At 37.8% G+C, this 144,179-nt stretch overlaps 2 protein-coding genes across 2 annotated transcripts in view; both read left to right on the forward strand.

Moving 5' to 3' along the window:
• Positions 1–56,334: 56,334 nt before the first annotated feature.
• POT1 (protection of telomeres 1) lies at positions 56,335–116,228 on the forward strand. Its single transcript, XM_039355325.1, has 19 exons — positions 56,335–56,592; positions 58,337–58,409; positions 58,927–59,018; positions 61,669–61,773; positions 62,847–62,897; positions 63,615–63,729; positions 74,073–74,203; positions 82,272–82,562; positions 90,286–90,441; positions 93,655–93,812; positions 95,581–95,660; positions 96,308–96,349; positions 97,161–97,317; positions 100,241–100,443; positions 103,869–104,004; positions 105,788–105,882; positions 110,916–111,007; positions 112,042–112,147; positions 115,992–116,228. The coding sequence occupies exons 1-19, from the start codon at positions 56,470–56,472 to the stop codon at positions 116,102–116,104; spliced, it is 2,319 nt and encodes a 772-aa protein (XP_039211259.1). The 5' UTR covers positions 56,335–56,469; the 3' UTR covers positions 116,105–116,228.
• A 23,705-nt stretch (positions 116,229–139,933) lies between these two features.
• The window catches only part of GPR37 (G protein-coupled receptor 37), a 13,400-nt gene continuing 9,154 nt past the window's right edge, over positions 139,934–144,179 (forward strand). Inside the window, exon 1 of the mRNA XM_039355326.1 lies at positions 139,934–140,988. Coding sequence (XP_039211260.1) covers positions 139,972–140,988 — 1,017 coding nt within the window. The 5' untranslated portion in view covers positions 139,934–139,971. The remainder of the gene's footprint in view (positions 140,989–144,179) is intronic.

Consider the following 144,179-nt stretch of genomic DNA (forward strand, 5'->3'; position numbering starts at 1 on the left):
TAATATTTTACAAACTTTAGGAATTACTCAAGCATTATGCATAAAAAGAAAAAGAAAAAATGAGCCATTTTCAAATCCACTTTATATGCACAAAACAATGCATTGGCACTTTCTTCTAATTACATACTGCATGTATGTAATTATACATACAGTAATTATAACTCCAGCTAACATTAAATTTAAGTCACTCCCTCCAGCTTGTCCCCATAAAATCAATTGTTTTTCTTCTTCAGAATGTTTATTAAATAAGTATTTTTTTTTCTTTCTCAATAGATTCTCCATATGTTTTTTAAATAAATACATCAACATTGTCAATTTCCATTTCAATTTTGAAGTGGAGATCTCAAACTTGTTCTCTTGAGAATTGTAGATTTATTTGCAAAGCTTTTTCTTTCAGTTGTAATTACCATCTTCATAAGAGGCACTATTGGTATCAGATTTATATTCCAAATTTACAGTTAAGCTCTTTGCATTGTTGAATATTTGTGCAGTAGCCTCAGTGGTTTGATACATTTCTACACTTTGTTGCATATCTGGGTTACTCATCTTTCTTCCAATTGCTTGGGTAATTTGGTCCTCTTTTGCAACATCTTTGGAACATAGTTGATCTATGAAATGAATTATTTTGTTTAAAAATTTCTCCAAAATAATTTTTGCAGTTTTTGTCTGGATTAAGTGTCTCCTATGTTGCTTCATCTTCTTCTGTTTTTTAGCTCCCTCCCTCTTGTGATTAAATATTTTTTTAAAAAAAAAAAAAACTTCTGCAGTTCATATCTCTTGGCCAATCAATACCCATTAAAATCAGATTTCAGCCTCCCATAACAAACAATCCAAAATCACAAATTATAACTCATAATGATAAATAAATGTGACAAATTCATAAAAACAATGAAAGAAAACCACAACTTTTAAAATCCTTATGTTTCTCCCTCAAAGTAAGAAAGAAAAAAGTACCTCTTATTTTAGCTCGCTTCCAGAAACTCTCCTCGTTTTACAATAACAATGTCCCCAAAATGGCACTGATCTTCAAAAAGGAGTAACAGGTTGTGAATGAAAAGAGCCACTTTTAGTTTAGTAATGATAGTATTCATAGGAGTAAATACTAAATAGTAGATAGAAATAATAGTAAAGATTAATAATCCAAAAAGTGTTTAAGAAGTGAAAGACACAACTTATTCTCTATTTAAAAAATAAATTTCAAAATGGCTGCTTTCTCAATATCCAAGTGATTGCAGCCACCATCATGACCCTAGCTAAATGGCTCACCCAGCTACTTCAAAGCATCACTCCAGAGTATCCTTGCAGACTGCCACTGTAGGGAGGATCTTATGAGGTGAGTCTGGGACTCTTCGCAACACAGGAAAGTCATATAAACCTAGGGAATTCAGTTACCTTGTTTGTAAATTAAAAATGCTGGTCAGTTAGCTATCTTCACTGGAAGCTGGTTATCCAATCTTTTCTTGAAAATCTTTAGCAATGGAGCATCCACAAATCTGGGAGGCAATCATTGATTAATTATTCCCACTGTCAGGAAATTCCTCCTGTTAGGTCTTCCTTTGATAAGCTTCCACCCATTGCTTCTTATCTTTCTATCAGGTGATATGGAGAATAAATCAACCCCCTCTTCCTTGTGACAGCCCTTCAAGTATTAGAAGACAGCTATCATGACTCCACTAAGCCTTCTCTTTATTAGGCTAAACATACCTACAGTAGTTCTATGGGGTCCTTGGTGGTCTCTTGCAGACATTTCATTACCCAAACTAGCAGTCCTAGCATTGATATTACCTAGTTTGGGTAATAAAATATTTGCAACAAAACAACAAAGCTCAAAAACCAGCAAAGACCCCTCATTTCAACCCAGAGTTATAAATATTCTCCTTTATTGATACCTAGTTCTCTTCGCAGATTTCATCATATAATTTCACCTCCAAACCCCTTATCATTTTTGTTGCTCTTCTCTGCACTCTTTCTAGGCCTCAGAATCTTTGTTGTATCATGGTGACCAGAATTGGACACAGTACGTATTCGAAGTATGGTCTACATTATTCCAATGCAGCACAGAGAGGTACTATCACTTCCTATGTTCTTGATGCTATCCCTCTGTTGATGCAGCCTAGGACTATATAGGTTTTTTTAGCAGCTCCAGCACACTAATGGCTCATACTTAAATTGTGCTCCATTAGGACACCTAGTTCCCTCTCACAGTCACTACGTTTGAGCCAGGACTCTCTAATCCAGGGGTGTCAAATTGCTGGCCCATGGGCTGGATGCGTCATGCCAAAACCATGCCCACCCCATTGCTGGCAATGGAGAAAAAGGTCACAATACGTCACGACATTTCATGTGACATTGCGAGTTTGACACCCCTGTTCTAATCTGTACCTGTACATTTGTTTTTTTTTTTCCTTTCTTAGTGCAGAACCTTACTTTCCTCACCACTGAACTGCATCTTGTTGGATAGGGCCCAATGCTCAAATCCGTCAAGATCTTCTGAATCTTGAGTCTATCTTCCAAAGTTTTAATAATTTCCCCCAACTTTACCTCATCTGCAAATTTGATGAGTACCCCTTTGATCCCTCATCTAGGTCATTTATGAAGATGTTGATGAGCACTACAATACATATTAGGTATAAAGTTACTACAAAACCTGAGAAACTTCCAAAGGTGTTTGAAATATTACACCATCAAAGAATGACACTCTTGTAAATGTTTGTCAGTATATAACTGAAAGCTGGTTTATGTCCAACTACACAAACAAGAAAAGTTGACAAAAAAGCCAATATAGTGATATTTTTATTTCTGTTAGAAAACAGAATATTCAGCCATGAAAATGTATATACACAAATCTATTATAAGCAGCAGAAATAGTCAATAAATAAGGAACTGGAGACAATAATTTACTACCAGTATAGATTCCCATTCATGAAGCTGTCAATGGTTTTTAGTAACTGTTAAAAGAAATTAAGTTGCTCACATAATAGGTAAGTGTATTGAAATCAAATTAAACTTAATACATTTAAGATAAAGATTTTGAACCCAATTTCTATCACAGGAAATTGTCAAGGTGGAAAAAAGTTTCTAAGAGCCATGACACCTGGCCAGTTATGACATTATCTAGATTTGGCATAAATGTATAACCTGTATGTTTTAGAATAAAGGTAATTTGCCAGCTCAGTTTTTTAAGTTGAAGAGCTTTGATTCAACTGCCTACACTACATCCATTGTAAATGTTGATTAAATTAACAATGCAACCAGATGCAATAAAAACACTTTCTAAAATATGATATGTTTCAGCTGAGAGTTTAAATACAGCTTCTTCAGTTTTTGATAATGAATGTACGAAAGAATTATTTGCATGAAAGGTTTTCTAAATCCTTTTGGTAAAGTAATTTTAAGAACATTGTTTTAATATCATCTGGTACCCTATTTTTTAAAGTGCCTATTAAAATGCAATTGTAATAGTCATGGGGTTGTCTCCCACCTCATCCAAGGAAGATGTGAACTTCCCATTAGTCCTTCTCACTAAATGAGTTCCAAAAAGAAAATGATGCACAAACAAAGAAGTGTTCACAGCCACATAAACTCTAAGAAATGTATGAGGTAGAAGCATAATTCCCGTAAAAGCAGACTCTGTGAAATTCATGTATCTGCTCTGTGCCTTTGAACAAATAAACTCAATCCGACAAACTTACCCTAAAGCCTGTTCCTGTTCTTCTTTTAATGTTGTAGGTAGCAAAGTTTGCACTGGTGAACAATATTTTTGTCAAGCCTTGTGCACACGAAGTAGGTTTGTCAGCAGCTTCTCCATCATTACTTGAGTCTTCCTTTTTATTGCTTTTCATAAGTGGTTCTTACCAGATTTATTAGTGAATTTGCACTACTTTTTCCAGTCTGATATCCTCCATTGGACTGTCATTCTCATTATCAACAGGCCACCTGACCAGCACCCTATAAGAAGGGATAGTGTAGTGCAGCAGTTCTTAAACTGGAAGTAATTACCCAATGGGATAATATCCTGTGGATAATGGAATACTTTGCAATTGCTTGTTTATGAGAAAGGATCCATTTTGAGACTGCTACTGCTGAGACATTTGTGTAAAACAAAAGTCTTGGTGGTGTTATGGGGATAATGGCATTATTCAAGATCAGGAAAAGGGGTAATTGGTTTAAAATTTGAAAACAAGTAATCCTCAACTTACTACCATTTGTATAATGAACATTTGTATTTATGACAGAACTGAAAAAAAAATGATTTACAACTGGTCCTCACACTTATAACTGTCACAAAGTTCCCCAGTCATGTGACTATAATTCAGGTATTTGGCAACCATCATACATTTATAATGTTCGCAGTGTCCCATTGTCACATTATCACCTTTTGCATCTTCCTAGCCAGCCTCTGACAAGCAAAATCAATGGGGAGAGCCAGATTTGCTTAATAAATGTGTGATTTACTTAACAATCATGGTTACTTGCTTAACAACTGTGTCAAAAAGGTCATAAAATTGGGTGTGACTCATTTAGCAACTGAAGTTCCAGTTTTAATTGTGATCTTAAGTCAAGGACTACTTGCAATGATTAGAGCTAATATGCCAGGTTTTCTTCCTCTCTCAAACATGAGTTCAGATTTCTCTTTTATCAAAATCAGAGCCAATGCATTTTTAAGGCTGCAATGCCATCTACACTCACTCACAAGAGTAAGACCTGCTGGATTCAGTGAGATTGAATTCTCAGTAGGCAGACATGTAGCTTTCCATTCTTAGCTCAATGTGTAGCAGCTGACAGGATGCTTTTAATAGAGAGACATTTCACCCTTTCCTTTGAGCATGACAATTTCAACATTCCTACTGTACTTAACTTTGCTATTACTCTTGCTTGAAAAAAAAAAATCAATAGACTTCTGAATTTCTGTCCCAATTTTTGATTCCTTCCCAAAAAAACCCAGGATAATAAAATAAAAGAACATCAAAGAAGGCAGGAAGGTACTGTCAGTTATTACTCACCTCTGCTGTTTCATAAAAATCCTGTTCCTTGTACAGGAAAAATATTGCAGTTTAAAGACTAGGGAGATATACATTAAATTTTAAAAAGTTAAAGTAAAATTCTGGAGGGATATATTCATTCTTCCTCACATTAAAAAAAAATCTCTGAGACACAGAGGTCAGGTTACTAGCTTCTATTTTCAGGAGGATTTAAGAATTACTCAGTGTTGTAATAACCACATGGCTCTTTTTAATTCAACGTTTTCTTAAATTATAGGCTATTGATTTTAATTGATGAACTCTGTAATTAAAGATAACATTTCTAAGCTCACATTTTCTCTACAGGCTGCCTATGATGGTGATACTAAGGACATATCACATAGTATTTTTAGTAATTCTTCTAAATAGGCACCATTCCCTTCTTTACAATTTTGTCCTCATAATAACCTTGCATGGTAGCAGTTTCTTTTCTTTTTTTGGGGGGGGGGGGTAATTATTATCTTTATTTCTTAATACATCTTAACATCCAGAAGATTTCCACAAGAGCAATTGTTCTAGATAACATACTAATCCGAAGCCATACAGAATTTCAAAGGTTCGAACACTCTGAATTTTTGCTCTGAAAATGACTACTAACTTTACCGGTAGTAGTTAAAGCTGGTGTCTTAAAAATGGCACCCCAGTCCTTTATTTGCTTTTTGTGAATCAGCTGAAGATTTGTAATTGTTTCTCTTTTCTTTTCTTTTTTTATAATAATTTTTTTATTTTTCCAAACTCTCGCCCATACATATACCGTGATATTTATCTTTTACAATCATATATAACATACTTTTAATAAAATGAAATAAATACATACACATGACTTTTGGTGTTGCTCGCCCATTTCCCCTTTCACTCTATCCACACTTCTCTGCATGGTAGCAGTTTCTACAGGGACAGACAATGATATCTTGCAGCAAAAACATGAAGAATCATGTGACATCTTAACAAGAGCAAATGTATCATAATTGTTTTGCATTTAACTGAATGTCAATTTCACAGCATTGGTATGCTTTTCAATTTAGTAGCTTTGTTTATGTAGATCAGATTTTAATTATAATCTAATTAACAAGTACCTAGGCAATGTCATGTCTAATAGAATGGAGAGAAGAAAGCTAATCTCTGGAATGGAACTTGCCTTTACTCTAGTGAAGACTATGAAGTCTGAAAAATTGTACAAACATGAGTATTGTTTCCTTCTATAAATGTTGATTGTAAGTGTTTTTCACACTTGGCAACTTTAAAATATATGGACTTCAACTCCCAGAATTCCTCAGCAAGAGTTGAAGCCCACACATCTTAAAGCTGAAAAACACTCTTCTAAAACATCAATTATGCTTTTATTCTATTTGGCTCTCCAAATAGAATATGGGAAATATGATATGCACATACATGTATTGGAAAGCCAATATTAGTGAGAATTGTCCAACATATATACATTGGAATCTACAGGCATTGTGTATTTTAGTACATATGTATATGTGCAAGCAGTTAAATATGTGCTTCCAATTTCCAAGATAATCCTTGAGAGAATTTTTTTAGCTATGAATTGGATTAAATCAAGTATTTCAACAGTGCCTTGTGCCATAGAAATGATGAAAGTTGTGAACCTTACTGTAAACTTAACAATCTCATGACTTTTGTAATTTTCAAACGTTATTTCATATTTTTAACTTTCAGAGGGGAAAAAAATACTTGATGAAGAATGTTTCCCTCATAATAATTTTTGCAGGGGGGTTATCTTGGATATAGAATATGGACAAATAATAATAGAGGATTATACTGTACTATCCATGATCTTGCAATGCCAGTATTCCCACATGTTTTTAAATTAGAGTTATCAGAGAGATCAGGCATGGGGAAGATAAGTAATGGATTCAAGCCAACTAGAGAGAGGATCATTCAGTGATTTGAGAAAGCAGTAGAGATCTAGCAAGGATTTCTATCTCCTATACTTGTTTTGAAGGAAATATGACATCCTTTGTATTTTATAATGTTCTAGCTTTCCAACTCCTTTTTTAATGTTGTCAGGTTCCCTTATGTTAACTAATGAAAGGGTGAAGCTCAAAATTTGGATCAGATTGTGTATTGTGTATTTATTTTAGTCCATCTTTATTATTTTTATAAAATACATGATACTCCTTTCTTCTCCTATTTCCAGGACTAATGTGGGAATCAAGAATTCCACTACAAAGTAGGCTATGTGATCTTTATGTATCCCTATAGAATATAAAATGTGAAACAGCATTAGAAGCACTAGAATGTTGGCCTGAGATGAAAGGCTGAAACTTGGTGAACAAGTAGTTTTCTGTTCCAGTAGGTGCCATGAACCAAGAAGTGTTCTGTCATTTTCATTCTGTTTTCCATCACAAGGACAGAATGTCAAAGCTTTTGGTATTTACTGAACTGCTGGGCAAGAAAACAGAATTGATTTTCCGCTTCCTGTGAAATATTTTGACCAGAGAATGGGTTGAATGTGTGTTAAAGAAGGCAGCTGCACAGCGCTGAAAAGGAAAATGTCAGTGATAGTGGCACCAGTCAAAATGGCTGAAATAACATTTGCACAGCAGTAATGCAAGAAAAGGGATTTCATGTGACATTTTGGGTTTCTTGACACATAATTGACACAATAATGCCAAGGACGGTGGTTAATGCTCTGGCACTTGGGCAGAAACAGTTGTGTCCAAAATTGCAAGTCACATTTTGAGCCTTTATTAGTAATACAAATCTTTCAAGGATGTGTTGATTTTTATGGCTATCAAATAACATTTCCCTGAGGACCTTCTCAAGCGCTTGCTGCTGTAACCTGCGTGTGATAGGTAGCTCTATGTGTGAAAAGAGATTCTGCCTTTTGTGGGAGAGTTAGCTAATTAAGTCTGACTAAAAGCACTTCACAGAAGACAAAGTCAAATCAAATTAGTTATACTTTCCCATTCAAAAGAGCTTCCCTCTTCCATGTATTTAGAAATACAGGCTTGGATTCAAAATTAGAGATACATAGAATAGATCCATTCGAGATCTATGAGATCCAATTTAGCTATGATGAAATTAAGCTGAAAATGAATTACAGGATTGCACATTGTATCCTATCAACTTTTTAAAAGTACAGCTTACCCATCCTTTCCCAGCTGCTGCCCTTTACCCCATTTTTATTGGCAAAGGGAAAACAGTTTATTTTTGATTGGCAGATGAGAAAATCTTTTAAGCCAAGCAGGTGGGAGCTAAGGGACATCACATTCTCTCTTAGCTTCAGACAAAGGATCATTATTAGGTTCCTTCTGAATAGAGAAAAAAAGGCTGGAAGGCAGCAAAGACTTTAATTTTCAGAGGTTGAAAATTTAAAGACAAAAACTCAACCCATTGTTAACTTAAATTTAAAGAGTATGGATCACCTGGATATCAAATATGTCCCATACAACCTGGTGTCTACAGTTTGCCAAGTGAGGCTAGTGCTGTTTATTGACTGTGGATGGATCATTTCTGGTCAGCATACTGTCACCCTTCAGATGCATGAGATAGTATGAAATAGTGAAGATTTGATCAACTCAGCCAATAAAAGCAGATTTATGAATCAAAATAGTGACTTGCTTCAATGCACCAAATCAAATTTGGAGGCTGTGAAAGGTCTTGCACATTCAAAGAAAGTTTTGCTACCTCTGGACTTGTTACAATCTGCAATGTTGTAATTTCATTTCCCTTTATGGAAAATGCTGGAAGGGCTCTCTGACACTGGTATGATCAAACTGGCTGACCAATGAGTTTATCATCTCCACAAACTCTACCTACCACAAATATTTTGAAATCTTGGAAAGTAAAGCAAATCCCAAAACCTGTGAGGTTACTTAGAGAATAAAGAATAGATAACAATTTGTTTGGTATAGTATGAAAGTTTTCTTCTTTAATGGAAATAGCATTTTCAGATTTTACAATGCCCTGCTATACCATCTTTAGTTAGCTTTAGTGGTGCATTCCCTGCATGCTGCATGAAAGAAACCCCTGGTAGCCTGGTTGCACATATTCCTGAACTTCACTTGGATTGCTTGGAAAGGATGAACTTGTCTCACACTGCCTTTGAAGTGAGACATTCTATGAACTGCCTGTTGGAGGAGTGTTTTACAAAGCATAGCAAATTCAATATGCAATGACCACTGCAAGGGCATACATTATGTTGAATTGGATTTGTCTACACCAACACTACATCCATCCCATGCAGTTCTGTTGCAAAATCATGTGCTATTTTCTTTATGATATAAAAGGTGAAAGTTTCTGTGTGAGAAGTAGTCAGTGGAAGGTCTTTCAGACAACTGAGTTTTTAAGCATGTGATGGCTCAGTAGACCTGCACATATTTGAAGCTGTGGTTGGTTGAATGGCTGTGGAAAATCCACAAGTATTTTGTAGAGAAACTGGCATCACTGTACCATTTATCAGACAGGTTAGATCTATCATGCATCGGGTCATGTAGGTGCTTAAGACATTTCTTGAAGCTACTAACCTGTTAAGCATAGTCTTCCTTCCTCCACAGCTAAATGCTTCATTTTATGAAATCTTTCCAGCACCAGATGGAAAGATTAACATTAGGACAGGGGAATCTCTGGCTTCATAGTGTTGGCTGTGCAGAGGTGGTTGAAGAATGAATTTGAGAGGTAACTGCAGACAAGGTATGGAGAGTGTATATCTCTTATAAGATAGGACAGCATTTCGGGAACAGTGCTTCCCTGAAGCAATGGATGGAAATTAATCAAGGAAAAAACCAATCTAGAAATAAGGAGAAATTTCCTGACCATTAGAACAATTAATCAATGGCACATCTTGCTTCCAGAAGTTGTGTGCCCTCTATCTCTGGAGGTTTTTAGGAAGAGATTGGTCAGCTATTTGTCTGAAATGGTATAAGGTCTCCTACTTGAGGAAGACATATACAACTTTGTTATTCTGTTAATTCTTCTCAGAGACTTTTGAAGTGAGAAACCATATTAAAAAAATTAAGTTAAATTAAAAGAGGTGTGAGAAGGATAATTAAAAATATGTTGAAATGAAATCCTTATAAGTGTGCAGTTGAATTTTGGCAGGGATCTATCATTCTATCTATTTATCCTCTCATCTCTCATTTATCTCTCATCAATCTCTATATCTATACCTCACAAGCAAGCGATTTTGGGCAGTGTACAATAATATTTATTATCTAATATATATTTAATTATCTCAGTATGAGTGCAGAACACCCGTTTGTTTGTTTGTTTGTTTTTTCTTCTTTAACAAGTCTCAGTGTAGCTCAGATTTCATTGCTTTTTCTTCATAATTAAAATCTGCAGCTTGAATCAAGTCTGACCTGATTCTTACAGGCTTGATATAAAATCCATGCAGTGGGTGAAATAATGATGGTAATAGGAATATTCTAAGAAAATATACTATATAGTTAGTTAACTGGTACACTACAACATTTTTGTAGTTTATAGGTATACTATATATAGAAGCTACTAGTATAATGTTCTAAAGCTTTTATCCTAGATAAATAAGGTTATATAATTAATAGTGCCTGTTCTTTTAGACCAGGGGTAGGCAACCTTGGCTCTTTTATGACTCGTGGACTTCATGCTGGCTCAGGAATTCTGGGAGTTGAAGTCCACGAGTCATAAAAGAGCCAAGGTTGCCTATCCCTGGTCTAGACTTTATCTTAGATTGATTGAGTAGAAGCCAGTCTTGTAGCTTGTAATATGTCATGTCTTTGGATTAATTCTACCTGAGGTGGTGAAGCTTTGTCTTAAGTTGAATCACTTCAAACTGCACATATACTCATGTAGGTTTGTTTTCATGCTTGTGATCTAAAACAATAGGCCCAAACAGGTGGACATCTAGTTCATTCCTTTTACTTGGGAAAAAAAAAACTAGCTTATAGTTGGTTTTAGAGTAAGTCCATCATAAGGGGAAAAGATTAAGAATTTTCTTTCTTAGACAATAATGTTACCACTGCAGCAACATTTTGTAACACAAAACAAATGGTTGACTGCAAGCTAAATGGGTTCATCACAACAGCAAGAATAAAAACACAGTTATCTCAGTTTTCATATGGAATAGTCCTATATGTGAAGAAGCATCATAATGAAGAAAATTAACCACTGTTACTAAGTCTAGAAACATACAGTGAAACTAAAAGGAAGACATAACTTTATTTATTTAAAACATACCTGTACTATTTACAAGCAATGTATCCTCAGATTTATAGCATAATTTAAAGGCAATCAAACTTATGCAAATCTTTTAAAATACTGAAGCAGATAAACCACTGTTTATGAGTATGAGAACAGAACTAGGGCTTAACACCTAAATCCTATTATTCTAAACATACATGGCATATGAAAAACAATTATCCACAAAATGTTGAGAAGAGGAAGATTCTATTAACAATAGAGATTGTTAATCTCTTACAACTATGAGATTATAAGAAGGAAAATTAAAGAGAGAATAGAAGTCAAAAGATAGATATGGAAAAGAAAGAAGGAAAAGATAAGTTTGGATTAACAGAACTGATTGGAGCAAAGACATCTAGATGGAACAAGGAGCTAGATTTCTTGTATCTTCCTGATACCATCCAGTAATTGTCTGCAATCTAAATCCGAGAGCCCTAAGCAGTGCCATAATAGGATGTCAAATAGAAATTTGAATAAAAGTGTTTTCAGAATGCTGCATCAGTTTTTAACATGGTTGCTGGTTCTTCATAGATTTTTACCAGCATTCCATTGAATGGAAAGCTGGTCAGTGAATGTAATATAATTGTGTACTCCCTATGTAAGATTCCTAGGAACTTCTGAATTCTGCTTCTACGTATACAAATTTTCTGTGAAACCTATGTGCATTACACATCACTTTTCAAATATCCATACCAAATATGTGAATTTTGAATATGAACCATGGCTTATTAGGATGGGATCAGTGGATATATCTGTCCCTTTAACATTGAGAAGTTATGAAGTCCTCTTTTCAAACACATACATACAAACATCCACAGCTTATTTCATAGCAATAGCACTTAGACTTATATGCTGCTTTACAGCAGTTTACAGAGTTAGCATATTGCTCCCAACAGTCTAGGTCCTCAGAAAGACGGAAGGCTGAGTCAACTTTGAGCTGGTGAGAATTGAATTGTCAAATTGCAGGCAGCCAACCAGGCAGCATAAGTAGCCTGCAGTACTGCATTCTAACCACTGTACCACCATGGTTCATAACTAATTACCAGGTCAGAACATGTGATAAATCTAGGGCCATCATTACCTCATTCAATACTTCAATACAAAGTTCTTGGATAGGAAATTACAAGGGGATTGTCTGGCTGGGAAGTGAAAAACACTCAGAAGAAAGCAGAGGCAAGCTATTTCATATTATTGACCGAAAATCTGAATGAATGTGTTCAGAACGTCACCAAGAGTTGAGTTTGATTTGAAACAGGGTTTTCCTTGATGTACATTTATTTATATCATATTAATTGGTGAAGTGATGGTCAATTATGATAGATAATTAGTGGCCAAAATTGTGGAAATCTTTTGGGGAAAGTGTACAGTAGAAGTTTCCACCAATTTTTCTTCTAATTTCTTTATAACTGTAGCCTTGTTCACTTAATAATACTATTTTACATCGCTTTCTGGGCAACCAGTAACTCTTTGCACCATTACTTTAATTTTATTACATTTTACAAGCTCACTAAATGAAAGAAAAAAAAACCCAACCAACTTGATAGTGATCACATAACACGCTGACAAATGTCCTCCTCTCAGCTTTAATACATGACATCAATAACTGAATCTTACTGTGATTTGATTGGCTCATTGCCAAAACAAGATGACACCTGATTGTCTCTCTAAACACTCATGCTCATTGGCTACAATCAGATGAAAGAAAACTACCTGATATCAACCTAAGCAACTTGTGCTTCCTTTTTCTGGTTATTTGGCTATAATGTTTCATAGAATACAGTACAGATAATTGAATAAACATTCTTGATTAAATTATATATATATATAATTTTATGGTACTACTCCAAAAAATAAGTGGTGTTATTAGCCATCAAACCTCAAAAATACACTTTTCCTAAAAGGTTTCCACAATTTTGGCCACTACTGTAACTGTCATGATGTTGTAAAATTCTTCATTGTTGGAGACAGATAGCCTGTGATAGTTGTGATGGGAATTTGGAATTTTTATATTTGTATATTCCTCTGAAACATGATTCAGTATTGATCACAGGTGTCATCCACTGATTTCCTCAATACTAATTCCCTTAAGTTCTAATCCTAGCTTTAAAAGAAATGTGTTACTTATTTTTCTGTGTGGTTCTCAGGACCTCTAATGGTGGTTGATACTAGTGCTTAACTGTCTGTTTGAATATGCCATAAATGATGCCATCATAACTATCACACAGTTTTTTCTTTGGAACTTTATAAAAAAAATACCTGTTGTTGCAGGATTTTTTTGTTTGATAAACTACTGAAAATATGGGAACAACTGTATCATTGCTGAAGCTGAATTGACACATAAAATCAGATCTTTCATTGGAGATGGATTATACAAAGCAATTTAAGGATAAAATGGTGGGTGTATTTAAAGAATTTGCATCAGCTTTGTTATTTAAATGTAGTTCTGAATATTGTTGCTGGATGCAGTTCTTTGTTTCTATCAGGCCCAAACCCAAAGACAACATAATGAAATCCAATCAAGTTTATTTGCTTACAGCCAAGAGACAGAATCTTGCCAAACTGAAGTTATAACTTCTTCCCTATTATATATCCTACAAGATTCTAATGTGTGGCTACCCCAAACCTCTTCCTCCATCCAGGTCAAGACTACACAGTCCCTTCATTTGGATTTATTCCTGGTATGTACTGCCTCCTCTCAGAGAAAGCTCTGTGCTGCCAAGATTCCCTTCCACTGCTTCTCCAGGTGTACATTCCATCACCCTTTCTAAAAAAAATCCAGCAGAATTAAATACAGGTAATCCCAGAGTTATAAATGTTCACTTAACACTTGTTCAAAGTTACATGATCAGTGCCCCCTAGTGTTTACAAGCAAATCCCAAAATTACAACATCCTTACAAGCAGAAGCTCTGCAATATTCACCCTATTCCTCTCCCCTCTCCCCACACCTGCCATGCCAGACTCATTTACCTTGCAAACTCTGTCTCTTCTCTGCCACAGTTTCTTTCTCTTTGAGGGAGAGTCAGTCAGGCACAGGAACTAATGCTGTCTCTGGCCTGGGTGCACTGCTCGCTCACCTGCGCTAGCCTTAGCTTGAGGGCAGGAATGAAGCCTTCAACCTTGCACCCACATCCAAGCTAGCAGCAGCGAGAACCACCTGAGCAGCCTTGGTCCCCATCCCCAGCCAGCTGCCCATCCCACCTGACCTAATCCTTGCCTGGCCGGCCGGCTGGCACAAATCCTCACCACTCTTCTCCTCCTCATCCTCCTCACTCATCGAGCGGCAGCGGCTTGAGTTTCTCTGCTCCAAGTGAAAGGAAATGGAGGCACAGAGCAGGATTGCTACCAATAAGGCCAGCACCTGCATCTTCTTGAGAGCAATCTGCTTTGCGCCTCCAGTTTCTTCCTTTGGGATGGAGTGGAGAAACTCAAGCTGCTGCTGCTCAAACATTTTTTATCCAAACGCAGACCTGAGAGAGATTGCCCCCCTACAGTGGGGCACTTTAGAAACGGAAAGAAAAGCTCCGTGTGACTGTTTGAAACTCCATGTGACTCAGGTCTCCGGATGAATGAAGTTTGAACAGCAGGCTTGAGTTTCTCTGCTCCATCTGAGTGAAAAGAAACAGAGGTGCAGAGCAGGATTGCTCCCAATAAGGCCAGCGCACTCTAAAGGCTTGTTTTCACAGGATTGCTCTCAATAAGAGCGAGGTGCACTTTGGCTCCATTTTTGCCAGGAAGGAGCTTGAGAAATGGCTTTTTCCTGGTGAAAACAAGCCTCCAGAATGAGCGCGCCTCACTATGTGGCTCTGTTTTCACCAGAAAAAGCCATTTCTCAAGGTGTGCTCGCTCCGGAGGCTTGTTTTCATCAGGAAAGGGCTTGAGAAATGGCTTTTTCCAGCGAAAACAAGCCTCCAAGCCCTGATTCTGGCAGAGTGAGGCAGCAGCAGCCAGAGCAGGCCCTTCCTCATCTCCCCTCGCTTTCCCAAAGCCTCCTTTCACTAACCTCCTTTCCAGCTATGTTCTCTACCACCACGTGCGGGCAACAAAAGAAGCTTGTGGGACTACTGGTTACAAAAAAAAAGTTCAATCCGACCTTCCAACTTTGTGAGATCTTTTTTTTTTCCCCCATGAGAAGTTGGAAAGTTGGATTGATCTCTTTTTTTTAGTCCCACAAACTTCTTTTATTGCCCTGCACATGGAGAACAGAGCTGGAAAGGAGGTTAGTGAAGGAATGTGGTTGCTCTGGGGTGGGGGTTAGGATTTGGCATTGTGGATGTCCTGGGGCATGGTGGGGGTTAGGATTTGGCATTGTAGATTGTGGAGTGTTTGTGCTCTGATGGGGCTATTCAAAATGCAGGGATTCTCTGCATTTGGAAGCACCCTGTGTGACTGCACAGAAAGGAGTGCTCCATTTGTCAAGCACCCTGTTATGTATTAAGCAATTCAAGGGTCTGTTATAAAGAACGGTTAACTGATTGCTTTATTTGAATCATAAACTGCCTGTCTGTATAACTTTAAAGCCATATATTTTAGGCGGGAATGAGTACTTTAAACTGATTGGCCACTGCCTAGTGGCGGTCCGTATAAATATAAGTCAAGCAGCTGCTAGAGCTTGCTTGTGTGAGAACCTAATAAAGAGCTGTTCATTCAACTTGTGTCTTCCTCGCTGTTCCCACTACACAACACGCCCCATTCCAGGCATATGGAGCTTGCAGTCTCTGCTAGATCTCCATTGGGATAAAACATCTCTTAGCACCTATAGAGTAGTCCAAATGCAGCCAGACCCTGTGTTTCGAAGCACTCCATAGGTGCTGAAACATTTTTTTTTAATCCCAATGGAGATCTGGCAGAAGGCTCTACTTATCAAGCAACCCATTCCAGGCATACGGAGCTTGCCATCTCTGAAAATTGTTCCAGCAGTGGCAGAAAGGAGTTGGGGGTGGGAGCAAACACTCCGAGAGTTCAGGCTCCCATTCTCTGCAAAAGACCCATTTCTCGGGTTCCAATAGATGATATTGTTTATTTGAAGAGACCTGAAATATACCAGCCGTTGGTTTGTGCTAGGTTGATTAAATATAAAATAGTATAAGTTAAGTGGGTATTTTACATGATACTCTTCTAGCCTAAAGATATATCACATTCTAGGTCAACTCAATTACACTTAAGAACTTGGCTCCCAATTAACTTAATCAACTGAGGTGCCATTGATTTTGAAAGAGTTATGCAAAAAAGAAAGAAAAGAAAAACAAGTCAACAGCTAGAATGAACAAGACTAGAAGAGAATAGGAAACTGTTATATATGGAATCAGAGTATTAATGTATATAAACCATTTTTAAATTTCTTATTAGATAAAAAGAGACAAGAAGAGGAGATTGAAACAAAAACAAGATGAAAGCAGCCAACAAAAACAGAAAACCATTTAGGCAATTTTTTTAATCATCGACCACATGAAATACTATTAGTATTTCTATTATATTATTAGAGAGCTATTAAAGAAAAACAAATACATATCAATGATTCAAGATTCTAAATCTAAGTACCACTGACTTTGTAACTTCATAATCTTTTTTGCCTCCACCAGCATACTCCAGGACCCAAACTGGCTTCATACTGGCTTCCAAGAGCAACTCAGAATGCTGTTTTTGACCTTTAATGCTCTGCATGACCAGATGCCAGGTATTCATAAGACTATCTTGTCCACTAGTTCCAATCTGCCCAGTGTGAAAGTCCCAAGATAATTTGTTAGTATTTAATAGCAGAAGTAAAGATAAGAGAGCCGATCAGCCCTAGATACTCTTTTTCTGTCAACAGGTCTACCATGAGGAATATTCCTACCTTGAAATTTGGTCTGCTCACATTTTAGGAAAGTATTGAAAATAGAGTTAGCTTTATTTATGAATGTTGCACTCTATTTATTGGGTCTACTTTTTGTGATTTCTCTGGTTTGTGCTATCTTTTGTTTTTTGCTTTTATCACTATTATTTTATTGTTTTGAGTAATTTTATGTGTGAATTTCCCATAACTGGGAGTTGGGTAGCACAAAAAACAAAGGAACAAACAAATCAGTGTCAAAGAATGTGTAAGTCCCTTGAAAAGAAAAATTGGTGAACTAGCAACTAGCACTGGTGAGAAGAGAGAACTTCTTAACTTCTATTTGGTTTCTTTTTTTTTTCTTTTTTCCCTAAAAGGAACCCTAGCTGGTCATCACTATGTCAATATGTCATTAGGAAAACAGGGAAATGCAACTTAGCAAAGTCAAAGAAAAAGGAAAAAAAACAAACTAATTTGAACAAATTCAAGTTTCCAGGACCAGATTGATTACATCCCAGATTACTAAAGAAACTGGTGGGGATGGGAATGTTACCACTCTCAATCATCTTTAAAAACTCTGAGGTCACAGAAGACAGAGAGCAATTGTCATCACCATCTTCAAAAAGAAGGAGAATGAAGTCATAAACCTGTCAGTTTTAAATTTATACCAGACAAAGTCCTTAAACAGATGACCAAACAGCTTGTTTTGAGCTGTTGGATATTCATGCCACAATTAGTAACCAGCATGGGCTTATCACAAAGAAATCTCGGGAGACTAACCTTATCTCCTCCTTTGATAGCATTATTACCTTAGTGGACCTGGGGAACCACCATACACATAGTGTACCTGGATTTCAGCAAAACCTTCAACAATCTCTTCATGATTCCATCCTTTTTCAGCACTAAAATATAAGATACATGAAACTGTACTTAGATCAATTCCCAAATGACTCAATAACTAAATCGCATCATCTCAGAGGATTCTAGAGCTCTGCTATCTATCATATAATCCCTTAGAGATTTATCTGGCCCCGACCTTGACATCCTTTAGAAAAAATCACCAGAGTGATTTTTGATCTTGTCTAGTGAAGGGTGATGTATTTTTCTTCTCAATGCACTATATTTGTATATTGCATGTAGTATGAATGCTTCATAAAAGCTTTAGCTCTGATGGAGCATAAATTTAAAACAACAACAGCTACTACCCAAAGACTGTTAATGGCACCATTTCAGCTAGTAGAGAAATACTGAGTGCAGTGCTACATGGCTGTTTTGGATCTGTGCATCTCAATATTTTTATCAACCACCCAGATGAAGGATTCAGTAGACATTTATCAAGTTTGCAAATGGCACAATACTGCTAATAATTTGCACAACAGAAGATTTCATTTTTATGACAATGTTTTTTACAGTAATGGGTTGTTGTTGTTTTTATTCATTTATCACCTAGACAGCTTTGGTAGAAAGGTAGCTATATAAATATGTTAATCAGCCAACCAACCAACCAAAGAAATATATACTATCAGACTATGGAACAAGCTGCTTCATAAAGTGGTGAGTGCTTCATCCTTCATCCAACATCTTCACATAGGCTGGGTGTCCATTCATCAGAGATATTGACTGAGCAGAGGTTGGACTGCAGACCTGTAAGATCTCCTTCAATTCCATTATTTTTGATTTATATTCTCTCTTTTGCCATGTACAGACATGAATAGGCTTAGGCTTAAACTACATATTCAAAACATTTTTTTTCTAAACAAGTGCTTACTAGCAATCATTCTTATTTATTTGTTGGAGATTATGTATTCTCTTTCTGTTCCCAAGAATTTGCCAGCCATTCTTGGGGATGCCTAGCAGGCTAAGCACTCTGACAAACATTTTAGAAATATATTAGTCATGGACACAAATTTTATTTTCCTTGGATATTAGGAAACAACTGAGGTTCAAAATCTCTATTTGCATGTATCTGATTGTGCATGGGCACACATACTATGTTTACATTAGTCCTGAAAGCAGCCCTGGACATTTTACAGTTTCCAGGCCACATCTGGTCCTTTGCCTTTGTCAATTGGAAATTAGAAATCAAATGTAAATAAGTGTACAGCATGCATGCAATATATATATAGCCATGAGATATCAATGAAAACTGCTGTAGGAAAAGAGACAAAATGTCAATTATTAACTTTATTTACCTGCTGCATTGTAAACCTCACTGAGGACATGGAGAGCTCCTATGGAAAAGAAAATAGTTCATACCTGTCACAGAACCAGTCCCCTAATATCTTTAGTATGAAGAAAACAGCTCTTGATTACAATCTTTTTGCATCTAAACGGAGAGAGATTCAAAACTTGGCACTAATGACCAGATAAATTATTTTGCATCCCTGAAATCTTAAGCAATTATTTCCTCACTAAATGCAGGAGAGCTTCTACATTAATCTTTTAGTTTATTCATACAATAAATTGTATTTCATGTTATGTAACAAACTACTTTTTTCCCTGATTTCACAAAAGCTCAGTTCAGAGGAACACATGGTGTTCAGATTATGGCTTCTAGATCATAACTGCAAAAATTCAGATGACTCTAGATTGATGCTTGTCAACTTTAAGATGTGAAGATTTTAACTCCCAGAATTGTTGGATGCTGACTAGGGAATGCTGGGAGTTAAAATTCACACAAAAAGAGCATGGTTGGCAAACACTGTTCTAGAAAGTAGCCAAGAATTAGAGCAGAGGTGTCAAACTCGATTTCATTGAGGGCCACATCAGGGTTGTGGTTGACCTTGGGAGGCTGGTTTGGGTGTGGCCAGGGCATCTATAGTGTGGGTAGGCATGGCTAGGGTGGGCGTGGCCAGTTCAACATCACTCACATCGGGGGGCACCTGTCAGGGGGATCTATTGTTCCAGCCAAGGAAGGTGAGACCAGAGTGATCACCATACCCTTGTCCACCAGAGGAGCCTTGCTGTCCTTCTCAGGCCATGCAGAGGACCCACAGTGATACAGGCTGCCTGGAGCCCTGGGCAATGGAGGGCAAGTGCCAGTCCAGTCTTTCCCAAGCTCCTCAAGGCTGCTGCTGATTGCTCGCTCTCCTTGGCCAAGTTGCTCATGGTGTGTGCGGGAGGCCAAAATCTGTGGGTCAGAGGGAAGCCCACTCCCTCTCCCCATGAGGAGACCCGGGTTTGTAACCAAGGCATCCTCAGTGATAGGATGGGAGACCACCAGGAAAGGTCAGGAAGAGGGGACAAGGGGATGGCAAAAGAGCAGCAGGGCTGCTCGTGGCTAAGTGCTAAGGCAGGACTTCCCTCAGACCCTTCCTCCCTATCATTATAACCTTCCTTCCTTCCTTCCTTTCCCCTTTTTCTTCTTTTTCCTTCCCTCTTCATTCTCCTTTCCTTCTTCTTCCTTCCTGTCTTTCCTTCTTTTTGTTTGTCTTTTCTCTTTCTCTTTCTCCTTTCCTGTTCCTTCTTTGGATGCTCAAATGCAAAAGGGGAAACATTTCTCGATGCTTCCTTGCCTTGAGATCAAATTCCACTTTTGCTAGTAGTCTGTGGCAGGGCTTTTCAACCTTTTCACCCATTGTACCACTTTTAGGATATGGCAACATCCGAGTACCGCCAGTCGCCTAACAAGGTGTCAAAACCTTGATAAAGTACAGGTAGTCCTCGACTTACAACAGTTTGCTTAGTTATAATGGCACTGAAAAAAGTGCCCCCCGAGCCACAGCTGAACAAGACGCCTGCCCACCCGGCCGTGCTCTTTCTTCTGTCCGAGGTTTTCATTGTTGTGAGCATTCCTGTTGAGGATTGGCAGCGCGGGGGAGGGGGTGTTTGGTTTTTGTCTCCCCTGTCTGCTGGGTGATTGCAGCAGGTTTTGGTCACTTCACATGACCCTGGGACATTGTGACTGTCATAAATATGAATCAGTTGTCAAGCATCTGAATGTAAATCACAAGACCCTAGAGATGCTGCAACATTCCAGCTGATCAGTGCTTCTTCTGGGCTCAGCAGAAGCGCCAGGATCAGTGCTGCTTTCCAGCTGATTGGTGCTTCTTCAGGGCTCAGCAGAAGAATGAGGATCAGCGCCGAGCTCCAGCTGGAGCCTGGCACTGATCCTGCCGCTTCCGCTGAGCTCTGACAGTCCTGCAGCTCCAGCCATCTCTCGCTCAGGCTTGTGCGGTGCTGCCACCAGTTCAGCTCATTCCCCTCCCCCAATACTTTTCTAGGATGGACGCATACCACCTGCTAGGTGCCAATGTACCACAGGTGGTACCTGTACCACTGGTTGAAAAGCCCTGTTCTGTGGCCACTTAAAAGACCAAGAACAAACCAGGCTCAGTTTATCCCATGCTTGCATTTAATGGGGCGTCCACAGACAACAGTACAGCAGAACTGTCAAAATGGTGGCTGTGATAGTTGACCAGAGTTCCTCTGTTTTTTATGAGCAATAGCTTTAGCATTTAGGAACAGAGGTACGTTAGTTGCTTTTCTATTAATACATAATCCTTAAAAGAGCTCTCCTGCAGGGACCCTGCCATGGTCTAATTCAGAATGGAAATATAGCAAAGGAAAATATTTTTTCCCACTCTGCTTTGTTCTGTTTTTCCCACTGGAAATGGCTGTTTGCAACACACAAGGAGGGGATACTTTCCTAAGAGTTCACAATTCAAGAATACCAGTGTTAACTTGGATTGCCAACAAAGTCCTGTCTGTGATAAAAGAGAACACAAAATTGCTTTCCCCTTTGAGCCCAAGTCTCAATGGATCCAGGATTGAAGCAGATCTGTGTGAATTGGGCATCTACAACCAATTGCCTCTCTTTTCTTCCTTCCTCTTTCCCTCCTTCACTGTCTCCCTCCTTCTCATTTCTATCTCCTTCCTTCCTTCCTTCCTTCCTTTCTTGCTTCCTTCCTTCCTTCCTCCCCTGCTTCTCATTCCCATCTCTTTCCTTCCTCCCCACTCAGGAAGGACTGAGGGGTGGGGAAGAGATTGTCAGCGCTGCCAGTGGCCATGCTGCCACCGACCATCGCTATCCCATGCAGGTGGGGCCAGTCCAGGTGAAAGGGAAGCCTTGTGGCTTCAAGGCTAAGTCAGCAAGTGGGCCATGGAAGTGCTGGTTAGAGGGGAGGTACTGATCTACAACCTGGTTGCATCCATTAAAGCCAGAATGCACTCAGCCTTAGATCCCCGGGGCAACCCTTGAACTAGCAATGACCTGTCCCACTGCCTCTGCCCTGCCCCCTGGGTGTGAACACAGGAGACAGTGAGCACCGGCGTCCTGGGTGAAATCAGCAAGCAGGGATGCCAGACTCCGCCTGCTTGCCGCCTCTTGGGCTTGCGCCCAAGTGGCAGGGTGGGGGCGCCCATCGCTGGTTCCAGGGCTGCCCCATGGATCTAAGGCTGAGCACATCTGGCTTGGATGGCTGGCACCAGGTTGTAGATCAGTGCCTGGTCAGCCTGGGCTGGGCTGAGGTGCTGTGGGCCAGTCCTTCACTGTTTCCAGAGCAGGTCTGCAGGCCAGATGCAACCACATGGCAGACTGAATCCAGCCCACGGGCCTTGTGTTAGACTTATCTAAATAAGAGCATTTTGTATGTTTGCTGTCATCTTGTCAGCTGGATTTTTGCAGGCCAAATCTGGTAGATCTATCTATCTATCTATCTATCTATCTATCTATCTATCTATCTATCTGTCTGTCTGTCTGTCTATTTATCTATCTATCATCTGTCTGTCTGTCTGTCTGCCTGCCTGCCTGCCTGCCTACCAAATTTATGTATAGCATGTATTTCTAAAAGTATAATTAAGCATTGCATTTTTCTACATGTGTATATGTAAATAGTCAAATTATATGACGTATTAGTGCAATCTTCTATACAATCATAGCTTCTCTACTGCATGTCTGTCTGTCTGTGTATGAGAGAGAGAGAGAGAGAGAGAGATGGCCTTGATTGATGATCTAAACAAGAATGAATCTTTGCGCAGTCTAAATCCAGCATTTATGGATATTCAAGAAAAAATTCATACACTTTACAAACATTGCAATTCAGCAAACTATCACTAAGTAGTTGCAGAACAGCAACCTTTTTATTCTTCATATTTCCCAAAATATACTATAGTATGTAATTAAAAGTAAGCCATTTTCTTATCTCTTCCACTTGTTTCATAGCTAGAGCTGATGTTATTTTCTTTCTCTTTGCTGGAGGATATTTTTAATGTAATTAAGGACAATTTAATTAGTTTAAAATTGATTTAGAGGAAAAATATTATGTTAGTCAGACTTCTAGGCTAGTTCCTATGTCTCACAAGGCCCGCCAGCTGTTAACATTTCTTAGCTTTTCTGCCAGCTTTATAAAATATTAAAGTTTACTATGGGGTTTCTGCTTCTTAAATGATCAATGTCCCTAATTCCTTACTGTTAATTTCTTTTTCGTTGAAGTTATAAATCATCCAAATTTATGTTTTTGTTTCATTTTTAGTGTGTGTGAATATTACATACAGAGAAAGAAAGATGTTATAAAGTATCATTTGTTTTGCATTTTTAAACAGAGAAACCAAATTCCTATACCAATGTGCTATTTGGAATATACTGTACATTGCTCAGACTGAATACTCCTAACTTTACAATAGGATTGCATATGAAAACTAACAGAACTGTTTGGATTTCATTTGAATAAAATGCTTTGAAACACATGGGATCTCAAATGCAAATGGTCTCTGAACCATTAAAGCAGCCACACCTTTTCCAAATCAAATTAAAGTACTTCATAGCCCTAAAACGTCCTTCCCTTCCTCATCTCCCGTAAGAGTCTCTGCATTTCTTAGCTAGGTTTTTCAGAAGTGGTTCGCCTTTGACTCCTTCCTAAACCTGAGGGAAAGCTTGCTTCCCAAGGTCACCCACCTGCCTGTATGCATAAACTGAGACTAGAATTTGTAATCTCCTGTAATGGCTACACCAAATTGGCTGTCTTAATATACCTTTAGAGCTCCATGTTTTTAACACACAGTGGTGTGCTGATTTAATATTAGAATATTGTCTTCCTGTAATTTGTGTTGTTCATTTTATCTATAATAGGGAAGGAAATTAAACAATCTTATGGTATAGTTAATTTATGCACAAGCTTAGTTTAATGATTTGTCACCTTGACATGGTGATATTCCCCATTCTTATAATGCTTACAATACCTTTATCTTTGCATTTAGCTTCAGTTCACTATTTTTGAAAAGGCTATATAATTCTACAATAGTGTAATGTAATTTCATTATATACACATATACACATTATGCAAAATTTATGTTGAGAAAAAAGATTCCCTCACCGTCCTTGGTAGCTAGGGTTAGTCAATAGTATGTACACAATCTATGCAACACAGTGAAAGAGGAACCATGCAAAATTCACACCAATGAGGCTATTAAGCCATGTGGAAGATTCTCCACTACAAAAGTAACTTTCAAATGTATATGCAATAACATTGCATTTTCTGGGTGGTTGTTTTCAACCATTGTTGTTAAACACAGAATGTTTAAAAAGCTGTTGAAAGGTGCCTTAGGTTTGACCTAGTAAAGATATTATATTTGCCAAGGTAAGCTAATGAGCTATCTAAGCTAATGAGCAATCCTTGAATAAGAAGACTCCATTTGTGTAAAAATAGAAATTCCATAGAGTCATAGTCAACACATCCTCCAGTTAATTCTTAAGAGAACAATCCTCTCTTACAAAACATTGAATATCTTAAATAATGATGCACAGATGTTTGTCAAAATTCAAGAAGACTGCAATAGTTGAAGAGTTTCCCAGTTATGATTCTTTGAGATGGAGGGTTTTTTTTAAAAAAAAAAAAAAATCTCAATTATATCTGTATGCATCATCTATAGCTTAAACATTAAGCAAAAGAAGCACATGCTTAAGGCACCCAAAAAATGGGGAGTACAGAATATTTTTCCCTATTATCGTGCATTTAACTCTTTCACTGCTGTGCTTTAGTTTTCAGCACTTATTCAATGTAAATGCTTTTGTGAGTTAAGCAATGGTAGGAACAACTGAGTGGCATCATAGTTGGGCTGTGCTTAGTGCATTAATTGGCCTTAATCTGTCCCTGGTACACTACTCCAAAGAAGCTAGTTGTAAGATTACTGAAACATCAGGATCTATTCACTGTTTCCTATAGTAAATGAGTTTGATGATACCTGATTACGTATGATCTTTTTCCATTGGTAAAATTAACTTTAATCATGCAATGCCTTGAGTTTGCCAATAAGTAATAGTGGTAGCAGCTTCACAAATATCACCTCCCCAGGTAGTAGAAGAATCCTGTTTATCTTATTATAAAGTTCTTCAACCTTTTATTATGTATGCTTGAAGAGCTTTCCATTAAAAACATTTACTACACAGAAGAAGAAAAATAAAAAAATACAAGGAATAATAAATTATCAGTAAGAACTGGCAAAAAGACATGGAGGAAATGAAGAGAACTTCCAGGAAAATGAAGATTTTTTAATTAATTAATTTTACAAAGAAAAGGATTACTATTGGAGGCCTGAATAATCACTATGTCACATTAGGCCACAACAGTAAATATCCCCGGCATCCTAGCAAAGTGAATATAATCAATCTGTAGCAGGATCAAGACAGCATTCCCTATAGAAGTTGAAGATCAGCCAAGCCTCTATGGAAGCAAGCAGCTCCTCAGATAAATGGCCTTGAGCTGTTTAGGGCCAAGAGCAACAATCTAAAAACAATTGCGACCTCATGCAGAGCTTTCAACGCAAGAAGTTACAAATATGCAGTAAGAAGTCCTGGTAAATAACTTAATAGTAGGTGCACCAGCCAAATCACTTTCAGGAGAACTCTGCATAAAGCATTTTACAGTAATCCAATGTAATTAATCTGAGTATCAAGGCAAAATATTTCAGAATGACCCCTGAATTACTCAGGAGGTTTAAGGAATGAAATAAATAGGCAAGATTTAAGATACTCATTTTGCTGCTTCCAATATCCCAAACCTCAATAAATACAACCCACTCCCAAAAAAACAAAACAGAATCTGCTACCTTCAGTTTCCAGCTGACATTTTTTATAGCTCTGTTCTAGGCAAATGTAGTCAGAAGATGAACATAGAAATGAGTCATTTTTTAAAAAAATCAACTTTATTACATTTCAACAAGATATAAAATACAAAAAAGAAAAAGGAAAACATTTTGGCAGGAGAGATAAATAAGGGAAACAAGTTAAAAAGTGTCAAGAAAAAACAAAGGAAGCGAAGGGATTCAGACTTTCCTCAGTTTAGGTTCAAAGGCAGAGATGAGTCAAAATGCTGATTGCCTTTAGGCTAAACCCTAATTTGTAAATTTGTTTATTATTTATCCATTAAAATTCTTATTGTCATCAATTTCATCAAAGTGTACCAACATTTATGGAGCTTTCTTTGGTTTTACTTAGCCAAGATTCACAGGGTATTTTTTGTTTTGAGTTTGAGACTTTTTCTCTTGACAAATGTTTTAAAAGATACGAATCTGTAAATTCTCAACCATGGACAGTCCCTGAAATCTTGCAAAGCTGTATGAGAGCAATTATGTTTTTCTATTGCTCTTCATTAACATACCTTTTATATATCACAGCCTTAAGCCATGTTCTTGTCCATGATATTAACCTGCTTGGCATAACAAAGGTTTGTTCCATAAAAGCAATTAAAATAGTTAATTATAATCTCTATCCAAAACCAAAATAAACTTCAGGCACAAGGTAAAACATATTATGTTCTATTGATCTCAACAGGGAAGTTAAGGCCATGTTCAGTGGTGCCTGGATTTCTTAAATTTGACTGGATTTCTGTGTTTTTTCACATTAGAGCTATCATCTGCAAAAAAAACCTAATATTAAAACTGATACTTAAATAGAATCTTAGTTATGAAAATAGACATGGTTTTAGATTTCTAGTGATTCTACTACCAAACAAGTGAACAAACTATATCCTTTAGAGGTTGAAATTATAAGGTACTACTAATTTATTACATTTTCCTACTGGAATGTTCTTACTAAAAAACTCATGCCACAAGTATCATTCATAATAATTGATGAACTACTGCATTGCATAAACATTTTAATCATTATATAAGTGGCATCATTTTGATCTTCATTATCTTGTAGACAGTATATCATTTGTGCAGTGGGAAATTATTTGATTAGATTTTCTTTCTTTCCTTCCTTCCTTCCTTCCTTCCTTCCTTCCTTCCTTCCTTCCTTCCTTCCTTCCTTCCTTCCTTCCTCTATGACTTCAGATTCAGAATACAGGCTATTTTATTTTGGTGAAGAATTTGAACATTGTTGTCACTACTGAAACAGATGAAGCTTTAGTATAAAAAGATATACAGAAATAGCTTCATAAGAAAAAAATTACAACAGAATGCAATTATTATATCCAAAGATAGATGTACACAAATGCTGGGCCATTGTTCATTTTAACATAAGGCTATTGGGAAGACAAGATAAGATTAATTGAATCATTTGCAAGTTGACAATAGGATGACACAGCTAAACTAATTAGGCAAATACCAAACAGCAACTAGAAGATAATTAGCAAGTGTATTAATTTAGCAAAGGAGAGATCGCATTTAAACAAGGACATTGATACTGCTCTAGCATATAGCTGGAAACACTTCTTCAGGTTTTAAATGAATGATTCCTTACATTGCCAATGGACTTGATCCCAGATCTAATGGATACTGTAACACATCCAAAATGCATTGGGCATGTTCATCCAACCAACATTAAGCATCTTCAGATTCCCACTGATTCAATTAAAGATGTTGAAACACGTGTCCAATTCCTGTTAAATTAAATAGGATTTGACAGTGTTTAACTGGATGATATGTACTGGGAGTTTTTTTAGGTAGAACTCTGCATGTGCTATGGATGTATAAACCAGAATGCTTTTGCACACTGGCATGCAAAATCCATGTATATAATTCATTCATCAAAAATAGAGTGCCTGAAATACACAAAGAAAATTAAGACATAATAAATTAAAATGCAAATTTGATTATCCACTACCTGTGCCCAACATTTAATATAATCATTGCAGTTTCATATGTAGAGTGATGTTCAACAGAGTTACTCCAGTAGTTGTCCTACAAATATTATCATACCTATTTATAGTGGCCATTCTCAAGAAATTACCACCCATAATATTTACCTTTAATTTTAATCTGATCTCATTAATTTATTTCACCACTACTTACTGTACATTCACACATATTGGCTAAGTTCACACAACAGAGTAGACTAAGCTAAAAAGTTACTGTTTATAGTTCAGTATGTTGTAGGTTCACACCTGTTCTTTTAGAATCTGATTAAACCATCATGTCATAAGCAGATCCTACCATGTAATATAGCTAATGTATTATCAACTTGGATCATTCTATGTATTTGTGTTGGTTTGCCTAGATTTATGTAAGAATGCTCAACTTTAAACCTAATTCAACTATAACAATCACTGAGTGACTTTATTAGTGCATCATATTTGAGGTTAACTTCTTAATATGTGCTCTACTTGCTAATAATATTTCCTTCAAAAAGAACAAATGACAATACCACAGGGCACACTTTAATAGTGAATTTCCCACAGTTCTGCCTTTGTACCTTCAAGAGGAATATTGTATGAGTTAGCTGCAGCAAACATGGTACTAAATCTTGCGGCACCTTAAAGAATAAGCAGTTTATAATTGCAAATGCTTTCATGGATCACAATGCACTACATCTGAAGATGTGTGCACTGGTCCACAAAAGCTCACACTGGTAATTTGGTTAAAGGCCCATACATTTTGGGGGGGTTGGTCCTTTAAGAATTATGAAGCATGAATTAGATGTATAAATCATCTGCAATGAATATTTTCCTACCAGGTGCATTTAAATCCACTCAGCAGGGAAAATACAGATGAAGATAAGTTTTAAAAAATCTCCAAGCTAAGTATTTTCAAGGACTTTCTAGGTGTAAAGTCCAATACTATCTTGCAAATATTAGATGAATCTACTTCTCTTATTACTACTTAGGATAAACAGTATAAAACAGTATTTATTTTATTTTATTTATTATTTTATTTTATTTTAATTTGTCTGTCTATCTATTTATATCTTATTTATTTATTTATTTATTTATTTATTTATTTAATAAATAAATGTCACTCACTCCCAACAGCTCTGATTGGCTTAATGTCAGTGAGTATATATCCCATAGTGACCTACACAGCAAATAAATTTAACAAATAAACCAATAAATAAAACCTACTTTACCATTTCAGCATATTTACTAAACACTCCTCATGGAAACACATCTTTGGAATACATCTTAAAATGATCAAACATTTTCCTGCAACTATTGCCTTCATTCTTAAATATTTGTTTTTGGCTTTTGTAAAGTACTCTCAATAAAATGGGTAACAGATCATGTCAATTTTAGGACAACATAATCTTTATCAAAATGAAATTGAAAGTATCACTAATTGGATTGAGGTAGAGTAGATATGGCTCTAAGACAAATATATGGAAACTCAACAACTTCTGATATTAGCAATTCTTTACTGTAATACTGTACATTGATTTCCAAATATTATATTTTAGGTGCTTATTTGACAAGATTTTGATTTTTTTTGTACATCAGTCTATACTAAAAAAAAACATACCAGGCAGAAACAAATATATCCCTCAAATCTGTACATTTTCATTTGGAGGGTATTCTTTGCTATTTGTTGGAACTTAACATCTTGTCCTGGAGAAAGTAAGACAATCTCTAAATTTTGTATAATTTAATATACATTTTAAAATTATTTACATTTAAATATAATAAAAATAATTATTCATACACTTTTCCCTTTTTATGTTCCATAGATAGTGGTAATATGAGAAATCAGTATAATCTTTTAACTGTTGTTGATTCAGGGCCATTATACTTTCAGAGGGAAAGAACATATGGTTTTGAATCCATATACTGCTACTGAGTAGCATGATTCATTTGTTGCATTAACCTAATTTATTGCATAACCCACAATTGGCTCTTTAAATGTCTAGTGAAACTATAAAATATAGTGAGGGATATAAGCAGATGCAAAACAGACAAAATACTTCTGAGAGAGCTTTTATGCTCATTCCGCACACTTTGGAGCATCTTTAAAGAAGTCTTTTTTTTTTTCTGGAGCCACACTGTAGTCATATAATTGGAAATAGGAAATAGGAAAAGTTTAGGCAAGGATTATAATCATCTGACTGCAGAGACACTGAGCATGGCCAGAATTTCAAGAACCAGTCATAAGAGCCACTTGTTCAACACCGTAACTTTGAACCATAATGGTTCTTGGCCATTACCTCTGGACTACCTGTATCCCAATTTGCAGTTAAAAGAAATCAGAGAAGCTGCTATGTACCAATGTAGAAAAAATTGTACATGTGTGCATGCAAGATAGCTCGCTAGATGGCTGGATAATATTTATACTGAGGGTGAAGATTCGTTCTCTGAGCTTGTGGGTTGGTTTCTGAATGTTTCATTACTAGGCTAGGTAACATCTTCAATGGAGTTTAGGGGATGTCCTGCCAGTGTTCTTCTGTTTATAAGAGCTTCAAATGAGGGTCTGTGATGGGTCAGGTGTGAGTCATCAGTGAGAGGCTTGTGATGGGTCTTGTGATGGGGAGGTTACTTCAGGTCAGGGTCATTGGAAGATGAACTCCTGGTTAGGGGACTTGTGTAGGTTGGTTGAGGGTTGTGCCATCTCTGGTTGGCTGTGTGGTTGATTTGCATTCTGAGGGTTTGTAGGCTGGTTGTAGGTCAATGTGTCTGTTGATGGAATTGCTTGTGGAGTGTCAAGCTTCAATGAACTCACAAGCATGGTGGCTGGTAGCGTGGCCAATGATTTTTGTGTTGCTTCAATTGAACTAATGCTGTTTGGTGTCAGTGTATGTAGAGATTAAGGATTTGGGATCGTAGCATTTGACTGCCAGCCAGTGTTCATGGATCCTGGTTTTTAATTGATGTGATGTTTGTCCCACATAGAACTGGTTGCAATGGTTACAGTTGATTTTGTAGATTACATTGTTTCTTTCATCCTTCTGTATCTTGACTATGGTTCTGGCGAAGTGGGGCTGTGAGTTTGTGGGCTATTGCTAGTACTAGGAGTTGAAGAATTCTGGTCGTCATTTCCGATATCCCTTTTTTTATATGGTAGGTTAGTTTTTGTGTAGTGGTTGGCTATGTGGTGTGTTGTGGTTTGGGTGCTGTGTGTTGGAATACAAAGGGTTTTTTTTGGATAGCTGTTATAGAGAAAGACATCAAACCATCTCTCTTCTGCTTTTCTTAGTGTTGTGGTGCTACAGTGTGTCCTGACCTTTTGGAAGAAGGTCTGAACCCAGCTTCTTTTGTGTGTGGTGGAGCAGTTGCTTGCGAAGCTGAGGATCTGGTCCATGTGCATGGGTTTGCGGTAGATATGGGTTTCCAGTTCTGTGTTGTCTAGTCTCCTTATGTCAATATCGAGGAATGGGAGTCTCTTGTCTGTTTCCTCTTCACATGTGAATTTGATCCCAAGGAATATGTTATTGAGTAGGTGGTATGTTTCTTCAATTTGATGATGATGAATGTGTCATCAACGTAGTGTGTCCAGAATTTTGTTTAATGGTGGGTAGAGCTATAGATTTGAGACTTTACATGACTGCTTCTGCTATTAGACCTGATGTCATGCCTCCATCTGAGCCTGACTCTGAGGATGACATGGAGTTCCCTGTTGAGGCCCAGGAGGGGGTGTCTGTGGCTTCAGAGGACTGTGGGGAGGAGCAGGCTGAAGCAGGCCAGGGCCCTTCAAGTTTGGAACAGGGAAGGCAGAGTTCAGGCGAGGAGCAAGGCCCCTCCCCACCAGATCCCAGAGCAAGGAGAGCAGAGAGGAGGAGGGAACAATGGAAGTAGGCTCACTTGCTCGGGAAGAGAGCATCACACCCCATTCCACAAGGCACACCTTGGGAGTAGGATTTAAGGAGATGGTGTGGGATGGGGCATTTGCCGGGAACAAACGTGAACTCTTGTGATAGTGTGCTCTTGTACCTGGACACTTTGTATTTTGGACCAAGTTTGCTTCCTGCTGATTTCTCCTTGCTGTCTGCAGTGTGCAGTTTGCAGTTCACAGGCAAGCTGGGAGTTGAAAGGATTATACATTTGCTTGTTATCTGTTTTACTTTAAAGAACTGTGTAAACTTCCCTGACTGTTTTATTGAACTTGTGCCACCATATGTGGAGGCTGTTGGGTGAATGTTGGCAGTGCTTACAAAGACAATTGTTCTGACCAGCTAATTGCTTTGCCTCCGTTCGGGGCCCTGAGTCATCACACTTGATATGGGTGATCCCATCAGGGTACTTTATACTTGCTTGTAGATTTTCCCATTGAATTTGAAGTATGTGTTGAGGCATAGATCCAGGAGTTTCATGATGGTTTCTGTGGACGTGGAGTGTTCTGTAGTGGCATCATCTGTGGGTATGGTGTTTAGTGAGTAGGTGGTGTATGGTTTGTTTAGCCAGGTTGCTGTCAATCAAGGTGCTGAGAACGGTGACCCAATGATCCTTACCTGAGGTAACTTCCCCATCACAAGCCTCTCACTCATGACTCATACCTCACAAGACCCATCACAAAACCCTCACTTGACATCTGAAGCCCTTATACGCAGAACACTAACACTGATGCTGATATCCCCTAAACTCTGCTGAAGAAGTTACCTAGCCTGGTAACGAAATGTTCAGAAACGAACCCACAAGCTCAACCTTCACGCTCATTCTATGCTCAAACTACAGATAGTCACCAGTATTGCAAATATATTGGTGAACAAATGAGTGCACTGCACAGAACTTGTTAATAGTGGAAGAAGCTTAAAATAGGTCAATGAGAGAGCATTGTGTTTTTTATAAACACACCATATTTTATCCACACCATCTAAATGAACATATTTTATTGATTGAACTTCTCAGAATGTGCATATTCTGCTTCATGTAATTACTGAATACATAAAGGGTTTGTTTAAGCATACCATCTATTACACAAGATTGCAAACTAAGATGTAGTTGATTGTTATGTGATTGATTTATTTAAATGAACACATACTACCCAATCCTATCCTTATTTGCTCAGAAATAAATCTTACAGAATTCAATAGAATAGGTTTCCAGTGTGAAAACCTACTTCTTTAAATACCATCTCTTTAGGCTCTTTTCCCATTTTCTCCCAGCTTCAGTGATTGCAGTACTGTTTTACATAATTCATCTGACAAGCCCCAATTTCGATTTAATGTCTAAAATATTTAAGTAGCCAAAGTGCAGAATGTTTATTGCAAAGTTATGCTAAATATTTTTTTCTTTTAGTTCCTTGTTTTTCTTACCTTCCTTTTGTTTCACTTTTGCATAAGTTTGAGATTTTTTTTAAAAAGTCTACATGAAATCATAATGAATATTGTGAATATTTGAATGCAAGCTTGTCTTTATACTGTATATTTATGTTTCTTTTTTTCTTTTTCTTTTTTTTTGCTAAGATACAAATGATTATGCACTTATTTCCTCAATGCATGTATCTTTAAGGCTTTGGAAAGAAAACCTGTATTGCAAAATGTTGAAAAAGAACTTTGTTTCACTATATATAGTTTGCTGTGAAATAAAAAATTGGTAAGTTCCAAGATTTTATTATGTCATATCTTTAAGTATTTTTAAGTTGAAGTATTTCATATGATTTTGTCTTCAATAAATGGAAACCTTCCAATTTTATAATTCTGTGTTTCTATGCCATATCCATTCATCTTTAAAACACGGTTGGTTCTTGATTTTAATAGCAAAATATGTCTAGCAAGTGTCCTATTATTGTCCCCAGTAGACTAAACTTGTAATAATTTAAGTGTAAAAAGGCCCATATTCCAAATTATAAACTATTCCACAGGATCCTTAATATAATTTCCATCATGCAAAAAAATAATTTCTAAAGGATATTCAATACTTAATTCAAATAATCTCTGCAGTCGACTTTTTTAATCCCCCAAATATAGTCAATACTTTCCTCTATGCCACAGATAGAATCCTAGAGTAATTCTTTCAATTTTTAAATAAATCATTCCAGTATAGTTATGTAGAAGGAATTTGGGTCTGTTCTGAATAAGTGGAGAAGGTCCATGGTTTATAAGTCTGACCATCTGTGTTCTAGATCCAATTTAGAAAAAAGGGATGATTCTATCTATCCAAACAAATCAATGGATCTAACAGAACTGGACAGTTTTCATCCAGTTCTCCATCTGAAGGCAAGAGAAAGCAATCAAATTGTGGTTTCAAAGGATCATAGAAACAAGAGATAATTTGGACACCTTTCAGTTGAGTTCCAAGCTGGGACATAGTACCAAGATGGTATTAGTTATTGTTTCTGGTGGCTTATGTGTAATCAGGATGGTAGGAGTACATTCCTCCTGACCTCTTTGATATTTCAGTGGCCTTCACAACCAACTGCCATAATATCTTTCTGTACTGGCTCAGGTGATTTGACTTTTCTCACTTTTCTTCAGTGGGTTTTGTGGGAGCAAAATGTTTGCTTATTTTTTATAGGTGCTTATATTGTTTATTTTTATAAATTCTGAGGGGGTAGCTTTATAAATTTCAAAACAAACAAACATGTTAAAGTTATTCTTTGCATCTTGCAGCTTATGGTCACCATTGATTATGAAGCCCATTCTGTTATCCAGTCAGGATGCATGGCATGCCTCATATTATATCATACAGAATGCAAGTATGTGATCAGGATTTGATTTGTTCAAATTGTTCAGAAACTGAAAACCATTGAATTGGCTTTAGCTTCTGCTTGTGGTCTTCCTGAAGGCAACTACTTGGGTACTGAAAGAAATATTACTAAAGAAAAATTCATTTGATCAGATTCAGTAGTGCTTTTCTTACACTAAAAGTCAATAATCTGAATGGGATAGAAATAAGGGTAGCCTTTGCCATAAAGGGTCACATGAAGAAGTCAAAACTATTCTGTAGAAAAATCAACTTTATAAAGGCAAACATTAGGTCTATCTCCCCACAAGTCCATACTCTGGTAAATATTCTATGTCAATTGCCTTATAAAAAAGCTGAATCTGAGTGATGCTTATGAATGGGTAATGCATAGTTACCTAAAATGAAAAAATAGATTTTACTGTCCAGGTGTCTGTACATAAATGTGTGCACCTGCTTTTTTGATATGTGTCACTCAAGATCATAGAACAAACTAACATCAGTATCAAAGCAGAAATTATTTTCCTCTTCTCCAAGGGGGAGAAAAGCTGTTCTATCTTTTCATTTGTGTTTCAAGAATACTTTAAATAAAGTTAAAATGTTTATATGTGTGAGACAGAGAGATAAAGCAATCAATCAATCACCATCAAATGTCTTTTATACCCATGGACAAGCAATGGATTAAGGTAGAAATAGACTAAAATGTTATTAATCCAACAAACTGATAATTTGATAATCTTCTGAGCAATGCCACTTTTAAAAATCTTCATTTTTAAAAAAAGTAAATGCAGGAAGCAATAGCAAAACAAAGGAAAGCACGAAAAGCTCACAGAACAATACAACTCTAATGTTACATATACATTCATGTCATACAATTAAATTACTTGTATTTATGTATTTATTAACAAAAAAGTGATTGGAAATTAAATTATAAATTAATACATTCAGTCAAACCAATCTTTCAAATGGAACTCCCAGGGGGGAAAAATACTTTCTTTAAATATAAGATTTTTTTTTTTTTGTTTCTTCAGATTGTTGTACAAGAGACAGAATAGGTACCTAACCATCCTTTTGAATTCACAAACTGGACAATATCAATTTTCTTTGATCTCTTGTTAGTTTCCAAATCAGCGTTATAGAATTGAAAATATAAACATCCACAAGAACTAATAAGCTTTTGGAATGAAATTAATATGAGGCATAACTTTTGTTCAACCAGGCTGCTATGGTATTTGATAACTACAGATATTCATTGTCCCTTGGCTTGAAACACTCTTCTTTGAAGAGCAAATTAGCTGTGATCTCTGAAAGATTTGATGCCAAATCTAGCCTTTAATGCTTATTTTTCATTAAGAGCATACATGTACTCTTAAGAATAGTTCCCTTCAATATTTAACATTTTCTGCTGTGTACTCTTAGATGAAGGAAGACTGTGAACAGTCTGAAGATATTCTGGATAAATTCTTGAACGAAGGTGTCCCAAAGTTACTTTTTCAAAAGGCAACTGGATTTAGGGTTTTTTTTTCCCCTTGAAGATGTTTCACTTCTCATCCATTTAGAACTGAAGAAGCTTCTTGGATGAGAAGCAAAATGTCTTCAAGGAAAAAATGAAGTCCAATTGCCTTTTTAAAAAGCACCTTTGGGACAACCATGACCTGGATGACTGAGAATATCCATAGACACTTGAATGAAGTTGTTTAATAAAATATTTGCACAACTGCTTCTAACCAATATAATCTTCTTTAACATAAAAAATCTTTTCACTTCTCTTCTAAAGGATATCAAAATAAATTCAATGGCAGTGTGCCTGATTGAGCATAGATATTTATTCTACTTTTCTAAATGTTAATTCTTGTAAGAATATGGATTGTGTTTATATATCAGGTGAGCAGTTCATATTTTCCACCATGGCCTAATTGTATTCATTCCTTTTTCGAATGTTAAATACAACATTTTGATGTATTCCATGCAGCAAATGTCATATTTTGCCCTATAAAACTTTGCAGTTAACTTCAACAATGAATTACCTGGTTTTTGTGTCTTCAATGTTCCCTCTATTTCTAGCATAATTATACAAGACATAAATAAAGAGTACTTAAAGCATAATCCTATGCTTATCTTTCCAGTTGGAAATCTTGTTTTGTTCAGTGAAGTTCAGTCTGTAATAAATTGCCATTTTTATAATACAAGATTCAGAATCTCAATGCTGCTGTTATAGAAAATATCATTTATAAAATTGAGATTCTGCAGAACATCTATGGAAAATTTGTGGATAAAGACAAGCACTTGGGAACATCTAGAACATCAAAAAAAGAACATTTTATTTACCAAATAGTTAAGAAAGATTACTTAAGAAAGTAATACTTAAGAAAGGTTACTTAAATAAAATATCTAAGATGTTATTGAGAATTTCTCAGAAGTTAAAGGTGGCATCTTTTGTCATGTTCTTTATTCCAACAAAAAAATGTGAGATGGGCTGAACAGAGAGATAGTCACCGATATAATGGTGATATATCTCTCAGCCCATATAAGGCTGGGCTAAGAGAGAGAGATTATCATATAATATGGAATTGGGACCCTTCTTGGTCCCAATTCAATATTATAACTCCTATCCCATATTTATTTAATATCATTTGTGATGCCCACTCATAGGTTTGCTGACTTTTAACATACTATTGGATTAAGTGGAACTTGTGTGGGAATAAATTAAGTCTTGAAATAATATATATTTTATATCTAAACACACACACAGGACAAGAGAAAAAGATCACAAACCTCTAATGAAGAACTTGTTGATAGTGTTGAAATCCATAAAGCCCCATCCTTTGGTCAGACTTTGCAGCTATAGAGATCTTGTTTCCTGCTAGGAAAAAACACTTGGCATTAAGGATTGTCTAAGGATTGCAGAAATGAATCCTTCAGAATATTCCATTTATGAAAACATTGTAACACAAGAGTTAGGTCAAATTGATTGTGTGTGCATATCTATCTATACTTTTATTTTATTGGAGATTTTTATTTTGTTGGTCTCAGTAAACAATTTCCCTGTCCCACAAGAAAGCAGGATAAACAGAGATTCAGAAAACGTATCAGTAAAGGACTGCAGAGGGATCTTAACCAAACTATTTCTAGATTTACATCACTGAAGGGAGTTGCTGCATTTTGCTAATCTGAGCAACTTTTTAACTTACTGGGGGGGAAAAAGCCCAATTTTGAATTATTTCCAATCCCAAGATAAATCAGCTAATTGTAATACCATCTGGGGACCCAAATTATTTTTTGTTCTTAACATATTAGTATCCATTTGTGTTTCATAACATCATTTTAACATTATTCAGTCAGCCAGCTGTACATTAATCAAGGGATCAAAACCTCTCTAAGATTTTATTACCAAATAATCAGAATTTCTTTTTACTCTATCCTAAACATAGTTTCCATAATCCTTGTTTGTTTGTTTGTTTGTTTGTTTGTTTGTTTTTTACAAAAACACCTATGTCTATCTTTGCCTTTTTATATCAAATATATCTTTCTTTTTACTTGGACATTCAACAAAAAATAATGCCTATGCCAGCTTTATCAGTTTATAGGTATACAATATACTGTACCATATTAAATTTGGGTACTCATTTACCTATCGCTTCTGATAGTGCCATTTTTATCCAGTTTTATTATGTTCTTAATTATTTAAAATCCCATTATACTTATTGTTTTTCTGTCTTACACATATAGAAATGTATATGCTTTATGGCTGTAATATATTGATTTGATTTTGAGTTCTGCTTTAAGACAAACCTAAGGTTCTCTGAGTCACCAAGACAAGGTCTGAGTCTCCTCCTATTTTTGTTATACCTGAATTCCTAGCTCATGTTTCAGGAAAAAGAAAAACATATTTTATCCCTTGAACCCTTGCCACATTTGCTCAGACATTTGTGTTTTACACTCGGATATAAAGTTTTCCTCTTTTATGCAGCATCTTTTACTTGTAACTACTCGTTCCATGTGATGGTCTCTTTCTAATTTTGATGCCTGGGCAGAGCGCTCCTCTTAAAATATGAATTATAGATTTTATACTACTTTCAGATTTCATCAAAGAAGTTACCCTCTTTTTAATTATTTGGCATATCACTTTATCCAGCTTCTCTTCCTTCCAGCTTCCTAATTTCTTAATTTTACACATAACTATGCAGGTTTTCAAGCCACTGACAAGATTTAAGTGTCACCATCCTTGCTATGAGCACTCAGAGATCAAAAATATTTTTTTTAATCTTTTTGGATATCCCACTTGTCAGAGATGGCTCAGGAGCCTCATCTTTTTGCTACTTTCAAATTCATAATTCATAATTGTGGATTTGTAAACAGAATAAACACTGCCATTTGTTAAGCAGCTATAACTAAGCACACTTATTTTTTTGCTTGTTCATTTTCCTTGCTCCAAAACAACTGTGTATATAGTATTAATTTCTGAGTCATTGCTTATAGCACACTTCATGCTTTTTGGAGAGGGAGGGGTTCCTTTAAGTCAATGCTGAATTCTAGCAACTGCCTGCACTAGTCCCTGCAGTTTTCTTGGCAAGATTTCTGAAATGGTTTTGCTATTGCCTTCTTTCTGGGACTAAGAGAGATCAACCGGCCCAAGGTAACCCAGTGAAAATGAGATTAGAACTCATAGTGTCCTGTTTCTAGCCTGATGCCTCTATACTACACTGGCTCTTGACTGCCATGCAAACTGGTTAAATATATTTCTAATCTGTTATTAATGCTGACAGCCTTTCTGATTAGACAATAAAATATTCATGATAGTTACTACCTAAAGAAAATGATGCATCCAAAATATTTGACATAACATGATAAAGCAAAATCATTTAAAATTATTTTAGATATTAGTGAGTACTATTTCTTACTCTTTTCCAAGTAAGAGGCTATCCATACGACCAGTGGTGGGATTCAAATATGTGATCAACCAGTTCTCTGTGTGGATGCCGCTTACAGAAGTCCATTCTGGGCCTGGGCAACAAAAAAATAGCTACCGGTTCTGCCGAAGTGGTGCGAACCAGCTGAATCCCACTACTGCATACGACCAATTTATAGCATCATTCAGCCATCATTATAGTGATGTATTTTTTAATACTGATGAGCTTTATATCGGCATAGTGATGCCAGTATAATGCCATAAATTGCTTTTTGTAGTAAGTCAGCCTGTGACTGCAGAATATATGGTATTATTCCACTTTGCCTTTATAATTGTATAAATAAAATTTCAGTCAGAAATGACTCATTGAAAAATATCTAATATTTGTTATTATTCATGTGTAAACATTGATGTGAAAATATGGCTGAATATTTTTCATTTTCTACCATAAATGTTCACTTTAATGTTTTCTGCCCTGTTAGAATATTTTGATGTATTATTAAGGCATAGTATAGTAGCTACAAGAATGTGGTCAAAGAAGTCAATATTAATTTAATGTCCATGTTCCTAAAAAAAAGTGGCTGTAGGACACAATTGTATTATTATTTGCAAATAGATTTCTGCATAAATATCTCTAATGGAGATATTTATATTGGCTACCATGCACTTTTATGCATGTATTTAAATATTATTACATTTGCCACTATTGCATTACTATATTCCCTAATTTTAATACTGTATCATTCTGACTGTTGTGAAAAGCTCACCATTTATGCGTTCAACAATTTTATTTTAATCAAAAGATTAAAATACAAAACTCAAAAGGAAAAAATTAAACAGAGACAAAACAAACAAAACAAAAACACTGAAAAAGTGTGAATTAAACAACAACAAAGGAACAAAAATATTATTGTTGTTGTTGTTTTTAAAGATTTACTCTACAATTCAATTCACAAGTGATGATGAATTTGTCAATGCCAATGGTGTTCAGTTGTTTTGAGATTGCACCCAAGTTGCCTATTACTATTGGTACTATCCTTGTTTGCCTTTGCTACACTTGTTCTATTTCTATTTGTAGGTCTTTGTATTTTATTATCTCATCCATTTCTTTCTCTTCTATTCTGTTGTCTCCAGGCACTGCCATATCTACTATCCAAAACTTTTTGTCTTTCTTATCAGCAATTATTAAGTATGAGGTGTTATGTGGCAGGTGACTGTCTGTTTGAATTTAAAAATCCCAGAACAATTTAACTTCTTCAGTTTCTATGACTTTCTCTATTTTATGGTCTCACCAGTTGCTTTCAAGCAAATGATATTTGTTGCAGATCTTCCAATGCACCGTTATTGCTACTTTGTCATGCCGTTGCTCATAGTCAGTATGTGAAATCTTGCAGCAGCTTACCAGGTGGTTCACTGTTTCTTCAGCTTCTTTGCATAGGCGGTGCTTACTGTCTGTTGCTGTCTTTTCAGTTTTGGCTTTGTCCTTAAGGTTTGGTCTTGTGCAGCCTCTGTCTCTTTCTTCAACTTTTCTGCTCTTAGCCATTGCCAGGTCTTATTGTTACCTGCTTTCCCTGCTATTTTTTTAATGTACTGGTCATGTAGTGCTTTGTCTTCCCATGCCTCCATTCTGTTTTCATTTGGTCTTTCTTGTAGGCCAGTTTGGTCTCTCCAGTAGTCAGTAAACCTTCCTGGTTGTACTAACTTCAGTGCATCTTCTTCATTATCTTTCAGATAATCTTCCATTTTTTTTCTTCTTCAACCATCTGATGTACTTGCAACATTCCATGCCCACCTATTTGTCTTGGTAGATAGAGTCTGCCAATGTCACTGCCAGGATGAAGGGCATGATTCATTGTCATTATTTTTCTGGTCTTCCTATCCATTGCTTTTAGTTCTGCTTGAGTCCAGTCCACTATTCCAGCCCGGAATTGCCAAGGTGTTGATTGCCTTGATGATGTTTCCTCCATTGAGTTTGGACTTTAAGATCTTCTTCACTCTCTTAATGTATTCAACTCTAATCTTTTTCTTGACTTCAGTGTGCTTGATGTTGTCAGTTTGAAGGATACCCAGGTACTTGTAGTAATCATTTCATTCAGACTCTTAATGTTATTTTCATGGAGCATCTTGATTCCTTCAGTTTTCACTATTTTTCCTTGTTTGAGTGTGGCACATTTGTCCAATCCAAACTCCATTGCAATATCTTGGCTTTATATACAGAAAATGTTGAGCAGTGATTCTATTTCAGATAGTGTTTTTCCATACAGTTTCAGATTGCCCATGTAAAGCAGATGGAATAATCTGACAAATGTTTTTGATGTTTGATAGTCACGGTTTGAGTATTCAGTATTGTTAACAGAGGAAACAGTGCAATGACAAATAGTGGTGATAGTGAATCTCCTTGAAATACTCCTCTCTTGATACTAATATCTCCCAGTCTCTGCAACTGTTTTCCATTGTGCCATCAATCTTTGCACAAAGCTTCTGATGTTTCTACTGACTCCTGTTACTTCTAGGCATTTGATTATCCAGTTATGTGGCAGAGTGTCAAATGCCTTTTTGTAGTCAATCCATGCTGCATTCAGGTTGGTCTTCCTTCTCTTGAAGTTTTCCAAAATCATTTTGTCAGTTAGGAGTTGATCTTTTGTTCCTCTACTATTGGGGCAGTTTCTTTTCTTTTTCAGGTGGAAAGAGATTGTTTTCAACTAGATGCTGTTGGATTGCATCAGCTACCACACCCATTACCAATTTGAAAGTTGTTGATAAATAAGTAATTGGCCTGTAGTTGCCTGATCCTGCCCCTTTTGCTGAATCTTTCATTATCAGGTAGGTTTTCCCAGATGTTAGCGACTCTTCAATTTCACTTCCTTATAGTATGTTGTTAAACTGCTTGGCAAAAAATGGGTATAGACCAGTTAGATGTTTTAATCAAAAATCATGCAGTTCATCTTCACCTAGTGCTGACCAATTCTTGATCTTCCTTGCTCTTTTCCCTACCGTTTCTGCTGTTATTACTAGTTCTTTCATTTCAACTTTTTTTATTCACATCCACCTCTTTTAACCAAGCTGCATCCTTGTTGTATTTCTTTGGGTTATCCCATATCTGCTTCCAGAACTGCACGGTTCCTTCCTTGTCAGGTACTGACTGATTTACTGCACTTTCTCCATTGATGGATTGGTAGTAAAGTTTCTGATTGGATTGAAATTGGAGATTCTGCCTATAATTTGCAATTAGACCTTCCTATCTGCTGATCTTCTTGGCTATAACTCTTATTTGCTGCTTTATTATTTCCAGTGCTTCCTTGATCTTCTGTTGTTTCTAAGTGGTATATCTTGATTACGTATTCTTTGGTCTTCTTGTTCTTCAACTTCTTTTCTTTCATCTGTTCTAGCTTGCTTGTGTCTGATCTCAACTTACTGATCTTATTTTCAAGTCTAATCTTCCATTTTTGTGGTACACTATTTGTTTTTTTTTTTTTTCCTTTCTTTGTTGATTTTGCATCCCAGGTATTCAGTTACAACTGCAACTGTGCTGTACATTAGTTGGTTTGTTTCTTACAGTGAATTAGGGCTTATACTTGATATTGCAGTATTTGCATCTTTTAACACTTGTGCTAGCTGTTTCTTTGGAACAAGTTTCAATGCAGGCAGCCTTATTCTGATGTTGTTATGCTGTTCTAGATGCTCAGTTATGCTTTGTTTCAATTCTTTTATTTCTTTATTTAGAAGACTTTGTTCTTCCATAGACAGAGGAGAGGGTGCCTGGTTTCCAGATGAAAACAACTTTATGTCTCTGCTGGATTCCTCTGTTGCCAACTCCCACTGATTTGCCTCTACATTCTGAGTTACTTCTGGCAAAGGTTTGGTTTATTTGCCCTGGGTAAACCTGTGCAGTTCTTCTAATTATGCATCTGTGAATACTTTATTTCTTGTTATAAATTGACATTGATCTGTTAGCCTCTGTTTTGTTATTTCTGATTCTGGATGTTGTTCTTTCCAGAACTGGTGCATTCATTTCAAATATCCTCTTCTTGTTAGACTTGATCTGTAATAACAGATAATTATTTCTTTGTTTTTAGCCACTGTGTATTACTACTAATACTACTAATACTACTACTACTACTATCATCATCATCACCACTATCATTATCCTTATCATAGATTTAATCTTCGATTTGATTCCCAGTCTGGGACTGGTAAAAACTTAAGGACCTAACCAAGGACCTAAGAACTGTTAAGGTAATGTCTGAGTATATAGGCCAGTGATGGCAAAACTTTTAGAGACCAAGTGCCCAAACTATAACCCAAAACCCACTTATTTATCGCCGGGTGCCAAGTGGGCATGGCCCACTGGGTGGCTGTGGCTGTGATGGTCATGGCAGACTGGGTGGGTGTGGCCAAGGTGGGCGTGGTCACCTTGATGTTGCTCATGGGGAGGGATGCCTGTGGGGACTGGGCAGGGTTGGGGGAGATCCAGGGGGTCTCTGGCAGATTGGGCAGTGGGTAAGAGGCTTGTCCTGTGGAGTGAGGCAAGGCAAGGCAGGCAGGGGTGCCATTGTCATAGGGCAAGGTGAGGCACCATCAGCCCGCGCACACAGAGGCCAGCGAGCGCATGGGGGCCAACAATGTCTTTCAGCAGCCACAGCCTGCGAGCCCCTCAACCAGTGCACTCTGGGGCTCTGCAGCCCACTGCCAGCAGTTCAGAGAAGCCGCCTCTGAGCTGAACGGCCGGCCAACAGCTGAGGAGGCAATGCAGTGGGTCGTGCCCAGGAAAAGGAGAGCATGCGAGGCCAGGAAGGATGTGATAGGGGGAGAGAAACCAGCCATGCTGGGATGCATCTGGCCATGTGGGACCTTGGCGAATTAGCAGGCAGCTGGTTGAAGAGGGACAGTTGCCATCTCCGGAGTATAGCACTCGTGCCCACAGAGAGAGCTCTGAGGGCCACCTCTGGCACATGTGCCATAGGTTCGCCACCACTGATATAGGCAGTTCCGAGTAAGGTGGTTTTTGTTATTTTTTATTTTGCATCCCAGGTATTTAGTTCTAACTGTAGCCATGCTGTACCTTAGTTTGTTTGTTTCTTACAGCAAGTTGACACTTATATTTGATATTACGGTGTTGGCATACTTTATACTAGCTGTTTCTTTGAAACAAGCTTCAATGCAGGCAATCTTATTCTGCTGCTTTTTTACTATTCTAGATTCTCAGTTAATCCTTTGTTTCTCTTCTTCTTCTTCTTCTTCTTCTTCTTCTTCTTCTTCTTCTTCTTCTTCTTCTTCTTCTTCTTCTTCTTCTCCTCCTCCTCCTCCTCCTCCTCCTCCTCTTCCTCCTCTTCCTCCTCCTCCTCCTCCTCCTCCTTCTTCTCCTTCTCCTCCTCCTTCCTTTGTTAGAGGATTTTGTTTTTTCTGAAAGGAGAAGGTACCTGATTTGGGAGTGAAAACAATTCAATATCTATACTGGCTTCCTCTACTGGTGACTCCCCATGGTTTGCCTCTGTGGTCTGTGCTACTTGTGGCCATGCTTCAGTTTCTTTGCCCTGTGTAGACCTTTGCAGTTATTCCAGTTCTGCTTCTGTGAATCTTCTTCTTCTTCTTGTGCCATGTCTATTATTGGATGTTGGTGATCCTGTTTTGTCCAAACTAATCCCTTAGATTTTGAAGCCACAAAATCTGCTGGACCTTTCCCTGGAGGATTAAATGGAGTATGCCATATTTTTCTGGGTGTCGCATCACATGTCTGAAATATTCTAATTTTCGTTTTTTAATTGTTTTGATGATTTCCCTTGGCTTTCCCAGGCGGCTTATCACCTCCTCATTTCTGATCTTGTCAACCCAGTTTATATGTAACAGCTGCCTGTAAATCCACATTTCAAATGCTTCTAGTCTCTTCAGGTGGCCTTCTGTCAGAGACCAACTCTCTACTCCATAGAGCAGGATAGAAAAAATATAGCATCTGACAAGCCTGATTTTCAGTCTTAGGCTTATGTCGTGACTACAGAAGACCTTTTTTCATTTTGAACAATGCTGTTCAGGCTTTTTCTATCCTTGTCTTTACTTCAACTGTCATGTTCCAGCTTTCATGTAAATTAAAACCAAGGTGCGTGATCCTTTCAACTTTTTCTAGTGGTATTTCTTCTGAATTTATTGGTGGTAAATTAACAGGTTGTTTGCTGACAACCATGATCTTGATTTTTGAGATGTTAAGCTTCCAGCCATATTTTTCAGATATTTCTGTGACTCTGTTGATGAGGAGCTGAAGGTCTTCATGCTTACTGGCAAGCAGAACTGTATTGTCAGCATATCTTGTTGTTGATCCGAACACCATTTACTTTGATGCCAGCATCGATACTTCTCCAGTGCCTCATTGAAGATTGATTCAGAGTAGATATTGAACAACAGTGGAGACAGAATACATCCCTGTCTGACCCCTCTTCTTATTTCTGCATCAGCTGAGTATTTCTGTGAATACTTTATTATAACTCAACGTTGATATATTAGTCTCTGTTCTTTTACTTCTGAATCTGGATGTTGTTTTTTCCAGAAATGGTGCATTCTTTTCAGATACCCTCTGCTTGTTGGACTTGATTCGTAATAAAAAAAATCATGATATCTTTGTTTTCTATCCTTTTATATTTCTGATGGGAAAACGCCTTTACTTCCAGTCAGTGGTGGGATTCATATATGTGAACAACCAGTTCTCTGTGTGGATGTCGCTTCTGGAAGTCTGTTCTGGGCATGGGCAAGAAAAAATTAGCTACTGTTTTGCCAAAGTGGTGTAAACTGGCTGAATCCCTCCACTGCTTCCAATAGTCCTGCAGCTGCTGACCCTGTTTACTCAGCCAACATTCTTGAGTACTATAATCCATTTTTCAATAGACGTCTGTTGAGCCAGGCAATGACTAGTCTAGTATACGTAGGTTTCTGTAAATTATGTCTCACGATATACTGTTTATCATCTGATGAGACCAGTCCAGTACGGTTGAACCTCTGACATAGCTCTCATGTTCTTCAGAGCACACAAGTCCCATAGCCATGTCAAGATAGTGCCTCATTGGGAGTTGTTGTTGTTTTATGACTTTTGGTGCATTTTTGTCAATTTTGACTTCATTTTCTCTTCTTTTTCAGAGATAGTTTGCCCTTCCCTTCTTTTCCTATGGCTGAAAGAGTGTGATTGGCACAAATTCATTCAATTGGCTTTGTGCCTAAGGCAGGACTAAAACACACAGTCTTCCCATTTCTAGCTTGGTACCTTAATCACTACATCAAACTGGCTCATCTCTCTTTCTCTGCTTCTCTTTCAAGCAAAAACAAAAACTGAACTTTGTATGAGACTGCTTTTTGTCTGAAATGAGATTAGAAAATGTTTGTTGGAAGCCTGACTATCCCATTGCTTATAGAAAGATACACTGGCAAGAATAAGCGACCCCAATTTTTTACCATTTTGATTAACATCTTGCATTGGATCCAGACTTACTTTTCCCACTTGCTTTAGTGGGTGTAATATAATCATGAATATGCTTTGACTAAACACACAGCCCATAAATGGCACCCTTAAAAACTGAAAGAAACCTTTGCTGGGTGCAAACGTCCCTTAACTTTTATTATCATAAATAGATTTGCTGCAATTAATAAAATATTAAGATAAAATGATGGCCCAAAGTCAAGTGCTACTCTGAAATCAAAACAAAATTTTAAATAATAAATTCACTTAGAGTTTTCTTAATGCTGAATAAATTATAATAAAGGTTGGTAACATTAAAACCCCTACTCTAAAAATACTAATTATTTCTGCTACTTTTAATGGAATATTTTTCTTCATCCTTTTATTGCTAATGACATTTTTCTTTCTTTATAAACATCGCCATCTACTGTTCATCATAGTAGCCACAGATGAAATAGAAAACTATTGTAGAAATTTTTGCTACCTGTTCTCATTGCCTCGCTTATAAATAACAACATAAACTTTTAATTAGCAACATAAAAACTGTTGATTTGGTGTGATTTGATGAGAAGGAACCTCCTTATTTCAGAATTTGCAGATATTTTCATTTGAAAGAAAGCTATCTTGAACATTATATAAATTATTTGGATGTACAGCCACCTCTCTAAATGCTATCCACTTCAACTGTACAATAGAAGACTAGTTATTTCTATTCAGAAGAGATATTTATGATGTTTCATGGGATGAATGTCTGGGTCACTTCATAAAACACTGAACCTCTAGACAGATGGAATCCAGACGGATGAAGTAGAGTTAAGAAATAGTAAAAATGTTAAAGCTGCTTTAGACTTGTATTGATAGCCAGAAATAAGGAAATTAATTAAGGTGCTTCTTCAGGAGCTGGAAAATGCAGGTATACAGAGCTACAGATTAAGTGAAGTAATAAAGTGGCTGTAGGAAGACAGCTTGAAGTTGATACAAAAATCAGAACTGGGGACCTCTGGAAAGGAGGTAGCCTATCTCAAAGAGTAGAGACAGAAACAAGAAATGAAACTCAGAAGATCCAAGGTGTGGAGTTACGATTGCAACACACGTATAACATGGAGAAGAAAGGAAAGTTTAGACTTGCAATGCAACTAGGAAAAAGTGGGAAAGGGTAAAAAATGCTACCCTAGAAAGAGACAATCTAAACATATAAAAGGAATAAGACATACTGTAAATGTTTAAATGAAAACATAAAAAAGTTTCTTAAAGGTAGTCCTTGACTTCTAACCATAACTGAGCTCACACTTTTGTTCATATGTCGTGACAGTCATAAAGTGGGTCTCACTTGGTTTTAAATCAAGAATTACCTATATTATTATTTTTTTAATCAGATCATCCAGAAGAGAGAGAGAAATCATCCTTTAAAGCTTCTGCTAATTTGAGACTTGGGAGCTTGCATTTCTAAAGTAAATTATCAAAAAACTGGAAACTACTTGGATAATGTGTGAGATAGCTAGCTTCTTAACCTTAAAATTGTTTCTGTGTTGGAACAGGAGTTACATGTCTGAGACCTAGTTTCAAATCCTCAGTCATCTAGAAAGAATTGTGTATTCTTTCCCAGAATTGCCAGGAGTTTTAATAATAGTTCTAAGTTCTAATAACAGTTCTAACACATGCACATTGAAAAATGCTATATAGCTAGCCTTCAACTTAACAACCATTTGTTTAGTGCAGTGGTTCTCAACCTGTGGGTCGGGACCCCACTTGGGGTCGAACGACCATTTCACGGGGGTCGCCAAACCACGCTGTCCGCCATTTTTTTCCCTTTTCCCTAGCTGTCCTACTCCCTCTTATTGGTGGCCACACCCACTTGGGGGTCACCACAACATGGGGAACTGTATTATGAGGTCACGGCATTAGAAAGGTTGAGAACCACTGGTTTAGTGGTTACTAAACGGCACTGAAAATAGCGACTTACATTTTTTCACACTGATGACCATTGCTGCATCCCCATGGTCATGTGATCAAAATTCAGATGTTTGACAACTGGCATGTATTCATGATAGTTGTATTGTCCCAGGGTCATGTGACCATCTATTTTGACCTTTTGATAAGCAAAGTCAATGGGGAAGCCAGAGTCACTTAACAACTGTTTTATTAAGTTAACAACTGCAAAAAAAGTGCGGGAAGAAAAGTCACAAAATGGGGCCAAACTTAACTAGTCTTACTTAGCAACAGAAATTTTGGATTCAATTGTGGTCATATGTCGAGGACTACTCATACATGTTATTATCATAGAGTTACTTAAACCATTCAAGAAATAAATATAAATATTCCTCAACATAATCCATCAAACCAGTTCAGAAATCTAATTGAAACTATAGTGATAATTGTTATAGGTCCAAAAATTAAAATGTTTTCCAAACCCCTGATATTACCCAAATTTAATATTCAAGTTAATAGTTACTCCAGATACCTGTAATAATAATAATAATAATAATAATAATAATAATAATAATAATAATAATAATAATAATAATAATAGTAACAACAACAACAACAATAAAGTTGGAAGGGACCTTGGAGGTCATCGAGTCCAACCCCCTGCTTAGGCAGGAAACCCTACACCATTTCATCCAGATGCGCTGTCCAGTCTCTTCTTAAAAACTTCCAGTGCTGGAGCATTCACCACTTCTGGAGGCAGGTTGTTCCACTGGTTAATTGTTCTAACTGTCAGGAAGTTTCTCCTTAGTTCTAGGTTGCTTCTCTCCTTGATTAGTTTCCATCTGTTGCTTCTTGTCCTGCCTTCAGGCGCCTTGGAGATAGTTTGACTCCCTCTTGTTTGTGGCAGCCCCTGAGATATTGGAACACTGCTATCATGTCCCCCCTCATCCTTCTCTTCGTTAAACAAGACATACCCAATTCCAGCAACCGTTCCTCATATGTTTTAACCTCCAGTCCCCTAATCATCTTTGTTGCTCTTCTCTGTACTCTTTCTAGAGTCTCAGCATCTTTTTTACATTGTGGTGACCAAAACTGGATGTAGTATTCCAAGTGTGGCCTTACCAAGGCATTGTAAAGTGGTATTAATACTTCACATGATCTTGATTCTATCCCTCTGTTAATGCAGCCCTGCACTGAGTTGGCTTTTTTGGCAGCTGCAGCACACTGCTGGCTCATATTTAAGTGATTGTCCACTAGGACTCCGAGATCCCTCTCACAGTTACTACTATTGAGCAAGGTACCCCCTATACTATACCTGTACATTTGGTTTTTCTTGGCTAAATGTAGAATCTTACTTTTTTTACCACTGAATTTTATTTTGTTAGATTAATAGGGTAATATGTTGCTATAGAAATAATAAACTTATCTATACTACAGCTGTTGTTAAAACACTTTTACTGTTGTATAATAAAATATTATTTTCTTTTGATCCAGACTTCTTGTATGTTTATTTATTTTTTGCTATTGTTATCGTTATAATGGCATTGGTCCTAGACGGCAATAGTTTTTGTTAATGCTATTGCTGTTGAGCAAATTATGTTTCTTGAACTGACTGTTTCTGCAGTGTTTCTTTTCCTTGCATTCCAATGGGCAATTTGTGCTCCCATTACCAGATATGTCTGGGGTGCCCAGCTTTTCAGCAACCATCTCATGGGTTTCAAACATTTCTACATGTGAAGTGCATGTCATAAGGAATTATTGGAAGTAAAATCTAATCTGGTTCTTATTCCAAGCTGGGAGAAAGATGTAGGAGAAATGGATTGGAAGCAGGCTGCAGTTGGAAAGGAGGTCTCTATTTATTTGGTAGCTCGAAACAACAGTGACAACAGCATGTTTTGGGAGAAGCTGACAAATTGGGGTTGAGAGTAAATGGGCTTTTATATAATGTTGGGGCTTTGTGATTGAGATGCCTGTTCCTGTGCAAGAATATGTCCTTTAATATTTTAATGGCTGTTGCCAGATTCCTATGTAGGAATTATGACTGGCTCAACAGGCAAAAGGAGAAATGCAAATCTTAGGTGTTTTGTTTGTATCTGAGCTAATCTCGTCAGTTTTGGCTCTTCACCTATTTGCTGCTTGTTTGGAGCCGCTGGCTTTATGAACAGAGGGGCCTGGCTTTATGAATGGATACAAAATATCCATCCATAAAGGCTAGCCTCTTCAGGCTTCTGGTTGTGGCGGTTTTCTATAGCAGAAAGACTGAGGCTGTTTTCTGCCTTTGTTAAGGAGATTTTTTCTTTTCTACTCCTTCAGGGAAAATATTCTATTCTGCCTCTTTTAATATTCTGTAGAATATTTTATTCTGGGGAGAGGCAATTCCCATAGAATGTTAAATGAAATGAAGTTTTCCTTTATCTTGAACAGAAATGCAGCAACTGTAGAGTTTTCATTTTTAAGGAGGAAAGAAAGTATATATGAGCATGGAAGGTGGGGGGGGTCTCAGGAGGCATGAATTTACTTGCCAATGATTGTCTAATGATTGTACATATATATATATTTCTTAGGGGCTGGTAAAGAATGACCTGTATAAACAGTAAAATAGTCCAGATCAATCCCAGATGTTGAGTGATAGTAGAAGGAATTGCCAACAAAAAGACTTGTTGTGCAGAAGCATCTTAAGAAGATAATGGAGATAATTTCTGTTTCTTCTCATCATTATTATAAACTGTTGTAAGATTCCCAAAATCTTCATTTCCTTAAATATCCTACATGAAACCAGAGAAAAATCAGCTAGAGATCTCAAATGAAATGGCATCAGCATACAGATGTTATAAAGTCTGGATGCACATAATAAAATAAAATATTCTGTTGTTGTTAATTGTGAAGTCATGTCAGTGACTCCATCCAGCCACCTCATTCTCTGTTGTACCCTTCTTCTGTTGCCCTCAATCTTTCCCAGCATTAGGCCCTTCTCCAGTGAGTCCTTCCTTCTCATTAGGTGCCCAAAGTACTTGAGTTTCAATTTCAGGATCTGGCCTTCTAAAAAGCAGTTGAGGTTGATCTCCTCTAGGACTGACTGGTTTGATTGCCTTGCAGTCCAGGGGACTCGTAGGAGTCTTCTCCAGCACCATGTTCAAAGGCCTCAATTCTTTTGCACTCAGCCTTTCTTATGGTCCAACTTTCACATCCATACATTGCAACTGGAAAAACCATGGACTTGACTATATGCACTTTTGTTGGCAGGGTGATGTCTCTGCTTTTTAGTATGCTGTCTTGTATAGTTCTTCTGTGTAGTTTTGCCACCTCTTCTTAATCTCTTCTGCCTCTGTTAGGTCCCTGACATTTTGGTCCTTTATTATGCCCATCTTTGCATGAAACGTTCCCTTCATCTCTCCAATTTTCTTGAAGAGATCTCTGGTCTTCCCTATTCTATTGATTTCTTCTATTTCTTTGCACTGTTCATTTAAGAAGGTATTCTTATCTCTTCTAGCTATTCTCTGGAATTCTGCATTCAATTGGGTGTATCTTTCTCTTTCTCCTTTGCCTTTTGCTTCCCTTCTTTTCTCAGCTATTTGCAAAGCTTCCTCAGACAGCCATTTTGCTTTCTTGCATTTTTTTTCTCTTTGGGATGCTTTTAGTTGCTACCTCTTGTACAATGTTGTGAACCTCCGTCCATAGTTCTTCAGGCACTCTGTCTATCAGATCTAATTCCTTAAATCTATTTGTTACCTCTACTGTATATTCATCAGGAATATGATTTAGTTCATACCTGAGTGGCCTAGTGCTTTTCCCTACTTTCTTTAATTTAAGCCTAAATTTTGCAACAAGAAGCTCATGATATGAGCCCCAGTCAGCAGCTGGTCTTGTTTTTACTGACTGTACAGAGCTTCTCCATCTTTGGCTGTAGAGAACATAGTCAATTTGATTTCTGTGTTGACTGTCTGGTGATGTCCATGTGTAGAGCCCTCTCTTGGGTTGTTGGAAAAGTGTGTTTGTTATTACCATCGTATTCTCTTGACAAAATTCTATTAGCCTGTGCCCTGCTTCATTTTGTACTCCAAGGCTAAATTTGCCTGTTATTCTGGTTATCTTTTGGCTTCCTACTTTAGCATTCCAGTCCCCCATGATGATAAGGACATCATTTTTTGGTGTTAATTCTATAAGCTGCTGAAGGGCTTCACAGAACAGTCAATTTTATCCTCTTCAGCACCAGTGGCTGGGGCATATATTTGGACTACTGTGATATTGAATGGTTTGCCTTGGATTTGAACTGTAAAATATTCTGTAAAATATTCTACAGAATATTAAAAGAGGCAGATGGTAGCAAGTAAATTTCTGCTACCATCAGACTGAGATCATCCAATAAGGAATTGTTGATGGAAAAGTCTTCATCATGATTCAGTCCAAACGGGAATAAACAACTGCTTTAGAAAGAAGGTTGCAGTTTATTGAAGAGGAGAGCCAGACAGAAAAATGGCTCTGGAAGAAAAATAGAAAAATTACATATAGTAGGGAGTGGTGGGTTTTTATACCTTCTTGAGCCTTTTGTTTGGAGTTGTTCCTGTGGCATGAACTTTGACCTGAGTCTGAGTGTGCCTTTCTGATATTCTGATAGTGGTAGGTTAAATCCTATTATGTCCCAAAGGTATATCATGCTTCCCTGGGGCTGATGACACCTAGATTTTTGGTGTGAGGGATTGTTGATTTTAGGGATCTTTCTTCCTAATCCCAATTTCCTGACTCCAGTCTTTCTGACAAGATTATCACATCTGCATTTCTGCACACATGGTTTCTGTTTGGGACAGAGAGACTTGGGTGGGATGTTGATTTCTGCCTTTAAAACCCTTTAGGGAAATATATTCTTCCAAAAATATTTCTTTCTCTGGGAGGGCGGTGCTGACTTCCCACAGAATCAAGGATGGAGGATAGAATGGACTTCACAGCCTTTCTGAAAAAGCAAAACCTGCACCTGTGGAATCATCCTTTCCAATGGGAAAGCAAGAGTTAATGGCCAGAAATAATTTTAACTAACTACAGATCTTGTATCTGTAAAGTATTGACTAATAATAACCACGCTGTGATCCTGTAGACCAGGGCTTTTCAACCGGTGGTACGCGTACCACTGGTGGTACACAACCACCTGGCTGGTGGTACGCGGCATTGCCTTCCTCCCCCCCCCCGCTCTGCTCCTTCTCAGCTCACATTTGTGGAAAACATGCTGCTTGGTGGCAGCCTGCACAAACCCTACCAAACATGCCCTGCAGAGGGGCGCGAAGAGTGCAGGTGCAGAGCAAGGCCCTGCCCTCCCCAGGGACACATTGTACAGCAACTGGATTGACTTCTTCTCGTGCATGCAGGTCAGTGGGATCCATATCTCCCTTCCCCTCCCTCTTCTTACTTCACAACAAGCGCTAGCCTGATAGCCCCTTCCGGGCTGGGAGAAGCGCACACTGTTGCCTGTATCGCAGGCTTAAAGTCTGAAACAGCTAGGCTCTTGGCTGACTGATTGCCTTTCTCTCCACCCAAACTTTTTTACAAACCAGGAATCATGGCTTAGTGGAGGCCTGGAGCAGGTCTCAGGGTGCCTGTGAACCCCTTGGATCAGACAAGTGAGAGATCGACTTTAGCCTTTGGGGAACAAAAGCCGGTCGGGGCTGATCTCTTCCTGCCCGGGAAGGCTGGAGAAGCCAGGAGAAAGTCAGTTATTAGAGGGGGGGGGAAGACACTTCTTCATTTAAGGCAGTTTTGGAAAATTAACTTTTGCGGGAAAGGAAAGCAGATTTTTTTTCCCTTTTCTTGGATCGTCTTCTTTGCTTGGGCGTCTGTTGCCTATATTGTAGGCTTAAAGTCTGAAACAGCTGGGCTCTTGGCTAACTGATCGCCTTTCTCCCCCTCTCATCTTTTTGGGAGATGCGCCTTTGCAGTGGGTTTCCCCTTCCGTTAATTATTGGAGGTTTGAAAGACAAGCTGCTCCCGGAGCGTAAAAGTAGAGGGCCCAAACAGTGAGAGTGATGCAGCTCTCTGACTCTCTACTTCAGGGGAAAAATGTAGGGGGAAAATGACTGGGAGAAGTAGCCAGTTCGTAACGTACGTGCCTGAAAAAGGGAGGTGCACTGGCCACATCCCCGCCCTGCCTGTGCGTTCTCCTCTGCTTCTGCGCGCGCACAGGCAGGGCCATGATGTGTTGCTGCCTGCCAAACCAGGCTGGGGTCTGGACGGCGTAGCGCAGGACGAAGGAATGAGGAAGGAAGGAAGGGACAATGGGAAAGAGGGAGGGAAGGAGGAAGGGACAAAGAAAGGTGAAGGAAAGGAAGGAAAGGACAATGGGAGGGAAGGAAGCAGGCATCCGCCCATCACATCCCCCTCCGCCAGAGACCCATGGATTCCCCCTCACAGGCACCCTGCAACCTGAGTGATCAGCTGGCCATGCCCCTCCCGCCATTGATCACATGACCCTGGGACACTGTGAATGTGGTAAGTATGAATCAGTTGCCAAGCAATCCAAATGTAAATCACAAGACCCTGGGGATGCTGCAATAGTCGTAAGTGTGAACAATGGTCATAATTCGCTTGTAACAGTTACAAAGTGAATTGTTGTAAGTCGAGGACTACCTGTACTTTCTCATTTTTCCCTCTTTTTTTTTTTTGTTTGGTCAAGTTTTTGATACCTCGCTGGGCGAGTGTTAGTACTCGGATACTGCCTTATCCAAAAAGTGGTACAATGGGTGAAAAGGTTGAAAAGCCCCGCTCTAGACCAGGGGTAGGCAATCTTGATTCTTTTATGATTCATGGACTTCAACTCTGGCTCAGGAATTCTGGGAGTTGAAGTCCACAAGTTATAAAAGAGCCAAGGTTGCCTACCCCTGGTCTAGACGTTTCTTCTGATGAAGAATACAAACCAGTGTTCCTCTCTGTTTTGCATTGGTCAAACCATAGTTGGAATATTGTACACGTTTAGGAAATATATATATTACCTCAAACGTGGCGAGAACAACAACCAAACAGTTGAAAGAAGAAAGAGATGAGAAATAGTAGGAGATGCTGTCAAGTCTGAAGAAAACAGTGGTGAGATACAATAATTATTGGGCTGGGAGCTTATAAATCTCTATGAAGTTTATGCATTGACCAGCGAAGCGAGGGAAGGCTGCGCTTCCGAACATTCTTCATTAGCCCCCCCCAACAGCGAAAAGGACAAATTAGATCGCTCGCACAACTTCACATCACCAAGAGCGCATGCGCATCTTTCCTGTTCCGCAATTTCCGGGTTACAAATGATAGAGTGAGAAGGGCTAGAATAGCTTAGTAGGAAAAAGCCTGAAGGTTTTGCTGTAAGTTCGTGCTCTTGGGTCCGGGGAAGGACCAGTCCGCTCGTTTACGGATCTTTTCCGTTAAATGTGGGTCTGGAGCAAGTGCCATGCCTCTGAAAGTAGTGCGTGGGTCCCTTAGGGTGATAAAAAATTCTCTGCCGAAGCACCTACAGAAAGCCGATCTCGAGCATTTGCAGCTGGGGCGCGATTATGCGAACCAATACATTCAGGTAAAAACAGTTCATGCATTTCAGAGAGAAAAAAGACTGGCAAAATGTCAGTCTTGAGATACGGGGGGAGTTATGAGCTGCACAAAAGTTGCTCTGCTTCTAGTTTTCCGACATAAAACGTGCTCATGGAAGATGGAGTATATTTAATTTTAATTTTTAAAAATGGGTTTATTTAATCCATTGGGACGCATTCAGTTTAAGTGGTTCTTAAAATAGGTATCTCTTTTCCTGATCTTGAATAATACCAATTTCTGTGAAAAAAACACCCCAAACCCAAACTATTTTACACAAGCAACTTGGCAATTTTAAATTGGATCTTTGACACACAAACACCGATTTATAAATTGGTCTCTTATCCTCAGAATTTGCCCAAATTAACCTCAGTTTAAGAACCACATATCTTATATATAGATATTTAGAGAATAAGCTGGGATTTTTAGGTGAATCTTTTCCATAGATATGGTAATTCACATGATCCATTCATGTTTTAATTTTAACTTTTATTTTTGGTTTTTATTTCTTTTTCTGAAGATACATAGGTGCCTTCTGAAGGCACAATCCTAGGCGATTTTATTCTTTGTGGGTATAAAATATGAAACTTTGTTTTACTGATACAGAATTGCAGCTGGAGAAATCTTTATAATATAAAGCTAACTGCTAGAATAAAAACCTATTTGGTAAATTATTAGGATTTTTTTTCACTCTTCTTTTAAATAACTTATAAAGTCTCCTAGTCTTTTTTTAATTGGCAAACCATGTCAGAAGATTTTTTTCTTTTTATTCAATATAGAATGAATTTTCCAACTTCTATTATTATTATTATTATTATTATTATTATTATTATTATTATTATTATTATTATTCTGTCAGCAATTTTCTGTTATGCCATAGTTATTCCAATAGAAAGATATATTATGCTTTGGAATATACACTGTGATTCAAGATACAACAATATATTAGGCCTGTTGTTGATATTTTTATATACAGATTCCAGTCTTTCTTAGGATCTTTGCTTTTCCTTGATCTTGAACAAGTATTTCAGTTGCTGTTTATGTACTACTTCCGTTTATTCTGAGAAAAAGCTTTGTAGAAAAATCATGCAATCAGACTTCATTGGTATTCATATGTACAGCATGTATGACATTAAACCAAATATGATGTGTTCCTCATTGCTCATAATGGGTGACCTGAGAACTACAAAGTAAAAAGCAGCATTAGAAAGAGCCACGGGAGTTTTGTAAGAAAAATGTTTTAACTCAATTTTGTCAGTTTTCAAAATGGCCAGCAACATAGTTCTATGCCTGCTCAGAAATAAGTTGCGCTAAATTCATTGATATCTATTACAAGATTAGTGAAATTAGGATTGTAGCCTGAATCATCATCATCATCCCAACCATGAGACTTATTCTTTGTCAATGGTCCACTGTGTAAATGCTGGCTTGAAGGGAAATGAAATTTATTTTCTACCTAACTGTGAATATTGACTTTCTCTCAGAACTGCTTGTGACAGAAAAGTGATGAGATTGTCTTGTCAGGTTGTATTTGCTTTATATATATATTTATATTAGGAACATTCTCTTAATTCCTCTGCCTCTATAAAAACCCCTGAATTTCTTTAGTATTCTAGAAATATTTCAGAGGGATGTGGGAAAATAATATTGTTTAAAGGTATAATTTTAAGTTCTGAATAAGGTTGATGTTTATAAAGTTTCAACATTTATTAGAGTATTTTCCTCTGTTTTAGGGATCAGTTGTCACGTTCTATCGATTGATTCGTCTTAGAAATGAGACATCTTTCTTCAAGATAGTACTTCAAGGTATTTCAGCACAATGAGTACTATATTCTCATGATTATATTCTTGGTTAGGTTTGTCAAAGAACGTTCAACATGAATGATGTGGTTGAGATATACAGAATACAACAGCAGGGAACGATCATGGAACATTTACATAGTTCTTGAGGGAATGGGTACAAGTTCTGTGGTGCAATGTAAATAATGTAAACAATGCTAGGTATAATTTAAAAATAAAAACTTTCCAAACTGTGAATCTTGCTTTTGAGTATTTGTTCACTGTAAAGTAAAACAAGATGAGCATAATTTTGCTTGTAGAATGACTTGGGGACAATTAATTCTTTAAGCATTAAAACTATCCTATGAAAAATGTTCCGTGACTAGTCACTTACTGCAATATCAAGAAGTGTTTTCTTTTTAATCGTCACAGAGTTTCCTTCACTTTCTGATGTGAAATAATCTGGTATGCTAAGTTGTAATATTGGCCAATGTAGGAGCAAGAGCTTCTGCTGTTGAATTTAGACTGATATTTATCTTTTCAGAATCAGTAAACTCATCTTCCAGGAATAGCAGCATCTATATTTTAATATTTGGGAAACTGGCAGAAGATTGTGCCAAAGGTGTCCAACAAGGGGTAAGTGATTTTATTTTTCTTGTTACTAATATTAATATAAAATTTATATCTATATTTACCCAATTGATACATGCGACAATTGCAACACCAACCTATGTAGCTTTATTTTAATTTATTAATCAATGTTCATTGTCATTCTCCCCACATTTCTTACTGGTTTCCTTCTTTTTGGCTCATCTTTTTTGTAAAATTTTGCATGGTAGTATGATGAATGTTTGGAAGACCATCTGCAGCTAACATTTTTTTTCTTGCTCTTTCAATTGGCTTACAGCCATTCACATTTAGAATTTTTGCAGACATGTTTTTGAGACAGACCATTGTAATCCAATACTATCTCTACTGTTTGCTCTAAGCGAGCAGCTGATATCTTAAAAAATGAATATGTTAGATCTAATGAAGCAGCCAGCTCACAGAATTTATTTTATATGAAAGAAAAAGTGAGTTGGAATGCAAATCTCTACAAACTTTTATACATTCTATATTTGTAAAGAGAGCCAGTTTGATTAAGGCAGCAGGCTAGAAACCAGGAAAGTGTGAGTTCTAATCCTGTCTGAGGCACAAAACTAACTGAATGACCTTGGGCCAATTAGTCTGTCTCAGACCTAGGAAAACACCTTGTCAAGAATGCTGCTGAGATCACTACAGAAGTGGCTGAGAGCCAAGTCTGGCTCAAAGGTGTACACACACACACATACTTATACACCCTTTTTTTGTAAATCATAAATGATTTGGGCACATCTTGAGAAAATAAAATGTAATTGAATAACATTGAAATCAGTGGCACTTCTTCATGAGTCCATCACTTTCAGTGGAATGTTCATATACAATTTGGTGAAAAAGTATTCACCCTTCACCTTGGATTTTCTAAACACTTGCATTTCTTTTCCATTGAAAGCTACGAGAGCTTTACATGGGCCCTATCAGTATTAAAAGTCAGTCTGAATGAACAAATAACAGCAAGTGCAGTTCATTAGTTTGATAAACAGTCATCTGCAAGCAATATCACATTGTGAAAATGTAGTTGACCCTTTAGATTCAGCATCTGGTAGCACCAACTTTGGCCTTAAGAATTACAAAACATTTCTTTTCTCATCACATTCAATGGCAGAGGTACACAAAACAGCCGAAAGGGAGTAAATACTTTTTCACAGAATTGTTTCCAAGTCCATTAGACCTACAACCTGTTTTAATGTCAAACATCAAAAATGATTTATGTTGTATTTACACAGGAATAAGCTATGTCACTCCCTTGGAGATATTAGAAAATATTTTCTATTTTTCTGCCTCTGTGTATGTGAGAGAGAGACTTTTAAGAAATGTTTGGGTTACTTATTCTGACAAGCTAATATAGTCTGGTTTGGATTGTTACATGCCAGTATTATATTATTGCTGTAATACAGTTTTCAGGTTATTTACATTTAAAATACTGTTTAGAAAGTGTAATGGAAAGCTTCATTACAAAAGTCATTTTTCATCAAGTCACATTTTTGACTTTATAACTGTTTGGCTGTTGAGTTAATACCATATAGGCTGAAAAATATATGTGTATATTTGTAATTTATATTCATATTCTGATTTATAAAATATATTGGTGAAGGGGACTTGTATTAAGAATTGAATTTTTCAAGAAACATTTTATTTTTTTTTAATTTGCACTTTTTTCTTTTCAGACACCATATTAGTTTTATCTTTAATAAAATTATTAAAATGACTTTTTAAAGAAACTTAATATTTTTATAACTATTATCTTATTTATTTCACTTATTCTGCACTTTGATACTTGCACATTTCTACCTGATTTTTTTTCAACTTAGTCTTGTTTTGTTAAAAGTTATTAATCTTAGCCTTATTTCTTCATTAATTTAAATGGTTATTTTGCTTACCATAGGAGTCAGAAACAAATAGTTGAAATAAACACTTAAACATCTTTCCTAGCATGAAAAAAATTACATTTCTTGGTTAAAGTGGGTTTTATTTTAAAATTGCCATATATAACATGCATAGTTACAATTATAGCATTCAGCATTCAGACTATAATATTTATACTTCAAATCTTTGCTGTTGGTTTTTTCTGTTACCCAATTCTATCAGATTGCTACTGCGTCAAAGTCTCTTAACCAATGATAATCTGCAAACCTACATTGTACGCAATCCATTCTCCTTCATTTGTATTGTATTGTTTTTTGTCATTGCATTTATTTAAAGGCTTCTCTTTGTTAAAGATTGTTATATATGGAGGCACTATTCATCTTAAAATGGGCATTTCAGTTCTGTCTCATTTTATCCATTTTAGTATTCTTCAAAATTATAGCAATAGAGTTTAGACTTACATACCATTCCATAATGCTTTACAGCACTCTCTAAGTGGTTTAAAGAGGCAGCATATTGCCCCCCAAAATCTGGGTCCTCATTTTACTGACCTTGGAAGGATGGAAGGGTGAGTCAATCTTGAGCCGTTCAGAATTCAACTCCTGGAGTGAGCAGTGAGTTAGCCTGTAGCACTCCATTCTAACCTCTGGGCCATTATGGTTTTTATTATCATTTTTATCATGTTTAAAATGTAGGGATAAAAAGATGTGATGTAAATGATATAACATTAGTGGTGGATATAATAACATGCTCATTGGCTATATTTTTTTTTTTTTGATAGGATATCATCATGGTGGCTGGGTTCAGTTTGGCAAAGTCCACAAATGATTGCAATAGGCATGAGTGTCAGGTGGAAGTGTCTGATGAAGCCGGCTCAACGATTTATGTATATTGATCAAGTTTTTTTTTCTCATTCTCTCCATTTTCACTTAATCTGTAGTTGAATTAGACAGTAATTTTAAAAGATGACTATGGTTATTAAAATTTAATTAAGTTATGCTGTTTAACAAAATTTCAAAGTTACCTCTTTGTTTTATATTTTTCATTTCTCGAAAATATGAGCACCCATGGTCATTATCAATAGATAAAATAAAGAATAAAGAAGGAAGAAAGAACAATTTGAATTTTTACATGATGCTTGTTTTATGATGGCTGCTGGGAATTTTTTAAGTAGTATGCAAATAAATATAAATTTGATATAAATATAAATTTGATAGTTGCTTTCAAAGGAATATTAGTGTATTTATTAGAAAATTGTGTGTTCTCTCTGTGATATAAATATATAGATATAGATTTTTAAATTAAAATATCAGATAATGCTATATTTCTGGATCTTTAAATCTAAATATTTAAGTTATAAAAATCTGAATATCACATTATCCATTATTGATGTAATTAAGTGTTATAGGAGAAATACAATCTCTCAATAGTATTACAGTAACATAAGCTTAGTGAAGATGTTCCTAATTGATAGAATACACTTAATGTTATGTTTTCAAAATAGTAAATATGCAGTGAATCTATTTACAAAGTAATAGCTTTGTTTTAGAGCAGTGGTTCTCAACCTTTCTAATGCCGGGACCCCATAATACAGTTCCCCATGTTGTGGTGACCCCCAAGTGGGTGTGGCCACCAATAAGAGGGAGTAGGACAGCTAGGGAAAAGAGGAAAAAAATGGCGGACAGAATGGTTTGGTGACCCCTGTGAAATGGTCATTCGACCCCAAATGGGGTCCCGACCCACAGGTTGAGAACCACTGTTTTAAAGAGTAAACAATGAAGAAAATGATCTCTTGTTCATGAAATCATTTTTCTTTTATCCTGTTCAATAGCATCTGAAATAAATGTCTATTTCTGAATCTTAATAAATATTTAATGAAAGTCTTGTTAAAATATTGGCGTGAAGATTCTGAAATTACTTTTAACATGTTTATAGTACTAAGCGTCTTTTTACCCCCAGGTTTGTACTCGATCATCACGAAACGTGACTGGGGAAGGAACAGTATCCATGGTAAGTTTGAATCAATTAAATTTGTGGGCTCAATATCTAAAATACGTTTTCCTTATTCACAATATGTTGCCGCATTAGGTGACAAGGCCTGGACCAACCTTATCCACACTGGGAAGAGATTGCAATGTCAGAAAATATCCAGGAAATAATATCACGTTGTTGCCAAAGAAATTGAATGGTTATATAGAGAGAGGATATATTTCTTTTTTCATAAGATGAAAGGAGAATTAGCTCTGATACTAGTGCAAATAATTTGAAAAGACACTTTGCTTGCAAGTGAAGAAGCTCCTTGCTTTTTTATTAAAGTTTTTAAAAAGACATAAAAACTAACTCAAACTAATAAAGAGCAGAAGCAGTAAAAGAAAGAAGAAAAGCAAAAGTGCAGAAATAATAAAAAATATAAAAAGTTTCTGATTTTCTGTGCAGCAATTTGCAAAAATCTCTCTTCTATAATTACAAAAACCTCTCACTTTTTTCTATTAATATCTACTTCTGTATTTTTTTAAAATATAAGGCATTATGTGAGTTTGCATGATGATATCCACTACTTGAAAAAATTAACCGACCTCTAGTTTATATGGGAAAAATCTCTTTTTTTATAATCGATTCTACCATTTTAAGGGTAACAAAAAAAAAAAAATAGTTCAGTCACAGAATTTTTGACCAGCTTGCCATAGATCATGTTCTCACAGATCATTTTATCTTTTATCTTGCCAGAAAGTTATTCCCCAATACACATACACTCCTCTGAATCACCTTAAAAATGAAACTGTTGTCAATTTATATGGGGCTGTGAAATTCTTCAAACCTGCATATTTAAGCAAAGGAACTGGTATGTATGATTGAATATACATCTTACCATTATAATATGTTAAAATATATGCTTTTTTTAAGCAAATGAGTTCCAAAGTAGATTGTGGACTAATGACCAATTTCAGATAAACTGCCATAGCTGATCAAGTAAACAGTCATATCAGCCCATTTTGGAGAAAATTGTGGAAAAGGTGGTTGAATGATAGCAACAGAGGATCTTGGGGGAAATAGATTATCAATCAATGGATCATTAATAATCCATGGATATGAATTACTATTCCGTCTGACTTCAGACTAAGGTACAGTGCAGAGGCAGTATAGGTCACATATGTTCATGATGTTTGGCAGAGCATGATGTATCCATCCAGTGCCCCTTGTTCTCAATGGCTTTTGATACTGTTGGACCAGTTGTGGGATATGAGTAGGAGGTACTATGTGGCAGTGGTTCCTCATGGTCAGTTTTATTTGATGATGACAGATGGAAAGAGATTGATTCATGGCTCCTTCTATGTGGGATGCTTCCGGGCTTAATGATCTTTGCTACAGTAGATTAGCCAATACTTCGGGGTGCGGTATCATTGGCATGCTGATGATAGTCAGCTCTACATCACCATCCCAAACTGGGTAGGTGAAATTATTGTATTGACCAGTGTATGGGGGTTTTTCAAGTCTGGATAGGGCAAAACTCAATCTTAACAAGACTGTGTGACTATTTGGACCCCCTGAGGTGGGGATCTCACCAGCTTTGGTCTTGGATGGTGCTGCATTATTCCAAAGAAGACTGGTGCACAACTTGGGGTGGGGGCAGCTACTGCTTGAAGAGCAAGTGGCAGCTGTGGCCAGGAGGGCCTTTGCATAGATTCATCTTGTGTGTCAGTTGTGCTCTTTTTTCAATTGGAGACCCTTCAGAGATTCACTCATGTCCTGGTCACATCACAGTTAGATTATTGGAGTATGTTCTACATGGGGCTGCTCTTGAAGATCACCCAGAAGCAGTGGTGGGATTCAAATACCTGAACAACAGGTTCCCTGCATGGATGCAGGCCTAGAATGGACTTCCGGAAGTAGCACTTCCGGTGGGCCGTTCTAGGTCTGGGAGGCCTCTTCCAGGCCTCCGAGGCCTAGAATGGACTTCTGGAAGTGGCATCATGTACTTCTGGCAGGTCGTTCTAGTCCCGGCAGGCCTCCGAGGCCTAGAACAGACTTCCGGAAGTGGCAGCCACGCACTTCCGTTGGGTTGTTCTAGGCCTGGGTGGCTTCCTCCAGGCCTCCGAGGCCTAGAGCAGACTTCTGAAAGCAGTGTGCATTCAGCCAGTTTCCGAACTCAACAAAATTTAGCTACCGGTTCTATTGAACCAGTGCGAATCGGCTGAATCCCACCACTGCCCAGAAGCTATAGCTGGTTGAATATGCAATGGCGCAAGCAGTAACAGGCACCTCTCAGTGTGCCCATGTGTCATCACTGCTGCACAAGCTGCATTGGCTGCTAGTTGGCTTCCAAATGCAATCCAGTTTGTTGGTTATTACCTATAAAAAGCCCTGTATGGCAGAGGAGGCTGCATACCTGAGAGAATGCTAGTTTCCAATTGTTTATTGTCTTCAGTACATTCTGGCAGAGAGGGTGTGCTCCAGGGCCCCTCCATTAACTGTTGTGAACTTGTGGGACTAAGGAAGTATGCCTTCTCAGTTGTGGCCCCTTATCTTGGGGACAATGTCCTCCTAGAGATCAGGCAGCACCTTCTCTCCTATGGATCTGGAAAGCTTTGAAAACCTGGTTTTCGTCCCATGCCTGCGTTTGATGTTATTCATTTAATGACTACTGTTTTGTTTTGTACATTTTAGTCCGGGCTGCCTATGATTTTAGCTGTTTTTACGTCTTTTTTTAGTTTGGTGCCCTGCTCATTGTCCAATGATTTTGGTGATTATTAAATTTAAATAAATAAATGAAATACCTTGTGATCTTACAGAATGGGTAGGAATCTTGTAGAATGGACCTTGACCACGAGGTCAAGGGAAAAGTAGACATGTTCATAATTAATCCAGAATAAAACCTGAATGTGTCCAAACCTCTTTAACCATATTTTCCTTAAGTCCCATTAATTTATTTTTCTCAAGTAGATTTTTCTAATTTTATGTGATCTTAAATTTACTGAATTTAATTTTTATCTTACATCAAAATTACCAGCTGCATTTTTTTTGAACTCCAAAGTTTATCACTCAAGGCTTTCTAACAGAATATTTTTTGAATTAAGTGGACACAGGCTATGGAGCAGGAAGAAAAGTTCAGCAGCTGTTTTTCTGCTGCTGACTTGATTACTCTCATTTGTCAATGCAGTGGCAAACTGTAGAAGAAAAGAGGAAAAAGGCAAGAAAGAAAGCAATAAGGACACAGAAAAATAAAGAACTTAAGAGTTACTCTTTCCTCCAAAAAAGAACTCTTTGAATAGAGGGGCCAAGTTGGCCGCAGGCTCTTTAGCCAATATAGAACTTTGGTTTAATAAGAGATGCAAAAGATTTGCTAGTATGAGACTGTTTTCTATGCATTAATTTTGAAGGGATGTTGATTTGCATTTTTTTTTTGTAATTGTAACACTTATTAAGTGAGTACAGTGGTGTGAGTGCCTTCAGAAAGGGAAAAGGAAAATATGCAATATTGAAGTAGCCAACTGTATAAATTGCTAACAAAAGTGTAATTTAATTTGAATTTGTTTCTGTATAAACAGAACCTGAAATTTGAAGAATCCTTGTGCAAGTATGTTTTTCCAAGAATAATTACTTTAAAACCGGGGTCTCCAATCTTGGCAACTTTAAGACTTGTGGACTTCGACTGGCTGAGGAATTCTGAGAGTTGAAGTCCGCAAACCCTGAAGTTGCTAAGGTTGGAGACTTCTGCTTTAAAACATCCCAAATTATATCACCAGAAAAAGTTGGAAAGTCATGCAGAATTTTCAGAAGAATGTGATATTGTTGTAAGACTCCACAGATACTCAGTATATTTGTTGTGTTTATCTCCTAACAAGGAAGATGAAAAATACACTGTGAGGTGTTGAACTTCTTTCTCATTTAAACCCCCCCTTTTTTTCAAATTATTCACAGTTAGGCTCATGTGTTTTGGAATGGTTATTATTGGTTCCTTTCCAAACTATTTACAAACCCATTTTGGTCTACAAACTTTATTCAAATATGCCAATAAAGTGTAATTTGGATAATTAAAATCCCACTGCAAATGTAACCATAATCATACTTAGCTTTGAAAAAATAAATGAAATGAATGAAAATATTGGAAATGTAGATAATTTGGAGAGAGGAGTATAATTTCTCAATACTGTATAATTCATAGACTCCTTCTCTTTCTGTAAACCATTTATAAAAACATTTTTGTTTGCTTGTGTGTAATATGGATTATAGAACTATGAGAAATCTTAAAACCTTATAAAACTACTACAACAAACTCATTATAAACAATTGGTTGAATCCAAATTTGATGACATTTATTTTCATTGAAATAATTAAAACTTAAATTAACAATGACTTTTGTCATTGTAATAAAATGGATTTGTTGCTTTAAAACAGATTCAACTATTTAAATAAAGAAATTTGCAATGGCAAAATATGAATCCTCAAAACAAAGATATTGTGTAGTACCGTATTTTCTGGTGTATAAGACTACTTTCTAATCCCTGAAAATCTTCTGAAAAGTCGGGGGTCGTCTTATACGCAGGAATGTACGGGTAGCTGTTCTCTGAATTTAAAACCAATCTGCCCCCTAGTGGCCAGCCCTATTTTTTTTTTACAGAAATAAGCACTAACAGGACAAAGCTTTCTAGCAAAGGAATGGAGCTCCTATTGTGCTCATCTATAAACAGAAATTCAATATTGTACTGTATTTTCTGGCGCATAAGACGACTTTCTAAACCCTGAAAATCTTCTCAAAAGTTGGGGGTCGTCTTATAAGCCCAGTCGCCTTATAAGCTGGAATATACGGTAATTGCTTTTAAGCATTTAATTATTGAAGAAAATAATCCTAGGAAATAGATCAATTGAATATTAGTTTTTTCCAGTAATTGAATTTAGATTTTTGTAGATTCCTCAATTCCTCCTTATTTTTTACTTTTTAAATATTATGAAATGATCCCCACATAACCATAATATTGTAAAATGTTACATCATATTATAATAGCAATTATAGCACATAGTTATTAGAATTTAGTTTCATTTATGAAGTATCATGACAAATATCTGATGTGTGACTGTGTTCTGACGACATCGGATATTAACACTTAGAGACTGATTTAAAAAACATACTAAGAACCACAATTTTCATAGCTAAATAAACTAAAAAACTTTATCTTAAGATATGAAAGAAACATTGGGGATAGTTTAGGTTTTTAATTAAGTTTAGATCTATTTGACAACAGTAGAGTACTAAAGATAAAATGGTGTGCCACACTGAATTCATTGGCAACAGCAGTTGTTGTTGTTAATTGCGAAGTCGTGTCTGACCCATCGTGACCCCATGGACAACGTTCCTCCAGGCCTTCCTGTCCTCTACCATCTTTTGGAGTCCATTTAAATTCACGCCTACTGCTTCAGTGACTCCATCCAGCCACCTCATTCTCTTCTATTGCCCTCAATCTTTCCCAGCATTAGGCCCTTCTCCAGTGAGTCCTTCTCATTAGGTCGCCAAAGTATTTGAGTTTCAACTTCAGAATCTGGCTTCTAAAGACCAGTCAGGGTTGATCTCTTCTAGGACTGACCGGTATGAACACCTTGCAGTCCAAGGGACTTGCAGAAGTCTTCTCCAGCACCATAGTTCAAAGGCCTCAATTCTTTGTTGCCAGTGTTTCTTATGGTCCAATTTTCACATCCATACATTGCAACTGGGAAAACCATGGCCTGGACTATATGCACTTTTGTTGGCAGGGTGATGTCTCTGCTTTTTAGTATGCTATCTAGATTTGCCATAGCTTTCCTCCCCAGGAGCAAGTGTCTTTTAATTTCTTGGCTGCAGTCCCCATCCGAGGTGTTCTTGGAGCCCAGGAAAATAAAATCTGTCACTACCTCCATTTCTTCCCCATCTATTTGCCAGGAATTGAGAGGGCCGGATGCCATGATTTTGTTTTCTTAATGTTGAGTTTCAAGCCAACTTTTGCACTCTCCTTCTTCACCCGCATCAAGAGGCTCTTTAGTTCCTCTTCACTTTCTGCCATTAGAGTGGTATCATCTGCATATCTTAGATTGTTGATATTTCTCCCGGCAATCTTAATTTCAACTTTTGATTAATCTAGCCATGCCTTTCTCATGATGTGCTCTGCATATAAGTTAAATAGGCAGGGTGACAGTATACAGCCTTGCCGGACTCCTTTCCCAATTTTGAACCAATCAGTGGTTCCGTGACCAGTTCTCACTGTTGCTTCTTGACCCGCATATAGGTTTCTCAAGAGACAAATAAGATGGTCTGGTACTCTTGAAGAACTTGCCACAACAGCAGTTATTCACAATTAACTCTTTTCTTTCTGCCTGAATTCTGAATAGATCAGGGTATTCTTGAACCTTCAATTGAAGGGTATTCTTTATGATTTTAATTATTTATTTCAACAATTTTATTGCCGTTCTATGAATATACAATATGTATAGCATATCTAATAAACTAGATAATCACTTTTTTTCCAAAAAAAACAACAACAACAACACCATCACTCATTTAAGGAACGATCCCCATTTAAACAATTCAGTTTCCGCAGCTTTATGTAAAAGGCATCTGGCCTGTTTCCCTTTCACCACCATTTCCTGTTGGAAGATTTATTGGCTCTCTGATCATCTTGATCACTTTTTCCTTATCTTATTTTTCTGCTAATATTTACAAAGCAAAGCTGGTATGCTTTCCAGTAAATTAAATCTGTAGATACGATAAAGATCTTTTTAGTGGTATTCAGTAGGATATTGGTAACTAGCATAATTTTGAGATCTTTTTATAGAACTAATGTACATGTAATCACAATGTGATTGCAAATATATGTTGTAAAGCAGGTGGGGGCATTCTATATGTCACATTGACTTCAGTTTTTCTTTTGATCAAATGCAGAATATATAAATAAAGTTACAAATAGAGTAATGAATAAAAGAGCTATCAGTTATTATTAATGTCCAATACAGGGAGGGTCCATTCCAATAAACCTGTTACAAAATCTTACAGTAATAGTTTCCATTTTTCATGGAGATTGTAATAATTTGGAACATACTAAAATAGCTCTCCAATGTGCTCTTTTACCTTTAAAAAGATTTTTTAAGTTTAAAGTTAGTTTTGTTCTTGTCTATATGCAGTAGGTATAATTCCCATTCAATTTAATTAGGCTTATTTACATTTTTTATTTAATGCCCTTAGAGAAAAGTGTAGTAATCCATTTCTGATTGGTCAAAACAGATCAGTAGTCCTGTGACTATTCACACGTTGCCATAAGAATATTTTCAAGCTGGAATTTTGTCATGTGAGGGACAGATTTACTATGCATTTGAGTTTACTGAAAGCAATTTGTATTATATTTTGGTTAGATATTGCGTAAAGAAAAATATGCACATTCTCTACATCCTACCTTTAAAATTAGAAACCAAGATTCAGCACTACTGAAAGAAAATGATATAATAATAATAATGATGATGATGTTGGAAGGGACCTTGGAGGTCATCTAGTCCAATCCCCTTCTCAGGCAGGCAACCCTATACCATTTCAGACAAATGGCTGTCCAGTCTCTTCTTAAAAACTTCCAGTGTTGGAGCATTCACCACTTTTGGAGGCAGACATATCAAACACTAGGCCCGCAGGCTGGGGCCGGCCGCTGTGTGGTTCTGTCCGGTCCGGGGACCTGCTCTGGAAACAACAAAGGACTGGCCCGTCAAACCTCGGCCTGATCCAGGCCAACCGGGCACTGATCTACAACCTGGTTGTGTCCATCAAAGCCAGAATGTGCTCAGCCTTAGATCCACATGGCAGCCCCTCCCCATGGGTGCGTGTGCAAGCAGAGTCCGGTGTACCTGCTGGCTGTCTTGCGCCGCAAGCTGACTTCACCCAGGACGTCAGCGCTGGTTTTCTTCTTTGCGCACACCCAGAGGGCAGAGGCAGCGAGGCAGCTCCTTCCTGATTCCAGGGCAGTCCTGTGGCTCTTTCCTTCCTCTGTGCTCAAGAAGGGATGATGGAGGGGGAGAGATTGCCAGTGCTGCCATGCTGCTGCTGGTCTCGCTATCCCATGTGGATGGGTGGGGACGGTCCCAGTGAAAGGAAAGCCTTGAGGCTGGAGGTGCTGGTGGGAAGGTGGTGGCACTGATCTACAACCTGACTGCATCCATCAAAGCCAGAATGCGCTCAGCCTTAGATCCACATGGCAGTTCTGCCCTGCCCCTGGGTGCACGCGCAAACAGAATCTGGCATCCCTGCTGGCTATCTTGCCCCGTAGGCTGACTTCACCCAGGATGCCTGCGCTGGCTGGTTCCTATGCGCACACCGTGGGGGCAGGACAGAGGTGGCGGGGTAGGTCATTGCTGGTTCCAAGGCTGGTTCCAGGGCTGCCCTATGGATCTAAGGCTGAGCGCATTCTGGCTTTGATGGATGCAACTAGGGACAGTCCCCACCCACCCATGTTAGATAGCAAGACCGGTGGCAACATGGCAGCACTGGCAATCTCTTCCCCTCCCATCACCCCTTCCTGACGCAGAGGAAGGAAAGAGATGAGAAGGCAAAGAAACAAATGGACGAAGGAAGAAATGGAGGGAGGGATGAAGGAAGGGTAGAAAGGAAAAAAGGGAGGGAGGAAGGAACGAAGGAAGGGATGAACGGAGGGGGGAAGGAAGGGATGGTGGGAGGAAGGGAGGAAAAAAGGAAGGAACGGAGGGTGGGAGGGAGGGAAAAAAGGAAGGAGAGGCAACATGGTTGGACATACCCCAGTTTACGCAGTTCTGCTTGGATCTATTGAGACTTGGGCTCAAAGGAGAAAGCAATTTTGTGTTCTCTTTTATTACAGACGGGACTTTATTGGCAATCCAAGTTAACACTGGTATTCTTGAATTGTGAACTCTTAGGAAAGTATCCCTTCCTTGTGAGTTGCAAACAGCATTTCCAGTGGGGAAAACAGGACAAAGCAGAGTGGGGAAAAATATTTTCCTTTGCTATATTTCCAGTCTGAATTAGACTATGGCAGGGTTCCTGCAGGAGAGCTCTTTTAAGGATTATGTATTAATAGAAAAGCAACTAACTTACCTCTGTTCCTAAATGCTAAAGCTATTGCACATAAAAAAAAACAGAAGCTCTGATCAACTATCACAGCCACCATTTTGACTGCTGTACTGTTGTCTGTGGACGCCCCCACTAAATGCAAGCATGGGATAAACTGAGCCTGGTTTGTTCTTGGTCTTTCAAGTGGCCACAGACTACTAGCAAAAGTGGCATTTGATCACAAGGCAAGGAGGCATCGAGAAATGTTTCCCCTTTTGCATTTGAGTATCCAAGAAGGGACAGGAAAGGAAAAGAGGAAAGACAAACAAAAAGAAGGAAAGAGGGGAAGGAAGAAGAAGGAAAGGTGAATGGAAAGGAAAGGAAAAAGGAAGGAAGGAAGGAAGGAAGGAAGGAAGGAAGGAAGGAAGGAAGGAAGGAAGGAAGGGTATAATGAGAGGGAGGAAGGATCTGAGGAAAGTCCTGCCTTAGCTCTTGGCCCTGAGCAGCCCTGCTGCCTTTCGCCATTCCCTTGTCCCCTCCTCTTGACCTCTCCTGGTGATCTCCCATCTTGTCACTGAGGATGCTTTGGTTACAAAGTCGGGTCTCCTCACATGGAGAGGGAGTGGGCTTCCCTCTGACCCACACATTTTGCCCTCCCGCAACACCATGAGCAACTTGGCCAAGGAGAGCAAGCACAGCAGCAGCTGCCTCGAGAAGGAGATATGCGCAGCTGGGCGCCCCTTGGGTTAAGTAAGGTTAGGCTGGGCTGCAGGGTCCCTGAACTAAAGGGCTGGGCGCTTGACCTCTGCTACCCAAGGCTCTGGGCAGCCCATGCTCCCGTCCAGGCCCGCATAGCCTGAGAGGGACGGTGAGGCTTCTCCAGGGGACCATGTCCCGGCGCTCACCCTGGTCCCACCCTCCCCCAGAGACCCTTGGATCCATCTCAGGCCTGTCCAGGCCTGCACAGGTGCCCCTGATGCAAGCAATTTTGAACTGGCCACGCTCACCCAGTAGGCCACGCCGACCCCAGCTGCACCCACCCAGTAGGCCACGCTCACGCTAGGCACCCCCCACCCCCCGCGGGCAACCACAGTGCTGATGCGGCCCTCAATGAAATTTAGTTTGATACCCCTGATTTAAGGGAAAGAGGACAAACGTAAGTTTGACCGTGGCAGAACAAAACAGTGAGCTATAAATTGTAACAGTAATTTAGCTGGAATTCCGGCTGATTTGCCCATCTTGATTTTCTGCTGCACTAGATTATTATACTATTGCACAAACAAAGATGTTCTTTCTCATCTGTGTCTCTTCAGAAGACAATAGCTGGAACAGAGTTCTTCCTACCTGTGAAAAGTGACACAAGTTTCACGCAGTTAGAAATGTCTTAGACATCTGCCATTGATTTCTATATTAAGTCAATTTGCAAGTTTTTCAAAAATAAGCATCCAAACAAAATAGTTTTCTGTTTAAAAGCTTTTGTGAGATGTTTTATTTGTTTCTGAGTGTAATGTATGAAAAGAGATGGATATGTTTTTGTTTTGCTGAGACAGAGCAAGAACATTTTATTGTATATTTTAAAACTTTTGGAAAATTAGCAAGCAAGATTTATTTTCTTGTTTTATTTGTTTATTTTTGTAAAAAAAATTGTCAGGGAATTACTTTCATATATAAAAACTATATTTTAAAAAACATTTAAATTCATGGTTCAGACAAATATTTTGATAACAAATTGTCTGATAACAATTATGAAATAGGTTGGATTTTATTAATCCATTCAACAATTCATATTGTTTCTTGATTTTAAATAAGCAGATAGATCTAATTGATTGAAAAGAATACAATTTGTTATAGTGGCAGCAACACAACTGACATTTTGTGTAAGAAATAAGATATTGATAGAATCAATCTGCTACTAATTAACCACATTTTGCTATTTGTTATATGAACTTTTCAAATATTGCTTTCATTTATTTGTATTGGCACTGAAAGATTGACAAGGAATTAGTAGTAAAGTCATATGGAATTTTACAGTTTAGTATTTATATGCCAATGTACTATGTGTCATTTGTGACAGGGAAATGAAAAACAAAGAAATAACCTGGATTTCTTTACATGACAAATATGTCCTTTTTTATTCTTTTTCTCAACATGTGCAGATTATTGTTCAATGGCAACCATTGTAGATCAGTCCAATGTGAAGCTGAGGTGTTTATTTTTTAATCGAGACAAAGATGCCCTTCCACAGATCTACAGAATTGGTGATATTCTTCGACTTCACAGAATAAAGGTAATTTTAATGCACTTCCTGCCATGTGGTAAGAAAGCACTATAGTCTGTTCAAAGGAAAGAGAGCAGATACTTCTTGGCATTAATCTTTGACAGAGAGAATTCTATCTTCTATGGGCTTGCTGATGCATATTGGTCACTCTTATCCAGTAAACTGAACTAGAAGGCTCCACATGGCCTTTGGGTGGCATGGTGGGGGAGCGCAGTCTACCTCAAAAAACTTTGAACTTAATTTTAATTGAATTATAATTAGATTACATTAATTATAGATAATAGGATGACTATTTAGGAATGTTCTTTCTACCACACTAACCTTGAGGGAAATTCTTAGAAAATTCCTGGCCTTTAATGGACTGCACAAAGTTTTGAGTTCTCTACCATAGCCAGAGAACTAGCCATATTATTCTTATAGATAGACAAACTGAAGCTTTCTCAAAATACTTCATGCATTTTGTCTTTATCTTGTGATAAGGGTGGGTTTTTGTATGTGATCTGTCACTCTGGTGATAGGTGGATCTTGAACTGTGATCCATGGTTGTTTCTGTTAGACATTTTACTTATGTGCTATAATGTTTAAAGAAATGCAATCATTCACAAATATTAATTAGAGATACTCTTTTGCTGCCTCTTCTTGGTCATTACTCTAGCCTTATTTATTTTTGTTTGCTATTCTTTTAGCAGAATCTTGATGTCCTTGAACTTGTAATTCTCCTCTGTCACTTTTCAATATATTTCAATCTTGATGGAGTGGGGGATAATTCTGGGATAATTTTTTAACTTTGTCAAGTGAACTGGTTGCAAAGTACATTTTACAGGTGAAAATTGTGAGTGTTTACTTTGTTCAGTGGGTTCAAATTAGGGGATATTCACAATATTAAGCAACATAAATATTTGGTATAAAGCATACCAAAGCATTTGGTTCGATTGTATGAATGTTATTCTAGTGGATTTTTTTTTTATTTTCAACTATGGCAAATATATTTGTTCGCTAGAGAATGAAATGTAAGCAAACTTATATTGGGCATTGATTTATAACCTGTTAGAATTTGTGATTTTTTTGAAAGATTATGTATCATTTACTTCATATTGCACCTTAGTTGAAGTTATTTTTTAACATACAGTTAGCGTTTAGCGATTGCTTCATACAGTGAGTGTTCAAAAGTGATAAAAATATAACTTTGTGACCAATTCTTGCATTTACGACCTTCAAAGGTCTGCAAAGAGAAGGAAAGCTGAAATAAGCTCACAAGCACCATAGCAGTATCACTTAGTGACCGCTTTGCTAAGTGACGGCTTCACTGATCCCAGTTTGATGGTGAAATGGCGACTACCTGTATACCTGATTTAGATTAAGCACACTATTCCCGAAAATGGTAGAGTCCACCTTTTTTTATTTAGATAGGGCATGTTTTAGATTTATTAAAATGAAAGGCAAAATCACAAAACAGTGTCTCACTTATTTTGGCCATGTCATGTGGGGGAATTCACTGTAGAAAGTAATTATGTTTGGAAGAGTTAGTGGTTAAAAGAGAATTCCCCAATCTTTCTGGCTTTGCAGACTGGCCGGGCTCCGCATGAGTGATGGGAAACCATGTGCGTGGTGGGCACACACGCACACTGCTCGCGCAAATGGAACATGTGTGCGCTTGCCCGCCACTTTCACAGCCCAATTCCAAATGGCTCAAGGCCCAATAGTGGGCAGTGGCCTGGGGGTTGGGGACCCCTAGGTTAAAGGAAACCAAGCCACCAAAGAACAAAAAATCACCAAGAGTTGAACACAACTAAATGAATATCCTCATCATCACTGAATGAAAGGATTTGCTATTTGCCACATTCCATCAACCATATTTCAAGTGCTGGGTGCTGCTGGGCAAGTGCAGTTTTGTAACCGTTTCTCTGAAAATTCAATTCAAGTGTGTTTGGGGTTCAATTGCAGTTAAGTGTCGTCCTTAATGGTCTGTTGTTCGTTCCGGCGTCGCTTCTCTCGCACATGCCCAGAGTGTCATCTGTTATGTTGAATGCATGGGGGGAGAAGGACAATCAGTTGAACAGCAATTGCAACCAAGACAGGAGAACCCCATAAGAGACAAAGGTGAAAAATCTGGAACAAACAAAAACAACACTCACTGGCAGCAGACTGAGCAGCTGGGTGCTGTCAATGAGATCGTAACAGATGACACTCTGGGCATGTGCGAGAGAAGCGATGCTGGAATGAACAACAGACCGTTAAGGACGACACTTAAGAGAGAAGATAAGAGGAAGAATAACACGAAATGGGAGGAGGAATCTACACCGTGGCTCAAAGAGATAAATAAACAAAAGCAAAACAGACCCAAAACCCACAGGAGCACGAAAAGTAAATCAAACACCCCCCCACCCATCAGAGAAAGCCATACGCAGAACGATAGAGGGACTGGATACAGGAGAGGTGAGAGTACCTCCAGCCTAAACCCACCTATTGCCGAACCAGCAGATAAAACAACGTATAAGGGACTCAAACAAAAGAAAGGAATATACAGCAACTTAAGAAGTGCACTTAAAACTCAGCCTGACCAACTGGATCCAACGAAGCACTCTGTAAACCAGAGATAGGCATTTAACAACTATATGTAAGATTTCTTTCAGCATCTGCCTTTTAACCCTGATGATGTCAAGTGTACTTGACGAAAGCTTGGTTGATTAAACTTTTATTTCTTAAATTTCTCTTGGTGATCATATATATACATACATACATACATACATACATACATACATACATATATATATATAGGTCTTTGGTTGTTCGGGTTTTCTCCCGCGTAAAATTGGAAGTGTCTTGGCGACGTTTCGACGAAGTCCCATTCGTCATCTTCAGGCTGGTGTTTTCAGCTTCGTGCTTCGAGCAGCAGTGTGTGGTCTTAGCTGTTTCTTCCTTTTAACTGCCAGTGGGGGTATGAACTGATTGGGTGGGAGCTTGGCTGTGTTCTGATTGGGTGGAGGTGTGTTCTGATTGGTTAGGGGCTTGGCTGTGCTCTGATTGGCTGGGGGGGTTGGCTGTGCTCTGATTGGCTGGGGGGTTGGCTGTGCTCTGATTGGCTGGGGGAGTGTTCTGTTTGGTTGTGCTCAGGTTAGTCTGAGTTGCAGAGGGATTCAAGATTTTGGGCTGCCCTGCCATTCCTTGGCTTCGCGTTCGTGGTCGTGCTTCCTCTTCATGGATGGTGTCAGTTTGCTTCATGTATGGATTGGGGGGGTTTAAAGTGGCTAATGATGCAGCTGTGGTCTGGCTTCTGGTTTGTGGTCGTGCCTCATAGTCAGTGTGGCTTTGGGTTTGTTTTTTGCGTGGATGTTTGGTGGTGACCTCCTATGTGGTTTTTGTGAGTGTGGGTCTGGTATCATTTTTTGTGTTAGGGAGTCGTTTGTCAATAAGGGCGGGTTTCCAAATGGCTGGTAGGCGGGAGGTATCATCTCGCTTGTTCATGCTGTGTGGGCGTTTTTCTATCTCGATGGCTTCTCTGATTATTCTGTTATTAAAATGTTCACTTTGGCAATGGTTCTGGTATTTTTAAAGTCAATTTCATGTCCTGTGGCTTTAAGGTGTTGGACCAGGGAAGATGTTGGTTCCTCTTTTTTGACTGAGTTCTTATGTTCTTCAATGCGTGCCCTTATTCTTCTGTTGGTTTGTCCGATGTATATGGTGGGACAAGTGGTGCATGGGATTTCGTATACTCCTTGATTTTCTAATTCAATTTTATCTTTGGGGTTTCTAAGGATGGTGGATATTTTTCTGTTTGTGCAGAATGCGGTTTTGATGTTGTGTTTATGGAGGATCTTACTGATTCTGTCTGTGATGCCTTTTATGTATGGGAGGATGGCTTTGCCGTTTTCTTGTTCTTTGTCTTGGATTTTAGTAGGGGTTTCTTTTTGGATTAGGTTTGTAATCTTATTTCTATGGAATCCATTGGATGTTAGTACATTGGTGAGAGTGTGTAGTTCGGGTTTTAGGTGTTGTTCGTCAGCTAAGCGTTTTGTTCTGGGGATGAGTGTCTTGGCTACAGAGTTGATCTGTGCTGGGTGGTGGTGTGAGAGAGCGTGCAGATAGCGGTTTGTGTGTGTTTTCTTCTGGTAGATGGTTTGTCCTAGGGAGCCATTGGATTTCTTGTAGACTAAGACATCCAGGAAGGGAAGTTGGTTGTTAGTTTCTGTTTCCATGGTGAACTGTAGTTTGGGGTGTAGGCTGTTGAGGTGTGTGAGGAAGTTGTCCAGTTTTTCTTTCCCATGTGGCCAGATTATGAAGGTGTCGTCTATGTATCTGAGCCAGAGTTTGGGTTTGTGATCCAATTTTTCTAGAGCTTGGGTTTCAAAGTGTTCCATGTAGAGGTTTGCAATGACAGGTGAGAGGGGTGATCCCATGGGTGTTCCTTCTGTTTGTTTGTATTTTTGTCCATTATAGATGAAGTATGTGTTGGATAGGCAGTGGTTGGTCAGATCTAAGATGTGTTTGGGGGGTTATATTTGTTTTGGATAGCTGTCAAAGCTTCTTTGATTGGCACTTGGGTGAAGAGGGATATGACATCGAAGCTCACGAGTAGGTCGCTGGGCTGTAAGTTTTGTTTCTTTATGATCTCTAAGAAATGGAATGAGTTTTTTACGTGTGAGGTGATGGATTCCGCATAGGGCTGTAGTTGTTTGGCGAGAAATTTGGATAAGTTTTGTAGAGGTGAGCCTATGGAGCTGACTATGGGTCTAAGTGGGGTTCCTTCTTTATGTATCTTGGGGAGACCATAGAGCTCAGGGCATCTGGATGATTTCTCTCTGGGAATGATTCTTTGCTGGATCTCTTCGCTAATGGGGGAGGCTTTTATTTTGGATCTGGTGGTTTTTTCCAGGTAGGTGGTGGGATCTATATTTAGGGGTTTGTATATAGAGTCTTGGAGTAGGTTGGTTAATTTGGTTTGGTAGTCAGATGTGTTCATAACCACAGTGGCATTGCTCTTGTCTGCTGGTAAGATTATTATGCTGGTGTCTTCTTTCAGGTTAAGTAGTGCTGTCTGTTCCTCTTTGGGTAAGTTGCTTTTGGGTGGCTTGCTGGTGCAGAGGATGTTGGTGATTTTGAGTCTGATTCTGTTCGCGTTGTTGCGGTTGATTTTGGTCAGGCTGGTTTCAACTCCGCATATAATGGTGTTTTCGGCTTTGTGCTTCTAGAAGCACAAAGCCGAAAACACCAGCCTGAAGATGACGAATGGGACTTCGTCGAAACATGGCCAAGACACTTCCAATTTTACGCGGGAGAAAACCTGAATAACCAAAGACCTACATATATATATGAATATATATATGGAATGAATAAAGCGCGTTCACCAGGAGAGTTTAAAGTTAAAATACTTTAATTAAAGTATTTTACTATATTAAAAGGTTGCCAAGCTTTCGTTGGGAAAACTCCCTAACAACTTCAGGGCTGAGAGACCGTTTCTAACAAGGTGGTTTAAACGGGTTCCATAGACGTCTGCGCTTGGTTCCTAGACCGTGCCAGCATTCCCCGCTGAACAGCTGATAGATGGGAGGGGGAATCGGAGTAAAGATTTCTTCCGTCGTTCTCTCGAGCACTTGTGTTCACATCTCCGTTTGAATCATCCTCCTCCATCATGGTGTCCTCCATGCTCATCTTCCCTCGTAGGTCAATATTCAAGTTAAATCCCCCCCATTTCTGTGAGCAAAAGTCTGTTGGTATTTGGGAAGATTCCCTGCTCATGTTATTTTCCCTTTTATCAAGCGAACGGGTCGTCATCACATGTTTTTTCTCCCCTCTCTGTATGGGATATTCACTTTTATTATTATGGGTAGTGCTAAATTTAGTGGTTCTATCCTCAAATTTCTTAAGCGCTCCAATGTCATTATTGTTGTTTTCTCCAATTAAAGGGGGTGTGGTTTCCCCTTGATGTTGTTGGGAGGTTTCTGGGTAGTCAATCTGATATAGACATAGGCAAACAACTTACCAACCCACCCCAGATCGTCAGTACATCGCATTTAACTCAGAACAGCTTACAGGACTACTCGGGTGACAGTTACATAAGAGGTGAAAGCATTAAAATTGGAAGAGAAAGCTACCGCAAAGAGAACAACCGAGCAGAGGATGATTGGGAAGGGAAGGTGAAACGCACATTCCCACTCGAACCCGATGGGGGGGATGAGTTAAAGCATAGGGATAACCAGAATAACAGGGGTTTCACCCCACCCATCCCAAGATTAAGGGAAAGGAGGATGGATGAGGATGGACACGTAACTAAAAGGAATAGGAAGGAACAAACCAATCATGTCCAGTTGAATCAATTGGGCCCGATGACGAGATCGAGGAGCCGGGCGCAGACTCTGACATGCCTATAAAAGATTTTCTCACTCTCTGGCGCATTAGCCCTGAGGATGCCGGCAGGTGATGGCGAAAGCTTGGTGCTTTTTAATTAAACTTTTATAGTTTTTATTACCCTGGTGTTCATTTTATTCTTTGCCATATTTCTGTCCATATAGATAGAGATATATAGGTATATGTATTGGTAAGATTTTAAAGAGTAGGGCATAATAAAGTATTATTAACAATCTGCATCAGTAAAATAAAATAAATTAGGTGTTTCTAATGAGAATATATAAATATAATTTCAATTTAAGAACACCATGGTTGTTTGAAACCTAAACAAATATTATATGTAAAAATTTAACTTTTAACATTTAATTTAACACCTAACCCAAGATGCCATTTTTCTCAAATATTAAAATCAGAACTACTTTAGATATCCAGTTTTATTCGAATGGATCAGGTCTCACTGCTCATATATTCCAAAATATAACTCAGTAGGCTGTCATTAAAGCCCATTCGAGAATAATCATATAATTGCTTCAGCAAGTTGAAGTTCTGCAAGAATTCACTGAATCCCATGCAGCTACTGATGGTAGTGATGATGAAAACAAGATAAATCGTGCCATAAATCCCTGTAGATGTACCTAGGCTCTATGAAATATATAACCATTTATACATTTAATTATATAAATACATTAAAGCTGATACAGTCCTTTTTAAAATTCCCCAATCAGTTATTAAAAGAATCCATTCCTAGACTGATCTTAACTTATCTTCTCCGAACCAGATCCATCCTTCTGACCCAGTTGACTATACTAAGGACTCATAGCCTATTGCATTTGCTGACCAATAAACCGAATAAAATTGCAGTAAACTCAATAAAGAGATTAGGAAAATAAAGAGCCAGAGGAAGGAAAGATGAGACTAATGCATTCTCCCACTGGAAGGAAATAACATTTGAAAAAATGAGCTATTTGAGCAAGACAGTGATTGCATTATGTTTGACAACGCATTCTCCTTATAGCATATATTGGTGACCAACTAAGTAAAGAAAATACCCATTTCAAGTATCATTGTACTGATTATAGAAGCTGATTTATTGCACCAGAGACTAGTATTTTTATCTAGGAAGATTTATTACCTGGAAAGTACCTAATTTTGAAACTGTTATGCCTCTCAGATGTTGATTATCCTTTTAGCAACCAACTGCAAATAAAAATGCTATAATCAAATGTTTATTATAGCAGAACAGCTGTTTACATGAAGCATCAACAGTGCTGGCTTACATTGTTTCTAGTTCAAATACATTAAAATTCAATATTTTTGCAAACTAATGTCTTCTTTCAGAAACAGGGAGGCAATCTGTGGTACTGTGTTAATGTTTTTACCACCACATTATTAGTCACTTTGTGTGTTTAATTCTAGAAGGCATTACACTGTGTTTTCTGTAAATAAAATGGCCATATGTACTCAATTTATATCTGCTGGATTTCAGATAATGACCCTAGAGCATATAAAAGAATGGAGGACATTCTCCATTTCACCAGTTGATAGTTAAAAAAATATCAAATAAAGAAATGTTCTGAAACCATAAGGTAAACCGATTATTAACTATAATTTGATACTTTCTAAACATCTTGGTTTTTTTATTTCATAATTTTTAGTATTGCAAGCCTGTATGAAGCCTTAACATTTTAGGAGAAACTCTATTCTATATGATACATCATTTTTATTCTTGTAGATCAGAAAATTCAATGACCAGCTCCAAGCGATTTCACGTTCTGGATTGGCTTCACTTACATTTGATGGTAACATTGGAGCTCCAACAATACCCCGAACATCTAGTAAAACATTTTCATTTACGGATGAAGACAGAAAAACCGTGGAAGACTTGCGTGTTTGGATAGCAAGTAATCTTTTCAGTCTGCCTCCCATGAAAAAATTATGTGACATCCAGCCATCAATGTTTTTTGAATTCACTGGCCAACTAATAGGAAAAGCTAAAGTGGATGGATCTTCTTATCTTCTCAAGGTCTGTTTTTATGATTATTCCCATCCCTGCACTCATTACATTTTAATTCAATAGTAATTTCATACTAGCTGTAGGTAGGCTATAACTGAATCTATGGTTTTTTTTCTGCTATCAAAATCATTTTTAAATCTTCTGCTAATAATGGTGCATTTTATGATTCCTGAAACTTTTCGATATCCAAGTTTTCATTCAAGCAAGTTAATAACTTCTGGTTTTCACTGACCATGTTTTGGTTCAATTTATGGTGGCATCTTTCCAAACTGACTTCATCATTTGATGGCCCTGATTATCATTCAAATAATTAATAGTACTTTGGGAAGGAAATAAATCTATTTACTTGTAAACATCTTTGCTTGAAGCCATATTTTTTTCCCATCCTGTTACCGTATATGCCGGCATATAAGACGACTTCCGGAAGCGCTAAACTGGGCGCCAAAGACGGGTCGTCTTGTATGCCGAGTCGTCTTATACGCCGGAAATACTGGTAGTTTCCGGCGTATAAGACGACGTTCTAGGAATGCGGCTTGGCGATAAAGACGGGGGTCATCTTATACGCCGGGTCGCCTAATGCGCCGGCATATACGGTAAATCTTTTTTGAATCTTTTAGTATTACCCAATTATGGATTTTGAATTTTTTTCCTATGAACCAGGGCAATTAGGATTGCTTATTAAACATCAATATATTCAAACAAAAATATATTTCCTAGGAAATATACTAAGAAAATATGATTGAAATAATGTAAGCTGTATTTGGAATTCTGAAAGTTTAAAAATGTAAAATATGTCAAAATAGGTATACAAATTGTGATAATTCTGCGTAAGAGAGAGACTTAAAATTTGCCATGTTTAGATGCATTTTGCTTTCTTCACCTCAGTAAGCATTAGCTTTATCATACTTTCCATTAATAAATTGAATAACTACACTGCTTTACAAAATTTACTTTTATTTTCCTTCAAAGTGCAGCCCATTATAACTACTCTTGTCACTAGAAAATTATGAGAAAATTGGTTTATAAGAAGTTTTAACTTCTTAAAAATATTCTCCATATTTTGTTTTTTGGTTTCATTTTCGGGAAGTCATGTTTGCTTCTGGATGACCTGAGAGTTTTCTATGTCAGATACATGCCAATATCTGTCAGATTTCTACATTTGATTATCTGGATCCACAGGCTTTCTGAAACATTGCTTATGAGGCTGTTTTGTTGATCAATAAAAGTAGGAGAAAATTGAAGAAAGGCATGGAGAATGTTTACTAAACTTTCAAGCAGATATGTTTAATGAGTAATGGAGTTTGCCTAAAAGAAACATGTTTCTAATTAGAATACGGCTGTAAGGACCCACCCCACTTTGCATCTTAAGAAGACAGAACTCTTGGAATAATTCTTCCAACAGGAATCCTTTATTAAGAGAAAATGGTTGCAGGCATGCTAGACAGGACTTGGGGTCCAAGCTCTCCCATTCAAGGTTTTAAGGGGTTCCCCAGTAGTCCCACCCAATCAACCCCCCTTCCAGTGATAGTTTCAAGTATCACAATTCCACCTCCTTTCTTCTTTCGTCTGGATGGAGACTTCAGATACTACATGAAAGGCAATTACCCTTCTTTGATATGTTAACGCTTAGAGGTTACAATAAACACACATTCAGCTCTTTGAAGTGTAAAGAAGGAAGTGAGGGCCATAAAGCCCCTTTGCTCTCCCCCTTCTCTCCCTCTTATGGCAGAATCCAGAGAAGGCAGAATTGGGAGTTTCTATATTTGATAATTTAAAGATGAAATATAATTGGATTCTGACATCCGGCCCCTCTTAACAATAAGAGAGATCCACCTGAAAGAAAACGCAAGTAAAAATTTTAGTTAGGCTTGTTAGGATACTCTGTGTGAAACTTCTTCAATAGCTTCGGGGCTCTGACATGACGTTTATGGACCCACTCATTTTGTGAGGGAGGGAGGTGTTTCCAGGCAACTAGGTACTGAGTTGCTCCATGATATCTCCTAGAGTCAAGGACTTCCTTTATTTCGAAGTGTTGTTCACCCTCCACCATGATTGGAGGTGGTGGGGGGGGGATTTTTGGCCGTAGAGGTGACTGATGCTCTCTTTTCAGCAAGCTGCAATGAAAAATTGGGTGTATTTGCCTGAGATTTTTGGGTAATTCTAATTCTACTGTTACTGGATTTATGATTCTTTTAATTGGAAAAGGTCCTATATATTTTGGTCCAAGTTTTTTACAGGGCTGTAGGGACTTTAGGTATTTTGTAGATAAGTACACCATCTCTCCTATAATGAATGGTGTAGGCTCAACCCTTTTTTTATCGGCTTGTGTTTTGTAAGCCTGCCTAGCTTCATCTAGTGCTTTTCTGACTATTGGCCAGGTGTTTTGTAATTTTTCCATCCATTCTTTCAGCAAGGGGATCGTTGGTTCGTTTGGGGTTAATTCTGGCATGGGGTTGAAACTTTGACCGGTGGCTATTTGAAAAGGAGTGTAACCTGTGCTGGAGTGGACTGCATTATTGTAGGCAACTTCTGCAAAGGGGAGTAAGTCCGCCCACTCGGTCTGCTGGAAACTAAGAAAACATCTTAAATATTGCTTAAGTACTGAGTTCATTTTTTCAGCCCCCCCATTTCCTTGAGGGTGGTGGCTAGATGTCAGTCCCTGAGTGGTTCCTAAGAGGGATAAAAATTCCTTCCAAAATGCAGACGTAAATTGCACCCCCCTGTCAGAGATGATGCGTTGGGGTGCCCCATGCAATCTGTAAATGTGCTGGATGAAAAGTTTTGCTAAGGCTTTTGCAGTGGGAATCTTTTGGCAAGGGATAAAGTGCACCTGTTTGGAAAACAAGTCCGTGACCGTCCAGACCACAGTATTCCCATTGCTTTCTGGCAATTCCACTATAAAATCCATGGCTATTTCTCTCCAGGGGGCTGAGGGACTTGCCACTGTTTGCAATAGTCCTGGCACTTTCCCTTGCAACCTCTTTGCCGTGGCACATTTTGGACAACTGGCTATATAACTTTCAATGTCCTTTTTCATGGATGGCCACCAAAATTGCCGTTTAATTAAATGTAAAGTTTTTACAAATCCAAAATGCCCTGCTGATTTTGTGTCATGGCAAAGGTGCATGAAAGTTACTCTTTGAGTTGTTGGTATATATAACTTTTCCCCTATCCAAGGCAACCCGTCTTTCATTGTGCACACATTTTTGTTTTTCTGGAACCAATCATCTGTTTCCAAACTTTTTCTGAATTCAATTCCAGTTTGGCTGTCCAGTTGTGGTTTTAATTTGGCTTGGGTTCTTGTGGTTACTGGTGCTGCCAGTTGTGACTCTGCCATTATTGGTCTAGAGTCTGTGGTTCGTGCGCTGTTATATTGGGGCATGCGAGATAGTGCATCTGCCAGGAAGTTCTTTCTTCCTGGTAAATGTTTGAGCTTAAATTGGAATTGGTGAAAATGCTGGGACCAGCGGGCTTGTTTGGGATTGAGTTTCCTGGAAGTTTTCAGGGCTTCCAAATTTTTGTGATCAGTCCACACCTGGAAGGGGATTTTGTTGCCTTCCAGGAACTGTCGCCATGTGAGTAATGCCCAACGTATCCCATAAGCCTCCTTCTCCCATACAGGCCAGCGCTGTTCTGTTTCCGTGAGTTTCTTGGATGTATATGCACAGGGTTGCAATACTGCATCATCATTTTCTTGTAATAGCACAGCCCCCACTGCCACATCACTTGCATCTGCCTGTATTATGAAGGGCTTGTCCATGTCTGGGTGCCTTAGTACTGGTTCGGCAGAAAAAAGTCTCTTTAGTCTCTCAAACGCTGCTTGGCACTCCATTGTCCATGTTAGTGGCTGGCTAGGTTTTACTGAGGGTGTTCCCTTCGTTTTTAGTAAGTTAGTGAGGGGCAAGGCTATCTGTGCAAATGAGGGGATGAATTGGCGGTAAAAATTTGCAAAGCCCAGGAAACTTTGTAGTTGCTTTCTTGTGCGGGGTGGTGCCCATTCTAATACTGCTCTGACCTTCTCTGGGTCCATTTCAATGCCCTGTGGGGATATGCGATAGCCTAGGTAGTCTATCCTTTCCTGGTGGAATTCGCATTTTGAGAGTTTGGCATATAGGTGAGCGGCTCGCAGCTTCTTTAAAACCGCTCTGACAAGTTTGACGTGTTCTTCTTTTGTTTCGGTAAAGATAAGAATGTCGTCCAAGTAAACAAGGACCCCCTTAAACAGGTGTCCCTTAGAACGTCATTGATTAGTTGCATAAAGACTGCAGGGCCCCCTTGTAATCCAAATGGCAAGACTTTGAATTGATAGCACCCCATGGGGCAGTTAAATGCAGTCTTCCATTCGTCCCCTTCCTTGATTCTCACTCGATAGTAAGCTTCCCTTAAGTCTAGTTTAGAAAAAATTTTCCCTTTCGATAGGTGTGACAGCATGTCTTTCATGAGGGGCAGCGGGTATAGGTTGCTTTCACTGATTGTATTCAGGGCCCTATAATCCACGCATAAACGTAAAGAGCCATCCTTCTTCTCTCTAAAAAGGACCGGGGCAGCCACTTTAGGCTTGGCTGGCTCAATGAAACCTCTCTCCAGGTTTTTTTTTATAAATCTTTCCATTTCCTCCTTCTCCTTTGGGCTCATGGAGTATAATCTGGGCTTCGGGAGTTTTGCCCCAGGCTTGAATTCAATGGTACAGTCTGTGGGTCGGTGGGGGGGAAGCTCATTCGCCCTCTCCTCACTGAAGACTTCAGCAAGGTCCCTATATTCCTCTGGTATTTCTGTTAATCTTTTTTCCTCTCCTATGGATGCTTTTTCTATTCTTGATTCTGGTAGCCTCCCTTGGGGTTTTAAGTCCATAGGGTCCCCCTTCGGGAATTTGATTTCTGTCGTCCTCCAATTTACCCAGGGGTTCCATTTTTTCAACCATTCCATCCCTAGAATCATTGGGCATTCCATACCTGGGGTCACCACAAACGTTAAGTCCTCTTCATGGTTGCCCAGGGAGAGATGTATTGGCAAAGTGGCTAGGGTAGCTGGCACCCCCCCTGCTATGGATCCATCTAGCTGGCCAAATGAGATTGGTTGTTCCAGTCTCCTGGATGGGATGCCCAGATTCCCCACTAGTGTTGGGCTAATGAGGCAGCGGGTACAGCCAGAGTCTATTAAGGCTTTCACCTTCACAGCTTCGGGCATGGGGGGGATTAATATAGTCACTGTTTTGAAGATGGGTGTGATGCATCCACTTACCAGGGGTTCGCCCTCCGAGCTGTCATCTGAGGCATCCACCGGCCCTGTGGTGTAGGCTGGAGTCCTTTCCCCTTGGTGAGCAGAGGTGGGGGTTTCTGCAATTTCCATCATTCTCATGGCCGTTTCTTTTGGCTTAGCTGAATACTTTCCGGGTTTGTTGATTGGGGATCTGTCTGGGTTGTGCTGGGGGGCCTTTGAGCGGCATTCTACAGCTCGATGCCCTTCTCTTCCGCACTTGAAACATCCCATTTGCTTCTTGGCTGTATCCAATGATTTCACCGGTTGGTGTGTCAGCTCAGGCGGGGGGCGGCTCCATTGTTTTCCTCGGCGGTGCCTCTTCAATATGTCGATCTCTGCTTCCTCTGCCAAGACGTACCATTCCTCAAGTCGATGTGGGTCCCCTCGGGGCAGGCAAGCATCATATAGATCATAGTTTAGTCCGTCTTTGAAATGGCCAAGGAGGATGTCTTCTGGCCAATTCAGTTTGCTGGCAATGGCCCGGAATTCTTGTGTATACTCAGCCACTGGGCGTTTGCCCTGCCTCATCGTTGTTATTCTTTCACGGGCTTTGCGATCAGCCAGGGGGTCTTCAAATCGTCTTCTCAAAGAGGACATGAAACGGTTGAAGTTACTGAGTTCTGGGGCATTGGAGTCATGCAAGTTCACTACCCAATCCGCAGCTGGTCCATCCAGGGCAGATTGCACGATCCGGATGCGGGCTTTGTCGCTGGGAATATCCTGCCCATATTCCTCCATGTAGCTGAGGACTTGGGTTAGGAAAAACCCCAAGCGTGTTGGCTCCCCTTTGAATTTCACTTCCAACGGTGGACGTCTTGGAATGGATCGGTGCCTCTGTTGTGGGTGGTAGTGCCTTCCGTCCAGATTGCCATCTGTGGTCCGGTAGGGGGTGGGAGCTCCTGGATCAGTAGATGTCCCTGGGGTTGCAGGTTCCATGTCCCCCTCGGTGTCTCTCCCTTTGCGGCTCCAGGAACTGGGGCGGCCGTAGGGTTCAGTATTCTCCTCTCTTAGGGAGCTGAGAGTTCTCTTCATCAGGTCAATAGCTTTCTCTAGGATCCAGTCTGAGTACGGTGCCCAGCTTCCTCCCTTTTCACTTGCGTGCAGGGATTTCTCCATCTCCTGCTTCCATTCTGGTTGCTTGGTCCCCCTTCTCAGGGTCACCTTTCTTGATTCCTTTCCCCACTCACTTTTCTTTCCAACGCCCATCGACCAGCGAGGCTTGTGGTCCTGTGTCTCCACCACTTCTTCTCCTGAGGAATCTGGCCTCTCGGATCCCAACATCTGGCAAGGTTCCAACTGGGTCAGCGGCTCTCTTTCCAGGGAGTTTTCCCCCTCTCTTGCTCCATTGTCTGACATGGTAAATTTTTGCAAAATCCCCCGGCAAGGGTCTTCCTTCCAGGTGGATTAATTTTGCAAGTCCTGTCTAATGTAAGGACCCACCCCACTTTGCATCTTAAGAAGACAGAACTCTTGGAATAATTCTTCCAACAGGAATCCTTTATTAAGAGAAAATGGTTGCAGGCATGCTAGACAGGACTTGGGGTCCAAGCTCTCCCATTCAAGGTTTTAAGGGGTTCCCCAGTAGTCCCACCCAATCAACCCCCCTTCCAGTGATAGTTTCAAGTATCACAATTCCACCTCCTTTCTTCTTTCTTCCGTCTGGATGGAGACTTCAGATACTACATGAAAGGCAATTACCCTTCTTTGATATGTTAACGCTTAGAGGTTACAATAAACACACATTCAGCTCTTTGAAGTGTAAAGAAGGAAGTGAGGGCCATAAAGCCCCTTTGCTCTCCCCCTTCTCTCCCTCTTATGGCAGAATCCAGAGAAGGCAGAATTGGGAGTTTCTATATTTGATAATTTAAAGATGAAATATAATTGGATTCTGACAACGGCACTGATTCATTGTGAATTTCTGTCTTCCACTGGTTAAAAGGGGGGGAAAGGGCATTTGTAGCCATTAAAATGGCATATTTTATTCCTAACTTGTTTCAAGTTCCAAGCACTCAATATAGATAGATGGTTGGAACATTTTGCATGGCCTACTTACAAGTTTAGGAGAATGAATAAAACACATTTATCCAAAACGTTGCCACTAGCATTTTTAGGAGCACTCTGCCTTTTTCTTTTAAATTATTCCCTGGAAGATTGCAAAATAATGTTCTTTATACATAAATACTGTCTCAAAGAAATTTAACAAAATGTGGGTGAATGTTCGTTCTCCGAGTGTATGGGTTGGTTTCCAGATGCTTTGTTACCAGGCTTGATAACATCTTCAATGGAGTTTAGGGCACAAACAAATACATTAACAAAATGTATTTGAAGAAGAAGCTTTGGGGAATTATAGTCTTAACAACACTTTTAAGGTTCAAGTTGTCTATCCTTTATTGTAGTTTTTAAGCCTTACTCTGGAATATTATTTGTGCAATTTTATCTGGTTCCAAAAAGAGTGTTTTTTATTTCATTGCAGGTATGGGATGGCACAAAATTCCCTTTCCCATCTTGGAATGTGCTTGTTAAAGAAGAAGACCTAGAGGGAGATGAATATTTTCTACGTCGATTAAAATATCTAACAGTGGATATTGTAGCTTATGATAATCATGTGCATCTGGCAAAACTATTAAAGGTAAAGGAACTTCTTGGCAATTACAGCTTTATTTTTTTGCTAGTTCTGTTTTAACTCTCCATTTTTTACTAAAAGTGATTCTACGTGTACATTTATTTAAATTAAATTAATTGAATTTATATAAATTGTGTAATTGCCATGATTAGTCCCAACAAACCAAATCTCGGGGGGGGGGGGGACAAGTAAAGAAAATTCAATTAACTTATTATGAAAAAGCATATTTAAAGCTATATAACATCTTTTTGAATACAACTATGAACATTTGGAAAAAAGATGAAGCCTTCAGTTTCTTTCCTACTACTCAGATAAACTATTTTTTTTAAACGTAGCCTTTCTTGTAAATTATACTGTTTTATTATTTATTTTTTGCTTTTAAAAATAATATTTTTTTAAAAAAATGAACATAGTCTTGTATGAATTTGTGATTTGTTCATAAATATTTTCTAAATGTTTCATTTTGTGATCCATACACTATTTTGGGAGCTCTGCAATGTAAAAAGAAAATGTTTTAATTTTTATTCCTTATTGAAAAGTGCCATTTTGCTAAGAGGGTTATTTTTAACATAGGAATTATTACTGCAAGTCTTAAATAATTATATTTCTAGTGATATTACATTTTCAAGATTGCAATATAATTCCATTCTACTGCTAAGGCTGAGAGTGGTACAGGTAATCATCCACTTACTACCTATTGTTTAGCAACCAATCAAAGTTACGATGAACCTATCTTGAGGCTACTTGCAATTCGGATTCAGACTTGCAACGGTGTCCATCTCCTTACAGTCACATGACCAAACTTTAAACACTTAGCAGCACAGCTGCATTTACAGACATTTGCAGCACCCCAGGGTCATGTGACTCTGTTTTACAACGGTTTTGCCAAAGCACAATACTTAACCCACATAGTTAAAAAGCTTTTCCAACTTACCATTGTTGCTATGTCTCTAATGTAGCTGGAGAAAGTTGCATTTTCATCTTAGCCATTTGCATTCTCATTTGCATTGTTGAACAAGAATCGCACTGCAATGCAGTCATGTACCAATTAATGCCAACCATGTCTCCAATTCCAAACTGCCATATGGAAAATGAGCTCCAGTTGTTTGGGAATTTACATTTGTAGATTTGCTGCTTTCTTTTAAGCCATTTTCACTAAATAACCCTTAAGTTAAATTGGGATTTGTTTTCTTCAGTGCCACTTTTTAAGGGAAAGAGATAATTGTCTAGCCCTTGTTCACTGGAGATAAATCAAAGTTAGGGTTCCTTATTTTCCATTCTGCCTCAGTTTGCTTTGGATTTTTGCTAATTAAAATGTAGCAAAACCAGCTTCGATTACCTATGGGAGGTAGAGTTCATCTTTTTGCTGGTACATTTTATGACAAAATAAAAACTTAACCCCAATACATTGAAACTGATTGTGTGTTCGCTGTGTCAAATTCTGCTGTTCAGGAGTGAGCATTGTGAAATCCATGCCAAGCAGAGATAGGTGCAGGTGGCTCCTGCCTTATGACCACAGTTGGGGCCAGCATTACCACTGCTAACCAGGTTGATTATTAAGTGAATCACACACAGTTTTACACAATCTTTTTTGTCATGATTGTTAAGTGAATCATGTCATGGTTAAGCAAATCTGGCTTCCTTCATTGACTTTCCTTATTGGAAGCTGGCCGGAAAGTTTGTGAATGGGTGATCCCATGATATCAGGACTCTGCAACTGCCATAATTACTAAATGCTAGTTGCCATTTGCCCCAATTCTGATCATGACTGTCCTGCAACAGATATAAGTTGGAGGATCACTATTTTCAGTGCTGTTGTAACTTTGAACTATCACTAAACAAATGGTTGTAAGTCAAGAACTACCTGTAATAGGACAGCTTTACTGAAAAGACAGGAGACTCTAACAAATGGAACAAGCAGGTGAGGACTGAATAGAAATACTGACTATGGAGGGGAAATAAGTGAAAAAGCAGCTGAGCAGCTGAGCATTGATGCTAAAAAAAATGCATGGGCCCTATATGTTTGTTCAAAGAACATTCTGCGCGCATTCGTCTTCCTACAAGGATTTCCAATGCAGGAGTTCTTTCTGTTCATGGGTTTTTGGTTGCAGTTAAGCAGTTATGAATTTTTAAACATGGAAGTATTTCAATAAGTAGTTTGTGCAGACTTTTGTCTAGATTGAATTTCCTGTTCACAAGCTGGAAAGGTAAAAGTATGCAATGCTGCCACTCACTGGAAATTACTGGTCGTGTACTAGAACTTTGTTTTCCAGTAAATGAGGTTAAAGAATAGGGCATTAGTTTTGTATGATCTCACTGTTGAGAGGCATTGCTGATTTCCTAAACAACACTTGTGTACAAAAATTCAGTTATAATTCATGCTCCATAAGTACACAACACCTGACACATCTCTGTATGATATAAAGTTAAATACTTTTCTGAAAACTGCAATCCATATTTACTGCTTATATTGACTTGCTTATAAATGTAACAAAAAGCATGAATATGGCCTGTGCAAAAGTTTAGATACCCTTTTAGTCAATACCTTAATACATTTTGGGCAGAAACAATAGTTTGCAACCATTCCTTATAGCCAGTTAACAGTCTGTTTTTTGAATTTTTTAAAAACTTTTCATGACAGAATTCTTTTAGCTCAGAAATATTCTTAGGTTTCCTTACATGCACAATGCATCTGAGTTCTTCCCATATAGTTTCCATATTATTCAACTTGGGGGACCACAAAAGCTATTCAAAAACCATTTTCTTTCTTTCCTATAATTCTTTCAGGGTTGATTTGAAGATACAGTATGTTTTGGATTGCTACCTTGTTAAAATATCCAACCTTCTTTCTCCTTCAGTTTTTTCATTGACAGAGACATTCCTGATATCCATCCATCAATTTACACCATTTTATGTAAAAAGAAATCCACTTAGAACTAAAGAATTCTGAAGCTATGATTTGCTTTATATTCAGAATTGCATCAGACTCCACTATTCCACATGCCTAGTATCTCACTATGTCTTTAATTTTCTAGTGTAATTTTAGGCAGCTAGAAAGGCTTACCATTATATCGATTATATCTTCCTTAACAGTAACTATTATTTTATCATCTAGGGTTAAGTTAAAACTTACTATTGAATTATAAGAAAGTATACATTGTCATAATTATATGTTTTGTAGATAATAATAATCCAATTCTTTTTTCTGTGTATTTTAAGATTGGACAGTTCATTTCAATGTACAACGTGCACGTCAAAAGCCAAAGTTCTGAAAACGGGCCTGATTTTACACAGTTTCTTCTTCATGGAGGCACCAGGCATGGTACTGGGATTGTTGTCCTGCCTGAAAGCCACCCAGATGTCATCGAACTAAAGTCGTGAGTAAATAACATTTAAGATTTGGAGAGAAAACATGCTAATTTGTTCAGCCCGGCATTTCCCATAAATGGAGCAGCCTTGATTAATTCATGAATCATACTTTGTCATTTTAATTCCACCCCCAAAGTCTTAAAATTCTCAAATTAACATCCCACAATTCTTTGACAAGAGATTAGAATTTTAAGTGTTACGCTATTTATGAACTGTGATGTGAATCTTCTGTGCCTGTGATGGAATGTTGTATTCCCAGGAGGGAGGGAGCACATTCCAAAGGACAAGAGACAACATAGTTTAGATAGATTGTGTGAGAGAAAGAAGGTGAAGATGGTTCCTCCCTAATAGTTCCCAAAATATATATTTTATGGTGCAAATAGTTTCTTTTAGTTTGGCAAGATTTCTGTCTATAGGTAAAGAACAATAAAGAAATCTGCTTTGAAGAATCTCAGTATGTCTTTCTTGGTTTTTGGAGCTTGACAATAGCATTTCATACTGTAAGCCAGTGGTTCTCAACCTGTGGGTCGGGACCCCATTTGGGGTCAAATGACCATTTCACGGGGGTCACCAAACCATGCTGTCCACCATTTTTTTCCCTTTTCCCTAGCTGTCCTACTCCCTCTTATTGGTGGCCACACCCACTTGGGGGTCACCACAACATGGGGAACTGTATTATGGGGTCACGGCATTAGAAAGGTTGAGAATCACTGCTGTAAGCAAATCTCTATGTCATGAATTGTTCAGGATAATTTCCATAGAGCAGAACAAAGCTATTCAGGCACCTCTTTGAGGATAAAGCTATTATTTCAGATTTGTATGATTGTACAAAATGTAAACTATGAGCATGCCTGAATGCAAGTTATCATATGGCTTCTGTTCAGCATGGGGCTCTGCTCTCCTAATTCAGCTCCTTGTGATCTAACTTGCGGTAGCCTTCTTCACTCTGGATGCACTTGAGTGAATTTCTTGTCCCAGAATTGTCAGTGATAGATACAGTGTGGGACTCTGGGACATAAGCTTTGGGAGGCAGACAAGTAGGATAAGATTAGTTACCACACTCTGCTTTCTGGGCTTCTGATTAGCACAGTAGTGGCAGAGGACAAAAGAGAAAGGTAAGTTCAGAGCTGCTTTCTGCTTTTGCTATTGTTGAATATAGTTATGGCATAAATACTTTTCATAAATTCTGGTGTGCATTACTTTTAAGTGAGTATCTCTCCCTATCTAGTTCCCTTCCCGTGTGTGTGTGTGTGTGTGTGTGTGTGTGAGAGAGAGAGAGAGAGAGAGAGAGAGAGAGAGAGAGAGAGAGAGAGAGAGAGAAAATATATACACAGTATACATAGTATATACACACACTTGTGTAATTTAATTTGATCTAGAATAAAAGGAAATCTTATCCACAGTTATATACAAGCACCTTGCTTCTTATGGTAGTACAAAAGAGTATATATCAACATTTAGTTAGTAGGGAATGCACCCAAATGGGTCATTTGTCAGATGCCAAATAACACATTATGACAATATTGGTTTTCAAACACCATCACACCTCCAAAAGACCTTGTAACTTAACATTTTAGATCTGAGCATAACATTCTTGAAATAATGGCATGGAAATTTAGAGATATGAAAAATATGGCGCAATCAACATCTGCTAATATTAAACTGTTGTTATACTTATCAAGCAATGGAATTAACTGAAATCTAATTTCCTGTTTTTAATAGTCTGCTAAACTTTATTCACTTTTAGTACATATATATATATATATTCATTATTAGATTTCTGGGCGCTGTAGACTTGGCATTAAGCGAGAGTTCAGAAAGAGCTTCTCCGGAGCCTGAAAATTCTTATACTTTATGTAAGTTTTTTAAAAATATCTTTTTTGTATATTCATAGAACAGGATTGTTCTATGTCTCAAAGTTTTGCTGAGCAACAGGCTCTAGCAGTCTTCTACAATGGTGTAGAAGACTCTGAAAAATACAATTCAACATTTGGAAGAACACAGATTCCTATTTTTGTAATGTGGTTAAGTCCACTGGTGTTTCTTTTCTTGATGCAAAACAAGATACTAAGAAAAGATAGAACATTTTAGTAAAAACCGTGCTGTAAATTTATTCACAGCAGAATAATATTTCTTTTTCTAATGAATAAGTGCATTAGTATGAAGTAATAAATTCTGAATTTATATGTAGTACTGCTGTCTTGAAAATAAAATAAAATTCCAACAATGTATGCAAAATTCTACATTGGTGGAATTTTAAATTTAAAATGCTTATTTCGCTGCATTCTCTGAAAATTGAAATAGGTAATCCGCTTATACAATATTGCTAATCAAATCTGAAAAGAAACCCACTGTATCTGTAATTATATGCATGTTATTAATTAGAATTGAACTCTTGTTATCTTACACTTCCATCTCTGTGTGCTATACTTCTTTTCCTTTCTGTTGCTTATGTAAACCAGTGCTAGAGACAAAGAAAATGAATTTCCCCTTTTTTTCAAAGTAGGATCCTGGGTAGAAAGATGTCAGCAGTTGTCTGTTACAGGTAAGAATTTCACGTTAGGTATTCTGTGTATTTTGGAATGGGAAAAGAACTTCTTTTACAATAGGACTTCCTACCTATTCTTTCCTGTGGCTCTGAGATAATTTAGAATAGCACTGTTGGTGAGTTTAATAAATAATAAATTTATTTTATTATTTTATAAATTATAAAATAATTATAAATTTATCAGTTAAAATAATTTGATTAAAGTAATTAATTTAATAAACAAACAACTGTAACAGAGCCATAAATGGTGGGGAGGACCTTAGAGGAGCAGAAGTTTTTTTGTTTTGTTTTTGTTTTGGCATGGCTAGGAAGGCATTTTGTCTCAGGCTATAATATTTGAATTTGATGTGTTATGTATTTTAATATAAACTTGATTTAATCCATCAACCGTATTGTGGAACAAAACATAGTTATATGCCAGTTTTTAAAATTCTTGGGTGCACTGACATTCTGCTAATATAAAAAAACAAAACACATACATTTTATATATGAAGGATATGTCTATATATTAAAAGAAGAATGCAGAAATTAAATAGGAGAATTTATGAATGCATACAAATGTGTAATCAACTGAAAATAAGTTTGTCCACCCTTAGTCCAAGATGTTGTTGCTGTTGTTGTACATGAGTGTTGATGAGGGCACCTGCTTTTAAGTGGTCTATATAGTTTAAACTTAAACATTTGAAATGCCAATTAATATAAATAAATGAGAAATTCAGCAAAGTAGCTTAATGGATAATTGATGGTGTTCATGCATATATTTGTTCATGTTTATCCAAATGCTTTTTATGTTTTCATTGTTTTATAGTATTAACAGATCACCAGGATTTTGATGCAACTACACTGAATACCATCAGAATGAGCCAGATTCCTCAGAACTACCGCATCAGAGCTAGGCTGCTTAAATTTGAGCCTGAGAAACTCCACCAGTCTGTAAAACTTCATTGCCCTCAGTGCAATTCATTGTAAGTGTCCAAGTGATACAAATACCTTTGCAGTTACAGTTATTGCTTACAGCAGACATGTCAAACACAAGGCCCAGGGGCCGGATGCGGCCCGCGAAGTGGTTTCATGTGGCCTGCGAAGCCATCTTAGAAACAATGAGGGAACAGCCCCCGTTGCCTTGGCCCTGGCCCAGGCTGGCCAGGGGCCAATGTACAATTTTATGGTGGCCAGCTATGCTGAAACGCATTCAATCTTAGCTCCACAAGGCTGTCTGAAAACAGCGAGGAACCAGCCCCTGCCGCGTCGGCCCCACCCCTAGGTGCAAGCTGGGGAGATGTCACCTTTGTGAGGAATGAAGAAATGCACCATCGCGCTGGCCACTTCCAGGCAATGGTGCATTTCTTCATTTTTCACGAAGGGTAACACCTCCCCAGCTGCGTTTCTTGCCTGTTTTTCTTCCTCCCTCATCTCAAATATTTTCCCACCACTCTGTACTTAGGAAAGAAGGAAGAAAAAAAGGAGAGGGAGGGTCTGAGGGAAGTTCTACCTTAGTCCTGCCCTGCTGCCCTTTCACCATCCCCTTGCCCCCTCCTCCTGGCCTATCCTGTGGGTCTCCCATCCTATTGCTAAGGAAGCTTTGGATTCAAAGCCAGGTCTCCTCCCATGGAGAGGGAATGGGCCTCACTCTGACTTTGCCCTTGTACCCATCAAGAGCAACCTGGCTAAGGAGAGCAAGCACAACAACAGCAGCCCTGAGGAGGAAGTAAGTGGAGTTGGGCGCCTCTTGGGGAAGTGGGGCTGGGCTTGGTGCTGTGGGTGCTCGAGGGCCAGGCTGAGCATTTGACCTCTGCTGCCACCATCCAGCCCCCCCCCACAGGGCTTGAGAGGAACATTGAGGCTCCTCCAGTGGACCAGCCTTGGCACTTGCCCTGGTCCCACCCCCTTCTGCTAGAGACTCTCAGATCTGTCCCACTCCTGCCCAGGCCCCCACAGGCACCCTTGACGTAAACGATATAGAGCTGGCCACCCACCCAGCCTGGCTACACCCACCCAGCCCCCTGAGGGCAATCGCAGTGCTGATGCGGCCCTCAATGAAATTGAGTTTGACACCCCTGGCTTACAGGATAGAATAGCATTATATATTTAATCCCCTGCAATTTAAAATGTACAATAAATTCATCATTTATTTTTATAGTCTATATTTAATTAATATTGTTATTTTATCTATTAAAAATTCTAAATTGCTACAATCAAAGCATTATAATAAAAAAAACCACACACTAAAAGCTACATATCCAGTAAAGTCAAATAAAGTGCAAAATGAAAAAACCCAAACGAGCTAGGCAGTAACAAGGGGATTATTATACGAATGTTTGCAAGTAAGTATTCTGTACCCTTCAATCAAACTCAACATGCTGTTTTCTTGGTGGTGTTCAAAAAGATATTTGCCGTTGCCTTTTCCCTAGATGCTTTTTCACTTTCTGATCTACCTTATAATCCTGAAATGTCTGATTTCCCTTCCAGGCAATAACTTGGCCAGTTTCATTTCATTTTTTGAGATAAACTGGGCATTGCCAACTTCTAGTTGTATCTGGCTGACCTAGCCTAGCCTCAAAAGCTGAGAAGATTGGGCCTAGTTAATACCTGAATTTGATAATACCTAAGAATTCCAAGGTAGTATGTTGGATTGGGAAATAAGAAAAATAATCCAGGTTTTTAATTTTTTGCAAACAAAAAAAAATCTCTAAATACTACCCAAACTAAAAAAAAAAAAATTCTATCCAAGAAAACTGTATGAATGTAATCATGGAAGTCATGAAGAATTGAATTCCACTTGAAGGAGATGATATCTTAAAATATGTGCCAATATATCTTTAAAATTCTTTTGTTTAAAAATGTATATATACATACGTTTGTGAAAATTATTATGAGCCATGGTGTAGTATTTAAAAATTCATCAATCTTACAGGTGAAGTTTGTAAATATTTAATTTATTTTTTTCATTTTCATTTGGGGCCATATAAAATGGCAATACCTGGAATAGAAGCAGCTGCACAGCTACCTATTCAGAATATCCACCAGGGACTGTTTGGGAAGGGACTGTTTGGGAAGTTGTATAAGGGCAGAAAAGTTGCCAGACAGGGACCCAGCTGTGCAATGGTCCTATCAGATATTAGGGCGTGTCTTAGCGGTAGAAATAGTGTAAAGTTATGTTTTGTCCAGTGCCAAGTTATCTATATGTATTAATATAAACCTATCTTAAATGTTATGTGATTCTGAACTTTTTAATCTTTAATCTTTCAATCAAGCTTGAATGTTTTATGGAAATTTAGTTCTCCTAGTCTTTTTTATACTGTATTTATTACTAGCTGTTCCCGGCCACGCGTTGCTGTGGCTCAGTCTGGTTAAATGGAAAAGAAAGAAAAGAGAAAGCGCACATTTGTAATATGTTTAATTTCACAATGCTTGTGGGTATACAATATTTTTTGTTGTTCCATTGTCTGTGCAGATATCGAGATTGTCTGAAATCGTAGTGTGTCTTGCTTCTACGTCCAACAGATGGCGCTGTTTTTCACAAAAAGCATGTTTTTACCTGTCACAGATGTGACATCTATATAATATAGGTATATAAAAACACACGTATTCAAATGCAACGTTGTGTCAAAATTTCAAAGCAATCGGTGAAGAACCTTCAGAGCTTTAAGATTTTGAACAAACTAACATTTACATTTTTATTTATATATAATATAGATAGATTATTTATAAAATTTGCCTGCCGTCCATCTTGCTGCGAGATGACACACTAACACATCAAGGCCTTAAAATATCTAACATGCAGGTGGAAATGTTGAATTATCTATGTTACATTTTTTTCTATTGCATTTATTGAAAAGTTACTTTAAGCACTTTTCTGGTGTTCAATTCAGGCTGTAATTGTTTCAGGCAAGAAATCCCAGATGGGACTGAACTTGATTCAATTTTACAAGAAGCTTCAACTACTTCAGATTCAAACCTGCAAAGCACCTCGTTCTTCAATTCTGTAATGTGGCAGGTTGAAAATCAGGGACAGCGGCAGGTAGCTGTTCATTTTGTGACACACAAAGAACTACTACAAGACCCAGAGGATACTTTAATTTTCCTAGAAGGTTAGTTAATTTAGTTTAATAGAAGGTTGGTTAATTAACTATGTACATTTCTTTGCATGTTGTAATCTCTAATCCTAAAAAACATTTTTATGTCAGCTCTTACCTTCATATACTTCTAATAAGCTAACAAAATTTAAGAGAATAATTGTTCTATATATTAGCAGTACATACATTTTTAGTTCTTACTACATAAACACACATCATACAGACTCATACAGACTCATACAGACTTTTGAAAATATGGAAAATGAATATACCAATTCTGTAAGCTTGTATGCTTAAGTCTCTGTTGTGTGTCTCTTTTCATTTTTAATAAAATCTCATCTTCAACTTTGTCCATAACTAATGATATATAGTGAAACCTTTATATAATGAATTCCTGTTTAGCAGATTTCAGATGCAATGGACCACATTCTATGCAGACATACCCTCAAAATAACCAACAAAGCATTGTAATTGATGTGGTGTAGATGAGGCAAATTAATTTTTTGTCAATGTTATTACAAGCCATGGTAATGTATATCATTTGCATAATCTAATTACATGAATAATATTTCTTATTTCATGTGCATAATTAATAATTATGCAGATTATATAAATAGTTGTGATAAATAGTTCCTGTTTAGTAGATTTGGAAATAATGGAAAACCCCTTCCTCCCAAACAGTCCATTAAAATTAGAATTCAGCATATTTGAGATATTATCCTAAACAAGTAGTCTTGTTTAGTGACTTGGGAACAGCAACTTGATTGTTAACTATAGTGTTTACTAAATAAAATTGCAACTATGCTTCAGGTTTCCTTTGCTTTACACACCTGCAAAAGTCATAAATGGAAGAACTTGTCGCAGTTACTTTTTCATCATCATTGTAACTGAACAGTTGCTAAATGAAAACTAAAAATAGGATTAAAAATAAAGTGTATAAGATGCAGAAAAAGAAAAGGGAAAAAAGAGAAGTAAGAATATAGTAAAGGAAAAAAAAAGAAATAGTAGAGAAGTGACTTCCCATTCATCACAGCAAGTATAAATTTTTTTAGTAATTTATCACCTCTTAAAATAAAATAAATGATCTCATCTTCCTATATCACATCTGTTATCTATAAAGAAATCCATAAAGCATGGTTATAACAAAAGTACATTAAGGCTTACCAGAGATGAAAGCATATCTGTTTTATTCTTGATGAAACAATTAAGAATAAATACATTTTAAAAATTGTAAATTGAATACATCTGTTCTTCTTTAAATCTTCTGTTCCTTCTAGTTCCCTCTAGCATCTAATTTTGAAAATCTTATCTTACTATTTTTTTCAGTTGTAGTTCTTTTTGACATGAATCTTTGGGTAGAAAAATTAACCATAAGAAGAATAATTGGAAGAAGGAAAATAAGGATAAGAATTTGCCATAATAACAAAAAGAATCAGAAATTTTAAAAATCTTTTAGTTATAATATATGTATGTATGTATGTATGTATTTAATTAGAAATTACACTTTGTCCTTTTAAAAAAAGTGTTCTGGCTGACTAAAATGTGAGATGCAATGCCTTTCTTACTGTAAGCATACTTTTAACTTAAACCATCCTCTGGATGTCAGTATTCTCACAAAGATAAAACTGTATTCATACTTAAAAGCAAAAATCTTGCAATATATTTCTTTTTTATAGAAGCATATAAATCTGACGCTTCTGGAGGCATTTAGGCACAGACTATAAGATCATACCCCCTCTGAGATATAGATATATTGACTTGGTTTGGCTTTTTATTGTTTTTAATCCTATTTGGCATTGATTTCTATGTAATCTGCTCAGAGTCTCCAGCATATAAACTGGAGGAAATAAACAAATACAAATAATGATCATTAAAAGGAATGGCAACTATCCAAGTAGATTGGTTATGCAGTTATTAAGTATGTCAATAGATGGAAATTTCCTGCTGAAATGTGTCATTCAACTTTATGGCAGCTTTTTAAGTGTCATACTTAACATTAACAGATGTGACTAACATTTGTGAAAAAATCAAATATGTTGTGATATAAACAGATTTAATAGGGACACATCATTATATATTGGAAGCTAGACAAGGGAATATGCCCATTTGGATTCTGCTGAGATTTCTAATGCAGCCGTCTACAGACTGGATACTTTCTAATAATATTAACTAACTCTCAGAATTCTCCGCAAAAAGATATAATGTAGCCATTACCAGTCAGTTTCTCACAGTGTTCCATATTTCATAAACCTCTGGGGGCAATCATTTGGAATTGGGGGATTTAAAGTCAATTACATGTAGCACAGTTCGTTTGTTTTTCCAGCTCAATATAGGTAGTCCTCGGCTTACAGTCACAATTGAGCCCAAATTTTCTGTTGCTGAGTGAAATTTGTTAAGTGAATGGTGCCCCATTTTATGACTTTTCTTGCCATAGTTGTTAAATGAATCACTATAGTTATTAAGTTAATAACATGATTGTTAAGTAAATCTGGCTTTCCCATTGACTTTGTTCATAAAAGGGTTGCAATGACCCCAGGATATGCAACCATCATAAATATGAGTCTGTGGCCAGGCATCCAAATTTTGATCACGTGACCATGGGGATACTGCAGTGGTCATAAGTTGAAAAATGGTCATAAGTCACTTTTTTCAGTGCCGTTGTAACTTTGAACAGTCAGTAAATGAAGTGTTGTAAGTTGAGGATTACCTGTGTATGAAAGTCTGAATTATTCCGTAGTGGAGGATAATTGGTGATGGTTGCAGTTAGGAAGATTTTATGTGGTGTGCTGAGATTTTTTAATTTAAAAAATTGAAAGTAACAATCAGAGTTGAGTTCTAAACAGTCAACCTACATTTTAATATTTAACAATCAATGTAGTTGTCAAGCACCAAAAAAACTTATTCTGCTTCAGCCATTGTTGTTTCTCTGCTTGCCAACAGACTTGGGGGAGGGAGGGGGGAATGTTTGGAGTGCCCTGCAAACGGTTCTGCAACGGTCCAGCCTGGGAATCAAGGTCATCACAGAATGGCTGGGCTAGGAACTAACTGAAGAATGTTCTCATAACAAATGTCTGACACTTAATTGGGGGATGTGACCTGCACAATCAGAGGGGAAGAAAGGTTCTACACTTTTAATTTACTGTTCTGGCCCCATTTTCGCCAGAGCTGATTTTCTATTCATCAGTGCCGATATGCTGTACTCAATAAAGTTTTGCATTAGAGATTGGAATGTCTCAGCTATGCTTACTTCGTTGGGATCATCAGTCGGAATCTTGACAGCAGCTGTGAAATGTTTATATACCTCCTCTTCTCCTAATCATGTGACATCTACATTTGTTTCTACAAACTACAGATGCATTAATGTCCAAACATTAATGTGGTAGTTCAATGAATATAATACTATTTAAATAATCAAGATTTTGTTTAATTTTTTTTTATAGGAGGGACTCTGAATGAAATCTTGAGGTTCACTAAAAAATTTAAAGGAATTATACCAGTGGCATCCAAAGAAGACAGTCTTGTGCTGTTGGATCTTTCAGTTCCATATTTTTGGGAAGGAAACATGCAGTATTATGGGTAAATGCAAACATAAGCATAAAGTAATATATGTATACATATTCAGCTTTGTTTACTTAATCAAATATTGATGGTTAAACCTCTGATCTGCAAGTATGAAATGTTTGAGAAGCTATATTATGAATAAATTGAGAAAATAATTAACCATAACAAATAGCTCAGGCTACATAGTTCATTTTAATTTATCCTATAGTTGAACAAATTGATCATAGAAAATTATGTGATCAATAATCGATAGTGACTTGTTGGCACATAATAAAATGAGCAAATTGAAAAAAATATAGCTTAAACTTTATGGATTATGGTGTTTCACGTACTACAGTCTTGTCATCCAATTTATCTTAGCTACAGAAAAGTTTATACCATATAATAATTTAGAAAAGTATATTGTTAAAAAATTTTAAAGACAGTGATTTATCGATTGGGGCTGTACTCATTCCAAATGACTTAGTGTGGCCTAACATGGCAGTCAACCAATTTTATGTCCAACAGGTTGATAGACTTTCAAAAAGAATTATCTGACCCAGTATCATTCACTGAGTGTACACTAGACAGTATCCCTAACCTAATCCAGTCTTTAGAGATGGATGGATGGACAGACAATTTTGCCCTATGACACTATCATAGATGGCTTTGCTTTGCTAAATCAAGATACGTTTATTACAGCATTATAGCAATCTGTTAAGAAAATTATTCCATGAAAACATAAGGTAAGATTAGTCTGAAAGATTTATTCATACTGTTGACTCCTGGCATGTTTCTAAATTAGTCCCTGCAGTTTTTCTGGAAAGGTTTTTTTTAGAAATTGTTTGCCATTTCCTCCTTCCCAGTTGTCCTGTCCCGCTCACACAAGCATACACTCTATACCACTAGGGCTAAATGAGAGTGGCTGGCCCAAAGTCACTGAGCTGGCGTTGGGTCAAAGGCAGGACTAGAACTCACAATCTCCCAGTTTCTAGCCTGGTATCTTAACCACCAAAGTGCAGTATTCCCAGGCAGTTTCTGAAACAAGCTTCTGAGATCAGATGAGTTTGAGCAATTTCAAAGTAGTATGACCATAGAGCTATGCAAAGCTTTCACCAAAAATATTCCTAAGTTTTGCAAAGCATTATCTTTTAAATGTACACATAAAGGGACCAGCTTCCCTCTCCTTCCCCCTGTGTGTGTTTTACTGTTCACTGTTTAAAATTACCTCAGTAGTTTACAATTAAATATTGTAATTACAAGTAATAGGTGTAAACAATTAATAAACTTCATTAACAGTATTCATGAAAATACAATACAAAAATAAAATCAGCAAGACAAACATTAAAGCAATAACAGAAAGTAAAATCAACAATTAAAAAGTTTAAAAATCGCAGCAGAATTGATACATTAGAAGTTTGGAAGAAGATTCTTGCTGATTTTATTTTGTATTTTTGTATTGTATTTTTATGAATGCTGTTAAGTGGTGCCAAAAAGACAATAAGGATGTTGCCCAACTAAACTAAGAGCCAGTTTGTTGTAATGGCTAAGGCATTAGACTAGAAACCAGAATCAGCAAATAGAGTTTTAGGAACACCCCAATGTCCAGTTCTCTGCATGTTCCTTTAGGTTGTGTGGTGAAATAATCTATTTTTGTGGGCAACGATTTATAAAAGCCATTACTTTCCAGAGCTTTTTTAAAACAAAAACCTGTATTTGAAGTAGCAAGAAATTTCCTATCAACAAGCATGATGTTGAGACCAGCTGAATCTATATGATTTATGGTGATTTTTAACTGATATTTTGTTCCAAATGTTAGGTGCAAGCACTGTTCCAAACCTAAAGCTATGGAAAGTCTGGATTGCCTTGCTTCACAGCAAAATCCATCTTGGGAATACACTTCTATAGCACAAGGTTATGTGATATTCTTCTGCTATTCAATAATATTGGACTTTCATTCAGCAGTTTATGTGTAATTTAAAGTAGCCAAATTATTTCAGCTGGCAAGGAAATGCCTAAATCTGTCTTGCTTATGATAGATGCCACAAGGTGGTTAAATTGTACAACATCTGTAGAACATCCACAGGTGAAAAAAGGGAACAATATATTTAGCTAAATTAAATGATAATTCATATATAAATAAAACACTTTGTGTTTAGGAAACAAATACAACATGCAGGATTTTGTATTCTTTAGTGTTTATTTTGGTATTTAAATAGGGCATATAGACCAAAAAAAGTAGAAAATAGATATAAGAATTGATAATTTGCAAACAATTACATCTTTCCATCAAAATCAATGAATAGCTTTGTGAAAGCTTACCAGCTAAATCTTTAAAACACAAGCTTTTGGCATTACATTCCAATGAGCAATTACTGGCTAGACTTTAAATATTTATCAACATATGTTACACCTTCTACTCTGTAATTTTTTTTTTATTATATTGCTGATGGAAACATTTTAAATCCTTACCTTTCTAGATAACTTAACAAATGTAAGCTTTAACCAACAAAACAACCCTTGCCTAATTTTATGTATTTGCTTTTGTCACTTGCAGGCATTTTGTCCTGCTAAGGAATGTATTACAGATTGCATTTGTTAGCTTTTCTGCTATTGATTGTAATTTTTGCATAGACTATAAAAGAAAAATTAGAAAGATAAGCAAAGATGAATAATCTCACTTCCTTAAGCAACATTCATTGTTAATGAATGAGTTTAGATGCAGTTATTTTATTAGATAAGTAATGTCAGAAATCTACTTTTCCATAAAATCTACTTTTCCAATTAACAATTAGACTGCCATGGCTGACTCACAACTGATATGCAACATGGAGCATTCTATCATCCCATTGCTAATTGCAATGAACTAAAGAAATGTTGAAGTGTATGTGGTTTATTTTTCAAAATTAAGGATAGAAATCAAGGTATTAAGGGCTATGACAATAACTTTGAGGAACAGGAAGAAAATCCACAATTAAGACAGTGGTCAGATAAGGAATTTGAAATGTATTTATTCGGTCAATGACCAGCAACATTAAATAATAAAATGAGCAATAGAAACCAGGAAATACGATCAGGATCAAGAAAGAGATGTAGGTACAGTTACATATTAGCAATTATAAAACAAATCAAGCATGGTATATTCTAAACACCTAATTACAATGCAGGTAATCCCCAAGTTACGAGCTTTCAGTTAACACTTGTTCGAAGTTATGCGATAAGCATTCCCTAGTACCGTGGTGGCGTGCCACAGGTAATACGCAGAGCCCTCTCTGTGGGCACTCATGCCGTCATCCCAGTCCTAGGCCTTCAGCTGGGTTTTATAAAACCTTTTTGCTTTAGGCCTCCGCCACTGTGTGCAAAAAAAAAAAAAAAAGGTTCAGTCAATCAATCAATTTCAACTTCTCGCGGGGAAAAGAAGATCTCACAAAGTTGGAATTGATTGATTGAACTTTTTAGTCCCACCCAGTCTGGGGTTACCATCGAAGCCACGCAATGGGCCATGCCCACCCGGCACCCGACGATACATAAGTGGGTTTTGGGTTGCAATTTGGGTACTCAGTCTCTAAAAGGTTCGCCATCACTGCCCTAGTATTTATGAGAAAGTCCCAAAATTACAAATGTAATTTGGCAGTTTTCTCTCCTATGAACAACTGCAAAGGTTCTGCAACATTCACCCTATTTCCATCCCCGTTCTGCACAACTGCTTTCCCCTCCCATCCTGCCACACCAGACTCATCTTGCAAAGATCTGTCTCCTCTCTGCCACTGTTTCTTTGCCTTGGAGGGAGAGGAGAGTCAATGTAAGTTCCTGGATACCGTAATATCGCACAAGTTCAAGCACCCATTCTCTTTTGCAGAGAATGGTGCTTGAACTTTTGCAAGATCACAGACCCCAGAAACTTTCATTTTCGGAGCAAAAAGTGTTTGCAGTGCCAGTCTCCTTTCCCCTAATTAATTTCCATCACTACTGTAATACTTTTCAGCCAGACGAAGATCTTGGGGAGATTGGAAGCTGCATCTGTGAGCTGCATTTTTAATCATCCATTTGCTCACAGAGTTTCAAGTCTCCCCAAGGTCTCTAGATAAAAAGTATTTCAGCACCTATGGGGTGCTTTAAAACAAAGAGAATCCCACTTGTTCACAGACGGAGCTTCAAGTCTTTCCCAAGGTCTCTGTTCAGATAAAAAGTGTTTCAGCGCCTATGGGGCACTTCAAAATGAAGAGAATTGCTGTGTTTGGAAGTGCCCCATAGGCGCTGAAACACTTTTTATCCAGATGAAGACCTTGGGGAGACTTGAAGCTCCGTCTGTGAGGAAATGGGGGAGTATTTCCAGTCTCTGTCAAGTATCTGTCTGGATAAAAAGTGTTTGAAATCCTATGGGGCAAATTCTTTGTTTCCAAACGCCCCATAGGCGCTCAAACACTTTTTGCCTGGACGGAAACTTTAAGGAGACTGGAAACTCCGTCTGCCTGCCAATAGGGCATTTAAGAAATGGAGCATTCCGTCCACTTCTTAGCACCCCATTGGTAGGCAGATGGAGCTTCCAGTGTCCTTAAGGTCTCCAAACTGGTGAAAAGTGTTCCAGCGGTGGCGGAAAGGAGTTGGGGAAAGAGAAGACAGGCACCGCAAACACTGTGAGAGTTCAGGCACCCATTTTTTACAAAAGAGGATGGGTGCATGAATTCGCACAATATTACGGCACCCAGGAGCTTCCATCGACTCAACTCTCTCTCAAAGGCAGAAACCGCAGCAGAGAGGAGACATGTTTTTTTCAAGGTAAGTGAGTCCGGCACGGCAGGAAGGGAGGGAAAAGCATGAGATATCTTAGTGAGTTGGTGAGGCCTTGGGGGCGTTTTCCATTACTAGCCCCCCCCCCCTTGGCCTTCTCCACCCTGAGATACCTCATGTGCTCTTAGCGAATTGCACATTCGCTCATCCATTTGAATGTGTGGGCAAAAGCAGGGAGTGATCTCGTTCAAGGTACGAGATTCACTCCCATGAATTCTCAAGGTACGAATGGAATGGGCAGTATCTTGAGTACTATGTGTAATACCTTGTCTATCTAACACAAATAAAACTAACATCTATACATTAAAATATATATTTTCTAAAATTATTAGAAAATAACTAAAGTATTCATAAGAATAAGGATCTTTAGTTCTTTAACTAATTTTTCCTTATCATTACAACAGCACAAATTTTTTGCTACTGCACAAGTGGTGGCTGGATTTGAATCCTAAAGAAAATGGTTCACATAAAATTTAACTGATTTCCCTAGAAATTTCTCTAATAGAGGGAGAATGTACGTTGATCTGATGTCCCCTTAGAACTTGCAGCACAAGACATGTGATATGTCTTCAACTTCCCCATTGCCACATGTACACATTAGCTCAGCTATTGGGATTTTATCATACCTGCCTTAAAGTAGTGTTCTAAAAATGTTCCTAATCTAGTCTTAGGAAAAGTCAGATCTTTCGGATACCTTGCTGGTTCCCACACAGCCCATTTAATCCAATTTCTACTGTGGAAAGATATCCTGTTAAGTTCTAGTTGGAACTCCATGTCCCCAGGAAGTGGCTTCTTGCAGCCCTCTGAAAAGTTGAGAGACTGAATCACAGCCCCAGCTCTTCAAATGTTGCTTTTTTTTTTTTTTATAGAAGGCTTAATTTTGATTCACCTGAAAGCATAATGAGAAGTCCTCTGTAAACAGCAATATATTAGACAGCATTGCTGTAACAGAAATTCCCTTGGAATATATAGTGAGCCTACCCTTTAGACCAGCAAATTGTGAGAAATATAAACAAATGATAGATATTCCAAAATTAATATAGTAAAACAACTTTTTTAAAAGTTGACTCCCCATGTGTTAGATTTAAATTTCTACAGTCCACCAATAGGTTAAAATTCAAATCAAGGTAAGAAAAGCTGTGCTAAAGCAAGCATTATTTTAAAAATAGCCTATGATGATCATTTAGAGCAGTGGTTCTCAACCTGTGGGTCGGGACCCCATTTGGGGTCGAACAACCATTTCACGAGGGTCGCCAAACAATGCAGTCCGCCATTTTTTTCCCCTTTTCCTTAGCTATGCTACTCCCTTTTATTCTATTGGCTTTTGAAAGCCAATAGAATAGACTCTCTTGAATAGAGTCTAATTCTATTGGCTTTCAAAAGCCAATAGGAATTGTCCAGGCTGTCTCTGCCCTGCTGAGCCCGCCAAAAGTCCCATTCTGCAAATGGTGCTGCACCAGTTGAGTAGTCCTCGACTTACGACCGGTTGGGGGTCGCGGCATTAAAAAGGTTGAGAACTACTGATTTAGAGGTATACTTTTATTCAACTGCAATCATATTTCATTGAATCCTGTATTAGAAATTGGTTATACAAAATAGTTTTTTTAGTGAGGTATATCGTGTAAGGATTTCTGCAGGAAACTTTTTGTTTCAAAGAATCTATAGATCAGTGTTTCTCAACCCTGGCAATGTTAACTGGGTAGACTTCAACTCCCAACTAGTTGCTGACTGAGGAATTCTGGGAGTTGAAATCCACCCAGTTAAAGTTGCCAGGGTTGAGAAATTCTGATCTATAGCATTTTCCTAGTGTCTAGATTAGGAATAATTCTGTGTAATTGAAATGATTCTACCACAATAGCAACTAGGTTTAATATGCCCAGATAAAAGAGCTATTGAAGTGTTTCTTTATCTTTACACTAAATTCACAGCTTGTAAGCTGCTTTCTAATGACAAAAAGCTTTTGAGCACCTTTCATTGAAGTATTGATCATATTTGGTCAAGGGGTTACAGAGGAATGAGTCAGCTCTGTTTCACTAGCGTGCAGAAATCCTGAGCTCAAGTATGCTAGGTTGTATCCTAGACAACACCGATATATGTGTGTGCGTTCTTGCCTTTGAGTCATTTTTAAATAGAGTTTTTGGTCTGCTTCTGCTTAGAGTTAGGAATTGCACCGCTCGAGTACGTCTTCGTGATGAAGTTTACATTGGATGATGGAACAGGAACATTGGATGTATATCTCCTGGACAGTGTAAGAGAGTAGAATATTGGTCTCTTGACTTAATTAGGTTAAGTCTAAATTTACATTTGGTCAAAGTTATTTTTTAGCAAAGTGAAGATGCCAAGGACTATATAGTTAAAAAAAGGTACGGCCAATTCCATGTATAGTTGGTTGAAAAATACAAGTGCCTTCGTAAATACGTCAAGAAGGACACTTGCAGTGGACTTGGTTTCAACCTTTTTACTTATTTTCCAATCCTCCTGGAACATCCTTCTGGATTTTTTTTCCTATTTTAAATGTATCTTTAATTCACTGGGACACTTTTGTTAAATAAACAATTTATTTAATAAAAAGCTTTTAGAGTAGAATATAATATTTTATTGGCCAAGTGTGACTAGACACACAAGGAATTTTTCTCTGGTGCAGTGTACATATATCATTGTAATATAATCAATGTACATACAAATATACAAACAACATGTTCATACAGACAAGAAGGTAATATAATCGTAAGATACCAATAAGAGAAGGTAGTAGAAAAGATGAGAAGGATAATACTAATACAGCTATACTACATGGGTAAATACCCTTTGACATAAGACAATACTGTGGTAATTAGGTGTTCAGCAGAGTAATAACACAAGGGGAAAACACTATCTTTGTGCCTACTTGTTTTGGCCTGCAATGCTTTAGCATCGTCCTGAGGGGAGAAGTTGAAACAGTTTATGTCCAGGATGTGAGGGGCCTGTAGATATTTTCTCAGCCCTCTTCTTATTTTCTCAGCCCTCTTCCTGATCTGTGCAGTATACAGGTCCTCAATGGAAGGCAGGCTGGTTGCAATTGTTTTTTTCTGCAGTTCTAAGTATCCGTTGAACTCTTTACCTGTCTTGTTTGGTTGCTGTACCATACAACAGCCAAACAGGACAGAAGAAAATAAAAAGCTTTTATTAAAACATATAATTAATTTCTATTCTAAGACTTTCAGTTCTCATTCCAAAATGAAATCGTTGGAAGAAAAACAGGCTGTTTAATAATGTCAACATTATTTTTATTCTTTCTTCCAGAAAAAATTCTTCCAAATTCCAGCTTCTGAAGTCTTAATCAATAATACATTTCAAGAGAATATGGAGATGCTCATGAATAGACTTTGCCCTGCAGGCAGAACTCTAGGTAAGGAATTTATATTGATGAAATTATGCAGATAATACTTATATTATGCATCTTTTATTATTCATGTATCTGTTATATTTGTCTGTTACATCTGTCTATACTGCATTTTGTCCTAACCCCAAGGACAGGAAAATAAATTAATTTATATATTTTGTCCGTTTGGTTATGTTCTGTAAAGACAGACATTTATATTAGATTCTTCCAATGTTAAACATTTCATTAAGGATAATTCACCTGCCAGCTCACACCTAATCATTAGGTTAGTTGCAGTTAGTTGCCATGAAAATATAACTGAGATCTTTTTGATCAACACATCCTAAAAGGTCTCTGGTTACAAAAAAGGAATGAAAGTTGTAGGTTGAGGGACAAAAGAAGGAAGGTATTCAGCTATCTCCCATAGCATCTGACTGGCATTTTCAATATGGCAGAGTTGACCCACTCAATTAAGCAATGCCATTTATCAGGACCTTGGAAGCATACCTTTCCTGTTGCAGGGCCTGCTCTCTGGAAGGGGGTTCCCCCTGAGATCCAAATAGCCCCCACTCTGCTGTTTTGAAGGGCCCTGGAGATCTGGCTCCTTGCCTAGGCTGTTGGCAAGGATGACTAAACTTTCCTTTTAACTTAGTTGTTTTCTTTGTTTCTACCTGGTTTATTATTCTGCCTATGTCTACCTTTTTTAGTTTCTGCTCATGTTTAAATTATTTATAAATTAAACTCAGGCAGCTTATAAATTTAATAAATCATCAATCATCATCACAAAATATAAAGATACCCAGATAGAACTAGGATGACTAGAAAAAGAAATCAAAGCTAGTACCAATAGTAATAGGCATCTTGGTGCAATCACAAAACATATGGAGCACTACTTGAACACCATTGGCATTAACAAAATCACCATCAACCAGTTGCAAAACGCAGCTTTACTTGGAACAACTTACATCCTAAGACATTACCTTTAATATCATTAAACAACAACACTTGCCTATCCTAGGTTATTGGGAAGGACTCAATAACTGGACAAAAGGGCCCAATCCATTTTGAACTTCTAGTTGATTATGTGACTACTAATCATAATATCTTGATATAATATCTTGATTATTACTGGTTGAAGGAGAAGAAATAGCCAAAAAAAGAGTGTTCTAATGGGATGTTTGGATGGAGAAACGTAAAGTGAATAGAGAAAAATGTGCTTTATGAAATAAGAAAGCAAGTACCAGATATCTTGGAATCATATTCTTAACTATTAATTCTGAGCAAGGAAAATAACAGCAGCAATGGCTAGAATTCTCTAATTCTATACTCTAGCATTCTCTAGAATAACAGAACCACAAAGGGCTCCATACAAAGAACAGATTTTTGCCTATCTCTACAAAAAGAGCAAAGAGTCAGTGAAATCTCTTTTCTATAGTAGGAAGGTACTGCTCCTAACTTCTGAAGAATGAATATAAACTCTTAATATAAAAGCAGTCCTTCAGGTATTCAAGCAAAAATCTCTAGTCAAGATGTTGAATTGAATCTAAAAGTAATTGGAAACTATAACAAATATATAAATGTCCTGTTAAACATTACCTGTCAAACAATTGGAATGAATAAAAAAAAGTATTAATTGAAAAGGGTCATTCTTGGTATTCTGGCAATGTTTTGACTTCAATAAGATAAGCTATTACAGCATATCACAAAACAGCTGCTATCAAGTATAACAAAGGAAGCCTATTTTGGAATCATCTTTAAGTATTAACATGAAAGCCCGCATAGAGAACTGCCAAATTCCTATTTCTATAGGTAGAAATATAAATTTGATTACTTTAAAGCTAATTTTCAAAAACGCAAGTAGGATGTCTATCATGTTGCCAATTTTTTTCACAAACCAAGGTCAGAAACCAGTTAGTATGAATTTAAACAATTAAATTCATCCATTATAGTCTAGAAATAAATCACCATTCACTCAGTGACTTTTGTGGGAGAATTGCAGATCAGAAATATGTCAGTGATTAGCTTTGAGATTTATTGAAGTATTGAAGTTTACTGAAAAGTTCTGTCTGAAATATTTTGCTATTTAGTAAACTTTCTCTGACAGGAAGTCAAGACTTAATTTCCCTCTTTTTTTTCCATTACAGCAAAATATTTGCAAAAGTTATGCTTTTATGTTGGTTATTTTGTTTTGAGTGCATCCAGTTCAGGGTTTTGTTTTGTATTTTACTTTATTCCGTTCAATTATGTCCGATCCTTGGGGACTGCTTTTACAAGTCCCTGCAGTTTTCTTGGCAAGTTTTTTCTCACAGTCTTCAGGTTTCTAGCCTGATGATACCTTGACCACTTCACTAAGCTGGCTTTCAAACTTACTAAATGCTATGCAAGATCATCCTGGAAAAAAATCTGTTCATTTGGATGCTAAGAATGCAACGGGTGCATGATTGGAAGAACTGAAGGACCAGCTTAAGGATAGGTCATCATGAAGAAAATTTATGTGATTGCGAAGAGCCTAACAAAAATGTGTGGGGCAGATCAAGCAACTAAATTCTTAGGAAGAATTGCCCTCAAAGATACACAATATTTTTAAGACAGTAATTGCATTGTCATTCTATTCTTGGAAAAGATAATAGAGTCCTTCTTTTCTACCATCACCACTACCCCAAAAATATTATTAGGGCAATTTAGCCATTTTTTTTCTTTGAAGTCTATCCTTTAAATTTGTCATTTCATAACTTAAAATGTATGTATATGAGATCATTTACAATTCCAGTTCACTATGTATATCAGATCATTAACCTATAGTCTGGGAAGGGCTGGTAGCAATGACAGTAAAATATGATGGCAGCCCTATAGGCTTAATTCCATAAAACTAATCAGTGAAAAGAGCTGCTGTACTTGAAACATGGCAGATTAAAACTAATTGGATAGAAGGAGCCTTTGAAACAGCAAAACATATGCTTTGATTTCCAGTAAAGTTGATGAATCTGTAGCACCATCTTGAAGAGTGAATATATAGAAAAGTATAACATGCAAGAGAAGATCTATGTAATATTGGAGAAAAGGAATATTCTCAATAGTGGAGTCCTATTTTTTATATGACACTTCCATTATGCTCAGTGTAAGAACTACATTGTATTGCAGTGTTTTCCAAACTTGACAATTTTAAGGCATGTGGACTTCAACTCCCAGAATTCCACAGCCAGCGTTGCTGGCTGTGGAATTCTGGGAATTGAAGTCCTCATGCCTTAAAATTGTCAAGTTTGGGAAACACTGTTGTATTGTGAGGTGTTAACCATGTCAGTCAAAATCACACATAAATGATTTGCTGTCCCTTCAAACAAAATCACAGATGGTGTAAGTTGTCTTTTCTAATTTTTATAAATACTTTTCTTCCCATAAGCCTCACAAAAAGATTTATAATCCTAAGTGCAATCTGTGCATTTGTCAGCAGGATTAGACTTGTTTGCTGCAAAAGTAGTTTATATTCCTCACTATATATTTTGTATTTGTGAATTAAAGATGTCTGATGTTTTTGAGGAAGAGGATAGAACATTAAGTTAGCTTCTGCATAATTTTGTGTTGCATCGACAAGTTATCTCTGTAAGAGCAAGGACTATGATTGAATTTAAGCCATGTAACAGAATTCTAAGAAATAGATTTTCCTCTTTAGAAGTACAAATGTGTGATAGAATCAGAAGTGCCTTTTGAGATATATGAATTTCATGCTGAGTTTTGGCTAATTATTTTTTATATTTATTTCACAAAGTGATTCTCCAGCCCTGTAACACCTTTTTGGAAATAGGTCAGAGTGATAAAGTACAGTACACACAAAAAAAAACCCTCTCTCATTTCATTTGCCTTTCATTTGTAGATGACTTCCCATGGCTTGAATGCTTTATCAAATCTTACTATGTCAGAGATGGAACAGAAAACAGACTTTGCTATCAAATTTTTGATACTACAGTTGCTGGAGATGTCTGCTGAGAAGATTCAAAGTTTATAATTTTTATACCTTCACTTGAATAAATAAGCAACATAGCATTTTTAATATTGTACTTTTCTACCATGTGGCTAAATAAAGAACTTGCCTGAGAGTATAATATTTAAATGGACGTGTTCTATTTTTCTCTACAGAAAACCCTTCATTGAAATTTCTTTGCATTTTTTTCAGAATGGACATTAAGTTACTATACTACTGCTGCATCCAAATTCTTAATCTCTATAACCACATGAAATGCCACTAATAAAGTGAAAATCCTGAACATTTCACAATCCTTTAAATTAACTTTTTTCTTGTGTGAGTTGTAAGCACAACTAATCTATAAGTAGTTTACAATGATGCTAATTGGGACTGGAAGCTCCATTGTTAAGCAACATGGTCACAAGTTGAAAAATCGTGTGACTACACAACTTAGCAATGGCAGTTTGGGCATTGTTAAGTGAGGTCAGCACAAGTACACCTAATTAGCAATAGCACTTAGACTTATATACCGCTTCATAGAGTTTTACAGCCTGCTATAAGTTTACAGAGTCAGAATATTGCCCCCAACAATCTGGGTCCTCATTTTATCAACCTTGAGCCAGTCAGGTTTGAATTGCTGGCATTTGGCAGAGTTAGGCTGCAATACTGCATTCTAACCACTACACCACCACAACTCATTAAGGGAGAACCTCACATGACAGTGACTTGCAACTTTCTGCCGGGTTCTCCATTGACTTTGTTTGTCAGAAGCAGCAGGGAAGATCAGAAATCATCATCATCTACTTCACTAGAATGCTCCTGATTGTGCATATAAAACACATGCATTAAAGTAAAAGTATCTGAATCAAAGATGTGATATAGTCATACATTAGCTCCTAACCAATCAGAACACACCTCCATCCAGTCAGAACACAGCCAAGCTCTCATCCAATCAGTTCATACCCCCACTGGCAGTTAAAAGGAAGAAACAGCTACGATCACACATTGCTCCTAGAAGCACGAAGCAGAAAACACCAGCCTGAAGATGACGAATGAGACTTCGTCGAAACATTGCCAAGACACTTCCAATTTGATGCGGGAGATATATATAAATCTTAAACCTATTATTCTCCATGATGGAATCTTCCACCTGGACTTGGGAGAATCTAGCCCATGAACTGTGCAGATGTTCCTATACACAATGCCAACTACTTGGTTGTGCTGTTTAGTACATGTTCCTGCCTGAATCTTGCACCTTGCCAGTATGTGTTGAACTATCTGTGAGGTCTCTGCATAGTCTACACTTTGGGTCATTTCTACTATAGTAGAGCCTTTCTTCTATGGATCTAACTCTTAGCGCCTATTTTTGTGCTGTTATGATCAGTGCCTCTTTCCAGATTGACAGATACAGATTGCCTTGCATTACCTATTGACTACTACTAATGCTGCCAAATAAAGTTATGTTCATCATTTTTGTAAGTTGAAGAAAATGCTGTGGACAGTGTTTTATAGGAAGTCCATGAAGGAGTTAGAATTTCAATATAAAGAGGCTTCCTGATGTATGATAAGGTGTGTAGTAAGGTAAGTATAGGACTTATAATGCAGAAGTTAGAGATGCTGTGATAACTAGGATTGTATATTCAGTCAACTTGTAAAAATCTGTTATTTTTATTTCCATATATTTGTGAACTAAATTTTTATTACTTATTTGTGATTTCTTGGCAAATCACTCAGGACAGTTTTTAAGATGATTGACTGCTTTTATTTCAGGCCACTGATTACTCAAACAGTGTTTCTCAACCTTGACAATTTTAAGGCATGTGGACTTCAACTCCCAGAATTCCACAGCCAGCATTGCTGGCTGTGGAATTCTGGGAGTTGAAGTCCACATGCCTTAAAATTGTCAAGGTTGAGAAACACTGCATTAGGAGATTTTGGGCTATGCAGTAAGTTGGATTCAAAGGCCAAGAGGGACTTTAGAACTCCTGCTGGGCTTTCACAGAGTATCTGTTTTCCATTAATAGGCCTCAGACATTGTATCAAGAAATTTTTACTACTGTTTTTCCTAATTTCATTAAAATGATTATGCTCATGCTTATAAATAACATTTGAATATAAATTTGTAAGTAATCTGAGAGATTTGGTGCACACATGCACACAGTCATATATTAAGGAGAAATATAAAATGTAAGTCTTTTGAAAGATGCAGAATATTAAAACAATTAAAACTTGAAATATCAATATACCATTCAGCCACATGTATTATTTATATTGAGAGAGGTTTGCTTATAAAGTTTTAACAATAGAAATAAAGCCTTAAACATTCACATACAGTATTTATACCCCAAGAGATACTTGCATAATGCTTTCAACCCCACTTGGTAGATCAGACCAAAAGATCAACTCCTGAAGTCAACCAGAGCTACATTTTACCAAGGGGCTGCCATAAAGAAGACGGAGTCAGCCTATTTTCCAAAGCACCACAAGGCAAGACAAGAAGCAATTGATAAAAACTGAACAGAGAGAAGCAATCTAGAACTAAGGAGAAATTTCCTGACAATAAGAAAAGTCAACCAGTGGAACAACCTGCCTCCAGAAGTTGTGGGTGCTCCAACACTGGAAGCTTTTAAGAAGGAACTGGACAACCATTTGTCTAAAATGGTATAGGGTCTTGTGCTTGAGCAGGAGTTGAACTAGAAGACCGCCAAGGTCCCTTCCAACTCTGGCATTCTGTATTCTGAGTTATAATAACAGCACTTTGAAAGTCTGGGCTGTACTTCCCCTCCTTACATTCCATTGAACAAGAGAGGTTTACTTGAACCATTTTCTAATACTGTATTGTTTCTCAGAACTTAATCAATATTTCAGCCTCATATTTCTATTAAGGTCACCTTCCTTCCTCACAGTCCTTAGTTAAAGGATTCATCAGCATTTTTTGTAGATATATATTTTAGCCAGTAATATTTTCCTTATCTGTCAGCTAACAGATATTGAATATATAATTTGGGTGGCCTAGAATTTATTTTTTAAAATAAAAGCTATATTAACTTCAAACAAGAGTGAGAATGCAATTTTCTGAGTTATTGACAGTGAGATGTGTAGCATATAAATTTAATAAATAAAAATAAATTATATAATTGACCTAATCTCAATTTGTATAGGCATCCTTTGGGAGTTGGGATGTTACATTGTCAGTTTCAGAAGACAGCCATGAGGAAAGTATTCAAAAAACTGTAGAAAATGCTCATTTTCAGATAGATATTTCTGGGGTTTTCTAAAAGGTCAGTAAACCTTGAGATTCATCTTAAATTCTTCTGAGATTATTTCCCAAATCCACTGCTTCAAAACATTTTTAACCTTTTTTCATTCTAAGAATAATACAGGACATTTTTAGGGAGAGAAAGTAGGGGAGAGTTTACTTGTAAAGTTCTTCTGCCGCATTTACTATAATTCAATGTACTAAAAAGCCTACACTGGTTAATAATGCATATGTCTCTTGGTTGTTTTTCCATGAAAGATTGCACAGAATTGATATATCAGGTCAAAATCTCCTACTGTATGTTGTCATCGCTGTAATGTGCTTTCTCATATCAGTACCAGATTCTCAAGATCCCTCAAACTACAAACCTGATCCTTAAGAACTGCAATTCTTTTCTGACAGGTGTATCTCCTGAAATCCAGATGTTCAAATTTAGCAGCATTTCCATTTGGTCCTGGTTAAATTTCCATTTTTTATCCCTCAATTAGTCTTTTAGAGCTCAGAGATTTATAGAGGCTCTCAAAAATATGAAATTCTTGAGCTATATAGTTTGATTCCCTAAATGCTCTATATTGTGAATGCATCCAACAGACGTCAATAATATTTTAATGAGCTTTGAAGCACCTTACATTTTACTGAAAGCTTAAAGTCACATTTTACTGAAAGCTTAAAGTTAAAGTTATTAATTTAAACAATTGCACATTATTTCACCTATTTAAGTCTATATCCCTAATATTTGGAATCTCAAGAACCATATGGAGCAGAAAAAGTTGGCTAAAAGAATTATGATTTTACACTGGAAGAAGAAATCCTGAATGTGTATCACTAGCTTGTTGTCTATGAACATTTGAATTAGGCTTTTGGTTTTGGGGGGTTGGGCAAAGGGACAGAGAAGTTTTTGATGTTCTGATTAGAACAAGTTTCCAATCTTCCCTTTTCTGAGAAAAAATATTATTTTCATTATATTGGATTAGTGCAGTGAATTTATTTAAAAACCAAAAGCCATTTCTATGGGTGCATAGTGATCTGGATGGCCATTGTTAGAATATATATTATATTACATTACATTATGCCACCATAATTTTTTTTCTCTGTTTTTTTGGTGCCTTCATGTCAGTCTTGACTCCTGCAACTGGAGTAGTCCTGTAAATTGTCTTGGCAAGATTTTGATGTCATTTGCCATTACCTGCTTCTCAGGGCTGAGAGAGTGTGACTGGCCCAAATGATCACCAGATTAGACAGAAACATTACACTGAATGTCAGGAACTCTTCTATATATTCAACAGAATGTACTTTTGCACCATAAAACTCAACCAGAGTACAGTTATTAAAAGTTGAACTTTGAAATCACTCATAAGTAAGTCACTGAAAGTATTAATTTCTTAAAAACTTACTGTAAATGTTAAATATAAAACCAACAAATATATAAACCTGCTTCTGGCAAATAGAAAGGAGTAAGAAGAAAATAGTGGAAACAATGGCAACATGATAGTGTCTCATCAATGAATACCCAATAAGTTATTAAATAAAAGATTTAATAAGATAAAATTCATTCTACAAAGTTAAAAGTCTGCCTTCTTTATTATTTTTCACTCCCATTCTCCTCAGCCTGAAGCAAAAGACTAGCCTCCAGTTGCCACTCCTTCACTGCAGCAGAATATTGGAAGCCTCATGTCAGCCCTACAATATCCCAAAGAAATGAAAGTAGAAGATGTGTGTGTGCGCATAGATGTGTGTGTGTAATTCTTTTCTATTAATATCTGAGCACCTGTCTTCAAAACCTTCATTAAATCTCAGAATACTTTTCTACTGAGTATGGTGAATACTAATATATCACAAATGTTAGTGTTTCTAAACCAGAAATATTCATTTCTTTGTCTATTCTTCCCAAGATGCTATATATTATGTGCAAACAAATATTATTTATTATCTACATAGAAATATATTTGATGTTATGTTACAAACTGAAAATGTTTACTGGCTGAGAAAAGAGTGTTACAACCTTGTGGAACAAGGTCCTTGACTTACAACTGCAATCGAGATTGGAATTACGATCATAAATTGTTGTGATCATAAATCAAGGCATCAGATGTCCAGATTGCAAATTATGACCCCTTTTTTACAATGAAAGCTACAGTCATTAAGCAAGCCCAGTTTCCCCAGTTTTTTGCTGGAAACCAAAAGTAGACGCTGGGAACTAGCAGAAAATATCACAACTGTCGTCATGTGGATGCTACAAACAGTTGTAAAGGTGAACTGGTTACCAAGGACCCAAAATGTGATCATGTGACCATGAGCGTGTGGTGTTGGGGAGCCATAACACCAAAAACAGATGGTAAGAAGCTCTCAGGATATTCTTTGTAAGTTCAGTCATTAAGTAACTGGTCATAAATCAAGGATTACCTGTAGTCTTTATCACTGTAAAATACCTGTTTTATTCTAAATATTCTTTTTTAAAAGATTTGAGCATGTAAATGAGCCAATTTACTTTGCTCTATTATGACAAAAGCAATATGTTCAATGTACTGAAACAAAACTTTGTTCATTGCATTGCTTTGTATAACTTTATTTTTTAAACAAATTTTATTAGTTTTTTAACTCTTACAACAAAGTGCTTGGGATACATCGTGGTGCTGGGGTAGTCAAATATCCAACAATAAATCTATATAAAATAACCCAAGAAAATACATTAAATATTCCCTCTCTATTTCCCTCAAATAATATAATATATTTAAAATAATCCATTTCTACATTAAATTTCTATAAATCCTAATCCTGTTTTTAAACTTTATCAATTTACAATTACCATAATCTACTTTAACCTTAAATAAACATATTATCACTTCGGGTATCCCTTCCAGATGTATTCTAGTTCTTAATCTCCTAAATCCTTAATTTTATCACGAATCTCTCTTATTTCTTCTTCCACTACTCAATATTTATCCTAATTAAAATAAAATATAACTCTACCCTATACATATACCATCCATCAATCAGTCTATCTCTATAATAAAACAAAATAATACCAAACCTTAAACCATTTCAGTTCGTTAGGCAAAATTCAAATCTCGTCCAAATAGTTATATCTAGAAACACCATATTATTACGCTTTGTATGACTTTTTTAACTCCATCAAAGTCATAGAATCATGCCATTTTCAATTTTATTTCATTTATAAAAATAAATCTGACGGCAAGAACATTATTTTGGTCCTTTAGAACGAAGGCTCTAGTTGTCCAAACATCTTGCATAGAAGCCTGAATAGTTCTTAATAGGTTGCAGAATCACAGCACTGTATGCCATATGTCCAGACCAAGGAGACCTGATGGGTTTTACTTTAAATAGTTCTTCTGTGCAGGCACAGAAGACATTCAAAACGCTTTTGCTGATGTTGCAAGTCAATAATTCCAGGGGCAAAAAGAAGCAGGGAGCTACATTTGAGAATTTTAGACTGTTTGATTCACCAAGAGGGACTTTATCACTTTGTCTAGGATATAAACATTAGAGAAGGAAAGGAAGAAAACTATAACTGAAGACAAATGCCTCTGTTTCAAGTATATTGGCTATAATTTGTTCCTAAAGCTATGAGCCTCACAGAATTAAGGAATACCCCAGCAAGGAAATAAATATTTCTGGTCAGCATATTTTGTAATTAACTGATAAACATATAGAGTACTAATTTTTCAACTACACAGTAGTTTGGCTTAGTCTTTCCCATATTTTAAGGATAATGGGGTAATCATGTCAGTGTTCAATGAAGATAATACGCAATTCATAAGAATATATTATATAAGGATGATTCCATATTAATTCTTAGTGTGGTGACTAAGAGTAGGATGTCTTGAATGTCAATGATCCAGTTACAGGATTCTCTATAAAGATTGATTCTTCCCATCATATTTAAAACCATTATTACATCCAAGGGCCATGCATATTAAAGACTAGTAAAAATAGTATAAGATAAAACATCGAACAACATCAGTGTCATCATCAATTTTAAATTAAGTTATGTTTATTTAAAATAGATGTGTGGTCAACTGCCGATAAACTGCTTCAGTGCCAAACAGCCTTTCATGCAAAAGCTATTTTAATCACTGTTTAAAAATTTATAAACAGCATGATTTTTCATCCTTTCATGTTAATATTTCATCTACTGATAGGTTCCTTACGTTTGCAATTTCTCAAATTATGCAAAAGTGTGGGAGGCAGGTGGTTTGGAAGAAGCAACAAAGTCCAGACTAGGGATTGAGGTATAGATGAGTAAGAATAGGTCAAAAAAATGTATCTTAATTGCATTGCTATAAGTTTCCTGGGAAGAAGGAAAGAAGATTAAATCTGTTTGGAACTTGCTTCTTAAATTTGCTAGTTATGTAAAGTTTAACAAATGGTTGGATAAACATATTTTTTACAAATGTTTATTAAATAAATGTATTATGCATTATAGGTAGTTCTCATCTAACAATGATAATTGGGACCAGAATTTCCATTGCTAAGCAATGCAATCATAAAATGTAATGTAATCGGGTTTTATAACTGGAAGGTATATGAAAAATAATGTTAGACAAATTATTAACTTATTAGAGTATCTAGAAAAGAATAACCAAGTCTCTGCAGGCCTGATATTTTTGGATGCTGAAAAAGCCTTTGACCAAGTGAATTGGCAGTTTATGTTATGTTTAATTAAGGAGATGAATTTTGGACAAAATATATTACAAGTATTATCTAATATATATCAAAAACAGACTGCTCAACTTATTGTAAATGGGGGTTTGTCAGAGGCTTTTGTAATAGAAAAAGGAACAAGACAGGGATGCCCGTTATCTCCGTTATTGTTTGTTTTAACATTGGAAATTTTGTTGATTAAAATTCGGGAGTCTCAAGAAATAAAAGGAATAGAAATTAATAAAAAAGAATATAAATTAAGAGCCTTTGCAGATGACTTGGTTGTTACTCTGTCTCAACCTACCTGTTCGGTGGTAAAATTATTACAATTGATTCAACAATATGGATGTGTTTCTGGTTTTAAAATTAATAATAATAAGACCAAAATATTAGCTAAAAATATGACTAATGGTGATAAACAGGTTTTAGTTAACTTAACAGATTTTGAAATTGTTGATAAGGTAAAATATTTGGGGGTCACATTATCTGCTTCTAATGCAAAACTGTATAAAAATAATTATGAAAAGCTGTGGATGGAGGTACAGAAGGATTTAAAAAACTGGAACAATCTACAGTTATCCCTTATGGGTAGAATTGCAGTTATCAAAATGAATGTCCTGCCAAAGTTTATTTTTTTGTTTCAAATGTTACCTATTTTAAAGAATAAACGTAATTTAGATGAATGGCAAAAAGGTATTAATAAATTTGTTTGGGCAGGGAAAAAACCAAGGGTGAAACTTAAAATAATGCAAGATTTTCGTGAGAGAGGAGGACTCAAGGTACCAAATATGAAATTGTATTATGATGCTGTAGTATTAACATTGATCAGCGACTGGGTGAATTTAACAAATATAGAAATACTTCATTTGGAAGGTTGGGACTTACTTTTTGGATGGCATGCCTATTTAATATTTAATAAAAAAGTGGATTGGGTTTTTAAGTCTCATATTATAAGAATCTCTTTGCTTAGAGTGTGGAGAAAGTATTATAAAAGTGACTTCAAAATACCATTATGGGCTATACCTCGGCATGCCATAGAAGGCATAAGGAAAGGGGTTAATATGGATATGGTCTCTTATGCACAGTTACTTAGATGGGATGGCCAAGATTGGCAGTTAAAATCTTTGGAAGAATTAACGCATGAAAATTTAACTTATTCATGGTTCCAATACAGACAAATAGTGGACAGATGGAAGATGGATTGTAAAATGGGCTGGCTTAGAGAAGATGAAGCTCTTTTAAAACAAGTAAGAGATCAAAGGCCAACCCATATTAAGAGAGTTTATGGGGTTTTAGTGGAATTGGACTCAGAACCTGAATTAGTTAAAGATTGTATGATTAAATGGGCACAGAATATTGGTGAAACGATTTCAATGGATACCTGGGAACTTATTTGGATAAGAAATGTTAAATTCACACAAGCGCAAAATTTAAGAGAGAATTTTTATAAGATGTTTTATAGATGGCACCTTGATCCAAAGAAAATGTCTATTATGTACCCTAATCTGCAGCCGAAATGCTGGAGATGTGGACATTTGGATGCTACTTATTATCATACTTGGTGGACGTGTAAGCATATAAAAGCTTTTTGGATTAAGATATGGTGGAATATCCAAAGAATTTTTAAACGGAGGGTAAAATTTACTCCGCAATTATTTTTACTAGGTATTGTTACTGATTGTGATGCTAAGGAGGTTATATTGATGTTAAATTTGATTACAGCCGCTAGGCTGTTAATAGGGCAATATTGGAAGAAGGAATCCTTGCCTACTTTGCAAGAGTGGTTTCACAAAGTTTCGTATCTGGCAGAAATGGCAAAGATTTCGGCTTTTTTAAAGGAGCAATCTCAAGAGAAATTCTTTGCAGTATGGGAAAAATGGATAAATTTCATACAATATAATTTGGATATGGAAAAATACCATTTAGCTTTTTTATAACTTGTAATGATTGTTTTTTCCTTCTTTCTTTCTTCCTTTTTTCTTTACGTATTATTACTTATATATATATTTTTTTATATATATGTTCTATTTTTCGTCTACTTTTTTCTTTTTTCTTTCTCTCTCTCTTTTCTTTTCCCTTTTTTTTCTTTCTTTAGTATATATTATTCATTTTAAAGCTTATGTTATGCATATTATTATTATATATATTATTATATATATTATTATTATGACTTTTATTATTTTTATTAATTATCTTATAAATTGTAAACGTTATTTTTTAAAATTTGTTAAATAATCCTATATTCAGTTCTGGGAAGTCGGGGGGGGAGGGTGGGGTGGTTTGGGAGGGGGGGGGATGTTTATTTGTAAAATTTTTGAAAAATTTCAATTAAAAAAAAAAAATGTAATGTTACATTCCTGCACTGCTTACTGAAGGTTGTTCTAAGTGATTGCTGCTAAGTGAATCCTGTGATGTCATTAAGTGTGATATCACATGGTCATTATTTGTGACCTGCCACTCCCACATTGACTTTGTTTTCCATAACCGACTCCCTAGTTATTTATTTGAATATTTATTGGCAGGGTGGATTTTAAAAGTAAATATAGTACTCTGGACAGATCATAAGAGCTCTCAACAGACTGCAAATTGCAAGATGATTCTAAAGAAAAAGAAATCCACCTCAAATGTCTCACATCTTCAGCATGAGGCATGCTGCATCTTTAGCATTGAAAATTCAGAAACTAGAATGCCTTCTTGGTCCCCTAAGTCAGTGATGGTGAACCTATGGCACGCGTGCCAGAGGCGGCACTCAGAGCCCTCTCTGTGGGCACACCTGCTGCTGCCAGCTCACGCAGTCCATTAGACCACCGCTGGCGCCTAGAGTGGCAGCCCCACCCAATACAAAGGAGGCGAAGCAGCTGGCTAGCAAGCTCAAGTAAAGGTGGTAGAGCACACACCCATGCACTTGCTGGCCTCTGTGTGCCTCTGATGGTGTCAGGCAGCAGCCGCCCCTCCCTTGTCTTGCCCCACAATAATGGCACCCGCGCCCTACCCCCTCCCTCACCCCGCAGGATGAGCCTCCTGTCCACCGCCCCACCCACTAGAGACCCCTGGATCTCCCCCAATCCTGCCCAGCCCCCACAGGTGTCCCCCCCATGAGCAACATCAAGGTGGCTGTACCCACCCCAGCCACACCCACTCAGTCTGCTGTGACAACTGCAGCCATGCCCACCCAGTGAGCCATGCCCCCCATGCCCCCCAAGGGCACAACAATGCTGTTGTGGCCCTGGCACTTTGCAATAAATAAGTGGGGTTTGGGTTGTGATTTGAGCACTCGATCTCTAAAAGGTTTGCCATCACTGCCCTAAGTCTAAGATCACTTTTACACTGGCAAAGTCTGACATTGGGAAAAGTCAGGGTCAGCTGGGAGAGAGACTATAGGTCTATCTATTTTAAAACAAGAAATTGCTTATAAATACAGGAAGGAAGGAAGGAAGGAAGGAAGGAAGGAAGGAAGGAAGGAAGGAAGGAAGGAAGGAAGGAAGGAAGGAAGGAAGGAAGGAAGGAAGTAAGGAAGGAGGGAGGGAGGGAGGGAGGGAGGGAGGGGGAGGGAGGGAAGACCCATGGAGTGAAAGGCTGGATTTCCCAAACAAAGGCTGGATGTCTGAGCTCTCCTAGTTTCTCAGGGACAGAGTTTGGGAATTGTTAGAACTTCTGACCTCAAAATATTCTGACAACAAATGTTCTGTGAATCTTGCCTGTCCACTTTACCCACTGTTTTCCTCTTCTCTGAATCTTGCCAAGCATAAACAATTTTTTAGCCCATCATTTGTTCACGTCACAAGTTCAAAGTATGTAAACTGCTTGCACGTCAATGACATCATTAGCCATTATTTGGTCCAGGACTTCAGTCTGCAGGTTGCAGTCCACGATACCCTTAATAATGATCTTTCTATCACTCTTTCTCAGCACCCAACTTTTACAGCCATATATTATTATTGGAAAAAAAACATTGGATCCTTATTAACATTGAATTGTTCTTAACATTCATGACATATTCTAAGCTTGTCAGTTTTTTCTTCTCTTCAATCGTGTCCAATTATTTGAGACTTCTGGACTAGTCTCTCGGTTTTCTTGGCAGCATTTTCAGAAATGGTTTGCCATTGCCTGCTTCGTTGGTCTGAAAGAAACTGGTCCAAGGTCACGCAGTGGGCTTTGTGTACAAGGCAGGACTAACACTCATAATATCACTTTTTCTAGTCCAGGGATAGGCAACCTTGGCTCTTTTATGACTCGTGGACTTCAACTCCCAGAATTCCTCAGCCAGCATGGCTGGCTCAGGAATTCTGGGAGTTGAAGTCCACGAGTCATAAAAGAGCCAAGGTTGCCTACCCCTGTATCTAGTCTGATGCCTTAGCTTAGCCACTACACCAACTAACAGTCTTTGTTATTATGTTTCTTCCTAAAATTAATGTCTTTTTTTTTTACTTTTTCAGAACACGGTGCAAATTTTTTCCTGGGCCCTTGAAAAGAAACTGCTATTTTCTGTTCTTTTCCGTCAGCTACATTTTCAATAACACACACATCAATATTATTTTTTAATCTTAATTAACATTAACATTTCTATTTTTACTTTCATAATAAACTATTCTCAATCTCTCTTACTTCTGGCTAACAAAGTGAAGATTTTTTTTCTGCCTCAGACTTTTAACATTAAAACATCCAACCAACCTTGATTCCAACATGTCTCCTAGACTTATCATTTTTATTTTTGCTATATAATTTAAATATATGAAGATAATACTACAGTCCTATCTCTCTCCCTTTCTTATTTGAAAATCCTCTTTTCCTCCAAATTCAGTTCTTATTGTAGCTTTTTTTTACTATAAACAATTCTCAGAAAAAGGGGTTCTGGAAATTCTATTCAGTTTAGTATGTTTCACATTTGTAAAAGATAACAATTATTGATGAGTTGAGAAGGGATGGGAAAATGAATGATATACATCTATACAATTTATGAGATCATTTTATTCTTTCCTAACATCTGGTGGAAGAGGATTTTTATTTTTCCTTTAAATATCAGGGCAGAAAACATTTAGTATGCAGAGGATAATCTGGAAATCAGATTAGGAGGCAAATGAAATGTTCAGTCTCCAACAGAATCAGCTTTTCTGTAGAGTTGGCTCTCAAATGCCAAACAATTTGCTGTTAGCAACCATTCTGTAATAATATTTGTAAATGCAAACATTTAGCCCATCTCTGGACTCTTAAATCATTTTATTTACAAGAATGTTTCTCATAGGTATTTTGGAAAATAGTTAATTGGCTTTCTGCTCAACTCTCACCCCCCCCCCCCAAAAAAAAAAGAGAACAAGGAGGGATACAGTTCTGGGACAGAAATATTACAGTTTTGAAAATGGTCAAGAATTCTCTGTGGCAGCTACATTGTGTCATATTCTCAGCATTTCCAAATATGCTTAGAAAAGCTGGTCATCCCTGCAGTACTGGATCCTTTATGCCCCAAATAGAAATAGCTCAAGAACCAGTTCTGTCCAGCAAACACACTGCTGACCAAATGCAGGCTTGAGAGTGGCGATATTTCCCAAGAGACCTGCTTTTCTACTTATCCTTGCATTGCTCGGTTGTATATGGAGATATTTGAACCATTTGCAGATTTTGAAAAGCTGAGGAGCAAGAAATGCTGTGAAAAATTTGGTGTGTTTTCTGAAGAGGTTCAACAGTGTTCAAGACCAAAATCTCGTTTAATTGTCTTGGTAATTAGTAGGGAAAGCTAAGAAGGCAATGAAAGTATCTTTCGTTAATCCAAAGGGCATTGGAAGTATTAATCAGTCAGCAGCAGGGATTTATCAAGAGGAGACAAAATGATTACTTTAAAAATGGTTGAATTTCCAAAACATGGGGAAAGCACTGTGACTTTCATGGTGGGTTCAATGCAGCATTTTGCAAAATGAATTCAAACTGCGTATGAGAGACCTATAGGCAGAAAAAGAATATCAACAAATAGGAATGCCGAACAATTTAGAGAATATCTTTATGGTTGCAATTCTAAGATTCAGCTATTAAAAAAAAAGGAAAGGGGATGAAAAAGAAAAAGAAAACTCCACATGAAAAATAATCAGCTTTCAAAAGACATTGGTTAAAACAGTGCTAAAATGTCACCTTGTAACAGATTAGAAGCAGGCAGGAAATGAGAACAAAATATCCCATGTAATCTGTGGGGAGGAGGAGGGAACTGAAGACAGCTGGAGATGAATAAACTACATCTTGGAAATCTGCTACCAAATAGATTTGACATGAGATGAATTGACATGTGTGCAAGCATGATGTAATGACTGAACAAAAGACTATAAAATTGAAATGAGCCATGTTATCTATACCATGCTACCTATAATCTACTTCCCAGTATGGTTTCAGGATCTGCGGCACTTCAGTTCTCATAATTCCCAGTCAGGATTATTTTTAGAGTATTTGTTGGCCTGATTTCTTAGCTCTCCCCCCCCCCCAGTTTTTGCAGTTCCAGAGATACTGGGAAAGATGTGGGGCTGTATTTCGATCATTGGTTCAATAAACAGACCTGTTCTGGTTGTTAAGCGTTCTGAATCAAAAGCCATCTGAAAATTTCAAATTATCTCTACCTTCCCCCCCTCCACACACACACACACACACACACCACACACACACACACACACTCAGCATTAAAATGTAGCAGAGGAACAGTAAAAGGTTTTCAATGTGCATGCAAATGCATTAACTTGGAGGTTCTTTCAGCAACAAAAAATGAGTTTTCTAGGGCATGGAGGAGCTGCAAAATATATCTATATATCCAGGATGGCTGGATGGTAGTGAATAGTAGGGATAATATGTAAATAAAATAAGAATGATAAGTCAGCATTATGCTGTCCTTCAATCAGAATAGAGCAGGAAGGGACCTTGGAAGTTTTCTAGTATATAGTTCAACTCTCTGCTCAAGCAGGAGACCCCATACAATTTGAGACAAGTGGCTGTCCAGTCTCTTCTTAAAAACCTCCAGTGATGAAGCATCCATAATTTCTAAAGGCAAGTTGTTCCACTAGTTAATTATTCTCACTGTTAGGAAGCTTCTCCTTAATTCCAGGTTACTTCTCTCCTTGGTTAGTTTCCATCCAATGTTTCTTGTCTTGCCTTCTGGTGCTTTGGAAGATAAGTTGATGTCGTCTTTGTAGAAGACTTCCAAATACTGTAACACTGCTATTATGTCACCCCTAATCCTTCTTTTCTCTAGACTATCCATACCCAAATGCTGCAACCATTCTTCAGTCCTTTTTTAACTGAACAAGTGCATAGGTTGGGCACCCCATTGCCTTGACTGATCAATGAAATTAGTTTACATGAACACATTAACTCTGTGTGATTTGGCAAATAAGGAAAATTATCATTCTAAAGAACTTTCATCAAGTGGGTTCCTATAAATCAGTGATGGCGAACCTTTTAGAGACCGAGTGCCCAAACTGCAGCCCAAAACCCATTTATTTATCGCAAGTGCCAGGGCTGCATCAGCATTGTGGTGCCCTCAGGGGGGAGCATGGTGCACTGGGTGGGTGTGGTTGCAATGGTCATGGCAGACTGATTGAGCGTGGTCGGGGCCAGTCTCTCACCATCTCCGGGATATCCCCAGGGGGCAAACGCTGCTTGCTCACTCACTTCCTGCCCTGCCACGTGCACACTATTCTGGCGAACTCTGCTGGGGCAACGGCTCGTGTGCCCACAGAGAGGGCTCTGAGTGCCGCCTCTGGCACACGTCCCCTAGATACTGCAAAACATAAAGTGGTCTATAAAGATTATCACAGTATATATTTGTTTTGTATAACATCACATTAAATTTTCTGGATGGAACTTGTGAGCTGGCATGTAGCTGGCATGTATTTTTCCGGAGAAGAATTGAACAAGAAATCCCTAATGTTTAAAATTTAAAACTTGTATAAAATTATTAGCAGTAGGAATAGGAATTTTTATTCACGGATGCCCACATTTGATGGGCTGAAAACTACATAGGAAAAATGAGTACAACAAAGAATGTACATATCCATAATTTAAAAAAACCATTTTTCTAGAGCTTTATATGCTTATTCAAAAGTGGATGAATCTATTTTTCATAAACATATCCTCCCCTCCCATTTGCTATGTTTAGTGCTAAATCACCATATTCTGAGTATTTGAGGAGACTCCTGCATGTGTTGGTATAGCAAGCCTTAATTGTTGTAGGCATTTCTAGTTTGTGCACCAAATCAGTAACAGAAAATGCCATGCAGTTGAAGTGCTCTCACTTTTTCTGTTGGTTGACTTCTTTCATGCACCAGAGGCTGATTCTAGGAAAGCTTGGGAATTATATTGGAGACAGTTATCTCTGCTGGACACACACCAATGGTCATATACTGTCTCTTTGTCAGAACAGATTAGGTGTGATCAGAATGTGGATCAGTTTGCAGAACAGTTTATACTGAGTTTGCCATTCAGATTGTCAGAGACTTGGCTTTGTAGGGATAGAGCCTCATGTTACCAAGGATTAATTTTAACCTTTGGACTGATGACAATAGATAGGGAGCTTTGCAGCATGGTCTTTTCCACCCATGGGCTTGATCCTTGCCCCTCCTGGCTTCTTCGTGAGGACAAAGAAGTTAAGACTAGCTGTATTTCTAGGGCAAGGATATCAAACTCGCAACATCACATGATGTGTCGCGACGTATCACTACTTTTTTGCCATTGCCGGCAATGGGGTGGGTGTGGTTTTGCTATGTTGCATCCGGCCCACAAGCCAGCAGTTTGACACCCCTGCTCTAGGGTATTAGTAAGTAGCCTTCATAGAAATAGTCTACGAAGCCTACTAATAATAGGTACCTTCTTGTGGCCCAACCATTAGTAATCCCTCTGCCAAACCACCTGGTTTTGATTTGTCTCATTTTCTCTGGTCAAAATTGAACAGAATTAGATGTGATACTAGAAGAAGTGCCTCTGCCCTGTATTAGTGGGGATGGAAAGATTACCTTGTTGCAATTGTGGTGCTGAAATGCAAACTATTAAACATATTGTACAAGATTGCCCATGACATGCATTCTATGATTCCCTAGATGATCTGCATGAAGCAATTCCAGAGACGATCACCTGGGTAGCTGAACTGTACATCCAGTTATAAGACCATTGCCATACCCATGTGGAAATTTTACTTATAATTACTTGACTGAGTGTATATGTTTATTTTTCTATCATGTTCTAATCATATGTTAAATAGGTAACAACAGAGATAGTGATATGCCCTTAAGATTCTTTCCTGAATATAAACTAGTCTCAACCTTCCTTTCTGCTGAGTAAGTAACCAGCTGCAAGGAGCCCTTGAGGAAGCAGATTAGCTGGGCTCTCTTCAGTCATGATGTAGACCTAGATATGGCATCAGAACAACTTTGGTCACCCTAGCAGGGCCTAAATAGGATGTTGCAATATTTATATTCTACCATGGACATTTTAAGTTGTTGTTGGTGCTTATTGCTATTATACTACAAACTGCTGGGAATCAGTTGAGAATACTGCAGTTTAGAAATGTGATTTATAGACAGGCAACTAACTGTATTTTCATTATTCTAGATTTGGGCCATGCTTGGGACCAGATTCCAGCTATTTCAGATGGTTTAATTTAATAGTATATAGAACTAGTACTAGTATTTGACAAATTGCAAAATTGAATCTTGGTTTAATATTTGTGCAATAAATTAACAGTACTGTAAGGGAAAAGAATCTTGCTTCCCTCTTTCCTCTCCCTGAAATGCTGATTTCTTAAGTCAGATTAGTTCTGCAGGAGTCATTATAATAGGTGGAGACCGACATAGGAATGCATGAACTGAAAGTCCTGGTTTGCCCCACTCCTTACTAGCACTGATGGTGTTACCAAGTTTGGGTAATGAAACATCTGCAAGACAACAACCAAGCTCAGAAAGCACCAAGGGTCCCTTCATTTCAACCCTAAACTACAAATATTCTCCTTTATTGCTGTAGCAACACTATTTTTTATTTAATCTAAGTCCCACAACTGGATTTTGCATAGTATGCCAGAGGCCACACTGCAAAAAACCAGATAGTGCCAAGAAAAAAGTGGCAAAGCCAGGAAATTCAATTTGATACAAAGTTGTTGTTGTTGTTGTTAATTGCGAAGTCGTGTCCGACCCATCGCGACCCCATGGACAACATTCCTCCAGGTCTTCCTGTCCTCTACCATCTTCTGGAGTACATTTAAATTCACACCTACTGCTTCAGTGACTCCATCCAGCCATCTCATTCTCTGTCGTCCCCTTCTTCTATTGCCCTCAATCTTTCCCAGCATTAGGCTCTTCTCCAGTGAATCCTTCCTTCTCATACAAAGTTAAATTTAATTAAAATGTAATTAATTAAATACAATATGGTGACATCATATGATGGAAACCTAAGGCCTGGGGGATGATATTCTGCACCCACTGTTTAGAATCTGTGCAACCCCCTCTGGTAGCTAAACTATGAGTCATGATTCAGCATGTTGTGTTAGCCAAATTCAACAAGCCGTGGTTATATAACTCTAGTACAAATGTAACTGAATGGGAAGTAGATGTGTCTCTCGTTGTTGAATGTACTCTGCAGTTTTGAATCACCACTGACTGCTGATCAGTGGCTTCAATTATGTCATAGCAGCAAGAAACCATCCATGCATAGCAACTAGTTGGCCCAGAGGTATGTTTCCTTTCAGTGCCAAAGATATGCCCCAGCCCAAGAGGTTGAACATAATACTGGAGGTGCAGCTGTACCGGCAAACTGACAATATAAAGCTTGTTAGATGCTAGACTGGGAGACCAAGGCTTCTCTTATCTACTTGTGAAGCCCTCTGGGAGGTTGAAGGAAGAGTAGTTTCCCAAGGCTAAGCTCATTATGCTCATTACCTCTTTTCACAGCAGCTGAGCAGAGGCTATATTGGATGTGTTTCTGTCTTCTAGTTTCCCTAGCTGGCCTTTCTTATGCAAACACCAAGTTTGTTTGCACTAAGGAAGTGTGGGCTACTTGGAGAAGGGAAAAAAAAAAAACTACATGGTGAATGATAACTATTTCATCAGCTCCACCATAGCAGAGTCAAACCACTATTTGCAAGAGGTAACTAAGATCTACATATTACAATGTAATATGATGGCAGAATGCAGTCAGTTTTCATCACTGATGCTTTACTTCTAACAACAGCTCAGGAAGTCTGCTGTAGGCAAGTTAGAAATTTGCTGTATAGTCAAAACCATGATCCTGGTGAAAGGAAATGGAAATGGTGTTTCTGGATCATCTGACAGCAGCCATATACTATAGTTCCTGTAGAGATGGGGAAGGGCTGCCCAATATCTTGTTGGCAAAAGAAAAGCAAAATTGTGACTGTATTTAAGCACATTCATATTTAAATCATTGAGTTGCATTTTTCAAATTGGAGAAAGAAGATGTTAAAAGCCCTTGAAATGGGAATTTCAATATACTTAATAAACCCTCTGTGGCTTTCCTGAGAAGCAGTGTTCCGTTTTGAAAAACCTTTATACCTATTTCGAAGCAAGTCTATTTAACTCAATAGGATTTAGTTTGGAATGAAAATGTATAGGTTCAGGCGTCTTAATCTTTTTACAACTGGAAAGCATTAACATAAATCTAAGCAGTGCTTTTCTTCTTAAAAAAAAAAAAAAAAGGTGCCGGAACTCACACACATCATACAACCCGCCTTGCCTACCCTACAAGGTTCCACCCAAAAAAGGTGCCAGAACTCCGTTCTGGGCATTCTATGAGGAAAAAAAGCCCTGAATCTAAGTAAAAAATATTATACACAACTGATGGAACATTGGATAATGTTCTTTCCCTACTTACCCTAAAAAGAAAAAAAAAAAAGGAATGATGTTGCAAAGAAGGCAAACAGTAAGTGAAATAATAGTTCCAAAGGTTATTAATCTTTTATTGGATTAATTCTTTATTAGGTTTTCCTGTTTATTATATTAAAAGAGCAATAGCCAACTTCAAAATCCACTGAAGAATGAAACTGGAAGAAAAGGGATATGAGAAAGTTATGATTACCAAACTTTATATTCCCACACTACACTGAATCATAAACTAACCAAACAGGCTAGCATCTGCACAATATGCTAAACTCAAAAGTAAAACCTGCCATGCCATGCCACGATTAACATAATTGAGAAAAGGAAAGAAAGACAATTTAGAACTGATAAAGATATAGTAAAGGAGCTACCTTGCAACCTTAAAGGAATTTATAAACAAATAAATTTAGGTTTGAGACCAAGAGCCATGTAATGGGGTGAGCTCCAGCCCTCGCCCCAGCTCCTGCCCAGCATGCAAAAGTAGATAAAAAGGTACCACTGCAGTGGGAAGCTAACTCCATGACATCATGCTGGCCACATGACTGTGGAAATATCTTCAGATGGCACTGGTTCAGTGGCCTTGAAATGGAAATGACCACTGCCCCCTATAGTCGGCAATGACTAGCAGAGTGAAATCCACAGGGGTCTTCTATACTCATAAATGGCTCATCATCTCCCTGCAAGGAAGCATCAGGTAAGATAGGCTGCAATGTGGCCCAGGATTACTCAACCTCTTTATAAATGGCTTACAGCAGTGGTTCTCAACTTGTGGGTCGGGACCCCATTTGGGGTCAAATGACCATTTCACGGGGATCGCCAAACAACGCAGTCCGCCATTTTTTCTCCTTTTCCTTAGCTGTGCTATTGCCCTGCTGAGCCCGCCAAAAGTCCCATTCTGCAAATGGTGCTGCACCAGTTGAGTAGTCCTCGACATACGACTGGTTGAGTAGTCCTTGACTTACGACCGGTTGGGGGTCGCAGCATTAAAAAAGTTGAGAACCACTGGCTTACAGGATGGAATGGAAAGATCTTTTTTCCAAGTTGTAATACCAAGCTATAAGGATTGGCTAATCCTTTACCGGACACAATCCCAGAGAGAAATTATCTCAACATGCCTAAACACTCCCAATCCAACAGGCTTATATTCATTCATGTCCAATGGAATATCCTGCTTTTGGGTAGGAAAAGTCAGATATACAAGTAGAGGATTGGGAAGCTATGGTTAGGTGGCAGGGCCCATGAGAAGACTCTAGAGCAGGATGCATCATAGCAAAACCGCGCCCATCCCATTGCAGCAATGGCAAAAAAGTCGCAATATGTCACAACACGTTAAGTGACGTGAGTTTGACACCCCTGCTCTAGAGAATAGTGAACCACTAGCTGACTAAGAGGAAATTGATGCAGCAGCTCAAAAGGCCAGTGCAGTATTGGGTTGCACTAACAAAATACTAATCAAATCAAATTATTCCACTGTGATTCTACTAAATATCCCAGTAGATCAGTGGTTCTCAACCTTTCTAATGCCGTGACCCCATAAAACAGTTCCCCATGTTGTGGTGACCCCCAAGTGGGTGTGGCCACCAGTAAGAGGGAGTAGGACAGCTAGGGAAAAGGGGAAAAAATGGCGGACTGCGTTGTTTGGCGACCCCCGTGAAATGGTCGTTTGACCCCAAATGGGGTCCCAACCCACAGGTTGAGAACCACTGCAGTAGATTGATTATCCAATTCTAGACTGGCCAAAGACATAGGGTTGGTCTAGATAACCTCCAAGGTCCCTTCCAGCTCAATTCTATGAGCAGGATTCAGAGAACATCTATTTAGACTAAACGCTGTAAGTGTAAAGAACAGAGAAAGGAGCTAGCCTTCTTTAGCTTGCAAAAAGAAAAAGAAATGTAAGAACAGTCTACAAACATTTAAAAGATTGTTATATGAAGGAGTTAAAAAGGGTGGTGACAGAACTACCTTCATGCCTATTTTAATATCTCCTACCAGTCCTACCTTGTGAGAGCTGCTGATTGAACTTGTTGTAAGTTGAAAATAAGAGCAGACCAGGATCTAATTATTAGGAAGACTGAGCACTGGGAAGCAATGAAACAGACTCCCCTCTATCAGTAATGGCTTTTCCTCTCTGGAGGTTTAAATGAGGGGCTGAATGGACCAGACAAAAGGTTGGACTAGAACTAGATGGTTATAACTTATCCATTCCATGAAGAAACAAATACCAAGCTTAGCACACGCATTGACCAAACCGATCCAAACGTAGTAACTAAGTCCTTTCTGACCTGGTTAACTGCGTTGTATTACTACAGCTGTTAACAGCGATTTCGGTCAGGACCGGATGCAGCCTTTCGACCTAAAGAAAACCCCTAGGCGAAATTAACACTAACTGAATTTAGCATGTAGCAGCGAAACTTGCAAACGTTCACTTATGCGAACTCAGCTATCGTTACAATTCCTGGCTGATGTATTGATGTACTCCCGCTTCATTAACTCATTCTAGGCAGTAACGTCCAGCAGAGAGTACGACAGGCGTGGTGTACATAATAAGGACCAGGAATTCCCTCTACGTCGAGGTGACTCTCCTGCACCACTTTCGAGTCTTGCCTTAATTAACCTAAAAGCTTCTCACGCTTCAGGCTGCGAGCGATCGCGCGCGCATCAGGTACCGGGGATTTCGCTTTGCTGCGTTTTGGATCGAGCAATTACGCCCCCCCGGGGCGGGCTCGATTTTACGAGCGCTTGGCTCTTCTATTACCCGGTGTGTTTTGGGGGGAGAGGAAATGCCTCTACAAATATCAACAAGAACGAGAAAGGTCCTGCTTTTGTCTTAAAAAGCCAAGAAAGCAACGGGGCTCCAGCAACCCCCACCCGCTTATACTCCGAAGACGCTTAGCAAAGAAAGAAGCGCTGGGCTGCCCGAAGCCAGGGAAGCGCGGCGCGTGCGCACTCGGAGACCTCCAGCCTCTTCTCCCGCTCCCTCCCTTCCCCACCTTTACTCGAAGCGGCTACCAAGCGCGAGTGGATGTGGCGTGAAGCTTAGCGGAGCGGCAGCCGCCAGGGGAAGCCGTTTGCCTGCCTCTGGAGCCCGAGGCAAAGGCAGCGAGAGAAAGGGAAGAAGGAGTCGACCAGGATTTCCCCCGGCCGCGGCAGAACAACCGTCGCCGCCCCGTGTCCCCCCGCACGAGACTCTCTCCCGCCCGCAGATTCAGAAGCTGCCCTTTCGTGCCCAGCTGCCAGGCGTAGGTAGGGCGGAAGAAGCAACAAGTTGTTGCTGGCTCTCGAGCGGCGCTGCTCCCAACCTGCTCGCAGCTGGCCCTGGAAGCAACTTTTTGGGCTCCCCTTGGGCGGGGGACGAACTGCTCCCTCCAAAGCAGAAAGCCCCCTCTTCTTTCCTTTTCGGAGGCTGCCGGCGATCCACCCAGCCCCAGCCACTAAGGACCACCGGCGTCAAGCTCTCGTTCGGCTCCGCCCAAGGGCCAGCCACTCCTTGCATTTCACCTGCCTCCGGGAAAGTGCCTAAGATAGCTCCGTTGCGCCCCCGGAGGACTGGGCGAAGGCGATGGCGCGATCGTCCGCTCTTGCCCCAAGGATCGTACCTCGGCGGCCGGCGAGCGGCTAGTGGCAATCTTGGGAGGACTGCGAAACGGGGCAGCCCAAGGCGGCAGTGGCTGGGAAAGGCGGAGAGCTCGCCCAGCGAGGCTTGCTTGGAGTGTATCTCCAGCAGTGATCTTTCTTCGCGATCCCGAAGCCGCGATTGATGCAACTTTCCTTGATTTCTCCCCGAAGGTTAACTTGGGTGCAAAAGAAAATTCTCCCGCCCGGGAAGGGGATTTCTTATTTCGCGGTTTTATTATTTTCTTCGGAGGAGGTTAGTTCCTTCTCATCTTTAATTCACACCTTCTAGAAACGGCGGATCCATGTGCTGAGGGCGTGACTGGAACATGATACCTCTCCAGGAAATAATCAGGGTTATTTATCGACAAAAGAGACTCTGGCTCACTTCTCACCTTTCTTCTGCTTGGGAATAGGTTGGTGAAATGCATTTGAGTGGCAGCCCTTCCACCTTGGGCAAAAACCGTTAATAAGGGTGTGGTTGGAGGTACCAGGTCCTTCGCTAACCATGCATCTTCTCAAAACATTTGGCTTACTTTGGCACATGGTCATGCCGTTTATCTTTGCCCAGGTAACATCCCAAGCAACATTAAATGGCGATGGTATTGTCAGAAAAGATCGGGAGTGTGAATTGTGGTGCCAGCCGGCTCTTCCGGTACTTCAACAAGCGGCCCACAAGCAAGAAGCAGCTTGGGGTGTGGGGCACGTAGATGGCATTCCTGAGACTTCCATACCCAAAGAGCATCTAAACAAACTCCAGGCTAAGGCTGGAGGTCAGAAGGGCTGGGCTCCGCTGAAGGATTATAGTGATGCCAGCAAAGACCGGAGAGACACTCAGACTGTCAAGCATGGGAAAGGTGTGCATCAGGCTGGAGGTCATTTGGAAAAAAGAGGTGAAAGTCATTTGAGGCAAGATTCTTCTGTAGTTTTGAGGACCAGAAGTGCTTTTAAGGCTGAAGAGTGGGAGAAGAGCTCAACAAGACTTGGCCAAAGGAAATATGCAAGAAGCAAGCGTGGGGCTGGGGAGTCCCAGGACACAAGAGGAGCAAAAAAAAGTAAAACTTTCAAGAACAGGCACTACATCAGTGACTTCAATATCTCAGTGGATAGTCAGATAACTCCCTTTCAGGAAGTTGTGAGAAATGTTGTGCCTCAGGCATTACCCTTGAATGGCTCAACTAGTCAAATGGCAGGAAGGGTACCTGTTGCCCTCAGAAATGGGAGTTTTCAACCATCTCATGTAAAGAACCCTTTTTACCCACTGACTCAGGAGTCCTATGGTGCCTATGCAGTCATGTGTTTGTCAGTAATAATCTTTGGCATTGGGATAATGGGGAACATGGCAGTGATGTGCATTGTCTGCCATAACTACTATATGAGGAGCATCTCCAACTCTTTGCTAGCCAACTTAGCCTTTTGGGATTTCCTTATCATTTTTTTCTGCCTGCCTCTGGTGATCTTCCAAGAACTCACCAAAAAGTGGCTGTTGGACGATTTCTCCTGCAAAATTGTACCTTACATTGAGGTAAGTAACAATAAATGTCACCAATCTGTAGTTTCATAGAGGCTCATGAGATTGGGATCATGAACCCAGTGCTTTCTTAATGAATTGGAATCAGAATCCCACTGCTTTGGTCTTTCATATTTGCAGATAATTACCTAAGATCTGTTGACTCTACCTGATCCTTAGAAATTGAGGATGTCCTGCTTCCTTACATCTGGTGTGTCTACTTTCACTTTTTTTGCATTTTTTCCTTGGTAACGGAATTTATTGTATTAAATTCAAGACATGAACTATTTATCTGATTGTGGTATGGTTCTTTCTCAGTCTGTTAACTAGTTCTGCTAGAAGTATGCAGTGCAAATATAAGTTAAATGAGGCCAGATTTATGTTTAGATATTTGGCTCTGTTCCAAAGATCTCAGGTGTAGGCATTATCCAAACTCCAGTAATTTATTCCAAAGGCATGCAATCTGTTACTCTCCCTTGCCTTTGGCTATGCTGGTTGCAGCTGATTGTGGCTGGAATTTCAAGCATCTGCAAGGTACTAGATTGCTTAATCTTTATTCAATCAAAAAGAGTTGTGCAACCTTCAATAGATAACATTTACTGAACTGAAGAGATGTTGTAAAGTTAAAAATGGTCTTTCTACATTTCCCACTGCTTTTTGATTTACAAATGAGAAATGATTAGGTATAAATAATATAAATAAGCCCCTTGTCTTTATTTTATGAAATAAGTTGCATTATAAACTGGAAAATGTGCTTCCAACTTTCAACTTACTAACTAGGGTGTTGAAACTGTATATTGGCTTTAATCCAAATATTGTAGGCCAATTGATGGAGTTAAACAAATCTTTGGATCCAAGTGTTTGCATCCAAACTTGTATGCATAAATATAATATCCTTGTTACATATCTTATCAGATTTACTGCAGAAGAAAATGCCTCATTTCTACAGGTGAAAGTTAATAGAGTAAAAGAGACGGTCTTATAGCATGAAAGCCACAAACATGATTATTGCAATATTAACAATATTATTTTTATTTATCAAATTTGTTTGTCACCCATCTCACAGTTCAGGCAACTCTGAGCAGCTTACATCAACATATAGTAACAGTTATAAAATAGATTAAAATTACAAAAATTAAAACAAATTAAAAATATTAAAATATTAACTTGGTTTTGGGTCACTTGCTTTGTTTTTGTTTTGTTTTACTTTTTTAAATATCCCAGGTTTTGATTAAATCCTTGGCTTTGGGCAAGGGAACAGATATTTTGCTATCCTGCTTGGACAGACTCCTCTCCACTGTTCAGTTGTCTATTTTATTTATTTCCTGGAAAAAAGAAACCATTAAATCTGGTTGATAGTGTGGAATGATTGTATGCATGTGACAGTATGCTTGTTATCATTCATTTAATTAGCAGCAGATGGGTAAATGAAGAGAAATAGGATGCTTGTAGTCCCCTAGAAAGTCCCATTTCTAGTAGTCCATTAGTCAGGCAAAAAAAATATTTCCTGAATTGTATTTAAATTGCATGCATGGCAGGAAATGGAAAAGAAGGTGTGGGTTTTTTTTCTGGTCCTCTTATAGTGGAAAGTGCAATACTGTGGAAATACATTGACCAAATAAATCACACTGATTTGTAACTTTAAAAGCTTGCCTGTAAGATATGACCCCTAACTGTAAAACTTCCCCATAAAACACAGGAGCATGGAGTAAACATGACCTTTTCCATGACAGACCTAGAGCCATTTAATAAATTTAAGATGTCAGTGTAACAACCTGTCAGTTTATATTGGAGGTTTACCACCTTGACAGCAATATCGGGATTAAAGCAGGGATGAGGAACTTCTCATTTTCACTGAACAGAATTCCTCACCGCTGAGCTTGTTGTATTAGCTTAAATTAATATGTAAGCTTAAAATTCTTTTATGTTGGGTTAAGAACTTTTTAAAGTAAAGGTCCAATATTGAAAACATACTAAAACAAGTATTGCTGGACCATGCTGTTCAATTGCAGCATCATGTTCAATAATAAATGGCTTTATTAAGAAATGAAAAAATTGGAGTAGAGATATGAATTACATAGAAGATGTATTTTGTTCCAAGCTTGGAAAATTCCGAACAATTATTTCGTAGCTGGAACAATTCAAAGAAGAAGATGATTTGTGTGTTCCTGCTCAAACTACTGCCTCTTCATGCCATGTTTTGTTTCACACTTGGAACAAATTTCTTGTAACCTATGTTGTGTTTCATACTGAGAACACTGACAATGGCCATTTTGAACTTAGAACATTTCACCATCATAATGTTTGTAGAGTCCTAGAACATTATATGAATAAGATGTGCCCCTATTTTTGATCCCAAGCATGTATTGTTCAGAGGCCTGTTATCTCTGAACATTTGAAGGTAAATAAGCCTTAGTTGATGTATCTTTCATATGTTCATCTAATCCACGGGTGTCAAACTTAATGGCGTCATTGCCTTTGCAGAGCTGGGGTGGGCATGGCCTGCGCATGACACATCCAGCCCACAGGCCACCAGTTTGACAGCCCTGTTCTAATCGCTTGTAAAGCAGGATAATTGTGCTCTTCTAGAGGTTGATGAATTACAAGCATTACTGTAAAGGCCTCAATTTGCATCAGCAATAATGAAAGCTGCTGGGAGTTATACCTCAATAATCTCTGGAGGACTTTAAAGTTTCTAAAAAAAAAAAAGTATTCCTCAGTTTAAGTCTCAGTGAGTTTATGGACATGTTAGTGGAGTATTCTTGACAACTGTTCAGAATGACTTGCCGTTGATTTCTTCTTCAGTGTTCGGGTTACTTGAAAATGAGAGAGAATATGATAATGCTATTAATCTTCCATTTTTCCAAACTAGGTGAGGTTTTTTTCACAGTGAAGAAAAAAAATGCAATTTTTGCCATCTTCAGATATTATCTACTATGTTCCCATGTTACAGAGAAATCTGTTAAATTTGATATTGCACAACAGTCAACTTAAAGAATTGCTTTGCAACCTAAATGTAAGGTCTTTAAAAAAAAGATTATTAAGTAATCATTGTCATACAAAGGCTGATGGCAAGTCTATTGTAAAGGCATCATTAAAGTGATCTATTTATTTCATTTATTTTTCATGTTTATATGGCCATCCATCTCACACAATTTAACTTGCGGAGGTGTACAATAAAAACTATAAAATAGCAATATAAACAA

Source organism: Crotalus tigris, unplaced genomic scaffold, assembly GCF_016545835.1.
Source record: "Crotalus tigris isolate CLP2741 ecotype Arizona unplaced genomic scaffold, ASM1654583v1 scf7180000018675.461491, whole genome shotgun sequence".
In the NCBI taxonomy this organism is placed as follows: domain Eukaryota; kingdom Metazoa; phylum Chordata; class Lepidosauria; order Squamata; family Viperidae; genus Crotalus; species Crotalus tigris.

Excerpts from the sequence above, each read along its gene's own strand:
- POT1 (XM_039355325.1), top strand. The coding sequence starts at position 56,470 with ATGCCTCTGAAAGTAGTGCGTGGGTCCCTTAGGGTGATAAAAAATTCT. Across the intron at positions 56,593-58,336 it reads ATGCGAACCAATACATTCAG|GGATCAGTTGTCACGTTCTA; the intron begins GTAAAAACAGTT and ends CCTCTGTTTTAG. Across the intron at positions 95,661-96,307 it reads TGAAAATTCTTATACTTTAT|TAGGATCCTGGGTAGAAAGA; the intron begins GTAAGTTTTTTA and ends TTTTTTTCAAAG.